Genomic DNA, 144179 nt, shown 5'->3' on the forward strand with positions numbered 1-144179 from the left:
TATGCTAAAGGCAATGAACAGGATTGGAAGGATTTTCAATAGGGGAGTAATGTTTAATTTTAACATACAGGTTTGGAATTGTTCTGATTCAAAAATAAGTCCAAATTAAGGGGCATATTATGTGTTTTGAAGAGCTTATCAGTACAATACAGAGAGATCACGTGTTTGTGAACATGGAAGAGAGGGTAAGAGGAGTGACCACTATATCTTCAGTAACACCATGTATACCAATGTAGAAAACCATATTTAGCCAGCCTATCAGGGAATACAAAACTAAAACCATTACTAGTATAACCTTCCTTCATTTTGCATAAAACTGTGTATCTGCAAAGAATGAGTGATAAAGAAGCTTGGAGAAGCAAGATAGCTTCCAGTCAGTATAGGACAATCCAAGTGAATTGTGCCTCTTTTCATGAAATGGATTATATTACCTATTAAAATTATATGCATTTAAAAAATTTTGCATAGAGTAATACATAAACATGGTATAAAATTCAAACACTATAAGCCAGTGAAAGTAAGCTTCCTCCCATGCTACATAGGAGATTTCCCCTGTCTCCTTGTCCCTCCCTAGAAGCAACTACTGTTTAAGTCTATTAAAAAATCTTTCAGAGATGTTCTGTGATATACAAGTGGTATATCATAGAATATGCTCTTTTGCATGTTCATGCACATTAATACACAGAGGTACGTAGTACAAAGCACATCATTCTTCTTCACGACAGCATAGAAATTCATTGTATGTCTGTACTATTTTTGTACTTAGCCATTATACTATTTATAGGCATTTAGGTTATATCATATCCATGTACATATGTTCACTTTTGCTCACGTGTATGTACAAGAATAGGATAAACTTTTAGATGTAGAATTTCTGGGTCAAAGTATAGAGAAGTCATTTTTTAAAAACTAGTTTTTATATAATAAAAGTAACACATATATAGTAAAATAATATTTGAATCAGTACAAAAAAATATAATAAAAGTCTCCATTCCACCTCAGACATCCAGCTCCTCTCTCTTCAATTAACTACCATTAATAGATTCTTCCAGAAACTTTTCTGTGCATAAGTAAGTGTGTGTGTGTGTGTGTGTGTGTTGTTTACATTATACTTGTATTTTAGAAAGAGAAATTCTGTGGTAGGGAGAAATTCTGTTTGGAAGGGAGTCTAAAGAGAGGGCTAGATGGACAGGCAGCAAAAGCAGAGAGGAGGCTGGGGCAGCAATCTGGAAAGTGAGCAACAAGTGATAAAGGCCTAAACTAAGCAGAAGAAATGGGAATGGAAAAGAAAAAGGAATATTCAAGAGATATTTAGGAGGTAAAGTCAATAGGATTTCCTAAGTATTTGGATATGGAAGGTGAGAAAAGAGAGAAGTACTCATTGATTCCCAGATTTCCTTTTTTTTTTTTTTTTTTGAATATTTATTTATCTGGCTGCACTGGATCTTAGTTGTGGCACGTGGGATCTTCGTTGCCGCATGCGGGATCTTTTTTTTTTTAGTTGCGGCATGTGAACACTTACTTGAGGCATGTGGGATCTTGTTCCCTGACCAGGGATTGAACCTGGCCCCCCTGCATTGGGAGCGCAGAGCCTTAGCCACTGGACCACCAGGGAAGTCCCCATTCCCAGATTTCTGACCTCAGTAACTGGGTGGGTGGTGAGTGGCACCATCCACTAAGACAAAGGCTTCAGGAGGAAGTATAGATGTTGGGGACAAGATGATGATTTCAGTTTTTGTTTGGAGTTTAAAGTGCCTCTGAAACATCCGATCAAAGATTCCTAAAGCCAGTTGGAGAGAGATCTGGGTCAGAGATACAGATCTGAGAGTCACCACATATAATTAATTCATAGTCGAAACCAAGGAAATGGATGAAATAACCCACGGAGAGAATGCAGAGTGAGAAAAGATGAGGGCTGAGGACTGAATCACAGCTAAGTGAGAGATGATAGAGAAGGGGAAACCTACAAAGGAACTAGAGAACAGGCAGCCAGAGAATTTGGAAGGAGACTGAGATAGAATTTTGTCCTTTAAACCATGGGAGGAGGAGTTTAAAGAAAGAAAATGGTGAGTGAGGCCAAATGATTGCATAATGATTTGGAGTTGGACAGACCTGGGTGTAAATCCTAGTTTTGCCACTTACCGACAATGACACCTTGGACACATCACCAGAACTTTATAAGCATTTGCAAAAAGAGATTAATAATATTACTTATCTAATAGAGTTATTGTCAGGATTAAATTGGATAATGTATATAAAGCTATTAGCACAATGTCTGGCACATAATAAACTATCAATAAATGCTGATTAATAAGAAAAATAAGCACAGAAAAGGATCCATTCAATTTAAAACTAATGACCCTACTACAGTAATTTCAGAGAAGCCACACAGATATAAATCCAAATGAAATATATGGAAGAGTGTATGAGAGGTGAAGAAAGAGCCAAGGAATTAGGCAATGAAGATAAAATGAGAAAGTAGATGTGCCAGAGGGAAACAAGGAATTGAGCATAATGTTCGCCTACACCCCCACCCCAGCCTTTTTAACAAATGGAATGGGGAGTCATGTATGTTACTAGCCTTTGGGGAACAACTTAGAGAGGGACAAGTTAAAATACAAGAGATAACTTGGATTGGGAGAATTCATGTTGTTAGAATGGCCATACTACCCAAAGCAATCTACAGATTGAATGTGATCCCTATCAAATTACCCATGACATTTTTCACAGAACTAAAACAAATAATCCTAAAATTTATATGAAACCATAAAAGACCCAGAATTGCCATAGCAATCCTGAAGAAGAAGAAAGAAGCTGGAGGCATACCCCTCCCAGACTTCAGACAAAGAAGTCATCAAAAGTCATCAAAACAGCATGAAGGCACAAAAACAGACACTGGATCAATGGAACAGAATAGAGAGCCCAGAAAGAAACCCACATACTCACATTCAATTAATCTTTAACAAAGGAGGCAAGAATATACAATAGAGAAAAGACAGTCTCTTCAGCAAGTGGTGTTGGGAGAGTTGGACAGCCGCATGCAAATCAATGAAGTAAGAACACACCCTCATACCATACACAAAAATAAACCCAAATGGCTTAAATATTTAAATATAAGACATGCTACCATAAAACTCCTAGAAGAGAACATAGGCAAAACATTCTCTGACATAAATCATACCAAAGTTTTCATAGGCCAATCTCCCAAGGCAACACAAATAAAAGCAAAAATAAACAAATGGTACCTAATCAAACTTACAAGCTTTTGCACAGCAAGGGAAACCATAAACAAAATGAAAAGACAACCTATGGACTGGGAGAAAATACTTGCAAATGGTGCAACCAACAAGGGCTTTATTTCCCAAATATACAAACAGCTCATACAACTCAATAACAAAAAAACAAACAACTCAATCGAAAAATGGGCAGAAGACCTAAACAGACATTTCTCCAAAGAAGACATACAGATGAACAACAGGCATATTGGAAGATGCTCAACATCTCTAATTATTGGAGAAATGCAAATCAAAACTGCAGTGAGTACCACCTCACACTGGTCAGAATGGCCATCATTAAAAAGTCCACAAAAACAAATGCTGGAGAGGGTGTGGAGAAAAGGGAATTCTTCTACACTGTTGGTGGGAATTACGTTGCAGCCACTATGGAAAATAGTATGGAGGTTCCTTAAAAAACTAAATATAGAGTTGCCATATCATCCAGCAATCCCACTCCTGGGCATATATCTGGGGAAAACTATAATTTGAAAAGATACATGGACCCCAATGGTCATAGCAGCACCATTTACAATAGCCAAAACATGGAAGCAACCTAAATGTTCATTGATGGATGGATAAAAAAGATGTAGTATACATATACACAATGGAATACTACCCAACCATAAAAAAGAATGAAATAATGCCATTTGCAACAACATGGATGGAACTAGAGATTATCATACTGAGTGAAGTAAGTCAGAAAGAGAAAAACAAATACCGTATGATATCACTTATATGTGGTGATATATGTCATATCTAAAATATGACACAAATGAACTTACTTATGAAACCGAAACAGACTCACAGACATAGAAAACAAACTTATGGCTACCAAAGGGGAAAGGCAGGGGGAGGGATAAATTAGGAGTTTGGGATTAGAAGACACACACTACTATGTATAAAAATAAACAAGGTCCTAGTGTATAGCACAGGGAACTATATTCAGTATGCTATAATAAACCGTAATGGAAAAGAATATGAAAAAGAATATGTATATATATGTATAACTGAATCACTTTGCTGTACACCAGAAAGTAACACAACATTGTAAATCAACTATACTTCAATAAAAAAAATTTTTTTTTTAAATACAAGAACCCTCTTAAGTGCTCATAGTGTCCCCCTCATACCCTAAAAGCAAAGACTCAAATGGGTCAAGATCACTCTTAGTGGAGCTGTCAGTAGAGAAGCTGCTGCATGTCTCTGGATGTACCCTACTCTGCAAGTGGGAGATTCAAAACTCTTCATGCAGAGCTCTTTGCAGCTGAACCAAGGTTGAGGTGACACACACGTGCCAGCTTAGAAAGAACTCCAGATAGTTTTAAGTGAGAACAAGTCTCAGAATGGTATGTACAGTGTAGTGCCATTTTTTAGAAAACAATGACAATGGGGACTTCCCTGATGGTCCAGTGGGTAGGACTCCACGCTCCCAATGCAGGGGGCCCGAGTTTGATCCCCGGTGGGGGAACTAGATCCCGCACACGTGCTGCAACTAAGATTCTGCATGCTGCAGCTAAGGAGTCCACTAAGACCCGGCACAGCCTAAATAAATAAATAAATAAATAAATATTTGAAAATAAAACAATGACAATAAAAGCTATGTCTTGGGGCTTCCCTGGTGGTGCAGTGGTTGGGAGTCTGCCTGCCAATGCAGGGGACACGGGTTCGAGCCCTGGTCTGGGAGGATCCCACATGCCGCGGAGCAACTGGGCCCGTGAGCCACAATTACTGAGCCTGCGCGTCTGGAGCCTGTGCTCCGCAACAAGAGAGGCCGCGATGGTGAGAGGCCCGCGCACTGCGATGAAGAGTGGTCCCCACTTGCCGCAACTAGAGAAAGCCCTCGCACAGAAACGAAGACCCAACACAGCCATAAATAAATAAATAAATAAATAAATAAATAAATAAGTAAAAAAAAAAAAAAAAAAAAAGCTATGTCTTACCTTAAAAAAAAAATAATACAAGAGACAAGAGGGGATCATGGGTAGGATCAATAAGGGACCACTCCTCGATTCTCCCATTGACTCTTTACTGTCATCACTCCTGCTGAACATCACCACTAGTTTAGCCTTTATGAAACACAAGTTTGCAAATATCACATCCTCTACCTTTCTGTCCCTGTTCCAAAGTCTTCAAAGGAATTCCTAATGTCCAAGGAATATTTTTCAAATGCCTTTCCAACATTCAAGGGCCTCCATCATCTTTCTCCAACCTACTTTTACAATGTTCTCTCTTCCTATAATCTGTAGATTCTTACCCAGCTGAACTTCTCTCCTAGCTCCTCAGGGATCTCCCTAACATAGTCTTCACTTACCTCTCACTCTGTACTGCTTTAAGGTCAGCTTAGGTCTCACTCCCTCCAGGAAGTATTTCCTGGAACACTGCACTTTTCAATGACCACCTCTTCCTTTCTAGAACTAAAGTAGGGTTGCAGGCCAGGCCATGAAGTGATTTTTTTGTTTGTTTCATTTGAATCAGCTTAATCATAAATTTTCACATAAAAATCTGAATTTCTGGCTTCCATTGAAAAATCAGGCATTCCCTCCTGGCAAGTCTGGGCTGGAGTTGAATGTAACAGTGGGACCTTTAGCTAGGGCATGCATTCTCAAGTTTTATTCTTTTTTTAAAAAATAATTTTAAAAATATTTATTTATTTATTTACTTACTTGGCTGCGTCAGGTCTTATTTGTGGCATGCAGGATCTTCATTGCTGCATGCGGGATCTTTTCATTACAGTGCACGGGCTCTTCGTTGCAGCACACGTGCTTCTCTAGTTGTGGCGCATAGGCTTCTCTCTAGTTGTGGCGCACAGGCTCCAGAGTTCACGAGCTCAGTAGTTGTAGCACGTGGGCTTAGTTGCCCCACGGCGTGTGGGATCTTAGGTCCCTGACCAGGGATCGAACCCACGTGCCTTGCATTGGAAGGTGGATTCTTAACCACTGGACCACCAGGGAAGTCCCTCGAGTTTTATTCTTACACCTGGCTCATCATTCTCATATACACACGTGCCTGGCTCTCATAAGCATTTGAGTTTGTAATCCCAGGTCTAAACTGTAGCTGGACACTTGATGTACAATACATGGCAGTTATTTATCTTTACGTTTATCATGTCTTCTGGAAAAGTTCCACATGGGCAATTCCACATATTATGCCTATTTGGGATTCCTCACAATGCCTAGCACAGCAACCTAAACATAGAAGAATACTTAGTATAAGATAAATGGGAATGAGAACCTAATCTGCTTTTTCTTAACTAACCCATCACCCAACAGAACTACAGTTACCCCACTCCAAAATTAAATACCAAGGAAAAAATTCTATATAAGGAAATAAGAAAAGCACTGGGAGTGAAGAGGGGAAGGCAGTCCTAGGAAGGTTGATTTCAGTGACACCAGCTCTGGTCTTGCAGCTAGAGCAAGAAGTTTTAAATTTATCCATTGCAGTTAAAAGGTATTTGTGACTCCTGTGCAAGGCTCCTTGCTAGGAGACTCTGTTGGTTCCTATTTCCTTACTCATGTCAGACATTTGAGACCCAAAGGCAGGAAGAAAAAGAGGAAGGTTGATGGATAGTGGTGATGGACACTGGGTCAGAGAAGGGACTAGCTACTCATGTGGTAGTTCCCCTCCCATTCTGTTCTCTAATGTGGGAAGTACAAAAAGAGGGCTACTGCCAACTTGGAGCCCACAGAGTTGGCTAGAGCTTCAGAGGAGGGACAGGCCAGGATTTGAATCCAGATCATATGGCTCCACAGTCCACATACTATACCAAGAGAGGAGGATTTAGCATAAAGCTTAAGAAGTTTAACCTTCAGGCCCCTTACTTGCACAAGCCCCCTTCAAGGCTCTGGGCAAGGCCTTAGCAATATGCTCATGTGGTTATTATAACATTCCATAAGTAAGATATTTTCATAGCAATGACTAAGATCCTTGTTTCTTTTCACTCAGACTCTCTCTCCAATACCTTCCCCTTGTTGGACATTTTTGGGATCCTGCTAAGAGGAAGTTGAGTTGGGATACAAATATTTTGGGTTTTATTTATGTGTACAGTTACTTTCACTTAGAGTTAAGTTATTGCCAGACATCTAGGTGTAGAAATGTCAACAATACCCCTATTACCTGCTATGTAGACTCATCTGGCATTATGACCCAAAGTTGTAGGGCCAGAGGTCATATCTTGATATAAGTGGCATGTACATTGTGGAGGAGAGACAAGGTTTGAAATTTATGTAACCAGAAACTAATGTTTGGAAAAATCCTGAGCAGCCCCGTGGAGAGGTCCACATGGTAAGAAACTGAGGTCTATATGAGAAAGCTTGGAAATGGATCCTCTAGCCCCAGTCAAGCCTTCAGATGACTTGTAGAGATGGCCAACAAGTTGATTGCCATCTCATGAGAGAACCTGAGCGAGAACCACCCAGCTAAACTGCTCCTGAATTTCTGACCCACAGAAACTGTGAGGTGATAAATGTTCATTGTTTTAAGCTAGTAAATTTAGGGATAATTTATTATGTAGCAATAGATAACTAATATATCTAGCAAAAATGATTGCTCTCTCCTGGTCAAGAATATATTAAATAATTCAATATTAATTCTACGAAGTCTTAGTGCTTACATATGTAAGAAACTTGATGGAAGTTTCCCTAAATTTGACAACAAATCTATAATTTTCACCAATTTTGCCAATAAGCTGTGAAATAAGAGACTTTTCTAAATTATCATTGATAAAACTATTTTTTATTAAAAATTCCAGAGGGAAGACTGATGTATTTTTTATTCTCTTTATAGAAATATTACAAGATTGTCATATGAAGAGGCAATCAAAAACTATGCAGCTAAATATATAGAAAAGTCTTATAGAGGATTATAGAGTTTATTGGTAAAAAAAGTATGACTTTTTTGAGTTTGTAATATATATAGTACAAGATTTTTTTTTATGTGTAATTTATTGTGATTTCCTTTCCTAGTCTAAATAAATATTCACTTTTGAATCAATTTTTTCTCAATAATTTTGCATTATATTTCTAGAGGGCTCTACAAAACCTTTGCTCTCACATTGCACATCGTAAAATGTTTTGTCAATTATTTACTGAAGAGGTCTAAAGATTGTTTGAAATTCATTTAGAATCAAGGTGGGGTGTGAGTAGGGAAAACCTGGCATTGTGCCCTTGGTCTAGATAATTTATCCCCTTTTAACAAACAAGGGGCAACCCCACATCCACCCCTGAGAATTCTGTTTGTATATATGGGGTGAGGTGGGGGAATCCCCATGTGGGTTCTCACCTGGACTTCAGAGGATTTCCTAACTAGTTCTCCCTCTTTTTAATAGTCAGAGGCTTTTAACTTCTGCACTCTTCAGTGTCCCTATTATTCCATTATTTTTCTTTTCCCCCTTGGGAGAGACTAATGGAGACGGAAACTGGATTATTTCCATCAAAAAGGAACTGGTGAAATTTACTGCAAAACAGCCTTACCATGGTATGAGAGCTGTTAAAAAGAATATGGTAGGCCTCTAAGCACTGATGACCATTAAAAGATATTCAAGATAAACGGTAAAGTGGAAGAAAAAAAGCAAGTTGCAAAACAATATGCATAGTTTTAGCCTGTTCTTATCCTGAAATTACTGTATTTCATTCATTCTGAGATAAACATCCTATCAAATTTTAATATCTCTGATCAATGGCCTGTCAGAGTTTAACTGGCAGTTTTTTCTCTTAGAGGCCTATAAAATAAGATGCACGTTATAATCAATGATACCTTAGATTTGATGAAATATAACTATTGCTAAAGAACAAATCTTGAACCGAGTAAATTTAAAGATGAAATTGGCTTTATTCAACGTTTCATGAACCAGGCAGCATCCATCCCATCTAACAAATAGAAGGAGGGAGTTGTATAAAATGCAAGGTTTTTACAGGCAGAAAGTGGGTGGGACAAGGAAGTTAAAAGTGGATTATTTGGGGGAAATTTACCTTTTCTTAGAGGAAGGTAGGGGGGAATCTTAATCAGACAGATTGCCTCACTAGTGCTGACCAGGCTGATTGGTTTAAAATTTCACTCCTGGGAGAGGCCGAAACTAGTTTGGTTACGTCTTAGGTCTTGGATGGGGCTTGAAAGTCCTAGGCTCGAAAACATTTCAGCTGTTTGGAAAGCCTTCTGTTAAACTGAAAAACCCTAGGTGTTGTGGCACAGACAGAAACTGGTTACCAAGAACCTGCTTGTAGGGCTGGTTGACATGGCAATCAGAGTATTGTCATGTAATGCAGGGATTGGTGCTAGGATTCTAATGCTGTGGCTTCTCACTTTGAAAGGAGATAACAGCTCAAGTGTGAAGAGACTCACCCGTCTGACCTGATTCATATCCAGTCCTGGATTGGCTGGGACTCTCTCACTAAGCTGGTAGCTGGAGAAACAAGCCCAAGAGGAAATAAAAGGTGCCTGGAATCCCATCAGCTTTACCATCAAGTGTATCCTTTCTTAGTAGCAGAAATGTATCCTTTATCCAAGTTCAGTAAAATGTTGCCACCTAAGCAAGTTCTGTTGAGCCTATAACCCAGGGGGGATCTTGGGCTCCTGCTGTATCAGTGCAATATATTTAAGTATATTTGCATACAAAAAAGTTATAAAGAATACATGCTAAATTAATGAGAGATTATTTCTCAGGAATGAGGTTAACGCAGATTTAAACTTTCTACCTTTACATTTCTCTATTATTACCTTTAAAAAACTCATATGCATTACTTTATAATCGGGGGGGAAAAGGAAAGACATTCAAATGGGAAGATACAGGCCAATATCAATAATGAAGTGGGTAGGCAAGTGATCTTTTTCCTTTTCACGTCTCAATCCTCGTCAACTTTTTAATGAGCATGAATTGTTTTTCCAAAACGAAAATTTGTTTTAAGAAATAAAAGAAACTCCCCTCAAACCCATTTCACGTCTTCAAATAAAAATAAATGCACAAATCCTTCAACATTGCAAGAAAAAAGTAGTTTATTTCTAAATCAAATTAACACAGGATTTGGACGATTTATTCATTAAGCAAACACTCTGGTAAGAATAAACTGAGCGCCTACTGCCTGGTAGAGACAATTCTCGCGATTTCCTCGCTTATTACGTCAATTTGATTAAAAAAATTTTTTTAAATCAAAGACGGTTTCAAAACACTCGTTACTTTCTAAAACGCGTGCCTTAAAACGGAAGGGACGCCACCGGTTTATCGCCTCCCCTCTCACGTGACCCTCTCTCACCCGGGGAAGCCATCTTAAGCAGCGCGTCATAAAGGAAACTACGTCTCCCAGAATCCTTGCGCTTTGCGTCGTGCTGGCACTTTTAGTGGCCGGGTCTTAGAGCTGAGCCTGTAGCCGGGCGCCATCTTTGACTCTGGCAGTTTTGGATTTCTGCTGGTGTTGCTGCTGAGAGGACGGCGGGCGGTAGCGGCTAAGAAAGAAGAAAGACGTGGCAGCAAGCGGGAGTCGGGGATAGTGTCGACGGTTCGGTAAAGTTTCTGTTTTCTGGTAACTAGACCCGTTTTTTGCTTCCCGGGTGGCTTGGGGCCGGGGAGGTGGGGGAGAGGGCGAGGGGAGTGGCCACGGCCTCCCCTCGCCCCTGGGTCGCGGCCTAGCCCGGGAAGTCAGAGCGGGTCCTTCGGCACCGCTGTAACGACCCCCTCCCCCACCTCCCGGCCGCTGCCGTCGCCGGGGCGGGCTGGAAGCCCCAGGCTCCCGCTCTTATCCACCCCACCCCGACCCCACTTCACCCCCACGGCGCCTGCTCCTTTTCCCAACGAACCTTCTTCCCCTCCCCCACATCCGGTGTTGGTGAAACTGTAGGAGCCCGGAGCAGCCCCAGGAAGCCGACTTGTTTCCCTACTCCCAGAGGAGAACTGACACTAGATTGCTTTCTTCGGGGGCAACAGTTTCCGTAGTTTAGCGGACCCCCGCTGCCTAAGTCAAATTGAGTGCCAGGAGCTGATTTTACCTACTCTCATTCCTCTCCAGGGTCCCACTACTTGGGAGATTTTCTCAAACTCCACACACAGAAAGCCACCGACCTTATTCCGGTATCCTACACCCCTTCCTTACCTTAATTACACTTCCCACTCCCAGCCCTCAGCATCGGAGTCAAGAGCAACAGGGACACTTCCGTTCTCCTTGTAGGACTGATGAAACCGTAATGAAGAACACCCCCTAAACTCCCATAATCGGTGCGGATTCCTATGGGGAAGGCCCATATTGTTGACATCTTCCAGGCCTTGGTTCTGGACCTTGAGGAGGCTGAACTAGTGATAGCGATGCTTTTTAGGGTCAATGTATGTAGGTATTGGGAGAAGGGGAGGGATCAACCGAGAAGGCATGGAAGTGGTTTAAAGCTAATATTTCAGTTTTTGCTGCTCATATAGAGTCCAACCTAGGAGTTACTCATTTACAGGCTGTAAAGCTTCTCCAGACTAAAAATGTCTGAAAACCAAGCATGGATTAACTCTCCATACGAACAGTAAATTGAAAATTCAGCTTGTGAGTAAAATTTTAAAATTTTACTCCCAAAGCATTTTTTTAGGTACCCACATTTTTTAAAAATTGTGTTACTTTTACTTAGAGTTGAAAGGCCTCAACTAGCATTTGCTGTTAATGACCAGTATGTGGAGTCTGATTTAGCTTTCCAGAATTGACATTTTGGGTTGTATTGCCAAATCACAGTTCTAAACGATGAATGTTGAATGATGCACTATGTTTTTGTTTAAGTGAAATTTACTGAGAATAATTAACCTCAGAATTAAGGGAAATTGATGTTGCTATCATGAGGCAGCATAAAAAATACATATTTTAAAAACTGAAGACATTTCAAGCAGGTATAGTTCTTGAAGCAGAAAGAACATGAACCTGGGATTTGGAAGACCTGGTTTCTAGCTGCTACTGATCAACTCTATTACTCTGGGAAAGTAGACCTCAGTTCTTTTTTCTATAACATGAGTAAATTGGACTGTTTGAATTCAGAACTCAGAAAGTTGGAAGGGATCTTAAAGCCCTCTGTGAAAGAGTTTGGGAATGTTCTCCATTGCTGTCATTTTTCCTCCAAAAATAACCTGGTTTGGAAGTCATTGGTCCAATGGGAATTTGACTCCCCATAGAAACTGGAGAAAAAGTAATGCAAGTAGAGAGGAACACCTGTATATCTGTTTGAGGAGTAAACCCACTAACAGATTCTGGTACGAATTTCAGAGACATAAAAAGAATGAGTGTATGTACCTTAAGTGTACCAGTTTCCTCACTCTCTCCTGGCAGAAGATGTAGCACTTTTAGTGGTGCTGGGATTCTGGGATGTGTTCCTATTACGTCTAATACAGATGAAGAAGATGTGGTAGAGGGAAAGATGGTGGCAGAAGGACTGGATAAAGAGGCAAAATTGCCCGCGAAAAAGAAAAGAAAGAAGGGTTTGCGAATTAAGGGGAAAAGGCGACGAAAGAAACTGATCCTTGCGAAAAAGTTTAGTAAGGATTTGGTATCTGGGAGGCCAGTTGCAGATGCCCCTGCTTTGTTAGCTTCCAATGCCCCTGAGCAGGATGAAGAAAGTCTTTTTGAGAGCAATATAGAAAAACAGATCTATTTACCTAGTACTAGAGCCAAGACCTCCATTGTGTGGCACTTCTTTCATGTTGACCCCCAGTACACCTGGCGGGCTATTTGTAACCTCTGTGAAAAAAGTGTTAGCAGGGGTAAACCAGGTAGCCATCTCGGGACATCTACTCTTCAGCGACATCTGCAGGCAAGGCATTCACCTCACTGGACCAGGGCCAACAAATTTGGAGTTACTAGTGGGGAGGAGGATTTTACTTTGGATGTACCTTTATCTCCCTCTTCCGCTGGAAGCAGTGGAAGCTTTGAATATATCCCTACTGATCCATTGGATAATAATGGAATGGGAAAGAAACGTGATAAATCAGTATCTGATGCCCTAAGGGCAGAAAGAGGGAGATTTCTCATCAAAAGTAACATTGTCAAGCATGCCTTAATTCCTGGAACAAGAGCCAAGACATCTGCAGTTTGGAATTTTTTCTATACTGATCCTCAGCACATCTCAAGAGCTGTCTGTAATATATGTAAAAGAAGTGTGAGCCGGGGTAGGCCGGGTTCTCACTTAGGAACTTCGACACTTCAACGACACCTGCAGGCCACACATCCCATCCATTGGGCAGTTGCCAACAAAGACAGTGGTGCAGTTGGAAATGGATTAGATGAAGCTGAGACTGAGAGAAATGATCTCTTGAGTGATACTTTGCCTGGAGAGAAGTCTACAGGCAGCCAGGATGTAACAGCTGAGGACCTTAGTGACTCTGATTCAGATGAACCTCCTGTATTAGAGGTTGAAAATAGAAGATCTGAGAGTCCTATTCCTGTTGCAGAGCAAGACACTCTAATGCATGCACAGGAACAAGAAACAACATATTGTGAAAATTCAACCTCAAGTCAAATAAGTCAGGCAATTATTCAAATGATTGTGGAAGATATGCATCCTTACAACTATTTCTCAACTCCAGCCTTTCAGAGGTTCATGCAGATTGTGGCCCCTGACTACAGGTTACCATCTGAAACTTACTTTTTCACTAAGGCTGTGCCTCAATTATATGATTGGGTCAGAGAAAAAATTTTCTTAACTTTGGAGAATGTTCAAAGCCAAAAGATCCACCTGACTGTGGACATATGGACCCATGACCCATCCACTGACTATTTCATTGTGACTGTACACTGGGTCTCTTTGCAGACTACAACTTCTTCCAGTAATGGCAGGATCCCCAATTTTAGAAAGTGGGCAGTTCTCTGTGTAACAGGTTTGGCCAAAGACTGTTTGATAACCAACATTTTACAAGAATTAAATGACCAGATTGGTCTGTGGCTTTCTCCTAATTTCCTCATCCCTAGCTTCATCGTTTCTGACAATTCTTCTAATGTAGTACATGCAATCAAAGATGGTGGTTTTACCCACGTGCCATGCTTCCTGCATTGTTTAAATACAGTCATTCAAGACTTTTTCTGTGAGCACAAAAGCATTGAGAACATGTTAGTGGCTGCTAGGAAAACTTGTCATCATTTTAGTCATTCAGTCAAGGCCCGTCAGATACTACAAGAGTTCCAAAATGATCACCAACTTCCATGGAAAAATTTGAAGCAGGATGAAGCTGGCCATTGGATTTCTACCTTTTATATGTTAAAATGGCTCTTGGAGCATTGTTACTCAGTTCACCATAGTCTTGGTAGAGCCAGTGGAGTTGTGCTCACCTCCCTTCAGTGGACTCTAATGACGTATGTTTGTGATATTCTTAAACCATTTGAGGAGGCCACCCAGAAAGTGAGTGTGAAGACTACAGGATTGAATCAGGTGCTACCCCTAATCCATCATCTACTCCTTTCCCTGCAGAAGCTCAGAGAAGATTTTCAAGTTAGAGGTATTACTCAGGCCCTCAATCTGGTAGACAGTTTATCTCTGAAACTTGAAACTGATACCCTATTAAGTGCCATGCTCAAATCCAAGCCCTGTATCTTGGCTGCTTTGTTAGACCCTTGCTTTAAAAAGAGTTTGGAAGACTTTTTCCCTCAAGGTGCTGATTTGGAAACTTACAAGCAGATCCTTGCAGAAGAAGTTTGTAACTATATGGAATCTTCATCAGAGGTCTGCCGTATTGCAACTTCAGAAGCTTCTGGTTCCTCAACCATAGTAGGAGCTGATTCATTTACCTCATCTATAAGAGAAGGCACCTCCAGTTCAGGGTCTGTTGATAGTTCAGTTGCAGATAATGTTGCCATTGGAGGCAAAAGCTTCATGTTTCCTTCTGCTATGGCAGTAGTGGATGAATACTTCAATGAGAAGTATTCAGAGACCTCAGGAGTTGATGACCCTTTGATTTACTGGCAGAAGAAGGTGAGCATATGGCCAGCTTTGACCCAAGTTGCCATTCAGTATCTGAGCTGCCCCATGTGTAGTTGGCAATCTGAATGTATCTTTACTGCAAATAGCCACTTTCATCCAAAGCAGATCATGAGCCTGGACTTTGACAATATAGAACAGCTGATGTTTCTGAAAATGAACTTGAAAAATGTTAACTATGATTATTCTTCATTGGTTCTGAGCTGGGATCCTGAGAATGTAGTTATTCAAAGCAGTGAAAAAGAAATATTATCTTAATTTCTTTTTCTTTTCTCCATTTAAAATGGGCAACTTATTGCTATGTTACTGTGTCCTAATTGCTATAATTGTTACATACAGTTATACTAATTATTCTTTATGTACAATCTGGGGAAACCTGAAAACACAGAAAGGGCTGAAAATTCCTCAGAGGTAATATAATGTTGACAAAGTGAAGATTAACTTTAAAGATTTCATAGTAGTAACTCAGTGTAGCTGTCACTTGAAATTTTGTTTATACCAATTGAGAGAAAAAAAGACTTTTTTAGTTAAAAAAATATAGTGCAGCATTGAAAGGCCTTAGGCTATTTCTGGCTGGCAGATTGAGCTAGTAATTGGTTTTAAGTAAAAATTTCTCTCAACTTGGGAAGTTTGATTGCTCTGAAACCAATGAAATAGAGAAAAAGCATACTAAACTGGCATCTCTCCTCATCACCACCATTTTTCTATTTCTTTAAAAACCGTGATTCATACTTACAGCTTGGCAAAAACAAAGTTCACAAAATTGTTTTATATTTGGGAATTTCTAATTGCCTCCTCATACTGGTCAAAGTTATAATTTCAACTTACTAAGTGTGATAGAGTTGCCCTTTATAGGTAAGATTGGGTCTTTATAGAAAGGAAACATTAGAAAACAATTAGGAAGAAATTACTTTGTCTTTGAATTGCCCTTTTTAACTTTTATTGTAAAAACAAAGATTAGCTACTTTTATATAATTTATGGGTAAATGACAATAAAAAGTTTACAGAATTGAAAAAGATTGAATGGAAATTGGAATGAAAGCCCCATGAGTATACTGTGACAAACCAGTATCCCTTTCCCACAGAATGTTTCTCTGAATTTAAGTGATCTTAAATGTCTTTTAAAAATTATACTGAATGATCCATAATAGTGTATTCTTAACTTTGAGATTATTTTGGCCTTAATTCTTATTTAAAAATAAGCAGTCAATATTTTCATGTGTTAGGAATCATTGCCTCACTGGTAAAATGAGAGAATTGATCTCAGTTGATCTTGTCCCTTTCCACTCTGGAAGTATGTTTTTGTGATTGAGTGGGAGGCCATAAATGATGACTTTTAGTAAAAGTCTATTAAAAGTTTCAGACTGAATAACTAATGTAAGATCCCAATTTTTCCTTTTTTTCATTTTAGATTTGGGGATATTCCCTGCCCAAAAATTTCCTGGAAAATTGACTAGTATTAAGTGTGAGTAAAAGGTGTCCACTTTTTTTTAAGTTTTGATTTTAGTTTTGTCTTGGGTAGTATTTGGCAAGATTTAGCCTAGAAATTATGTAGTATTTATTACGTGAGAATCAAAATTGCTTTGTTACTGGGCTGGTTCAAAATTTAGAACTCATTTCTATGTATCAAAATTGTTTTTTGTTTTTGTTTTTTTGAAATTCTTAAATGGTAAATGTACCATTGTGAAATGAAATTTCAACTCCAAAAGTTTACCCTTTTACTAACTGGAGTAAATGGATAATTATAAAGTCTTTAGTTGAAGTCATCTAGTAAAGAATTTGGAACTAGGCTGCATAAGCAAGCCTTTGCAGGGCCACCATTGAATGTCATGCCAGTGACACTGGTGTTGCCATAACAGAAGGAAAACATCTTCCCTTATTAGATAGAAACTTTCTGTAATTTTGACAGTGCCAGTTCAGGATGACTATAATGCTGCTCTGCCTTCTACAGCTTGCTGCACCACTCTGTAGTTACTCTATAACTATACATTTCTATCTTTTTTGGTTAAACACTCCCTGAAGGTGATAAAAGATGATGTGATGATATACATACATCCACATTGTACACATCGATATATGTGTAAGGATTTCCCTTCATCTTTATTTTGTGGGCTGGGCAAAATTTAGTGTAACATATTAATATACGTCATGATACTTTGGTAGAAGAGGAAGTTCACTATTTTTATAATGAACCCAAATTTAAAGCCTTTTGTAGTGTATTTTAAAAGGGAAAACTTACCCAAATGTTTTATTTCTACACATTTGTGTATGTGTGTGTGTGTGTGTGTGTGTGTGTGTGTGTATAAGCCAGTTAGTATATATGTATATGTATATTATACATAAAACACTTTATATTTTTACATACAAGTATGTTTTTATTATACAGATAATAAAGATGGGGGAAGGTTTCTGTTTTTTTCTTAATAGGTGAAGAAATCTTGAAGACCAGAAATTGGATCTTATTGAATTTTGGTGTTCTTTTTCTTTTTTTTTTTTCTTTTTTCTTTTTAAATTAATTGTTCGGCTATGGAAGATGGATTTTTTTTTTTTTTTTAATCTTTGAATCTCAAGTTCATCTTTATATGAACTCTTTTTTGTTGTTTTTTTGTTGAGGAGATAACTAACCTTAGCTGTCTCCAGTTTGACAAAGGTTATTTGAATGGACTTAAATCTCTCAGTAGTTGGGAGATGTTTTAAAAACACACCCTGTGTTTGAATTGTGGCTGAGAGGTTTCCTTGGCAATGTGAGGAGGAAAATTCTTTCTGCCTCATTATTATTAATTCATGGATTGAGTGTTGGTTCGACCTACAGGCGTAATAGATTGGAACTCAGTGAAGACACAGACATTCCTGCTGAGAGCAACCAGCTAATGTAAGTGTGGAAATGTGTTCTTTTTTTTCCCTGATTAAAGGAGTGAACATTTTTGTAATTTAAGGCATAATTTTCCTGGATCAGTAAGAAAATCAAAGATATTGTCGGGGCTTCCCTGGTGGCGCAGTGGTTGAGAATCTGCCTGCCAATGCAGGGGACACGGGTTCGAGCCCTGGTCTGGGAAGATCCCACATGCCGCGGAGCAACTGGGCCCGTGAGCCACAACTACTGAGCCTGAGCGTCTGGAGCCTGCTCCGCAACAAGAGAGGCCGCCATAGTGAGACGCCCACGCACCGCAATGAAGAGTGGCCCCCGCTCGCCACAACTAGAGAAGGCGCTCGCACAGAAACGAAGACCCAACACAGCGAAAAATAAATTTATAAAAAAAAAAAAAAAAGATATTGTCAACATGTTTTTTTCTTGTAATTGTTTACAAGTTTTTAGTTTTTTTGATGGAAATATCCCTACCCCCTCTTTTTTTGATAATATATGCACATTATAAAAAAGGTAAAAACAATATAAACAAGGTGGACTCTTCCTGTAATTCCACCTCAGAGAAAAGCACTGTTAATAGTTTATTGTGGCATAGTTCAGTGTCCATACACATAGCTTTGCCTCACCTTTTTTTAATGACTACATAGTGTTCCTTTATATGGATGGATGTGCCGTAATATAATGTATCCCTGATTGATAGACATTTGGGTTTTTGCCATTAAAAGCAGAAAAGCCCTGCATCCAAAAACAGCTCTGTACACACATACATGTGAGCTATTTCTTTGAACCACTTCTTAGATGCGAATTTGTAGAATTGTTAAAATTCCCTAAAGAGATTATACCAATTTACTGAATTAATGAAGTCTTTTTGATTTTTAAAAGTTCTTAACACATCCCTTTGAGTGAAGATATTAATCTTTGGTCGTGTTGCTGATAGACCTTTTGCTATATGAATGTTTTTCATTTTATGTAGTGAAACCCATCAGTTTTATTATGGTTTGTAACTGGTATCATGTTAAGGGCAGGTGTTTTTCATCCTGAGCTTATAAAATAAAATAGAATGCATTTTTTTTTCCAGTACTTGGGTGGTTATATATTTTATATTAAAAATGTAATCTAAGGATTGTAATTATATGACATTGTCTCTCTTCCTCCCATTAAGCATTGTCAAATATTGCTTGCTTTTTTGTTCAGCTTAGTTACGAATTTAGAATCTTTCTTATGTAGTGCTTTTAGTGAGCTAAAGCCTCTTTGCCATGCTTGCATTTATTCCCTTGGAACCTTTTCGTATGAAGTAGTAATTGTTTTTTTCAAATGGGTAGCTAATTTTTTTGGTTAATTTCAAATGCCACCTTTTCCAGAAACTGCTTAGATTCTGTTAATCTTGTACTCATTCATTTGCCAATACTACATTCAAATGTTATTTTTCACATCTATGATAGTATCAGGAAGCACAAGACCTCTCATTCTTTTTAAGATTTTCTTTATTTTTCTCAGTTACTCTAGGGTATTATGATTGTTGCTGGCACATAGGAAATCTATTGATCTTTTAAATATCTTATTTTAAATTTCTTTAGTTGATTGTTAGATTTTATAGTTTGCAAGCATATAATGTGCAGATACTAAATTTTTTGCCTCATCCTTTCTAATCCTTATACCTTTTTTTCCTTGTTGCATGTACTGGACTCTGGAACAGTGTTGAATGATGGTGCAGACAGCGAGACTTTTTTTTTTTTGCCTTTTTTTTTTTTGCCTTGAGTGATTTACCTCTAGTGTTTTACCATGTCTGGTGTGTTGATAGTTTCTGATGAATTAGTACATTCATGCTAAGGAGGTTCCTTGTAATTTACAAAGAGTTTTTATTGGGAGTAGATGTTGTGTTGTAGCTTTCTTTTTTTTAAGCCATTTTAACTTTAAAAAATTTATAATTTTCAATCTTTTTTTTCACTGTTTTTCTGTTTTTGAAATCTTAAGATACCATAGAGTTTCTGTTTTTAGCCCCCCTTTATCCTATTAATGTAATGAATTTCCCAGTATTAAACCATTCTTTGTCCTGGAATAAACCTTCTTTGATCATGTTCTTTTTTTTTTTTAATTTATTTTATTTATTTTTGGCTGCATTGGGTCTTTGTTGCCATGTGCGGGCTTCTCATTGCGGTGGCTTCTCTTGCTGTGGAGCATAGGCTCTAGGCGAGCGGGCTTCAGTAGTTGTGGCTCATGGGCTGTAGAGCGCAGGCTCAGTAGTTGTAGCGCATGGGCTTAGTTGCTCCGCGGCATGTGGGATCTTCCCGGACCAGGGCTTGAACCTGTGTCCCCTGCATTGGCAGGTGGATTCTTAACCACTGCGCCACCAGGGAAGCCCCTTTGATCATGTTTTGTTACTCTTTCTATATACTGTGGTTCACTTTGCTTTATTTAGGATTTATCAGCTATGTCATAAATCAGATACCCCAAGTAGTTGTTTTAAAAAGCAATGAACTAGTGCCTTTTCATTGTTTTGTTCTTTTTCTACTATTATTTAGTTATTTTTTCTAAGTTTTTTTTTTTCTGAAGTTAGACTACTTCCTTCAGTAATTTTTAAAAGAATTACAGTGGCCGTAACTACTGCTAACATTTTGGTCTATGTTCTTCTAGACTTCTTCCTGCTACTCATCTTCACCAGCATTTGGTGGTATGTTTTTGGATTTTAGCTGAAGGAATTTGCAATTCCCTGTGATGTTGAGTATCTTTTCATATGCTTGTTTGTCATCTGTATGTTTTCTTTGGTGAGGTATCTGTTTCGATCTTTTGTCCACTTCTTCCAGGAGTGTTTATTGAAAAGACTATCCTTTCTCCACTGAAATTGCCTTGCTCCTTTGTCAAAGTTTAGTTGGCTATATTTGTAATCTGTGTTAGTTTCCTAGGACTTCCATAACAAAGTACCACAAACTGGGTGTCTTAAAGCAACAGAAATTTATTATCTCACAGTTATGGAGTCCAGAAGTCTGAAAAGGTGTTGGCAGGGTCATGCTGTCTCTGAAACCTGTAGGGAAATGATCCTTCCTTGCTTCTAGCTTCTGGTGTTTGCTGGCAGTCCGTGTCATTCCTTGGCTTATAGATGCATCGGTTTTTGAACATTTAGGTTTCTAGGTGGTTTTTCATTGTTAGAAGAAGATGGTGATGAACTTTCTTATGCACTATTATTTTGCATATTTGTTGAATATTAATCTCAGGATAAATTCTAGAAGTGGAATCGGAAGTCATAGGGTATGTACATTTTGAAGGTATGTTTAGTAACATAACTCTTCTAACCTTGGTTGCTGACTTAAACGCTGGTTTTTGTCATGGCCTGCTGTTCTTGGATTAGGAATTGTTAGTGGGAAATATGAAGGAATTTGATTCAGCTGATTTCAAATTGTAGATCAATGTTTCTGTTGTTGTTGTTGTTGTTTCTGGCCGCATCTCTCAGCATGTGGAACTTCCCTGACCAGGGATCGACTGCACGCCCCGTGCAGTGGAAGCACAGAGTCTTAACCGCTGGACCACCAGGGAAGTCCCTAGATCAGTGTTTCTGAAACCCGATCTTCTGATGTAGGAGTTTGTAGAAACCCCTTCCAAATTCTGGCCTGTGCTCTTGTCATGTATTTTTACTTCTCTAGAAGCTTTCTTTCTTGAACCCTTTAGTGCGGGGGGCCAGGGTATGGCAGGGACTGAGGCGGGAGGGAATATTGGTCATTTTGCATAAGCACTATTTTATGGGTCAAGCCCTGAGAACTTCTTTTGCTCCTTGTTTGCAATTGGTGTGCAGCTCTTTGTCCATCTTAATTATTAGCTAGCTCTACAGATTTTTCAGGGGTAATTGTTTCCCCAATTTTTCTAGTGAGTTTTTCCACATACTTATAATTATATACTTTTGAAATAACAAAAATGCTTGTGAAAATATTGGAACTTCTGTTAGATGAAAAAAAATCTGGTTTGTCAGAAATGTAGATTTAGCAAATTATCTTGTGTAAAATAATCCAAGTCCTATTAATAATCTAAACTACAGGTCATTTATTGAGTGTGCAGTGCTTACCTAATTTATGCTGAAGCACCATAGAGTGTGCAAAAGAAAGAAGCATGGCTATTCTTAACAAAACTTTTACATTGTAGATGAGAATGTACAGCATTCACATCAGAATAAAATGTGAATCAGTTTTCATAAAGCTTTGTTATAGGCAATACAGACATATTAATACAATTAAAAGTTGGTTTTAACAATGTGTGATCTCATTGGTCAAGGTGATTTGGAGGAGAAAGTTGGAAAAATTTACCTGAAATACTTTTGTTCATTGTCTTCTCATTTTAGGATTACATTTAAAAGACAATTTCTGTGATTGAGTTGTCTTTTGGAAGATTAAACCCATTTCAAGAGGACTTGGAGCTGGTCCTCGCCTTGAGGAAGCAGTGGCTTGTTTTCAAGAAGCCACTTCTCATCTGAGGATCTACTCAGCATGCCTAATCAAGGAGAAGACTGCTATTTTTTTTTCTATTCTACATGTACTAAAGTAAGAATTGGCATCTCTAAATCATTTCTTTCTATGATTTCCCTAATAAAATTGGATAAGATTTTCCCAATATACCAAGTCGTCTTTATGTTTTGCTCAGCTATTTATTATCTGCTGTCAGTTTTTTAGTAAAGGGTAGCATGCCTAAGGGAATTCATTCTTCATCATTTTTTTCTCTTCATTTTATGTTCTCCATATTCTCCAAAAATAAAAAGGTTCATAGCATTTAAACATCATCCAGTGTTCTTCTAGCTGTATGTAATTAATCTGTTCAGGGTGCTTTTGGAATTAGGAGCACTTTTACTGTGGCTGGCCAACTTTGCTTTTATTTACTTTGTGTTAAATGAATGGGTAGGTTGTATTGTACTTGTAGAAATTGTCATGGGTTGAATTTGACTTCTTGATTCAGATTTCCTGCTGAATACTAAAGCCACTCTTCTAAATAAGCTTTTGCAGCTTTATTGCTTTTTCTTTGTCAGAGCTTCCTGTTTTTCAGCTTGATTCTTCTATAGCTCCATTTAGATCTGTCTGCTATTTTCTGTTGTTCCTTTATGACTAATTCTATACTTGTATATTTTTTTCAAATATTTTTCTTCAATCATATTGGTGCTATGTTTAAAATTGTCAGTTTTGAGCAAAGCTTTGATTTTATATAGCAAGTTGCACAACAGTAGCATTTTGTTTCAGATATTAACATTGTATGAAATACATAGTGAAGTATGGAATTATACTTAAATTCTAATCTATTAACTTACTTTATAATTTTCCATTAAAAGCTAGTTACACAAGTCAGGATGTATGAAATGGTTTTGAAGATTAACAGTAAAATATATTTTTAAAGAGTACCTAATACTCCCACTTGTCTTTTTCAGCCCCATCTCTCAGCTTGTGTCATTCATGTTGTCAGATCAGATATAGGATGCTGTCAAGAAATAGGTTTTAGGAAATTAAAAATTTGTTGACCTCAGATTGTTCGTCATCTCATCTCAGTTGTTTTCTACTTTACCTGTCTCTCCTTACTCATTTGTGTTTGTCTAGATACCAAGAAATGTACAGTGAACATTTTGCCTGGCGTCTAGTTTGGTACCACAGTTCTTTTCTGTATTATTCTCTTTGTTTACAGGGTGACAGCTGTCCTTTCCGTCACTGTGAAGCTGCATTAGGCAATGAAACTGTTTGCACATTATGGCAGGAAGGGCGCTGTTTTCGACAGGTGTGCAGGTTTCGGCACATGGAGATTGATGTAAGTTTTCAGTTTGTATTATAGTAAGTAGTCTTGTGTCCTGATGGGCCAATAAAAAAATATGGGGGTAAAAAACAGCATTTCATATAACATGTGGGTTAAATTTTTTTAATGACCTAGTGAAATTGCTCTCATTAAAATGTTCACTTAATATCTAGATGTTATATGGTATGAATTGGTATCGTATTTCTTAAAGGTAGTTTGGTAATCTGTCCAAAGTGTAAAAGTTATATATGTATATTTGGGGAATATTTGTATGTTTATTTTAAAGCAATCTGAACTTAGAGAAAAGTTGCAAGTACAGTATTATAAAACTTTCTTCTAAGCCATTTAGGGGTAAATTACTGACATTTCCTATCACTTCCGAATACTTTCATGACTGTTTCCTACAAACAAGAAAGATACTCTCTTACATAACTGTGATACAACCATCAAAATTAGAAAATTAACATATATGTATTATTTTCATTGAATCCTCAGATCCCATTCAAGTTTTGCCATTGTACTAGTGATGTCCTTTATTGCAGTAGGAGTGAGTCCAGAATCAAGTGTTGCATATAGTTGCCATAACTCTTCAGTCTCCTTCTGTCTAGAACAGTTAGTCTTTTCTTGCCTTTCATTGGCCTTGACATTTTTGGTAGTTTTAGGACAGTTATTCTGTAGAGTGTTCCTCAATTTGGGTTTATCTGATATTTTCTCATTACTAAATTCAGATCATGTATATTTGGCAGGAATATCACAGAGGTGTTATTCTTCTCATTGCTTACCATTGGGTGGCATACAATTTTAATTATCCCATTACTGGTGTTGTTAACTTTGATCACTTCATTAAGGTGGTATCCACCAGATTGCTTCACTATAAAGTTTTCCTTTTTGTATTTAGTAAGTATTTTGTGGAGAGGAACTTGGAGACCTTGTAATTATCCCATTCCTCATCAAATTCTCAAGGTTTTTTTTCTAGCTTTTTATGTGTGAACTCATGGTTTCCTGTTTTATTCAGTGTGTTATATGTCACTACTATCATTTTTTATCCTCAGGTTGACTCAGTTTGGGCCAGTAAGAGACCTTAAAGCTGGTTTTTGTGTCTTTTTGATGTTTCCATCATTCCTTGAACACGTCTTCACTTTGTGGCCTAACAAGATTATCCAGGTTCATCTGGTACTTTTCCTCCTCCAGTTGTGGAATCAGCCATTTCTGCAAGGAGCCTTGGTTCCTTCTAGTGTAACTGCTCCTGGAGTGTCACTGCTTCCAGGCATGCAGTGGACAGAACAGAGGAATATATAAATGTATATACATACATTTATATCGTTGTTTATTACTTTATGTATTGAAAATCATGAGTTCACATAGATGCTTCCAATTTACCAACACTACAGGGCTTTGTCTAGTCTTCTTATTCATACTTGTAACTCTCTTCTCCAAAACTTGATTTCCATTGTTCTTAATCTTATTGATCAGTCCCCTAGTTATGTAAACTAGACAGTGTATCACAGCCTATTTCTTCCTCTCAGGCTCTGATGTCACATGAGGCTGCTCCTGCACAGGACGTCTTTCTCACCTTGTTTCGATTCTGACATCCTGTACCAGGGCAGGCCTCCCACCTTGCTCCACTGTGAGGACTCCTTCCTCACCCTGCTCCGGACCTCTCTTCCCCACCATGGATGCCTTTTTCACATCCTTGGGCTTTGATACTCTGTGTTGGGCAGCCCTCCCATGTGAGATGCTTGTTTTCCTCACCCTGCTCATTCTCTGACTGTACCAGGACCCACTCAGAAGAGCCTGCCTTCCTCACCCCACTTGATCTTTGATGCCCATTCTAGGCTGACACTCCATGAGTATACCCTCCTCACCCTACATTAGGATCCCTTCTGCATAAAAGCCTTGCTCACCCTTCTCAGGCGCCAACCTTGTGCCAGGCCATCCTCCTACACAAGTGCCTTACTAACCCTGACACCCTATGCCGGTTCCACCTTGTCACGTGGATACCTTCCTCATCTCAGTCAACCTCCAACACCTTGCTCTGGGCCACTTGCCCTTCCCTCTCCCAACATGAATGCCTTCCTCTCTCAGCTTCACCTAATGACTTTGGACTGAATTGTTTGAGAGGGGGTGGGGAAAGAAGAAAGAGACTAAATATGCAATTTGTATGCCTGTGGTTATATAAATAACTACTCCATTCTGGTTTCAGATTTATGGTCTCTCAACTACATGCTATGCTGTCTTCCAAATAGGGAATTCACTAAATACATTCAGAAAAAGAAATACTCTGGAACTTTCGAAAAATCATGTTGTATCATTGTGAGCAGAGTGTAAACTGACACAACTCCTAGGAAAGGTGTGTCAGTCTCTAAGAACATCTGCATTTGGAGATTTTCTAAAAAACTCATGGGACTTGGCATATGGTTTATTCATGGCTAAGATTTATTACAGTGATATAGTAAGGATACACTGATCATAAAAGAAAAAAACACAGAGTCTGGAGGAATCCATGTGTGGGTTTCTTTTATTATCTTTCCCTCCCATAAGGGGTCACAAAGAACATACACTTCCCCCAGTGGTGAAAATGCAGCAACATGTGTGGGGTGTTTTTGCCCAGGGAAGCCCATTAGATCAGCATCCAAATTTTTTTATTGGGGCTGGTCACATAGGCACCCTCTACCTAACACATACCAAAACTCTATTCTCCTAGAAGGATGTCAGGTGTTCAGCATAAGCCATATTGTTTGCATGAACAGTCTAGGCACAGTGATCAGTTAACTGACCAGGAGCATTCTAAGAGCCAATTTCCCACATGCCAGAAAAGGGCCAGCCTTACAAGCAGGCTATCTGAGGACTTCAGGCTTAGGGCTACTCTGTTAACTCTTTTTTGCACAGAGGCTTGTTTGGCTGCATCTTTCAAAACTACTAACTGCCTGTACCTTTGTCTCATCTGTACTTATGTGCAAAATGAGATCTATGCCGAATTACTCATTGTAACATAATTTGTAATATGTAAAGTGTATGAAGCAACCGAACCTTCATTTAAAATAAATTTTATTACATTCATACAGTGGAGTGCTGGGCAGCTGTTACCAGAAAATTTTAAAGGGATACTACTTATTTATTTATATGAAAAGATCAGGCTATAGTGTCACTGAAAAAGCAAAGGACAGAATAAAGTGTGTAATATACTACCATTTGTGTTAAAAAAAGATAAGGAAGAGAATTTATATTTATTTTTCACTCGTATATGCATTTTAAATATCTCTGGAAGTATAAAGGAGAAACCTAACAACAATGACTATAGGAGAGGGGAGACAGGATTGGTAAGGAGTCGTTTTACTGTATACCCCCCTTTCTAGATGCATCGACTTTCATTATTCATGGGTTCCATATTTGCAAATTTGTATATATGCTAAAATTTATTTATAACCCCAAAATCAGTACAGATGTCCTCTTCATGATCTATTTAGTGCCATGTTTGTTTGCATTTTTGTGCTTTTTGTTTGTGATTTTGCTGTTTTAAATGGCCCCCAAGTGTAGTGCTGAAGTGCTGTATGTAATGTCCCTAAGTGCAAGAAAGCTCTTACGTGCCTTGTGTAGAAAACACGAGTGTTCGATAAGCTTCATTCAGGTGTGAGTTACAGCGCTATTGACCTTGAGTTCAGTGTTAATGAATCAATGATATTTATTTATTTATTAAAATTTTATTTATTTTTGGCTGCATTGGGTCTTCGTTGCTGTGCACAGGCTTTCTCTAGTTGCAGCGAGTGGGGGCTACTCTTCATTGCGGAGTGTGGGCTTCTCATTGTGGTGGCTTCTCATTGTGGAGCACTGGCTCTAGGCACACAGGCTTCAGTAGTTGCGGCACACAGGCCCTGGAGTGTGCGGGCTTCAGTAGTTGTGGTGTGCGGGCTCTAGGGCATGCGGGCTTCAGTAGTTGTGGCACATGGGCTTAGTTGCTCCGCAGCATGTGGGATCTTCCCAGACCAGGGATTGAACCTGTGTCCCCTACATTGGCAGGTGGATTCTTAACCACTGCGCCACCAGGGAAGTCCCCAATGATATTTATTAAATAAGGTGTCTTTAAACACAGACACACATAAAACAAGATTATGTATTGATCACTTGATGAAAATGTGACCAGGAGCTTTCAGGAACCCAACTCTGTTTCCTTGAGCAGACTGGTTCAGTATTTGCTAATTAAATAATGTGAGCATTAACTGTATATCTTTGGACCATGTGCTATGTTACTATTAAAAAGTTAAAGGAGTAATCATATAGGAGAATGTTACTATGGAGGATGTGTTGCTAAGTGAAAATGTACAGAATTATATGGAACAACTTTCTTTTAAGTGTGAATCAATACATTCTACAGGTTTTTGTTTTTGTTTTTTAAGAAAAAGAATTCTGTACCAAAATAAGTGACTCTCACTGGGTAATGGCCTAACAGGCATTCATTTTATTTTCCAAGTCATCTTCATTGCTTATGTATTACTTTTTATTTTGAAACAAAATTCAGTAAAAGTATTAAACAGATCAAATACATGTCATGTGACTCCTGTATAAAGAGGATGCTCTCACAGTAGTCATCCAGTAATTTGAAGATTGCTTTCAGGAAAGAAGTAAAAACTTAAGCAAACACAAATCCAGGAGCAAGGAAGATTGGCATTAGATTCTGCCTCAAGGAGTAATAGAATAATTGTTGTTAATTCTAAAAAACAATGGTATCTATTATACCTACCTTTTAAGTGTAACGGGAGACTAATAAATACTATCCAGTGTTTTCAGAGGCAAAGTTATTTGCTATACTTTTTTAAAATATGCGGCAGTAAGTGCAGGACATAAATTTTTTACATAGTTTTTACCCAGTCACCTTTCAGAGATGTTGAGCTAATTTATATTTTCATTATCAGTATGTGGGACTCCATGATTCTTCCATATCCCTACCAACACAGTGTATTATCAAATTATCAATCTCCCAATATAGTAGATATTGGGATCTTCACCCTTTTTGATACATTTAAGGATCTTTTTGTAATGGTCATTGTTCCTCTGTTTCTTTCCTCCATATTTAAACATTTCTGAAGTAGTGCTTCTGTTCTTTCCCGGAAATTTAATCCTTAGGCTGCTTATTATGAGAGATCCAACATAATCAGGTTATTAATCAGAATTTAGTTGCTTTTCAGAAGCGCTTATCACATCTTTTTTTTTCTTTTTCTTTATTGAACTATTTGTTAAAGTATATATAGAAATGTGTACATATCATAATCTTACAAGTTGAAGAATTTTCACAAAGTGAATATACTTACTAGACCAGCACCCTGATCAAGAAATAGAACATTTCTAACACTCTGTCTTCCCACTTTATCTCTTCATTGTCACTCACCACACCCCCAAAACTAATCACCGTCTTGACTACTCTGCAGTAGAGGAGTTTGCCTGTTTTGGTCTTTACATAAATGGAATCATACAGTATGTGCTCTTTTGTGTCTGGCTTCTTTCGTTCTACACCCATGGTGTTAAGTTTATTCCCTCTCATTACTGGATAGCATTGTATTTTATGAATATACTACAATGTATTTATCCATTCTAGTGTTGATGTACATTTGGTTTGTTTCCATTTTGGAGCTGTTACAAATAGTGTTCTTTGAATATTCTTTATATACATCTAATGTGTATATTAGAACTTATGTATGTATTTCTCTTGGACATATATCCTGTTATCCAGCAAATCATTCTAGATTTACCGGTATTCTTGTTTTTCTTGTTCCCCTTTATAAGAGCGAGGTAGCTTGGGAAGGAAAAATACCATCCTAGTGTGCTACATGAACCTTTAGAAGTCACGAATGGGAAGAATTTTTCCAAGTCTTGAACTCTCAGCTTCAAATAATAACTGCAGTTTATTGAGTCTTTTCTGTGTGCTAAGTGCTTCATGTGCATTATTTCATTTAATTCTCATGAGAAACTAATTAATAGCTACTGTTACTCCCATTTTATAGCTGAGGAAAGTGAGACTAAGAGGTATTAAATTATTTGACATCACACGGTCAATAAGTAACATAATAGAGATTCTGACTCTTTGATTCCATAATCTTACCTACTGTATTACCGTGCTTTTCTAAATTAAATGTAGACATTTAGGAGTTCAAGGATGAGGGCAAGGAGGAAAGAATAGCAGACTACTTCCCTGCTCCTTTCATCTCTCTGTCATGCTAGAATATGTTACTTTCAGCAACCCTTCTTCCTCATACTCAAAATCATTTCACATGCCTCAGATTTTTTAACCTTGTATGAACTTTGTCCAGAAAACATGACCAAATTAATACAGGTCACACTGTTTTTTATTTGAAAACAATGTGTTTTTCCTCTTACAGAAAAAACGCAGTGAGATTCCTTGTTATTGGGAAAATCAGCCAGTGGGATGTCAGAAACTAAACTGTGCTTTTCATCACAACAGAGGACGTTTTGTTGATGGCCTTTTCCTACCTCCAAGCAAAAGTGAGATTCGTTTCAATTTTAAAAGAATAGTTACTATATAATGAATACCTACATGCACAATGTACAGAGTACTTTATAAACATTGCCTTCTTTTAGTCTTGTGAGAGAGCAGTATTATTTTCACTTCACAGGTGAGGGAACTGAACTTTATTAAGGTTAAATGACTTGTACACAGTCATAAGCCAATAAAATAGCAGTCACAATTAAAACTTTGTTGCCAAAATCCATGCTGCTTCACAAGTGTTTCTTGCCAAGATAGTTTAGATTACTATAGCTTATTACCTCATTTCCCATTTTCTTACCATATCTATAGAGATTTTCAAAAGAAACTTGATTCTCCAGGCCAGAGGTGTTGGCAAGTCTGGTCTTCCACCTGTTTTATAAAATAAAGATTTATTGAAATGAAGCCCTGCCCATTTGTTTATATATTTTCTGTGGCCAGATTTTGTGCTACTGCTTCAGAGTTGAGTAGTTGAGACAAGATCTGCAAGGCCTAAAATATTTACTATATACCTCTTTACAGAAAAACATTTGCTAACCCTGCCCCTGCTCTAGGGTGTAATCTAAAATGAAACTTACACTCTGCCAAAAGCTAGTATTTATTTCTAAAGTCCTTTTAAAGTGATTTCCTAGTGGAGTGATCAGCCATTTAAAAGCCACATCTGCTATGTGATTAAAATTTAATGGATATATATTTTTATCTCTATTTAAGGGGAAAAAAGGCTCACTCCTTTCTGGTTTAATTCAGAAGTATTGCCCGCTATCTCTTTAAAAAGCTGCTTGATCAAAAAGCCTAGGATTTCAGTATTAAAATTTAATGTCTAGAATTTGTAAATAGTTACTGTGCATCTAGCTTCCTCTTTATTCTCTGTTTTGAGCACCCACTTTGAGTGTGTTTACGTGCAGTGAATAGTTATTAACTGAAAGCCACATTTTCCCTCCCTGGGAGTTTAAAACCTAATTGGGAAAATGGGGAAATTAAAAATTAGATTAAAATTTTAATTAAAAGACATAAATTAAAAGGACATAATGCTCAAAGAAAATCACCAAACTTAGGTGGTTGGAGATTTTTTTTTTTTTTTAAACATCTTTATTGGAGTATAATTGCTTTACAACAGTGTGTTAGTTTCTGCTTTATAACAAAGTGAATCAGCTATACATATGCATATATACCCATATCTCCTCCCTCTTTCGTCTCCCTCCCACCCTCCATATCCCACCCCTCTAGGTGGTCACAAAGCACCAAGCTGATCTCCCTGTGCTATGCAGCTGCTTCCCACTAGCTATCTGTTTTACATTTGGTAGTGTATATATGTCAGTGTTACTCTCTCACTTCGTCCCAGCTTACCCTTCCCCCTCCCCATGTCCTCAAGTCCATTCTTTACGTCTATGTGTTTATTCCTGTCCTGCCCCTAGGTTCATCAGAACCATTTTTTTTTTTAGATTCCATATATATGTGTTAGCATACGGTATTTGTTTTTCTCTTTCTGACTTACTTCACTCTGTATGACAGACTCTAGGTCCATCCACCTCACTACCAATAACTCAATTTCGTTCCTTTTTATGGTTGAGTAATATTCCATTGTATATATGTACCACATCTTCTTTATCCATTCATCTGTCGATGGACACTTAGATTGCTTCCATGTCCTGGCTATTGTAAATAGAGCTGCAATGACCATTATGGTACATGACTCTGTTTGAATTATGGTTTTCTCAGGGTATTTGCCCAGTAGTGGGATTGCTGGGATATATGGTAGCTACATTTTTAGTTTTTTAAAGAACCTCAATACTGTTCTGTTGGAGATTTTTGATGAATTGGGACTGTATCTTCTATTTTTAATTTATGACTAACTTTGTATGTCTAGCTGTGTTGCCCACTGTGCCTGAGTCACCAGAAGAGGAAGTGAAGGCTGGCCAGCTCACAGTTCAGCAGAACAAATTATCTGTCCAGTCTAATCCCTCTCCTCAACTGCGAAGTGTTATGAAAGTGGAAAGTTCAGAAAATGTTCCTAGCCCTACACATCCACCAGTGGTAATCAATGCTGCAGATGATGATGAAGATGATGATGGTAAGCTTTAGCTCTTTCTTTAAGGCAAGTAAATGATCAGGGTAACTTAGTGAATTAGAATCAGACTTGAAGCTCTAGACCTGTTTTTAATTGGAAATTTGCCTTAAATTTTGATAATATAGATCAGTTTTCTGAGGAAGGTGATGAAACCAAAACACCTACCCTGCAACCGACTCCTGAAGTTCATAATGGATTACGAGTGGCTTCTGCCCGGAAACCTGGGGTCAATTTAAAACAAGGTAAGAAGAGGCTATATTGATGCTGGTTCCTGCTCATAAATCTTACAGCACTGTTGAGTGAGCCCAGACTATTTTAAATACCTTTGAAATTTAGTTCATGATTACCACCACCTCCACCTTCCTTGCGCCCATTATACACACACACACACAATTTCTCTTATTCATTGAACAAACATTTGAATGCCAGCTGTGTACAAATAAAATGCAAAGGTGAAATGGTGCTGGTTCCTCATGTGGTTGCTATTTGCATTCCTAGGTGAATGTTTGAATTTTGGGATAAAAACTCTTGAAGAAATTAAATCAAAGAAAATGAAGGAAAAATCAAAGAAGCAAGGTGGTGAGTTATCAGGAGTTTTGACATGGAGGATTTTTTTTTTTTTTTTAATAAATAAATTAGGGGCTTCCCTGGTGGCGCAATGGTTAAGAGTCCGCCTGCCAATGCAGGGGACACGGGTTCGTGCCCCGGTCCAGGAAGATCCCACATGCCATGGAGCGGCTAGGCCCGTGAGCCACAACTGCTGAGCCTGCGCGTCTGGAGCCTGTGCTCCGCAACAGGAGAGGCCCGCACACCGCGATGAAGAGTGGCCCCCGCTCGCCGCAACTGGAGAAAGCCCTCGCACAGAAACGAAGACCCACCACAGCCTAAATAAATAAATAAATTTAAATTAATTAATTAATTTATTTATTTATTTATTGATTGATTGATTGATTTGGTTCCCCCGGGTGTCAGTTGCAGCAGGCGGGTTCCTTAGTTGCGGCATGCATGTGGGATCTAGTTCCCTGACCAGGGATGGAACCCAGGCCCCCTGCGTTGGGAGCATGGAGTCTTAACCACTGGACCACCAGGGAAATCCTGACACGGAGTATTGAATGTTGCTAGAGACGAATAGAAAGGACACTTCTGCAGCAATGAAGACCCAACACAGCCAAAAAAAAAAGATACTTCTGATAATAAGGACACTTGACACCAACCAAAATGAGCAAATAGATTTTGATTTTTGTGGCTTCTTTGAAGTAAAACACAGTCTTATTTAAATCACAGTTGCTTTTTTAACCCATTGCAGCTGTTTCAGTCTCTAACTGTTCAGAGTTAGGCATGTACAATGAAGAACCTGAAAGAACTTGTTTATTTTGAGAAATATAACTCTAAAGAATAGCATATAAGCTTTTTTTTTTTTGAACGCATTGCATGGCTTGCGGGATCTTAATTCCCCAACCAGGTATTGAACCCGTGCCCCCTGGAGTGGAAGCATGGAGTCCTGACCACTGGACCGCCAGGGAATTCCCTAAACTATTATTTAAAAGAGGAAAAAGTTTATTTTGTAGTAGGTGAATTCTTCCTCAAGAGCTGCTAGGATTTTCTTCTGGTGCTTGCCTTAGCCTGGTCGATCTGTATTTCCAACCCTAAAAATTATATAGTGTGAAATGTATTTAGAGAGAATCAAATGGTTGGTTCTAAGTGCCTTCTTGCTAAAGATTGTTCCGTAGCAACTTTGGAGTTGCGTTTTGCAGATGATTGAATATAGATGGAAAATATTGAATTGACACACTTAATAGCTGATGTGCTTCTGAGGTTAAGTTTAGAATAATGTTAGCCTTCCTAGTAAATAAAAGTACATTGAGTGCCTGAGTCACTCAAAACAGTTTTATATTTTACTTTCACATTGTGCCAAAGGCAGATAAAAAATAAGATTATCTCCCCTTTCCCTACTCCATTTCACTGTAGGCAAACAGGAACAGAAAAACTGATTGACTTGCAGTCCAGTGGTCTGTGTTGGATTTACCTGGTCTCAAAAACATAATTTCTTGACTTCTGATAGCTTTATTTTCCATAAATTATTTACTGTTCTTTGACTCTCTATATTTAGAAGGTTCTTCGGGAGTTTCCAGTCTTTTACTTCAACCACAGCCCATTCCAGGTCCTGAAAAAGAGAATGTCCGGACTGTGGTGAGGACAGTAACTCTGTCCAACAAACAAGGTGAGGTATAGGTAGGTCTTAAGAGGTGTCAGCCTACTACTTTTAAATGACTGGGAGAGCAAAATGCTTGGGTTGGGTATACTGGTGGATTTGCAGGGAGACTTCAGTATGTTGATTGGATAGAACGATGAAAAATTAGTGCATTTGACCCTACTGTTTAAAAAGATGAAATTCTTAATCATGCAGCTCTCACATTATGTATTGTATTTGATTTTTACATATACTGTTTATTTTATCCAACAAATTTATTGACTGTCCATTGTAAGTAAAGAACTGTAATAAACCTTTTAAGTTAAAGAAAAATGTAAAAGTCTTTTCCCTTAATAGTTTTAAATCTGGTAAGGAATATGACACAAGTAATTGTAGTATGCAGATACATTAAAATGTGCCATTCAGACAACAAAGAATCAGAGGAAAGAGATCTCACTTCTTGCTGGGGTGATCAAGGAACGTTATATAGGAGTAAAGTATGATTTCATTTAACATATGGAAGTGCACAAGCAAAGGTATAGTTGGGTTTTATAATCCATTGGTTAGACACAGCTTGTCTTTGTGTACTTGGCTACTATTAATTAGGACTGTGCTATTGCTTCTCTTTGGGCTGTGCATTTGGTTATTTAAATTATTATTTAATAGGTTGATTTTTTTTTTCTTTTAATGTGGGTAGTTTTCCTTAAGACTGAGATCTGATTTCCAAGAGACTGTAATATCAGAGCATACTTTGTACCCATTAGTATTACTGAATATGGAAAAATTGGCTAATGGTAGAGAAATTCTGTTTTTGCCATTTTAGGAGAAGAACCTTTGGTAAGATTGAGTCTAACCGAGAGACTGGGGAGACGAAAATTTTCAGGAGGTGAGATAAGTTTTGAGCATATCCTTTGTTTTCTGCTTGTTTGTGCATTACATATCTCCTCCAAAATTCTCTTTATACAAATGCTCTGTCAATATTGATATTAACTCCCTTGTATTTCTGGCTGAAAGCATGTATAAAATCTCTTCATGTTTTTGACATGTGCGAAGTTATACAAATTTATAGTGTTTTAATTAGATTATGGCCAACTTTTTAGAAGGTACTTGGTTTAAAAAAGAGTAAAGAATATCTCTGTTTCTATGGATAAATTGAAATTTGAGTTTTTAGAGGGAAAACAAAGTGTCCAGTGAATATAAATTCAGTCCTTGAATTTATTAGTGCTATTTTATACTTAGGGAAGTATTTTACCATGTAACTGAATTACTGTATACTGACCCTAGTGTATCTGTCTCAAAATAATTATTTTGAAAATCTTATCTGACTTCAGAGGTTCCTTCATACTCCTTTAAAATGTGCTTATGAATATGAAATCTTATCTGTTTTGTGTTTTGTTTTATACCATTCTCGCTGCCTGAGAAATTTAGGTAAAAAATTACGGAAATAATCTATTTTAATATCAGCATATGTGTAATAAACTTTGTGATTTGGGGTTGTATATTTAAATTACAAATAAGAGGAGAGAGAAAAGTACATTCTGTGTAGGGTCTTTAAAGTTCTTATGGGACCCTGCTAAAGTTCTACCTTCAGTCAAGTGATCCAAAGAATAGTTTTTAAAAACTTGTGACATTTAAACAGCTTGTATTGACCAATGTAATGCAATAAACCAGGAGTCAGGAAACGTGGTTCAGGTCCTGGCTCTGTCACTAATTGGTGACTTGGGTAAGATACAGCATCTTTCATAACCTTAGATTTCTTATCTGGAATTGAAGAAAGGGGCTCTTTGGCCTTTGGAGTTTTCATGTCCCTGGAAAATTTTAAATTTTATGGTTCTTTTGCTGTCCTCCTAATCATCCCAGTTGTATTTAATCACAGATCAACCTAGAATTCAGCAGTTGACCAGTTAAAGATTTTTTTTGTGCATGAAGATTTTTTTTTCACATATTCCTAATCCTGAATTTCAGCTTTAATCAGGGTTTATAATCCTCCATTTATAGTTTTAGTTATTTGGTAAATGTTAATTTGTGCATTCTAATTTTTTTGTCTCCTTCCTTACCTCTTTTTTCTGGGACATTTTTATTCCTTCTCTAACATTGAGTTATAAGGAAACTAGTGAATGAACACATCATATAAATGCAGAAAACTTACAGAATTATTCCACATTGTCTGTTTTTGCTTGTATTTCTTGACCTTGCTAAAGATTGACTTGAAATCGTAAACTGAGTTCCCTGTCTCTGTTTGTAGTTGGTGACAGTGATCCTCCATTAAAGCGTAGCCTTGCACAAAGGCTAGGGAAGAAAGTTGAAGCTCCAGAGACTAACACTGACAGAACACCAAAGAAAGGTACTTTTGTTCTAATATACTCTGTGTGTGTAATCCTGACGCTTGTCTCTTGTAATGTTAACAGGTATGGTTTGTCATTCTTTTTGTTTAGGTTAATAAGATTATTATCTTCTTGTGTGTTTTATTATTCGTTCAACAAACATTTGAATGTTTACTCTGCTGGATTCTAGGTAGACACCATTGGATAAAAATAAACACCATCACAGACCTCAGGAGCTTGTAGTATAATGGCAGATAGGAGTCCTTCCACATATTATGATAAATTCTGTGACAGAAAGTACACAGTGTTATGGGAGCACATAGGAAGGGCACCTAATCTCACCATCTGTCAGGGAAAGGTTCCCAGAGGAAATGATATTGAAGCTTAGACCTGAAACATGATTTAGCCAGGTAAAGTTGAAGGCCCAGAGGCAGAGAGTATAATACACAGAAGGCACAGAGCTCAAGGGACTCACTGTGTCTGAATCAGAATTGGAATGAAGAGCATGGTAACTGGAGAGGAAGAAGGGATTGGTCATATAGAGCAGGAGTCCCCAACCCCCGGGCCACGGACAGGTAGCGGTCCGTGGCCTGTTAGGAACCGGGCCGCACAGCAGGAGGTGAGCAGCAGGTGAGCAAGCGAAGCTTCATCTGTATTTACAGCCACTCCCCATAGCTTGCATTACCCCCTGAGCTCTGCCTCCTGTCAGCATTATGGTGAGTTGTATAATTATTTAATTATATGTTACAATGTAATAATAATAGAAATAAATGCACAATAAATGTAATGTGCTTGAATCATCCCAAAACCACCCCCTCCCCACCCTGGGTCCGTGGAAAAATTGTCTTCCGTGAAACCGGTCCCTGGTGCCAAAAAGTTTGGGGACCGCTGATAATAGAACCTTTTAAGCCATATTAGAGAGTTTGGGCTTATCCTAAGATAGTAGCAAACAATGGGAAGATTATAAACAAGGATCAGAGATCCTCATATTGGCATTTTGGAACCATCATCTAAAATATGGAGAAAGGGTATAAGAGTGCTGTCCAGGAATGAGTTAGCAGGCTGTTAAAATAATCCAGGCAAGAGGAGTTAATGGCATAGATTTAGTGTTCTAGAAGTTGGTATGAAGAGATGCAGACTAATTTGAGAGCTATTTGGAAGTTAGAATGATTTTATAGTTGAAGTTTTATTTATAGAAGGAAGTAAAGGGTTGGATTTTTTTCCCCTTGTCTCACTTGCAGTGAAACAGTGGTATTAATTACTTTTTAAAAAAAAAAAAAAAGGTGTTTTTTCCTTGTGTTTAGTTTTAACTTCTGCCGAAGATAAGATACTTCTTTCCACTTCTCCCCTAGCCCAAGAGGCTTTGATGAGTAGACGTTCTTGTTTGGGGGCTTTCTTATATTCTGAAAGCTGTGAACAGAAATTACTTTTTTTCTTTGCAGTCAAATTTCCTTCCCTTTTGCCTATCAATCGTATTGAAGACTCTCATAACTGAAGAGCATATTTCAGATGGATCTAGGGGGGAAAAAAACCTTTTGATGCCAATAAGATTTTAGAATGATAAGATTTTAGAATGTTGCACAGTAACAAAATTATTTCCTTCAATTCAGTAATTTTTGCTTTTCAGATGTAAAAGAGAGGACTTTTTCTTTGTGCTTTCCAAAGTGCTCTAGAGAATCCATTATTGGTATAGATCTATCTGTACTGTGAAGAAGAAAAGTTTTAAGACCTGAATAGATTTTTGAAAAGCATTTTCATTAGAAAACAAGTATAAGCCTAATTTGTGACCTTTGAAAAAGATTTTTGACCTATAAAAAGTCTCTGTTCAACTTTTTTTTTTAAAGACAGTGTTCGTTTATTGATTGATTGATTGCTGTGGGCTCTAGGCGCGTGGGCTTCAGTAGTTGTAGCTCATGGGCTCTAGAGCGCAGGCTCAGTAGTTGTGGTGCACAGGCTTAGTTGCTCTGCAGCATGTGGGATCTTCCCGGAGCAGGGCTTGAACCCGTGTCTCCTGCATTGGCAGGCGGATTCTTTTTTTTTTTTATTAAACATCTTTATTGAAGTATAATTGCTTTACAATGGTGTGTTAGTTTCTGCTTTATAACAAAGTGAATCAGTTATACATATGTTCCCATATCTCTTCCCTCTTGCATCTCCCTCCCTCCCACCCTCCCTATCCCACCCCTCTAGGTGGTCACAAAGCACCGAGCTGATCTCCCTGTGCTATGCGGCTGCTTCCCACTAGCTATCTGTTTTACATTTGGTAGTGTATATATGTCCATGACACTCTCTCACCCTGTCACATCTCACCCCACCCCCTCCCCATATCCTCAAGTCCATTCTCTAGTAGGTCTGTGTCTTTATTCCCGTCTTGCCACTAGGTTCTTCATGACCTTTTTTTTTTTTTTCCTTAGATTCCATATATATGTGTTAGCATACTGTATTTGTTTTTCTCTTTCTGACTTGCTTCACTCTGTATGACAGACTCTAACTCCATCCACCTCATTACAAATGCCTCCATTTCATTTCTTTTCTATGGCTGAGTAATACTCCATTGTATATATGTGCCACGTCTTCTTTATCCATTCATCCGATGATGGACACTTAGGTTGCTTCCATGTCCTGGCTATTGTAAATAGAGCTGCAATGAACTTAACCACTGCACCACCAGGGAAGTCCCCAACTTTTTTTTTTTTTTTTTTTCCAAACAGTTCAAGTTTCCAAGTCTCTGAAGGAGCGATTAGGCATGTCAGCTGGTCTAAACAATGAGGAGGCAGCAGGTAGGTAAACTCTAATGCCAGCTCCTGATATTTTTTTCCTTGCTGTTAGAATCTTTGCTTTTTCTCCAGTTTACCTTTTGAGTTATGTTGGGGCTTATGTTTTCTGTTTTTGGTGGGTTTGCTTTTTAAGTAATAGTTTTCTCACTGGAATGAGTTCTCTTTTTGTAGTTAAAGGTGGCAAAATGATTGTTTATGATAGCATTAATAACCAGAAATTAGAAATAATCTAAAAATCTAACAAAAAGGAATTAAGATAGTTATGTACTAAAATAATTGCTGTCATGAAAAGTCATGTTCTGAACAATAATGATATGGGAAACTTATCCCCTTGTATTGAACGAAGAAAGGTTATGAAAGTATACACAGTGCTTTTGTCTTAGGGCAACATACGAATCTTTTTTTGGGGGGGGGTGGGGAATGAAGTTTATTTTCTTATTATAGAAACATATTCCTTAGGCAAAATGTCCACATATGAGATGATTTCCAGTTTTATAAAAATATATGCCTAGAAAAAAAGATACACCGAAATATTAACATTGGTTTTATCTGGGTGTTGAACTTTTAAGTAATTTTAATTTTCTTCATCATATTCCTCCTGTACTCTAATTTTTAGACTTTTAAAATTGTGAGATATAACTACCTAAGTGTATATACCTATGTACAATTTTAAAGAATAATAAAATGAACATTTTGTGTATTCAACCATCCAGCTTTTTTATTAAAATATTGCTGGATTCAGTAATGCATTTAAATTTTTATATCTATATGTATGAACGGTGTTAGCCTGTGCTTTTCCTTTTTCATCCTATCCTTATCTTTAGATAAGGATAAGTATCATAAAAAGGGAATCTGATGTCAAACATTCTTTTGTAAACAACCTGAATTTACTCTTCAGAAACTTTGAGGATTTCCTCTTATTTCTTCCTGCTAGGCTGGGACTTCACTATGATAGATCTAAACATGGATCTTTTTGTTCATTATGCTCAGTGTTTAGTGGGCCGTTTGAATCTAAGGACTTAACTTTTTTAGTTGTAGAAAATATTCCTCTAATTTCTTTGAGTATGTCCTCCCCACCCTTCTTTTTGTTTTCTCTTTATGGAATTGTTATTAGATGTTGGAACTTTTGGACATATGCTCCATGTGTCTTAACCTTGCCTTCATACTTTCCATTCCTTTGTTTTTTTGCCTCACTTTCTATGACTTTTGCTTGGTTATATTTTCTAGATTAGGAATTGACAAACTTTTTCTATGAAGGATCTCGGATGGTAAATATTTTAGGCTTTGAGGTTCACAACCTCTTGTTGCAACTACTCAACTCTGCCACTGTAGTGTGAAAGCAGCCATTTGCAATATGTAAATGAATGAGTGTGGCTGTGTTCCAGTAAAGCTTTATTTATAAAATTTAGACCATGGCCAGATTTGGCCCATGGACTATAGTTTGCTGACCCTGTTCTAGATGGCTGATATTCTACTAGCCTTGTCTTTTTTTTTTTTTTTTTTTTAATTAGGTTGGATTTATTTTGTCACTTGGCTTTTTGTTTTCCAAGAACTTTTTTTAGTTCTCTGATTTCTCCTTTTGTACAGCCTGATTTCAGGCAGTTCTGGGGCTTCTTTCTTTTTTTAAAAGTAATTTATTTTTTATTTTTAAAAATGTATTTTGTTGAAGTATATAGTTGGTTTACAGTGTTGCATTAGTTTCTACTGTATAGCAGAGTGATTCATTTATACATATATACACATTCTTTTTCGTATTTTTTCCATTATGGTTTATCACAGGATAGTGAATATAGTTCCCTGTGCTATAAGTAGGACTTTGTTGTTTATCCATCCTATATGTAATAGTTTGCATCTCCTAATCCCAAACTCCTAATCCATCCCTCCTCCACCCCACCCGCCCTTGGCAACCACAAGTCTACTCTCTATGTCTGTGAGTCTATTTCAGTTTCATAGATAAGTTCATTTGTGTCATATTTTAGATTCCACATGTAAGTGATAGTATATGGTATTTGTCTTTCTCTTTCTGCTTACTTCACTTAGTATGATAATCTCTAGTTCTATCCATGTTGCTGGAAATGGCATTATTTCATTTTTTATGGCTGAGTAGTATTCCATTGTATATATGTACCACATCTTCTTTATCCATTCATCTGTCAGTGGACATTTAGGTTGCTTCCATGTCTTGGCTATTGTAAGTAGTGCTGCAGTGAATATCAGGGTGCATGTATCTTTTTGAATTATATTTTTCTCTGGATATACACCCAGGAGTGGGATTGCACGATCATATGGAAATTCTATTTTTAGTTTTTTGAGGAACCTCCATACTGTTTTCCATAGTGCTACACCAGTTTACATTCCCACCAGCAGTGTAGGAGAGTCCCTTTTTCTCCACACCCTCTCCAGCATTTGTTGTTTGTAGGCTTTTTGATGATGGCCATTCTGACCAGTGTGCCTCATTGTAGTTTTGATTTGCATTTCTCTAATAACTAGTGATGTTGAGCATCTTTTCATGTGCCTGTTGGCCATCTGTATGTCTTTGGGAAAATGTCTATGTAGGTTTTCTGCCCATTTTTTGATTGCGTTTTTTTTTTTTAATTGTTGAGTTGTATGAGCTGTCTCTGTATTTTGGAAATTAAGCCCTTGTTGGGCTCATCATTGGCAGATATTTTTCTCCCTGTCTCTGTAGGTTGTCTTTTCTTTTTGTTTATGGTTTCCTTTGCTGTATGAAAGCTTGTAAGTTTGATTAGGTCCCATTTGGTTGTTTTGTTTTTGTTTTTGTTTGCTTTAATTTCTGTTGCCTTGGGAGACTGACTTAAGAAAACATTGGTACGATTTATGTCAGAGAATGTTTTGCCTATGTTCTCTTCTACGTTTTATGGTGTCATGTCTTATATTTAAGTCTTTAAGCCATTTTGAATTTATTTTTGTACATGGTGGTGTGACGGTGTGTTCTAACTTCATTGATTTTACATGCTGCTGTCCAGCTTTTCCAACACCACTTGCTGAAGAGACTGTGTTTTCTCCATTGTATATTCTTGCTTCCTTTGTCTGAGATTAATTGACCGTAGGCATGTGGGTTTATTTCTGGGCTCTCTATTCTGTTTCATTGATTGGGGTTTCTAATTTGAATCTTTTTTTTTTAATGGGTTTGTATGTTATTTTGTCTTCCTCATTGCTTCTCTTCATTTTGGTTCATTTTTAATGTTGCTTTTTCATAGTTGTAAGTACTGGGCCTAGGTTTCTTACAACCTAGAATCACTGGGCCTGTGATCCTAAAGGTCTTTTTCCCAAGTGGTCCTCTCTCCTGGCTGGGAGATCTGTTTGCCTAAGTAGAGAGGGTGCACTAAATGGTAGCTTGTGTCAGTTGTAGGCTGCAAGGCTGAGGGCTCATATGATTACTACAGTAAGAAAGCCTTTCTTTACTTTCAGAGTGCAACTAGTTTCATTTTCTAGCTTTGCTTTTTACTTTTCTCCCTCACCTCTCCTTTTTCTTCTTGGCATTTGTGAAAGCCTGAAATTTTCATGCTCTACTTCTTTTCAGCCCCGACATCTTCGTAATGTGCTCCCTTCCCTGGCAGATTCTCCTCTTTTTAGGGAGCAGTTCTCAGGAGAAGGTCTTGATTGACCCAGCTGTTCTGTTGTAAACCATCCTTAATTTCTACCACTGTTAATTTTCATACTAGTTTGGCAGTTTTCTTTGCCTGTTTTTTGAAGAACAGATCTCACTCCTATGGTTTTATCTATTCTTTTTCTGTTTCTCTAATTTCAGACATCTTTCTGTCTCAAATTCCTCAAATTTATGTTCTGCCAGTAGCATCCTTGTTTTCCATTGCTATTGTGGATTTATTCTTTTAATGTCTTCTCTATTGTTTTGATGAAATTTTGTAGTGTAGGGAAACAGGGTCTCTGTGTCACCATTCACATTCTTTTTTTTTTTTTTTAATACATGTATTATTTATTTATTTTTGGCTGCGTTGGGTCTCTGTTGCTGCACGCAGGCTTTCTCTACTTTGCGACGAGTGGGAGCTACTCTTCGTTATGTGGGCTTCTCGTTGTGGTGGCTTCTCTTGTTGTGGAGCGTGGGCTCTAGGCACGCAGGCTTCAGTAGTTGTGGCACGAGGGCTCAGTAGTTGTGGTGCACCAGCTTAGTTGCTCCGTGGCATGTGGGATCTTCCTGGACTAGGGATTGATCTCGTGTCTCCTGCATTGGCAGGCGGATTCTTAACCACTGACCATTCACATACTTTCTTAAAGTGGTGGTTTTGAGATCAGACTACCATCTTGAAATGGAAGAATTTTTATTTAAAAAACCTAAGAAAATCAGTGAGTGCTTCCTCTGTAACAGGTACTGTACTAAAATAATTAAACATAGTCACTGTTCTCATGAAGTATCTAGTATGGTTGGAATTACAAGGAGTTACCATACTGTGTGATCAGTGCTGTGATCAGAGAAACAAACTAGACTGGAGGGCGTCAGGTTCCAACCTGAACTCACTTTAAACTAACTAAGCAGCAGGAGAAATGAGACCAGTAGGGAATATTCCATATAGACGGGACAGCATAGTCAAAGATTCAGAAGGTGAGACAGAAGTGATACGTTTAAGGTTGTAAAAGGGTATTTTTTGTTTTGATCTTTCTTTAAAAGGTGTTGGTGATTAAATATGTGTGTGTATATAATCTCCAAATTGTTCTTATTTTTCTCACATCGCTTCATTGTTTCTTTCTTTAGGCCCTTCAGTAATGAGGACAGGCATATGTGCCAAGTGTGAAGTTTTCTCTTTAGTTTAAACAAATATAGAATGATTAATGTATCATTAAATGTAGCTCTTCAGTGGCATGCCAGTGTCTGGGCCTTTCTCATTTTTCTTCTGTCTTGTCATGTGTTTTACTTCCTTTTCCTCCTTTCAGTGTCACTTAAATATTACTCTGAAAAGCTTCCCTTAACCAATCTGTATAAAAAGGTTGGTGTTCTTGCTGTATGCTCCTACATAGCATTATACAATTGACCCTTGAACAACATGGGTTTGAGCTGCGTGGGTCCATTTATACGTGGATTTGTTTTCAATAAGTATGTACTACAGTACTACACGTTCCATGGTTGGTTGGTTGAATCTGCAGATGCAGAACCATGGATACTGTAAAGTTACATATGCGGGTTTTCAACTGCATAGGGGTTGGTGCCCCAATACCCCATCCCAAACCCTGTATTGTTTAAGGGTCAACTTTACCTCCTTTATGAAAGCTGTTATCATTACCATACTTTGTCGTTGTTTAATTATTGGTCCGTTAGACTGCGAACTATCAATACATGTGGGCAGAGTTTGCATTTTGCTTGCCATTATATTTCTAGCATAGTGTCTAGCATGTGTTTATATCTGTGCATGAATGGAAGAATTTATTTTTATTGGTAAGATTTATAATGACAAGCTTCTCTAACTAGTAAATGGCTTTCAGGATCCTCAAGAATAAGCTTCTGAATAGCAATCCAAATCACTAATTTTTGCCTCCTAAGAGTTTTCCTTGAGGGCCACTATCTAAAATTGAGGTTGAAACTAATGTGCTTTTGACCATTTTAATTGCTTGCGTAAGTGATACCACTCTATTGGACTCTATCCTGATCCAAGAATAGAGAGATCATAAGTCATTAAGAGATGAAACCCAAGTACAGTGATTTGTTTTTCCCCCATGAAAGCAGAGAGAGTTACTAAAGTTGGTGAGATCCACGTGAAGACATTAGAAGAAATTCTTCTCGAGAGAGCCAGTCAAAAACGTGGAGAATTGCAAACTAAACTCAAGACAGAAGGACCTTCAAAAGTTGATGATTCTACAACAGGAACAAGAACCTCCTCCACTATCCGAATCAAAACGTTCTCTGAGGTCTTGGCCGAAAAGAAACACCGGCAGCAGGAAGCAGAGAGACAAAAAAGCAGAAAGGATGTAACCTGCATCAAGCTAAAGACTGATAATGAAATTAAAAAAACAGTGGTTTTGCCACCTGTAGTAGTCAGCAGAGGACAATCAGAGGAACCTGCAGGTAGAGCGAAGTCTATGCAGGAAGTGCATATCAAGACGCTGGAGGAAATTAAACTGGAGAAGGCTCTGAGGATGCAGCAGAGTTCTGAGAGCAGCACCAGCTCCCAGCCTCAGCCTGAGGCCACCCCAGGGGCAAGATGGCTTCTCCAGATCACTAAAAAAACAGGTAACAAAAGAACTTGGTCTGTAGTACCACTTCCCCAGATAATATTTCAAAGGGCAGTATTCCACAGGATATTCATAGGAATTCTGTGAGAACTTTTCTTTACTCAGATAACTTTGAAAACCACTGGATTAAAAGAAGTTAAGCTGGGCACTGAAAGAAGTTAAGCTGGCAATCCAGTGGTTAGGACTCTGTGCTTCCACTGCAGGGGGTATGGGTTCGATCCCTGGTTGGGGAACTAAGATCCCACAGGCTGTGAGGCGTGCCAACACCCACCTCCACCCCACCCCCCAAAAAAGTGGTTAAGCTCTTTCTTTACAGCAACTGTATATAGACCTTGATATTTTAATGTGCATTTTGAATCTGTTTGAGGACTAAATAGATTTTGTCCACAATTTTTATTTGTCCTATCTTATCATTACTTTTATTAAGAAAAGTTTTGTTTAACTTCATCTGTTATGAGGTTGCAGCATGAATAAAATTACTAACGATGTGTTTAATGTGAATCTAGGTATAAAAGAAGAGAGGAAACTTAAAGAAGAAAGTGTTGTTGCTTCTCAGAGCAGTGTTACTAGAACAGAGGCTAAAGAGGTGAGTTTATTTATCATTTTATAATTTTGTCCATGGCAAGCAAAGGCTAGATGAATGGTATATGTGCTTTTTAGTTTTAGTTTATAAGTTTTCTATTTAACACTTCACTGATACATCCAGGTAAACAGTCTTTCACTATGCTTATAATTTTCTATAAGAGTTTTCTGTACTTCTGTGTATATCGGTGTTTTCTGCCCTTTTAAAGGTGTTTTTAATTGGCCATTCATATTTTTTAAACTAAGTTCTTCCCTTGCCTTTGAGAGTAATGCTACTCATTTATAAAACTCAGGAATTTTTATTTTTTAAAAAGAATGAGGAACCCTATAATTCCACAGTCCAGATGTAACCAGCCTTAGTTTTTTTCATGCATTTCTTTCAGGCCTTTTCTTTGTATATGTATGTACGTGAACTTGTTTAATGTTTAACTCATATTTAGAACATAGGTGAGAACTCTACAGTGTATCATTTTGCAGCCTGCTTTAACTTTACCATATTAATAATTCTTTAAGACGATTGCTTTTACCGGCCACGTAGTGTTCTATTACACAAATATAGTCTGTTTCTGGACTGGATTTTGTTTTACCCAGTTAAGATAATGAACGTCTTTGTACATACATCTTTGTGCAAGTGTCTGATTAGGAACCATTTGTGTTAGACTTACGGTCATGATAGTCTAGCTTATAGAATTTGGGTTTTTATTGTTCCACACATCTTTAATCTTTTTATCTTGATCCTTCTATTTAATATCATACAAAAGGGAAAAGCTCTTGTGTTCTAGATCATGTGAAACTTTGCTTGACTTAGATGTTAGCTTGGTAACTTATAAACAATAATTATCAGACAGGTTGTTGGAGGTACTAGATTTTAATTCTGTCGTTTAAATTTATCCATAGACTTCAGATGAGACCACAGCAGTTGACATCACTAAAATTCAAGTCAAGAGATGTGAGGCAGTGAGAGAAAAGCATGTGCAGAAACTGTCGGATAAGGGAACCTCACAGAAGGAAAAATCAGTTTTGACACTCCTTCGGGGAGATTTAGACACTTGCAATACCCAGTTAGCAGAGAAACCAGTGCTCACTACCGTGCCAGACATCACACGGCTCCTGACTAAACGGCCTCCTTCAAAATTACCCCAGAAGACAGAGGTAGAAACCTCAGGGATTGGGGACTTGAAACTGAATGTGAAAGGTGCAACACAGACCTTGGAAAAAAGGGGTAAAGGTGAATGTTTTTTCTAGTGTATTTTGCTTTAGAATTTCAAAATTACCAAGTTTCAGTGATTGCCTGGCAATAATTGGGTTGAATTTCATTTGCCTTTGTATACTGGTCACACAGGTGGGTAGTAATATTTCTGAAAATTCTATTTAAGAAGACAGAAAGACTAGATGAGTTCCTTTTTCGCAACTTAAAATTGCTGTTTATAAAGCTTCGTCTAAAACTTTCCATGGTGCCTTTTCCCTCTGGTTTTGAAGGAGAAAAACACCAGGGAAGCAAAGAGCAGTAGCAAGTTCAAGAGGCACTGAAAGGAATTGTTTGAGAGAGAGAGAGAGAGAGTGTGTGTGTGTATACATATATATATACACACACACGTAGATACATGTGTGTATATATACACGTGTGTGTGTGTATACATATATATATACACACACGTAGATACATGTGTGTATATATACACGTGTGTGTGTATATATTACGGCCAAGTGTAGTGCAGATTGCTGGTGGATCATTTTCAGTCTGGTTTTCTTTTTTGGTTGGTTGGTTCGTTTTTTACTTATTTGTGCTGTTTCTATTGCTGAGAAGGAATTTTGATATTCTGAATTATTCTCCATGTAAAAAGGGGATTATTCTAGCTTTTAATCAGATATTTTCTGTCTTGTAGCTAAACCTAAACCTAAAGTGAATGTGAAACCATCTGTGGTTAAAGCTGTCTCATCACCCAGACGGGCCCCAAAACGCAAGGCAGTGGAGGTCCACTCTGCTGTCATTGCAGCTGTGAAACCACTCACCTCCAGCAGTGTCCTGCAGAAAAGCCCAGCGAAAAAAGCAGCTGTGGTAAGAAGTAAATCCAACTCAGTGGTGCTTTAGTCTGTGTGGTAGGAAAGTGGGCAAGATTAAATTCTCTGTTAGCTCTCTCTGTATTATGTGTAATTGTTTCTGTCAGTTCCTAAGCATTTTAGTTGTTTAGGTTGTTACTGCATATTATGTTTACAGCTTAAACATTTGCAGTGGCAGGGTGAGGGTTTTTTTTTAACCTAATTAAGATATTTTGCTTAGTTATACCCTCAATCTTTGGATTTATTCTTGGATTCCCAGGCTTAAAGAATGGTTCTAAGAAGGCAGCAAAGAAAATGAATCTGCTCAAATTTAAAAGCCTGACTCTCCTACTGAATTACCTTACTCTCACTTTTGTAGGCTGTTGTCCCACTTCTCTCTGAAGACAAATCAGTCACTGTGCCTGAGACAGAAAAACCTAGAGACAGGTAATACCTTGCAATTCTTTTTAACCAAAATTTAGGCCGCTATTATTGTTTATGCTCTCTAGAGAATAACACTGCTAAATAATTTGAAAAAGTTACAGTTTAGCCACATCTAAATAAATCTGCTAAACTTCAAATTAATTGCAGGAAAACATGATATTCAGGGTTGCTGTTCTTTTTTGGTGCTGTTGTTTATATTTTGCCTGTATTATTGAAAACAGTTTTTAAACACCTGTCTGGATTCTCCTTTAAAGGATGAAAATGCTTTATCCCAAATCAGTAAAACAATTCTTTGTTTATGTGTGTCTTCAGAAACCACTCTTTGCTAAATAAAATTCTTTGTGTACCTGAGACTGGGTGGTCCAGCCAACCATTGATGAAGGGCAATTATCTAATAATCCTTTGGGGTTTTTTTTCTTACAGTTTTGTGCTGCCTCCAACCCAGTCCTCTTCAGATCCTTCCCCACCAGAAGTATCTGGCCCTTCCTCATCCCAGGTGGCCGCAAAAACTCGCCGACTCAGCTCTGCCTCAACAGGAAAGCCCCTACTCTCTATGGAGGATGATTTTGAGAAATTAATATGGGAGATTTCAGGAGGCAAATTAGAAGCTGAGATTGACCTAGATCCTGGGAAGGATGAAGATGACCTTCTGCTTGAGCTATCAGAAATGATTGATAGCTGAAGGTGGTAGTAGAACATTTAAAACAAAAAGACTCACCAAAAACTGGACTTAGTTTAATCTATTATAACATTTATCCAAAATGATCATTTCTTTAGTCTAGAATTTTCCCCAAATAAGAAGTATACCTCTGAATTATCCATGTGTGTTCTGGATTCCTTGGAGTCAGATTTTTAAAGTCCCTTGATAGTCATTTTGTCCATTTGATGCCATTGTTTAGCATCTTTGAGAAAAAAGTTCTGTCTTACCCCTCTCTCCACAAAAAGACTGAGTGGAAGACCTAAGTGAAAGGGTACAAGAAACCTTAGTGACTCCTTGAGGTGTTTGTCAGTTTTGGCTTTTTTCCCCTTTGTTGTATTATTTCTTTTATGTATTGTCCTAATGTACCTATTGTTACCTGCATTTGAAAAGGATGAAGACAGCTGCTACCATTAAGGACCAAATTTCATGCCACCACTAAACAAAAAAATCCACTCAGTCTGTGTTAAATTGTACATCTTTTTAAAGGTATTTGGAGAATTCAACTAAGCTTTTAGAGACAGCTGAGCAGCTCAGGAAACCTGTAATCTGGACATAACTTTTTGGATGTGATTTTCATGCTTCTACTGCTCTGTAAGCCTCTGAAGAGCAATAGCTGATTTATTATTACTGTAATTTTTAAGGCTTTAAAGTGCCTCAGGGGTCCTCTGAAACTAATTTTCTATTTCTGGGATTCCTTGGACTCTTAATAAGAGATGGTGACATAATGATTACAGGAATTTATTTTTTAGTAAGAAAGTTGTCCCTTCTCTTCTTCAGTACTTGCCACCTTACTAGCATTGAATTATCACAGGGATAAAAATTGGTTAACTTTTAATTTCTAATTCTCCTAGCAAACTCCTCTTGCCCAGTATTTATTTGGTGCCCTTTAAACACCTGAGGGGGGCGGAAATGAACTCATTCAAGCTGCCATTATTTATCTATGGACTGTAGCAGTATGCTGAACTGTACTGTAGCAGGGATTATCGAGATGCTCTGGGGGTGTATTGTATACCTTCCAGTTTTCTTCATTTCCGAATTGAATTTTCTTTTCTTGATGTTGGTCTCCTTCATATCACCTCAAGGTTTAGACTGTGAAGGAACAAGTATGATGGGGATAATAGTCCTGAAAGGAGACATACTGTACATAATCAGAAGGAAGAGGAAAGGACCTGCCCATTTTGATATTTTGCTATAGGTGGCCAGTTTTGTTTCTCATAGGGAAATCTGACCCACCTGTCATGTTGGCTCCTAAGGAACTGCTGTTGTAAGCGGCTCATCAAGAGTTGAAGTTCATGTAGCGTTTTTGGGAATATGGAAAAGGAAGAAAGCCACAGGACTGCCCATTCAGTCTTGGGAATATCTGGATGATTCTACACAAGCAAAACTGACTTGAAATTTATATATAGACACTTCTCTACCAATCCATCTTCAGCTGACTGAATGTTATCTAATAGCCCTTCTCCAAAGCAAGGGTGGAATGTTCTGGTTTCACCACAGATTTTCTACTCATTTCATTTTTGGAATCGGCTTGTAGATTCCAGGTCCCTTTTGTATATAACCTTTATTCTTTTGCTTTTATAAAAATAATTTTGTTTCATATTTAAAGCCCTGTATTAGTCAATGATTCATGTTCAGCATTATTTGAACCATTTGCCATTACAGAAAGAGAAATACTTTATTTGTGTTTTAAATAAAACTGGTGTAGGAAAGTCTTGATGTTATGAGTTAAGTAGTCGTACATCACTTCAGCCTGGGATCTGCCTCAATAGAGGGCCAGTTTTACAGATACTATTTGTCTTTAGAAACCTTTTACAAAGACATACTGCCAGACTTCTCACAAGTATGCTCAGTTTTAGTTGCATTTGCTTTAGGTAAGAATAAATACTATTATATGTGAGGATTTTTTTCTGACACTGATACTTAGCCATTAGCGTTGTAACTCAAGTAATGTCAGTAAGTTTTTTAAAGGAGAGAGGGTTTAGAAGTGATCTGAAATGGTTCCAACAATTTAGAATTTTCAAGCATGAAGGCATATAAAATTTTTACTTCAGGAAAGTCCAGTTTTTTGTTATGGGAATACATATAAATTTTTAACTTACCAGAGAATATAGATTTTCCCAAATAGTCTAAAAGTAGTCCCCAAAAAGTTGAGTCAACTTTTCACAGAAAGCAGAACAGATTGTGTATTCAATTTTGAGTGATGATGGTTTTCAATTTTAACAGGAAAAGGGCCCAAATGTTGTAGAATTTGGTCATAGCATAGCCAGAACTTTCAAGATAATTTGCAGCTCATGTATTTGTCTCAATAAATGATCCTTAAAGTTCTGGCCTTAACCTCAAGTTCCAGTGGATCCTCTCACATACGACCAGAACATAGTTTGTTTTCATCTCAACCAATCTTTGGTCGATGTTTAATTATTACAGTTTCAGAAATAAAGCTTGTTCTCTATATTGATCAAAGTTCTATGATCCTTTTCTAAAATTGTGGCTTCATTTTGCCAGAATATTTCTGCAGTTTTTTAAAATAATTTGCTTTGAATTTGTCAGGAACCAACAGGAACTGTGTAGTCTCCAGTTGCTATGTAGCACCACTTTAAAGTAGCTAACATATATTGAGTACTTATTATGTGCCTCTTAATTCACATACCCGTTTTGACACTAAATCCTACACTGCCTTGGAAGATTACTGCTTTTTATCTCCACTGTAGTGTCACAATCAGTGTGTTCAGATGTAACAGTAAGAAAGTATATTTTTATGTGCAGTTGGGTTTGATTCGTTGAACCTTTCAAGAACTCTTTTTTTCTTAAATCTGGTCTTTGAAAGCTGCTCAGTAAGTCTGTGGAAGTTTCCACAACCTACACATCTAACTGCATTAATAATTCATCCTCCAAACTCTAATTTATATGAATTGCAAAATGTTAGAGGCATCAACACAAAATACTTGACCATTTTGTTAACATTGTACAGTAAAATTGACAGTATAAACAATGGCCGTAAATAATAATAGCAATTAAAATTTTATATTTTAAAAAATAGGAGTCATAAAATTTACTGAGTGGGCCTATTAGTAAAGTGTGGTTGGATTTAATTGGGTAAGTGTTGCAGAGTCTGAGTCAATCGTGACGAGCAACAGTGGATTATAACTTGGTAATGCCTGTTCCTGGGTTTTTTGGTCTTTAGGATTCTGTGACTGATTTGTGTTCAGATAGGAGTAAAGCAATAGCCTACTGAGTTAAGGGTGTAAACACCCAATATTCAGACTGAAGAATGCAGAGGAGGAAAAATGATTAAGTAAAAGACTACTGTGGGACTTCCCTGGCGATTCAGTGGTTAAGATTCCGCGCTTCCACTGTATGGGGCGTGGGTTCGATCCCTGGCTGGGGAACTAAGATCCTGCATGGCGTGGCCAAAAGAAAAAAAAAAAGACTACTGTTTGTTGAATAGACAAATGACTGAAATAGGACATTGGATGGATCAAGAACACTCAAAGGAGGAGGGGAAATTTCAAGGGGAAGGAGAAGCTAAATAAGAAGGAACCCTTCCCTGGTTAGGTGTACTTGATTAGTGAGATCACTTATTTAGGTTGAGAGGTCAAGGAAGGTAGTCAAGTTTAGAAAAGCTGTGAGGAAATGTGAAATACGTTGGCATAACTGCCGCAAAGTGTTTTGGACTGCCTTCCCTTGAAGAGGCTCAAATTAGAACATTGTGAATTCTAACCATCATTAAACACTGCTGGCCACTAGGGATAGATTAAGTATAAGGTAAACCCCTGCCTTTGAAATACTTTTAAGGAAAAAGTAACAGGAGTGAAATGGGTACAAGTAATAAATGGATGATGCTGTCTATAGAGGGGATGAGTGAGAAATCAATGAGTTCAAGACTGTTCAGGGAAGTTTTCCTTGAGGTGTTAGATCTGGAGTTTTGTGTAGCTTAGCAAAGGAGGTGATTTGAGCTGCAAACAAAGCCAAATTGAGCAGGTAAGGTTTGTTTTTAGTGACCTCTGACAATCCCGTTGGCATTCTCAGAGTCTGTCTTGTCTCATTCTTGCTCAGTTTGCTGTCAGCTGTTCTTGGTTAAGGAATAAACTGGTCTTTTACAAAGAAAGAAGGATCTATTTTAAATGTGAATCTGAGTCACTCTGTTTCATGAAATCCTCCTGTGCCTTCCCCTTCCCTCCAAAATTAAATTCAAGTCCCTTAGCGTAGCATGTAAGGCCCTGTTGTACCAGCCTCTTCCATCACTCACCCTTCATGCTCTACACTAGCAAAATTACTGACAGTCGACTTCCCTTATACACCAATCTGTCTCTAGCTGTTTGCCTTTGTTAATGCTGTCCTCTATTTAAAGGTCTCTTTTCTCCTCTTTTCATTGGCTAATTCCTACACACTCCATGACTTCCAGGTTACCTCTCCCACTACCCTGTTCTCCCTCTCCCCAAACTGGGCTCTGGTGCCTGTCTACTAGACATATACTCTTTGTTTACCCTCATTGTTTTGAAATTGTTTACCTCTCCATCAGCAGAGTATAAACTCCTTGAGATAGAGATTCTTACTAACCTATGTATTCTCAGCACCTAGTACAAGTCTGGCACGTAGAAGGTATATTTGTTAGGGCAGAAACAACATACCACAGCCTGGGTGGCTTAAACAACATAAACGTATTTTCTCACAGTTGTGGGTGCTAGAATTCCAAGATCATGGTGTTGGCTAGTTTGGGTTCTTCTGAGGCCTTTCTCTTTGGTTTGCAGATGTTCCCCTTCTCACTGTGTCCTCACATGACGCATGGCCTTCCCTCTGCATGTACATGTCTGCATTTTAATCTCTCGGTAGAAGGACACTAGTCACCTTGGATTAGGGCCCACCCATATGACCTCATTCAACCTTAATTTCCTCTTTAAGGGCCTATTTCCAAATAGTCACATTCTAGAGGTACTGGGGGTTTAGAGCTTCAACACATGAATTTTGGGGGGCACACTTCGGAAAATAACAAAGCATTCAATAAATACTTGCTGCCCATTTCAAGAGCTGTTGATCTTTGTTAGGCTGCCCCTGTCTCTTCCCAACCCCATTCTTTGTCATGCTTCATTCAGCAAGTTTTGAGGCTCCTGGTTGATACGCAAGAAACTTTAAGCTGAGAGGAAGGATGTTCTTCAATATTCAGAAGGTCTGGAGGTGACTCTTCTCAGGATATGTCCCTTTGGACCAGTGATTCTCAGGGTATGTCTCTGTGTACCAGTGATTTGCAGATACCTTGGGAATGTCATGAAAATCTCAAATTTTACAAGAACATTATGACTAGTTAGAACAAAAAAAGGGAAACAAATGTCATAGTACTTTCCACTATCTAATAAATTCATTGAATTGGTGATATTCATTCACAAGTTTCAAAATTCAAAATGTGTATAAGGGCATACAGTAAAAATCCTCCCTCCTACTCCTGCCCCAGCTACCCACTTCTCCTCCAAAACCAATGTTCTCAGTTTCTCAGGTTTTCTACAGATATTTTAGGCACATATAAGCAAATATACTTCTATATAATATTATATATAAAACATGATATCCTGCACCTTGCTTTTATTATATTTATTATGAACAGTTTTAAATTATGAATTATAAATTCATGACAAATCCTGTTTCACCTATACCCATACCAGCTATCCATCCCCTGTTCTGGCCCCCAGGACTGGGGCTAGGGTGAGGCAAGCAAGGTACCTGGGCATAATTTAAGGAAGTGCTCGCTCTCAGGGTTGTACTTGTACATGCAAGTGTGACTCCTTAAATTTTACTCCTTAGGCTTGCTCCATCTGAGATCCAGCTCTGCCGGCTCCACTAAATTATTGTGAAGTTAATCTCAAATGTATTCATAGCTTACTTTTTCTATTACTGTATATTGGATATCTTTTCATAACAGGACACAAAGAACTGCAATTTTTATTATAGTTGCATAGTGTTACACTATATGAACATGCAATAATTGAGCTAGTTCCTATTGATTGACATTTAGGTTGTTTCCCATCTTGGTATTTTAAACAATGCTGCAATGATTATATTATTTCACACATGTAAGTTTGTAGGATTAAGTGTCTAGAATTGGAACTTAATAAGGTATATTACCACCAGTTTTTGATCTTTGCCAACCTAGTGAGGGAAAATGATTTCTCAGTGTAGTTTAGTTTGCATTTCTTTTATAATGAGTGAAGTTTGACCTCTTTTCATACCTTTGAAGACCATTTGTATTTCCTTTGCTATAAAACTGATTGTTCATATCCATTGCCAATTTCTATTTTGGGTCTTTGTGTCAGATTAGAAATGGCTGCAAATTCTTTAATACACCTCCAATAAAGAGGTGGGCTCTATTTTTCCAGCCCTTGAATCTGGCCTGGGGTGTGAACATTATGCTAGTTCCAGGCCTGGCCTTAAAGGGTACTAGGTACCCCTTCAAAGCTTCAGCTTTGGCTTCTTAGAGCCTTGGGCCCCCATATAATAAAGCATATTCCTCTGCCAGAGAGACCATGTGGTGAGGCCCTGAGGCTATATAGACATGGAGACTGACTCAGGTGGGGCTAGCCTTCTAAATACACATGCCAAGGCCTTGGACACATCTGAAGCAGAAAAATCACCCAGCTGATCCCTGCCCAAACTCTCAACCCACAAAGGTCACAAATTAAAAAAAAAAAAGAAAAAAGTTTGCTGTTTTAAGCCATTAAGTTTTGGAATATTTCTTACACAGCATTTTTTTTTTTCGAGTTCTTTATATATTAGTAAAATTACCCACTTTTCCAATGTGGTGCAAACATACTTTTCCCAGATCTTCTCATTTTGCTTATTATGGTGGCTTTTTAGTGATGCAAAACTTTATAATTTTTATATAATTGAATGTATTACTTTTCTTTTAAAAACCAGCTAGAGCATACAATTGAATAAAAGACAATTTTTCAGACCAAGAGAGATGAAATATCTATGATTAAACTGGATGAACTAGAAAGAAGAAAGTAAAAACTACAGAAAATTTAAAACTTCTCAAAGACTCAAAGGAAAGTATGAACAAATAGAAAGCCATCATGTACTTAGATTTTTAAAAATTAATTCTAAGTTGTTCTAGATTTAATGTAATCACAGTAAAAATACCAAAAGGATTTTTTAAAATTAGATAAGCTTATTCTAAAGCTTTAAAGGAAAACCAGAATAACTAGGAAAATTCTATGTACTTCTAGTCCTACCAAATAAGAAAATATTATAAAGCTACAATACTTATAACAGTGATACTAGTCTATAAATAGACACTAAAATCAACTGAACAAAATATAAACGCTATACATAAAAACACATACCTAGGGGACTTCCCTGGTGACGCAGTGGTTAAGCATCCGCCTGCCAATGCAGGGGACATGGGTTCGAGCCCTGGTCCGGGAAGATCCCACATGCGGCTGAGCAACTAAGCCTGTGCGCCACAACTACCAAGCCTGCACTCTAGAGCCCTCGAGCCACAACTACTGAGGCCCACGCACCTAGAGCCTGTGCTCTGCAACAAGAGAAGCCACTGCAGTGAGAAGCCCGTGCACCACAACAAAGAGTAGCTCCCGCTCGCCTCAACTAGAGAAAGCCCGCGTGCAGCAATGAAGACCCAACACAGCCAAAAATAAATTTAAAATAAATAAATAAATAAATACATTAAACAAACAAAAAAAACACATACCTACACACACACATACACTTGGTATATCATAAAAGTGGCATTTAAAATTGAATGAGGAACAAAGGATTATTTTTTTGTAATAGTGATGGACAACTGGGTAGCCACCTAGAAATTTTTTAAGTTATATCAGTTCTAGGATATACTGGGATAAATTCTAGATGGATCAAAGATTTAAATGGAAAAGGGCAAAATCATTAAGAAAAAACTAGTAAATCTCTTCTCATGAGTTGTATAATCAGTCAAATGATTGGTTATAGAGATCAATCCTTAAAAGTTTAGAAATCATGACTTCAGAAACAGGAAAATGCAAAAACAAGTAGCTAAGCATCTCTACATCTGAGATGGGATAGGTATACTGGTATGTTCTAGTCACACTGTCTTCAAATTCAGCAAATCTCAACTTTACTCCACGCACATCATGACCCTCTATTTGGTTTGGGGGGTGGTTAAAAAGAAATAATTATTCTGTGTGTTTCCTAGCTCTCTCTTTTTTTATTTTTATTTATTTGGTTGCACTGGGTCTTAGTTGTGGCAGGCAGGCTCCTGAGTTGTGGCTCTCCAGTTCCTTATTTGCAGCATGTGAACTCTTAGTTGCAGCATGCATGTGGGATCTAGTTCCCTGACCAGGGTTTGAACCCGGGCCCCCTGCATTGGGAGCATGGAGTCTTATCCACTGTGCCACAAGGGAAGTCCCATCTAGCTGTTTTTAAAAAATCACTTTCATATCCTTTGATCTCACATTTTTATGAGGTTGCCATTAATATTATCCTCATTAAACAGAAGGCCTTGAAACTGAGCAGGACCCTGTGAGGCCTTCCAGGGGACAGACCCCCTTGTATCTCCTGCCTCTTGTTTATAGAAAAGCTTTAACCTCCTAGGACTTCCCTGAGTTTATAAGAGTAAATTTAATCAGAGAAGTGAGAAAATGCAGAAACAAAGGAAAACAGTCAAGCAAGACAAAATAATGATAGTTTAGCCATAAAACAAAGTCAAGGACTATTGGGCTTCCCTGGTGGCGCAGTGGTTGAGAATCTGCCTGCTAATGCAGGGGACACGGGTTTGAGCCCTGGTCTGGGAAGATCCCACATGCTGCGGAGCAACTAGGCCCGTGAGCCACAACTACTGAGCCTGCGCGTCTGGAGCCTGTGCTCCGCAACAAGAGAGGCCGCGATAGTGAAAGGCCCGCGCACCGTGATGAAGAGTGGCCCCCACTCGCCGCAACGAGAGGAAGCCCTCGCACAGAAACGAAGACCCAACACAGCCAAAAAATAAATAAATAAATAAATAATAATTAAAAAGGTGCTAATAATTTAAAAAAAAAAAAAAAAAAACAAAGTCAAGGACTATAGATAATATCCTGAGCCATATCCTTCAGTTGTTTTTCAGTTACCAAAACAACTAAGAAGCTAACTGCATCTTGACCATGAACACCTAGCCTCCAGACCACCTGGAGCCTGAGGATTGATAATGCTAACCCCTGTGACCTCATGTGGTTACCTCAACACCCAGAGAATTGTGCATGAGCTGATCGTGTACCTGCAAGCCTCTCCCTTACATTGTCTTTAAAAATCCTTTCCTAAAAGCCACTGGGGAGTTCGGGTCTTTTGAGCATGAGCTGCCTGTTCCCCTCGCTTGGCCTCACAATAAACGCTGTACTTTCCTTCATCACAAGCCAGCGTCAACAGCTTGGCTTTACTGCTCCTCCACTGAGTGGACCTAAGTTTGGTTTGGTAACAACCTCAGCTAAACAAGTTAGGATTTTGCTACTTGCCCTAAGTGGTGTCCCCTTTGACGGGCCCCTTCAACTCTGAGCTTCAGTTTCCTTGTCTATAAAATGGGTATTCCAATTAAATGAAATTTCTGCCAGCCCACAACATAACCTAACAAATTCCAACTCCTCCCCTTCCAGCTGTGTTACCCAGGAAAAGATAAGGTCAAACATTGAGACCTTAATGTGTACACATGTATACTACTACTTCATTGAATCTTTAACCCCATGAGGAAGGAACTTTCTTTTTTGGTCGCGCCAGGTCTTAGCTGCGGCCGGCAGGCTCCTTAGTTGTGGCATGTGAACTCTTAGTTGTGGCATGCATGTGGGATCTAGTTCCCTGACCAGGGATCAAAGCCGCACCCCCTGCATTGGGAGCCTGGAGTCTTAAACCCCTGCGCCACCAGGGAAGTCCCCGAAGGAACATTTTTATCTCCACTTTGGTAACAACTAAGCCAAGACATGGCAAGGCTGAATAACTTTTTTTTAAATAAATTTTTGTATTTATTTTAATTTTGGCTGTGTTGGGTCTTCATTGCGGTATGCTGGCTTTCTCTGGTTGCGGCGAGAGGGGGCTGCTCTCCATTGCGGTGCACGGGCTTCTCACTGCGGTGGCTTCTCTTGTTGCAGAGCCGGGGCTCTAGGCTCGCGGGCTTCAGTAGTTGCAGCACGCAGACTCAGTAGTTGTGGCTCACAGGCTCTAGAGCGCAGGCTCAGTAGTTGTGGCGCACGGGCTTAGTTGCTCCGCGGCACGTGGGATCTTCCCGGGCCAGGGCTCGTACCCGTGTCCCCTGCATTGGCAGGAGGATTCTCAAACACTACGCCACCAGTGAAGTCCAAGGCTGAATAACTTATTCTTGGTCACACACTATAACAGTGCCAGATTTGAGGCCAGAAATCAGACTTCAGGGTTTTCACGCTACATAGATCTTCTGTTGCCACCTTACAATAACTCCTCACAAAGTTGATGAGAGTTGAATCGGTTACTGGAGCAAACCAGAGCATCTGACTTTTGAATTCGGATTGTCTGTGGCCGAAAGTGTCAGCTGTGGGAGCCCTGAGTTTGGGCTTCTTTGGGGCCCTACCCTGTCCAACACAACGCTGCTATCAAGCCTAAATTCCAGGGAAATAGGCCTTAGAAAAAGCACTAAACCAACCTATTTCACAGACAGAGGTACGCAATGGGACGATCTGGCTCTTAAAGCCGACTCAGAAAATGAAGTCGCGATGGCCAAGCGCTGTGCACCGCCTCCCGCCAGTCGCCGCACAACCGAAGCCGCTAGGCTCCTCCTCCAGCCTCCCTTTAGGTGGCGCTGTAGGACCAACCCACGTTCCAAAATGCAGTCGCCGCAGTTGCTACAAAGCACCGAGACAAGCGGAGCCCGTGGCTAGAGAGGTATTTCCCAGAAGCCTCCCAGGTCGCCCCGCGAGCACCATGCACTTCCGCTTCCGGCTCTTTATTCCGGAAGTTGCTTTTTGAGGTAGTGTGCGGGATAGCGTGGTCTTTGTGAGCTTCCACCATGGCGTACCGGGGCCAGGGCCAGAAGGTGCAGAAGGTGATGGTACAGCCAATCGTATCCTGCTCGGGATGTGAGAAGGAGGAGGTTCGGGCCAGGAAATGGGGGGGGCGAAGGAGCAGACGGAGCAGGCCAGAGGGAGCGGAGTCCGGCCCCTCATCCCATGAGCCCCTGGGGCGGCCGAGACTGGGAGAAAGCGCGGGTAGTTGAAGAAGCAGTTACGGGTGGGAGGTGGGCTTGGCGGACCCCTGCGGTGGGAAATGCAGGAATGGCGGGGGTGACCCGTTGGAAGACAACCTTAGTTAAGTACTCAGTGAAAGCGGGAGTTACCGGTCTCGTGCCCGAGGACGATGTCGGCGCCGAAGAAACTCAAGGAGAATGACAGTGGGAGGGGATTCGTTTACAGTGTTTAGGGACCCCCAAATGGGTGCCTAGTTGGGCACTTTGCGTAGGCACAGACGTCGCGTTCAGAAAAGTGAGATGGGGGTAGGATTGACCAGTTCCAGGAAGCAGAGTCTATGCTATACGTGTATTTTTTCCTTAACTACTGCTGCAGAATCTCATCTTCAGATACTTGCAAAATGTAAGTTGTTTGTTGTTAACTGTTTCATAATTACTTTTTAAGTTAAAGGTGAATTTATTTGGCTGTTTGTTTCATCCTGTCTGATCATTGTTCTAGAGTTAAAAGTAGATGAAACTGGAGATTGCGAGGGTTAATTACTTTACAAGACCAAAATTACTAATTTCAAAAAGTAATTATTGGATGACATGACAGTGGTAATTGGGTACTTCTGTTGCAGTGGGTATGGCCAGAACATTGGAACCTTTCCCCCTTCCCTTTAGGATGAGACACTGGAAGAAAAATTCAGTCGGCTTTAAACTAGGTCATAAAGTGGTGTGTTTAGCACTTTGCGGGGTGGGGGACACACTTATATATATAGGAAAGACACAAAAAAGGAAGACAGGAAGGATAGGTTCAGAGGATTTAGTGGCAGCCTTCTTTCCTTTGAGGGGATTTTTAGCAACTCAAAATTTGACTTGACAAGGCGGAGTATTTATCTCTGAAAGAAAATGTGGCTCCTGTTGTTCTGACAAACTTTAGTGTGTGACAACACAATTGAAAAACAGATTAATTTCAAGCTTTTGTAATTTTTAATCACAGGAATTGAGGGTCCCCCTCCTGATTATTAGGTGTGAGACATAGAGAACGAGTACCTAGAGAAAGCTGTCTTGGAGCTGGATTTTGCTATAGCAGATAAGAAAGAAGCCCTTTTAAATGCTATCCTGTCACAAATTTTCACTCTAAATGTATAGAGACTAGAAGCAGTGGAAATATGATTGAGTCCTAAGTTCACAGGAAAATTACTAACTTAGTTCCAATATAACATTTATTGAGAATGTTTCTTGATAAGTAATTAGTCTTGGCTTTTATTTGTTAAAGTATTTTTAGGAGCCATGTTTGTCTGTTGTTTGACCAAAGTGGTTGGATTTTATTTACTTATTTCTTAACATTTCTATTTTTGTTGATTATTTCAGAGATCTCGGATTCAGGTGTGGCTTTATGAGCAAGTGAATATGCGGATAGAGGGCTGTATCATTGTGAGTACCCAAGATATTTTATCTCAGAGCAGTTTGTTCATAGAAAAAGATTTACCAAAAGATAGCCAGCAGAGTGATATACAAAAAGTCAAAGACCCAACCCACGGAAAGTTCTTCAGGACCCACTATCCTTGTCTCATTGTTCTGCTTGATAGGGATTAGGTAATTCATAAAAGAGAGGGAAAATTACTAGAAAATTATTTAAACAACAGTATTAGTCTTTAAAGGAGGGGTCAAAAAAAATAAAATGGGGCGGGGGAGATGGGATTAATGGAGTATTAGTTCTGGGTTAGGTGATACCTGAATAGAACTGGGTGGGGTTAGTTAAATAAGATGTCCACGATGGCAGAATAGCCTAAATAGTGTTGTTAAAAAGGAAGATATGGATGGAAGTGTTATGCTACAACTCTGGTATTTCTTTTAGACAGTGTAGATTCCATCAATAATCTCCCCTTCCCTGTTTACTAGTTGGAAAACAAGCACGGTGGTTGGTGGTGATAGTGTCTTGTGGGGAACATGGGAAGAGTTAATTTATATATGTACATGCACTATATTGAGCACGTTATAAAAGATAAGGGAAATGGCTGTTTGGCATAGTTAATGAAATCTTAAGTCCCAAAGGTTCCAGAAGTAATTTGAAGTACATTCCATCTTCCTTTATTTAAAAAGAGGCTTAGGGAGTTTCCTGGTGGCCTAGTGGGTAGGGTTCCGGGCTTTCACTGCCGTGGCCCGGGTTCAATCCCTGGTCGGGGAATTGAGATCCTGCAAGCCGTGCGGCGTGGCCAAAAAAAAAAAAAGACTTAGGACGGGGAGGTGGTGTTTCAGCTAAAAGATCAGTGGAGAGGTGAGTTTCTGAAGTTAGCATCTCTACATATAGCCATTTTCATTTAGAATGGTTTGGATATGATCTTACGTGAAGATGACAGTCAATTGGCTTATTTTTCTAGGGTTTTGATGAGTATATGAACCTCGTATTAGATGATGCAGAAGAGATTCATTCTAAAACAAAGTCAAGAAAACAACTGGGTAAGACTATAGATGGCCTTAAAGAATTGTAGAAATTTTTATTCACTTGTAGAATTGAATTGCAACTCATTTCATGTTTAAATTTAGTTTGCATTTGAGAAGTTATTATTTGGGAGAGAAATATACTCTTGAAATCATCCTTTGCCACTTATTCTTTACCCCACTCCATTTTTGCTTTTGTCTCTCCACTCAGAGAGCTCTCACAAAGGTTACCAAAGACTAATGGTGTTAAATCTAATGGTCCTCATTTTATTGAGCTCTAAGCAGCATTTGGCTCTGTGATACTATAGTCAGGTTTTCGCTTTTCATTACTAGTTGTTCCTTTTTCAGACTTTTATATATTCATTCTTTAGGACCCAGCCATTAACTGTTGGAGTTGCTCAAGTCTTGGTTCTAGGTCCTCCTGTCATTCAGTATTATTTTCCTAGGCACTCAAGACTGCACCTTAAATTGCATTTATATGTTGACTTCCAAATTTGCATTTGTAGTTCTAGACTTCTCTGAGCCTACTCAACATTTCTACCTGGATGTCTCAAAGGCTCCTCAAAGTTAGCATATCAGAAATCAAACTCAGTTCCAACCCCTCACACACTATTTAGAGCTATTTTAGTGTTCTCTGCCATACTGAATGGCACCAGTTCTATTCAGTTTGCTAATAAATTTCTCTGCAACTACCTCAGCCCCCTCCAGTTTGCTCTGCAGGCTCCTGTCATCTTTTATTTAAAACACTAATCTGAACTTGTCATCTCTTTGCTAGAAATCCTTCAATGGCTTCTTATTGCTCGTAGGATAAGGACATCTTTAATGTATCCTTCAAGGTCCTTCATGATCTGGCCTTATCTCCCTCTGCTCATTTTGTATCACTTTGCACTTCATTTTCTGAGCTTCACCCACACTTCTTTCAATTCTTGGAATCTGCACATTTGTCCCATCATATAAATCTTTGTATATGCTGTCACCTGTTTCTTGGGACTCAGATCAAATGTCACTTCCTGCCAGGGTTTGGTTTTGTTTTGCTTGGGATGGGGATTGATGAAGGGTGTGCTGTGCTGAGTTTGTAGTAAAATATTCACTACTGGGATTATTAATGTCTCTGCCACTGGACCACATGCTGCATTAGTGCTTGAGTCCTGTCTTTTTTGTTCCCTAATATGCTCAGTGCCTAACTCAGTGCATGCCACATAGTAGAAATTTTAAAATATTTGAACAGTGAAGGCAATTTCTTAACCCACGTTCTTTAGGATTCATGGCTTCATCAAGACCTACTGAATCATTTCTGTTAAAACTCTATTAACTTGAGGTTTATTTAGGCATTTTGTCTTTAATTGTTTAATGCCCCACTTCAGAGCTCACTGGTATTTTTATCAGTGGTGGGTTTCAGGTGCCTCTTTCTTCCAGTCCTTGAGGATTCTCTTGAGCCTATACTAGCTATGTGGAAAGTAGATTCTAAGGAGTGGTATAATGTTTTGCTTTGCTTTTTCCTGCTTAGGCTATTTTTGTGAAAGCCTGGATTTTTCAAATTTAAACATGTCTTGCCAGGAAGGCCAAGCTAACCTTACTGATGTTATTTATAAATTATTTGCAAAGTGTTGATTTCCCATGGTAATATCCACCCTGTAGAACAGATTAATATTACCTGTTGTAGAAGCCTGGGAAAGTGAAACAATTTAATTGCTATTGGTGTTGATTAGCATTTCTCAAACCATTTTACTGAACACCAGTGTTCCTGAAGATATTTATAGATATTTCTCAGGAAAAAAGTATTCTCTGCTCAAATAAGTTTAGAAAATGTTAGGTAAAACTTAAACAAGTTTGTGTATCTCAGGATGAAATCTATTGTATTAAGAACTGTAAGAAAGGGGTTATAGTAAATATGCTGCGTTTCCTAAAAAAACTAATTTCTCAACTTCTACAAACTCAGAGCATTAGGAAATGTTGGGGTAGTTGACTTAGTCTATAGAAACTACTTTTCGTAAAATAACATTTCTCAACCTTCATTAGGTTATTGTTGGAAAAGTGCATATGTTCTAATATGCACAACCTTTCAATATATGAATATTGGAAAATGTCACATACCTTCACAAGAGAGAAAGCATTTTCAAAATCACTCAAGAATGATCTGAAATTCTGAGGCTAAAAGCTGGTTACAAAGTTGTCTGAGTGGCTATTAATAGCTTTTTTTTTTTTTTTTTAATTTTGTGTTGCAGGTCGGATCATGCTAAAAGGAGATAACATTACTCTGCTCCAAAGTGTCTCCAACTAGAAATGATCAATGAAGTGAGAAATTGTTGAGAAGGCAATACAGTTTTTTTAGGTGTGCTTTGTTAGAAGTGTAGTTCTAAAGCATTTATTCATATTGTTTTGCTCACCTTTATGTTATTACCAGATGACAATAAATGCTGTGGGATTGTTTTTATTAAAATTTTTACATTGTTTTCTTTTATCCAGGTGTAGAGAGTTTTTACACAATGGCACCATTAGCTGTTAGTATTTATTTTAAGGTTTTCTGAAGATGGCACTTGTCCTGGGCATTTGCTTTTCACAGAACTGGGATCTGTAGATTCTTAAGGCAAAGAGTAGGAATTCTACCTGACATGTAATCTTCTGATACTGGGTGGTGGAGAAGGGGAGTGTTCACAAAAGTAAAGATCATGGTGCCAATATATGTCTTCATCATCAGTTCTAATTCTGAATGCTGGGACACAAGGGTTTCTAACCACAATAGGTTGGGGACATTATAGTAGCTCAGTATTTACTTAGCACTCTCTTAGAGTTATTGTGTAAGGCCTTTGTGAATTCTTTTATCACTAAGGTCAGAATGTGAGAAGTATTTGGATATAGGCAAAGAATGAAAGTTTGTTAAAAAGGAGCTCTGTTAAGAGTTAACTGGAGGGAGACTTTGTGAGATTGGTAACCTGAAAAAGACCCACAGGCAACACTGGTAAGTTGTTCTTAGGCAGAACAATAGTATGTTAGTTGGGGAAACTCCTCTTCTATTCTTATCTCCAAGAATTTTGGTTCTTCCTCCAGTAATTGCTTATTTCCTAATTGAATTATGTGGTCAGTTCTCTCTTGCCCCAATATCTCAGGGTTGTTCTAGTTAGAATTCTGTTAAATGGTTATAGAGCATCTGCTATTAGTTGAATATATACAGTGAAACAGACTGACAAACATAGCTTCAATACCACATGCTAAGTGTTATTTAAGTTGAATCTTGAAAGATGAATAAGGCCTACCTTAAATTCTGGTAATGGGCAGTATTATTAAGGGTAAGTAAGGAAGAAGCAAAATGTCCAGTTCCTGCTTTTCCAAGTGCCTACGAGGGAGATACAGAACTTTTCTTTAAACTGAGTAAAACAATCACTTCATGAGACAGAGGAGATTTGTTGGTGAGTGTAGAAATCAGTCCAGCTTAGAACTTGGCATTCTAGCTGTTCCACTCCATTTGAACTTGTGCCTTTTTGGTCATATTTTGAAATAAAGGGCTGCTTTAGCTCTTTTAACATATTTGAGTTTGAAATTCAATTGAACCTGCTACAGCATGCAAAGAAAACATTGGGCAGCAGAGGGAGTTGCAGTTCTGAGACTGCTTCAGTCTTTCTGGTGAAGAGCTTTTTGAGAGCAGAGCAAAGACCTCCCTGCAGCTTTCATGGCACCAAAATAGCTGGGAAGCAGGATTAAAAACTGGAGCAGTATAATCCCTAAGAAAACCTGCTGGCTGCTTTTTCCATTTCCCTGTATGGCCTTTCTGACCTGGCTGCCCTATGTAAGCAAAGCTGTGCCTGCTGTGGCTTATCCTGAATGGATCAAGACATGGAAAGGTCTATTTTTGACAGAACAAGTGGTGATAGTGAGAAATAAGGTACAGTGAACTCTTAAAATTGAGCTCTGTATTTAGAAATCTCTGCTTGCTTTCCTGCTGTACTGGAAGCCTGTGGTGTTTACTTTTTGAGTTGTACTTTTCCACAATCTGGAGATCTTTTCTTCCAACCAGAATTTGTATTACAGAAGGAGTTGCTGTCTGCTTCATTAAGGTTATTAAAACATGCTGCTGGGAAGCTGCTCTTGTTGGCAGCCCTTGGTATGTGAGGGGTTATTTTTCTGGAATGGCTGTTGGTTTCTGAAGGGGTCTTGCTAACCACCCATGAACTCTCTTGTAACATTCTTGAAGTGAGGGATGGGAGGAGAATCAGGCTCCGAAAAGTAAGTGCTGATTCGGGCCTGGTGTTCTGTTAGTAGTAGGGAGAAAGAAGGATAAGAATAGTTTGAAAATGCTAGAATTTTGTATATGCAGGCACCAAATATTATTGTATCACATTTGTCAATTTCAAGATTAGAGAGTGGATCTCTGTCTAATTTGGATTAAGGCATTATTAGCCAGGAAGTGTCACGGGCATTTCCTGGGGAAAACCTAATAGCACCATCTCATGTTAACTGGATGACACAGGATCTTTTCCCTAATTAATTATTCCCATTAGAACTGATCATAACCACATACTTGCGGCATGCTTTTTTGAGGGGATGCTTGGTAAAACTTAAGGTGGCATGAGAACTTAAGTCTGTTACTACTTAGAATTTAATTTTAATTTAAAAATTATATCCAGTGGAATTTTTAAATATTAAAAAGCATTAGCTTAATACACGTTTATGATCAAATGTAAACTATACAGAAATATACAGAGCAGAAAACAAAAGTCCCTCCTTTTCCCATCAGTGTTCTCCATAAATAACCACTGTTAACAGGTGCTTTCTGAGGTTTGATTCTCATTTTGGTATTTAAAATTTCTTTTAGGTAAAATTTTTAATTTTGGTAAAATACACATAATATTTACTATCTTAACCATCTTATTTATTTATTTTATTTTTTTGGCCGTGCTTCGCGGCTTGCGGGATCTCAGTTCCCCAACCAGGGAACCTCTGCCCCCTGAAATGGAAGCGTGGAGTCCTAAACACTGGACCGCCAGGGAAGTCCCTATCTTCACCATTTTAAAGTGTACAGCTCAGTAGTGTTAAGTATATTCACATGGTTATGCAACCAATCTTTAGAACTTTTTTATCTTGCAAAAAACAAACTGTACCTATTAAGCAACAACTTAACCATCCCTCCCCTCAGCCCCTGGATTTGATTTTTTGTTTCTGAGTTTGATTAGGTACCTCATATAAGTGGAATCATACAATATTTGTCTTTTTGTGACTGACTTATTTCACTTAGCATAATGTCCTCAAGTTTCATCCATGTAGTAGAATGTGTCAGGATTTCCTTCCTTTCTAAGGCTGAATAATATTGCATGTATATATACCACATTTTGTTTATACATTTAACTGTCGATAGACATTTGGGTTGCTTCCACTTTTTGACTTCTGTAAATAATGCTGCTGTGAATCTTCGAGACCCTGCTTTCAGTTCTTTTGAGTATATTCTCTGTAGATTTTTGAGTAACCATCATACTGTTTTCCACAGCGGTTTTACCATTTTACTTTCTCATCAACAGTGCACAAAGGTTGCAGTTTCTTCACATCCTTGGCAAAACAACTTTTTTTTTTTTTTAAGAGAAGTCTGTGACTTTATTGGCCGAGCAGGCTACTTGAAGGGGGTGAAGCCAGAGGAGTGACCCCGATGCCAGCCTGGCTGTGTAGGTGATTGAGAACTCAGGCTTGATTCCACCTGGTTGAAGGTCTTGACCTTGTAGACGCCCACCATGCTGTCCACCATCTCAGGCAGGATGATGATGTCCTGCAGGTGCGTCTTTACCACCTCAGGCGTCTCCTTGGGCAGTGCCTCCTTCTTGGCCTTGCACTGGCGCTTTAGCAGGGTGTGCTGCTTCCTTGGCAGTCCTGGTTCAGCAGTAGCTGGGTGCTGTACAGCTGTACCAGCTGCTCGTAGGACATGTCCTACAAGGTCCACGCTGCTGTAGGTGAAATTGCAAAAGGTCTGCTGCTTCTGCTCCATTTCTGCCATCTTGTCGATTCTTCAGAGAGGTAAAACTTCTGTTTTTGATAGCAGTCATCCTAATGGTTGTGAGGTTGTAGTTTTGATTTGTATTTCCATAATGATTAGTGATGTTGAGCATCTTTTCATATGTTTATTGGTCATTAGCTTGTCTTCTTTGGAGAAATGTCTATTCAAGTCCTCTGCCTATTTTTAAACAGTTTATTTTTTTGTTAATTTGAAGGAGTTCTTTACATATTCTGGCTTAAATAAATGATTTGCAAATATTTTCTCCCATTCTGTGGGTTGCCTTTTCATTCTGTTCATTGTCTTTTGATACACAGAATTTTTAAATTTTGATGTAATCCAGTTTATCTGTGTTTGCTTTTGTTGCCTTTTTTTTTTTTTGGCCTTGCCGCAATTTGTGGGATCTTAGTTCCCCAACCAGGGATGGAACCCAGGCCCTTGGCAGTGAAAGTGCAGAGTCCTAACCACTGGACCGCCAGGAATCCCCAGCTGCTTTTTTAGTGTCATAGGTATTTTTATTTATTTATGCACACATACTCTTTGCAGTTCCGCTGTTATCAACAAAACTTGCACGTAGTTCCATGTTAAACAGCTATGATGTATTCCATTATATGAGTCTCTCAATTTAAGTAATCACACCCTATTGATGGGTATTTTAGGCTGTTTCTCATTTTTTACCATTAATGAACGTCTTCATGCCTGTTTTTGTCCACTTAACATTTTCTGAGATGAATTCTTAGAAGTGGAATTGCTAGATCAAAGGATATACACATTAAAAAAAAAATTCTATAGGTACTTCTAAATTGCCTTCCAAAGTACATGTGAGAAAATTGTCTTCCTCATACTAGGCAACCGTTAGGCAGCAGCTGTAATGAAAATCACAGGCTTATTGTGAGGATACTATGAAATAATAATTGCCAACATCCTAAGGATGCCAGAATACAAAAATGGAAAAAATTTGGCCTTTGATGACTTTTGAACCACTGAATTAACTCTGGAACTTCCCTACCACCTAACTTTTTATGTGAGAGAAGAAGATTCCTGATTGGATTTTCTGTTACTTACAACTAAAGCATTGTAACTGAGAACAGTGTCAGAATGGGGCCACTTGTCTTCAGTACCTCTTAAGCTTGGGATGGGATTAGTTGTTTAGGGAAGATTTGTTAAATGCCATAGTTAAGAAAGTTGGCAATTGAAGTGATAATCTTGGACTGTATGAGGGAATACAAATGAAGTGATGTGACTGATTTTATTCAATAAAACAGTAAACTTCCTTAGTTAAGAAAATAATTCCTGAGAAAGATGATCTTGGATCATCATTCTATGTCCATAGAAATTGCTGTCTCTGGAGTATTAACAGATTAGCCTCATCCCCAGGGCCATCTGAGTTTGCGATGTTTTGCAGGGCTGGGAAATTGCAGAGAGGAACTAGGGAGAATAAACAAATGAGTGCCTCCTTTTGATGGGCTGTTACTAAACCAGAGATGGTAGGAGTAGAGTGGGAAAGGGAGGATTTTCCCCAGAAAAGCATCTTTCTTTAGATCCTACACTTGATAAGGTACTCAGTTTGGGAAGTTGTTTCTTGTTTTTCACCAGTGTCAGTTTTTATTTGGATGTAAGATGTTAGACATAGTGAAGAATATAAAATTTAGTCCCTGGGCTTTCCTGGTGGCACAGTGGTTAGGAATCCGCCTGCCAATGCAGGTGACATGGGTTCCAGCCCTGGTCCAGGAAGATCCCACATGCCACAGAGCAGCTAAGCCTGTGCGCCACAACTACTGAGCCTGTGCTCTAGAGCCCATGAGCCACAACTACTGAAGCCCGCGCGCCTAGAGCCCGTGCTCCATAACGAGAGAAGCCACCACAGTGAGAAGCCTGCGCACTGCAACGAAGAGTAGCCCCTGCTTGCAACAACGAAGACCCAACTCGGCCATAACTAAATAAATAAATAAATTTACTAAAAAAAAAAAAAAAAAGTTTAGTCCTTGTCTTTGGGGAATTGGGAAAGCAGCGAGGTACAGAGGGAAAGATGACCTTGGTAATCCGCATACTCGGGTTTAAACGGCAACTTTAGAATTATCCAAACCTCTTAACCTCAGTTTCATAGGGCTGGTGGAATAATTTCATGAGATAATACATATAAAGTACCTATCAGGCCTCGGGAATGCTCAAAAAGTATTATTTGTCTCATTACAAATGAGGATAGATCTGTCGTTTAAAAGATTTATTTAGGAATGTGTGGGGAAAAGGTAAACTTGTTCCACATAGAATGAGATAGATCACAACTTCGGGAATCTGTTTTGTTCTTCATGGTTCAGTTTACTGAGGCATAATTTACAGATACTGAAAGTCATACTTCACACATGTGCACTTTGATGTCATTTGACAAATGTATAGTCATGTAACCTGTGCCACAGTCAAAACATAATACTGATATTTCCATGAACCACAGTGGTTGCCTCAGGCTCTTCACAGTCAATCCACTTCACTCACCCTAGCTCCTTGGCAACTACTGATCTGATTTCTGACTTTACAGTTTTGCCTTTTCCAGAATGTCATATAAATGGAATCATACAATGTATAGCCTTTTGTGTCTGGCTTCCTTCATATAATGCTTTTGAGATTCATACATGTTTCATTATCAGTGGTTTTTCCCTTTTTATTGCTAAGTATTCCATTGTGTGGATATACCACAATTTGTTCATCCATTACCTAGTTAATGGACATTTGGGTTGTTTCCAGTTTTTGGCAAGGGAGTGGTGTGACAGTCAAATGATAAGTGTATGTTTAACAAGAGACTGTCAGACTTTTGAAAGTGGCTATACCATTTTGCATTCCCATTAACAATGTATGTGAGTTCCAGTTGCTCTGCATCCTCACCGGCAATTGGTATTGTCAGATTTTATTTTCTCCATTCTAATAGGTGTATAATGGTATCTCATTGTTTTAATTTGCATTTTCCTAATATTGAATAATTTTGAGTACTACAGTCATTCTTTGGTATCCTTGGGGGATTGGTTTCTGGGTGGCTGCCCCCCATCTCCTCCCACAGGATACCAAAATCTGCAGATGCTTAAGTCCCTCATATAAAGTGGCGTAGTATTTGCATATAATCTATGCACATCCTCCCCATATACTTTGTCATCTCTAGATTACTTATAATACCTAATACAATGTAAATAGTTGTAAATACAATGTCAATGCTATGCAAATAGTTTCTGGTGTGGGAGCAAATTCAAGTTTTGCATTTTGGAACTTAACGTAATTTTATTTTTCTGAAAATTTGTTCTGCAGATGTGGAACCCTCAGATGCAGAGGAGGGCCTACTGTCTTTTCATGTGCTTATTTGCCATCTGTATCTGTGATGAAGTGTCTCTTCAAAGCTTTTGCTGTTTTAAAAATTGGGCTGTTTTCCTCTTTTAGTGTTGGAGAGTTCTTTACATATTCTGCACAAAAAATTCCTTATCAGAGAGGGGTTTTACAAATATTTCTTCCCAGTCTGTGGCTATCTTTTCATTTCTCTGCAATGTCTTAAAGAGCACAAATTTTTTATTTTTTCAATTCTCAAGGTTTTCATTTATCAAAAAATTTTTTTATGGTTTATGCTTTTTGTGTCATAAGGATTCTCTGCCAAACCAATGGTGACAAAGATTTTTCTGATTTTTCTTAGGTGATTTTTAGATTTTTTCTTAGGTGCACCTTTAGATCTATGATGCATTTTGTGTTAATTTTATAATACAGTGTGAGGTATAGATTGAGTTCATTTTTTGGCAGATGGATGACCAATATTCCAGGACCATTTGTTCAAAAGACTGTCATTTTCCATTGATTTACTTTAGCGCCTTTGTTGAAAATCAGTTGACCGTATGTGTGGGTCACTTTTTCGGGGCTCTTGTTCCATTGCTCTGTAGGTCTGTATTTTAACCAATACCACATTGACTTCACTATTATACCTTTATAATAAGCTTTGAAATCAGGTGGTGGGAATCAGCCAGCTTTGTTCTTTTAAAGTAGTTTGTTCCAGGGCCTTAGCTTTTCCATATAGATTTCAGAATCAGCTTGTCAGTTTCTACAAAAAATCTGCTGGGATTTTGGTTGAGATTACTTGATGATGTAAATAGTTTTGGGGAGAATTGATGTCTTAATACCATCTTCCATTGATGAACATGATATCTCTCCATTTATTTAGGTTTTCTTTTATTTCTCTCATCAGTGTTGTGCAGTTTTCAGCATAAAATTCTTGCACACATTTTGTTAGATTTATCCTTTCCTAAATATTTCATGGGTTTTTTTGTTTTTTGTTTTTTTAAATAAATTTATTTATTTATTTATTTATTTTTCGCTGTGTTGGGTCTTCGCTTCTGTGCAAGGGCTTTCTCCAGTTGCGGCGAGCGGGGGCCACTCTTCATCGTGGTGCGCGGGCCTCTCACTATCGTGGCCTCTCCCATTGTGGAGCACAGGCTCCAGATGCGCAGGCTCAGTAGTTGTGGCTCACGGGCCTAGCCGCTCCGCGGCATGTGGGATCTTCCCGGACCAGGGCACGAACCCGTGTCCCCTGCATTGGCAGGCGGATTCCTAACCACTGCACCACCAGGGAAGCCCTATTTCATGTTTTCTGATGCTATTATAAAGTACAACTGAGTTTTATAAATTGACCTTGTATCCTGTGACCCTGCTAAACTCAATTATTAATACTAGTCTCTTTTTTGTGGATTGCTTGAGATTTTCTATATACATGATCATTTTGCCTGCAAATAAAAATGCAAAAAATAGAAATTCAAAGAAAAAGTTTTATTCCTTCCTTTCCAGACTAAGTGTTTTATTTCTTTTTCTTGCCTTTTTTCAATGGCTAGGGCCATTCTAGTATGAGTGGTAGGAGAAGACATCTTTGTCTTGTTCCTGATCTTAGCGAGAAAGTATACCATTAGTGAAAAAACATGCTATCAGGTATGATACAGTTGTAGGTTTTTGGTACATGTTCCTTTAGTTGGTTAAGTTCCCTCCAAATCTAATTTGCTTAGCGTTTTTTATCATGAATATGTGTTGAATTTCGTCACCACTTTTCTCTGCACCTATTGGGATGATCACATGGTTTTTCTGTTATTGTCTGATAAGGCAAATTGCATTAACTGGTTTTCTCTTTTATTAAAAAATTTATTTATTTATTTTCGGCTGTGTCAGGTCTTAATTGTGGCACGCGGGATCTTTCGTTGCCGTGCTCAGGCTCTTTGTTGCGGTGCACAGGCTTCTCTCTAGTTGTGATGCCCAGGCTCAGTAGTTGCAGCGTGTGGGCTTAGTTGCCCCGCTGCATGTGGGATCTTAGTTCCCCGGCCAGGGATTGAACCTGAGTCCCCTGCACTGGAAGGCAGATTCTTAACCACTGGACCACCAGGGAAGTTCCTGCATTAACTGGTTTTCAATGTTGAACTAACCTTGCATTTCCGAGATAAACACCACTTAGTCATGGTGTATTATCTATTTAATATATTGTTAAATTCAATGTGCTTATGTGTTTAAGGTTTTTTGTATCTATGCTTACAAGGGATGTTGACCTGTAGTTTTTTGTGGTGTTTTTATCTGGTTTTAGCATGAGGGTAATAGTTTCAAAAAGTTGGGAAGTGTTTCCTCATCTTTTATTTTCTGGAAGAGTTGTATGGGATTCATATCATTACGTCCTTAAATGTTTGGTATATTTTTACCTATGAAGCCACCTGACCTGGAAGGTTTCTGTAGCTTTGCCCCCAATTTGGAAATCTTTATCATGTGACCTATCCTAAGGAATTTACAAACTTGCTTAGGGCACTGTTACACATATAATCAACAGAGAAAATAGTACAAGGCACTATATAAATACTAAAGATTAACTGGCATAATAAAAAAGAACAAAATAATGCCATTTGCAGTGACATGGATGGACCTAGAGATTGTCATATTGAGTGAAGTAAGTCAGACAAAGACAATATGACAATGACAGCATGACAGTGATATCCTATATCATATGATACTGCTTATATGTGGCATCTAAAAAAATTCTACAAATGAACCTATTTGCAAAACAAACTGAGTCACAGATGTAGAAAACAAACTTATGGTTACCAAGGGGGAAAGGGGAGGGAGGGATAAATTTGGAGATTGGGATTGACATATACACACTACTATGTATAAAATAGATAACTAATAAGAACCTACTGTATAGCGTAGGGAACTCTATTCAATACTCTGTAACGACCTGTATGGAAATAGAATCTAAAAAAGAGTGGATATATGTACTGATATATGTATAACTGACATACTTTGCTGTACAGCAGAAACTAACACAGCATTGTAAATCAACTATACTCCAAGAAAAAAAAGAAAAAAAAAAAGATTAACTGGCATAAATGCAGAGGGTGGTCTGGGGCACACCATGAAAAAGAAAGACATCATCTGTATAATGAAAGTTGAAGTCCTTAGCCTGACTTTCAATGCTTTCTACAGTCTATCTATCTCTCAGGACTTCAGCCTTATCCCCCAGGACTCCTAGGACTCCTCTGTATTCAAAACCAATAACTTATTGTCCCCTAAGTTCACCTATCTCTACAGCTTGTTTTTATGATAGAAGGTTTTTACTACTAATTCAATTACTTTAATAGATCTAGGACTATTCAGGTTATCTACATTTATTGAGTGAGTTTTGAGAGGAAACTTTTTATAAAGGAATTTGTCCATTTTATGTAAACTATCAAACTGGCATAAAGTTGTTCATAATATTTCTTATTTTAATGCCTGTATGATCAGTAGAGATACCTTTTCTTTAATTCCTAATATTGGTATGATCAGTAGAGATACCTTTTCTTTAATTCCTAATATTGGTAATTTGTGTCGAAGTTTTTTCCTTGGTCAGAAATTTATCATTTTCATTGAACTTCTTAAAGAAACAGGTTTTCATTTCATTAATTTTTCTGTAATGTTTTACTATTTTCAATTTCATCAATTTCTGCTTTTTATTATTTTCTTTTGTCTGCTTGCTTTTGGGTTTAATTTGATATTTTCTAGTTTTTTAAGGTGGAAGTTTAGGTTATTGATATAAAAATATTGGTTACATTTTTAATATAAGCATTTCATCATGTCTCAGAAATTTTGATATATTGCATTTTTATTTTTATTAAGCTCAAAATCTTTTCAGTTTCCTTTTTAAATTCCTCTTTGATACATGAGTTATTTAGAAGTGTGTTGTTCACTTTCCAAATATTTGGGGATTTTCCAGTTATTTTTCTGTTATTGATTTCTAGTGTAATTCTGTGTGTACAGATAATATACTTTATATGATTTTAGTTATTTTAAGTTTGTTAAGTTTGTTTGATAGCCCACATGATCTGTCTTGGTGACTATTCCACATGCACTTATAAAATATGTGTGTTCTAGGGACTTCCCTGGTGGTCCAGTGGTTAAGACTCCACACTCCCAATGCAGAGGGCATGGGTTCAATCCCTGGTCGGGGAACTAAGATCCTGCATGCCTCATGGCACGGCCAAAAAAAATAAAATAAAAAATTTAAAAATCAAAAAACCCCCAAAAAACTTAAAAATAAATCTGCCATCTAGTGGGAGACAGAGCTTCATAAGTCTTTTGCATTTCTGTGTGTCTTGCAAGCAAGGTACTGACTGCCCTTTGTTTCTGACTGTCTTTTTCAAGGATGTTTATTTAGCAAACAGCCTTGGAAGATAGTATCTTTCTAGAGCAAGGAGCAGGCATGCTTACTGCCCACATAAAAAATTTAGTTCTCCAAGTTCAGGGTTTTTCTGCTACAACAAAGCACTATATGTCAGTGTCATGTGGCCCTAGTTGCATTGCTCTGTGCTAATTGAGATTTGGGGAACTGGTAGAAAAAACAAAAACTGATACTCTGGGTATTTCCATTGTTAGGAATAATAAGCTGCCCTTCTGTAACTCAAATGTCTCATGTCTTCTGCCAGCATCCGTGAAACTGTGACAGGCCAACCTGTTAGCTTGCAAGTAGGGTAAAATTTCAGATACTTCACAGTTCTTGAATCCATCTTTCTTGTTTTTTATTAGTCCCATTTCTTCTTTTTATCTATTTTTCTGTCTTTTGGATTGTTTTTATTATGATTTCATTTTATTTGTCTATTGGCTTGTTAGCTATACCTCATTTAAAAAGTTTTTTACATGATTCCCCTAAGGATTACAATATACATATTTGACTTATTATAGTTTACCTTCAATAGTATTTTACTGCTTCATGTATGGTGTTAGAACCTTATTCCTCACATTGTTCGTACTCTTTTGTTATACTTTTAGACGTGTTATAAATTCCTCAGTACGTTGTTGCTATCTTTGCTTTTGATAGTTAGTAACAAGATTCACAAATAGCTACCTGAATATCTGGTTGGGAAGTCCCATCTTTTCTGTCTTATCAGTTTTTAACTTTTGGATTGGAAATAATTTTTCAGGTCATTTTTTTTTTAAGAGACGTGAGGGTTTGTTTTTTTTTTTTTTTACCAGGTGGATCTTTTCCTGGCTTCAGCTTGAGATCTTTTCATACGTAACCTTCCCACCTCCTCTTAGAGGAAACCTGAGTGCTGAATCCATTTCTGTATAGGCTCCCTTTTAAAGTGTTGGCTAGTGTTGAGTGTCAAGGAGTTAGCAGCAGGAAAGGCTGGAGGGAAGGTCAATAAGGGCATTTCCTTTTCTCCTTTTCTTAATTTCCTTCAGACAGTTAAAGAAAAGAAAAGGTACTTTCTGCTACAGTCTTTATACCTTGTTTCAACTCTAGAGGGTTCCTTTTTCTATAGATTACATTGTTAAAAACAGTTTGATACGGCATTCAAGGATTTTTAAATTATTACCCATAATCATGGTTCCTTGTAATAACTGTTTCCTGCTGTCCTTCAGGCTTTGTGCATAACATTCCACTGAGTTGACAAATCATAATCTATGAAACATTTTTTTATGTAGTTTCAGCTTTTTCATTACTATAAATTATGCCACAGTGAACATCCTTTTGCATCTCTTTTGCACTTCATGAGGTATATTTCCATGAGTGGGTTTGTGTATTTGAAAACTACCAGCATTTATATAGGTAAATATATATATTTACCTATATAAATATATTTATATATATATTTATTATATATTACAAAAGTAGGTCAGAAAGAGGAAGAAACCTGGAAAATACATACCCTGGGGTTTGGGGATCTTATAACTTTCCCTAGAGAAAAGAAGGTGAAGAAATTGTATAGACTTGTTGAAGACAGGCTATTGCAAGGAAATTTTCAAAAATTTGGCTGTGGATCTCTACTGTTCTTTTTCCAGAGGTTAGTATTTGAGGTTTCAATACCTCTTGATTGGTTTTTAAAAAATTTTTTTATTGTGTAAAATACATATAAATTTTCTATATTAACCATTTTTTAAGTGTACAGGTCAGTATTTAATATCACCATCCATCTTCATAGCTCTTCTTTTCATCTTGTTAAACTAAAACCCTATGCTCATAATTCCCACAATCCTCTCATCTCCCCCACCCTGCCACCAACCCCTGGCAATCACAATTCTACTTTTTGTCTCTATGATTTAAGTACCTCATTTAAGTGGAATCATACAGTATTTGTCTTTTTATAACTGGCTATTTCACTTAGCATAATGTCCTCAAGGTTTATCCATGTTGTAGTATATGTTAAAATTTCTTTCCTTAAAGGCTAAAGAACATTCCATTGTGTATATATATATCTCACATTTTGCTTATCCATTCAGCCATCAACAGACACTTGGGTTGCTTCCGTGTTTTAGCTATTGTAAATAAAGTTCTGAACATGGGTGTACATATATCTCTTGGAGACCCTGATTTCAATTCTTTTGAGTATATATCCTCAGAAGTGGAATTGCTGGGGCATATGGTAAATCTGTCTTTGATTTTTTGAGGAACCACCATATTGTTTTTCACAGCAACCCTACCATTTTACATTCTCACCAACAGCATGCAACAATTGCAGATTCTCCACATCCTCGCCAACATCTGTTGTTTTGTTTTTTTGATAGTAGCCATCCTAATGGGTGTGAGGTGGTATCTTATTGTGGTTTTATTTTTTTTCTTTTTAAAATGTTTATTGTGGAAAATACATTTAACATGATATCTACCCTTTAACAAAATTGTAAGTGTACAATACTTTTTCCTTCTTTTTATCCTGGATGTATGTTAAATTTTATAGAGTGCTTTCTTTCATTAATGATTATATGAATTTTCTATCTTACAATACTGCAATAATTTACATTAATTGACATTGTGCTTTTGATTTACATTTCCCTAATGATTATTGATGCTTAGCATCTTTTCATTTGCTTATTTGTCATTTGTGTATCTTTGGAGAAATATCTATTCAAGTGTTTGCCCATTTTTTAATCAAATTGCTTTTTGAGTTTTAGGGATTCTCTATATATTCTAGATATTAATCCCTTATCACATATATGATTGGCAAATATTTTCTCCCATTCTGTGGGTTGCCTTTTTACTCTGGATGGTGTCTTTCAGTGCAGAGAATGTTTAAATTTTCACGAAGTCCAGTTTGCCTATTTTTTTCTTTTGTTGCCTGTGTCTTTCATGTCATATCCAGGAAATTATTGCCAAATTCAGTGTTGTGTAGCTTTAATTCTGTGTTTTTTCCTGAGTTTTATGGTTTTAGGTCCTACATTTAAGTCTTTGATTCATTGTATATGGTATTGGATAGGGTTTAGCTTCATTTTCTTTTGCATGTGAATATCCAGTTTTCCCAGCACTACTTTTTGAAGACTGTCCTTTCTCTATTGCATGGTTGTGGCACCCTCATCAAAAATAATTTCACCATGTGAAGATTTACTTCTGGGCTCTCTCTATTCTATTGGTCTATATATCTGTCTTTATTCCAGTACCACACTATTTGGAGCTTTGCAGTAAGTTTTGAAATCAGGAAGTGAGTCTTTCATCTTTGTTGTTCCTTTTCAAGATTGTTTTGGTTATTATTCAGAGTCCCTGGTTTTAGGATGGGTTTTGGGTTTTTTTTCTATTCCTGAAAAAAATATCAGGATTTTGATAAGAAATACATTACATTTGTTAGGAATCTATAGATCACTTTGGGTAGTCTTGACATCTGTGGGGTAGTACTGACAATACTAAGTCTTCCAATAAATGAGCATGGGATATTTCCATTTTTTAATGTCTTCTTTAATTTCTCTCAGCAATGATTTGTAGTTTTCATTGTACAAGTGTTTCAACTCCTTAGATAAGTTCATTCCTAAGTGTTTTATACTTTTTGATGTTATTGTAAATGGAATTGTTTTTGTAATTTCCTTTTCAGATTGTTTATTTTTGGTGATTATTAGTGATAGAAATATAACTGATTTTTGTATGTTGACTTTATATTCTGTTACTTTGCTGAATTAACATTTTAGTGTCACAATTTTTTGTAGACTAGGGTTTTCTCTATCAAAGATCGTATCTGTAAACGATGATAATTTTACTTCTTCTTTTCCATATTAGATGCCTTTTATTTCTCTTTCTTGTCTAATTGCTCTAGTTAGAACTACCAGTACTAAGTTGAATAAAAGTGAGGAAGGTTGACATCCTTGCCTTATACCTGATCTTAGAGGAAAGGCTTTCACATTTTTTTAAATTGAGGTATATTGGCTTACAATATTATATAAGTTTCAGGTGCACAGCACAGTGATTCACAATTTTTAAAGGTTATACTCCATTTATAGTTATTAAAAAATATTGGCCGTATTCCTTGTGCTGTACAATATATATTGTAACTTATTTATTTGATACATAATAGCTTGTACCTCTTAATCCCCTACCTCTATCCTGTCCCTCCCCTCTTCCCTCTCACCACTGGTAACTAGTTTGTTCTCTGTATCTGTGAGTCTGTTTCTTTTTTGTTATATTCACTAGTCGGCTTTACATTTTAGATTCTACATGTAAGTAACATACAGTATTTATCTTTCTGTGTCTGACTTATTTCACTTAGCATAATTCTCTCCAAGTCCATCCATGTTGCATATGGCAAAATTTTATTATTTTTTATGGCTGAACTGTATTCCTTTGTCTGTGTGTGTGTGTGTGTGTGTGTGTGTGTGTATTGCATCTTCTTTATCTATTCATCTGTTAATAGACACTTATTTTGCTTCTATATCTTGGCTATTGCAAATAATACTGCTATGAACATTGGGGTGCATATATCTTCGAATTAGTGTTTTCGTTTTCTTCAGATGTATACCCTGGAGTGGAATTGCTGGATCATATGGTAGTTCTATTTTTAGTTTCCTTTTTAATTAATTAGTTTAAAAATTTTTATTGAAGTATAGTTGATTTACAATGTTGTGTTAACTTCTGGTGTACAACCAAGTGATTCAGTTATTCATATATATTATTTTCCATTATGGTTTATTACAGGATATTGAATGTAGTTCCCTGTGCTATACTGTAGAACCTTGTTGTTTATCTATTTTATATATAGTAGTTTGTAACTGCTAATCCCAGACTCCTAATTTATCCCTCCCCCACCCTCTTTCCCCTTTGGTAACCATAAATTTGTTTTATATGTCTGTGAGTTATTTCTAGTTTTTTTGAGGAACCTCCATAACTGTTTTCCACAGTGGCTGCACCAATTTATATTCCCACCAACATTGTACAAGGATTCCCTTTTCTCCACATCCTTGCCAACCCTTATTATTTATGGTCTTTTTGATGATAGCCATTCTAACAGGTGTGAGGTGATATTGGTAGTACCTCATTGTGGTTTTTTTTGTTTGTTTTAAGTTATTTATTTATGGCTGTGTTGGGTCTTCGTTTCTGTGCGAGGGCTTTCCCTAGTTGTGGCAAGTGGGGGCCACTCTTCATCGCGGTGCGTGGGCCTCTCACTATTTCGGCCTCTCTTGTTGCGGAGCACAGGCTCCAGACGTGCAGGCTCAGTAATTGTGGGTCACGGGCCCAACTGCTCCGTGGCATGTGGGATCCTCCCAGACCAGGGCTCGAACCCGTGTCCCCTGCATTGGCAGGCAGATTCTCAACCACTGTGCCACCAGGGAAACCCCTAATAATTTTTAAAAAAATATATTAGTCTCTTAAATCATGTAGAATAAAAGTGGAGATAGAGACTGTTTTTAAAATAATTCTAGCTTTCATAATTACTTGTGTACATTTACCTTTGTTGAGATCTTTATTTCTTCATTTTTTTTTTTTATTGGAGTATAGTTGCTTTACAGTGTTGTGTTAGTTTCTGCTGTACAGCAAAGTGAATCAGCCACACATATATGTATATATATGTATATCCCCTCTTCCTTGGATTTCCTTCCCATTTAGGTCACAGAGCATTCCCCATGCTATACAGTGTGTTCTCATTAGTCCTTCATATTGTTTTGAGTTACTGTCTAGTGTCCTTTCATTTCACCCTTGAGCATTTCTTGCAGGGCAGGCTTAGTGGTAATAAACTTTTTCAGCTTGTTTATCTGAGAATGTCTTAATTTCTCCCTCAGTCTTGAAGGATACTTTTGTGAGATACAGGATTATCAGTTGAAAGTTTTTTTCTTTTAGCACTTTGAATGTATCAGCTGCACTGCTTTCTGGCTTCCAGAGTTTCTGATAAGAAATCCGATTGTCTTATTGAGGATCTCTTGTATGTGACAAGTCACTTTTCTCTTGCTGCTTTCAAGATTCTTTATCTTTGGTTTTCGAACATTTTATTATAAGTGGGTCTCTTTGAGTTCATCTTACTTGGAGTTTGTTGAGCTTCTTGGATGTTTATTTTCATGTCTTTCATCAAATTTGGTAAGTTTTCAGCCATCTTTTCTTCAAATATTCTCTCTGCCCCTTTCTCTCTTCTCCTTCTGGGATTCCCACAGTGTATATGTTGGTCCACTTGATGGTGTGCCACAGGTCCCTTAGCTCTGTTTACTTTTCTTCCATCTTTTTTCTTTATGTTCTTCAGACTCAGTAATTCCTATTGTCCTATCTTCTTCAGGTTTCCCTATTCTTTCTTCTGGCAGCTCAATTCTGCCTTTGAATCCCTCTACTGAATTTTTCTTTTCAGTTATACATTTTTTTGCCTGTGTTGGGTCTTCGTTGCTGCGCATGGGCTTTCTCTAGTTGTGGCGAGCAAGGGCTACTCTTTGTTGCAGTGTGTGCAGGCTTCATTGAGGTGGCTTTCCTTGTTGCAGAGCATGGGCTCCAGGCATGTGGGCTTCAGTAGTTGCGGCACGGGCTCTAGAGTGCAGGCTCAGTAGTTGTGGCACATGGGCTTAGTTGCTCCATGGCACGTGGGATCTTCCCAGACCAGGGGTCGAACCCGTGTCCCCTACATTGGCAGGAGGATTCTTAACCACTGCGCCACCAGGGAAGTCCCTCAGTTATACTTTTTAGCTCCAGAATTTTTTTAGTTTCTTTTTAGATTTCCTATATCATTTTCTTGACTTTCTCCACATCTTCCTTAGTTTTTGAGCATTGTTAAGATGATATGTTAGACTTTGTCTAGCAGATCTGCAATCAGGTCTTTCTCAGGGACAGTTTCTATTGGTTTAGTTTTTTCCTTTGAATGGGCAATATTTTCCTGTTTCTTTGTGTGTCTTGTGATTTTTTTGCTGAAAACTGGACATTTGAATCTAATAATGTTATCTCTGGAAATCAGATTCTCCCCCTTACCTGAGGTTTTTTGTTATTATTATTATTATTTTATTGTTATGGGTTGTCTCTGTACCAAGGATCAGCTGGAGGTTTAAACTTAGGTCTTCTCAGTTCTTTTTTGAGCCTGAGCACTTTCTAATTTTCCCCATATATGTAGTTGGTTTTGAATGTCATAGTCTTTTAATGTCTGGCTGCCAACATGGGAAAAAAGAGAAAAATGAAAGGGAGGGAGGAAAGGGCACTGGCACTTTAAATCCTCTGTAAGTTCACTTCAGTTGTAGGGGAAGTGGCTTGCAACAATGGGTGGAGGTGCAACAACAATGGCACCTCCTCTTTGCACCTCTGTGATCAGAAGCAGCCATCACCAATTAGAATCCAACTTTCCAGTATTTGGAGAACAAGGTCCTTTTTACCCATCCTGGATGTGTGCAAGCTGCTCCAGGAACATATGCACAGCTGCCTGCCATGTGGATGGGGATGGGGAATAGTACTGTGCTAAGAGCTGAAACTGACCACAATCAACCATAGTTTACATTCCATATAGAAAACACACATGAAACTAATATAATTTTTTTAACATCTTTATTGGAGTATAGTTGCTTTACAATGTTGTGTTAGTTTCTGCTGTTTAACAAAGTGAATCAGCTATATGCATACGTATATCCCCATATCCCCTCCCTCTTGCGTCTCCCTCCCACCCTCCTTATCCCACCCCTCTAGATGGTCACAAAGCACCAAGCTGATTTCCCTGTGCTATGCAGCTGCTTCCCACTAGCTATCTATTTTACATTTGGTAGTGTATATATGTCAGTGTTACTCTCTCATTTCGTCCCAGCTTACCCTTCCCCCTCCCCGTGTCCTCAAGTCCATTCTCTACGTCTATGTGTTTATTCCTGTCCTGCCCCTAGGTTCATCAGAACCAATTTTTTTTTTTAGATTCCATATATATGTGTTAGCATATGGTATTTGTTTTTCTCTTTCTGACTTACTTCACTCTGTATGACAGACTCTAGGTCCATCCACCTCACTACCAATAACTCAATTTTGTTTCTTTTTATGGCTGAGTAATATTCCATTGTATATATGTGCCACATCTTCTTTATCCATTCTTCTGTCAATGGACACTTAGGTTGCATCCATGTCCTGGCTATTGTAAATAGTGCTGCAGTGAACACTGTGGTACATGACTCTTTTTGGCTTTCTCAGGGTATATGCCCAGTAGTGGGATAGCTGGATCATATGGTAATTCTATTTTTAGTTTTTTAAGGAACCTCCATACTCTTCTCCTTAGTGGCTGTATCAATTTACATTCCCACCAACAGTGCAAGAGCGTTCCCTTTTCTCCACACCCTCTCCAGCAATTATTGTTTGTCGATTTTTTGATGAGGGCCATTCTGACCAGTGTGAGGTGATACCTCATTGTGGTTTTGATTTGCATTTCTGTAATGATTAGTGATGTTGAGCATCTATTCATGTGTTTGTTGGCAATCTGTATATCCTCTTTGGAGAAATATGTATTTAGGTCTTCTGCCCATTTTTGGTTTGGGTTGTTTGTTTTTTTGATATTGAGCTGCATGAGCTGCTTGTATATTTTGGAGATTAATCCTTTGTCAGTTGCTTCATTTGCAAATATTTTCTCCCATTCTGAGGGTTGTCTTTTCATCTTTTTTTATGGTTTTGTTTGCTGTGCAAAAGCTTTTAAGTTTCCTTAGGTCCCATTTGTTTATTTTTGTTTTTATTTCCATTTCTCAAGGAGGTGGGTCAAAAAGGATCTTGCTGTGATTTATGTCATAGGGTGTTCTGCCTGTGTTTTCCTCTAACAGTTTTATATTGTCTGACCTTACATTTAGGTCTTTAATCCATTTTGAGTTTATTTGTGTGTATGGTGTTAGGAAGTGTTCTAATTTCATTCTCTTACATGTAGCTGTCCAGTTTTCCCAGCATCACTGATTGAACAGGCTGTCTTTTCTCCATTTTATACTCTTGCCTCGTTTATCAAAGATAAGGTGACCATATGTGCATGGGTTTATCTCTGGGCTTTCTATCCTGTTCCATTAATCAATATTTCTGTTTTTGTGCCAGTACCATACTGTCTTGATTACTGTAGCTTTGTAGTATAGTCTGAAGTCCAGGAGCCTGATTCCTCCAGCTCTGTCTTTCTTTCTCAAGATAGCTTTGGCTATTTGGGGTCTTTTGTGTTTCCATACAAATTGTGAAATTTTTGTTCTACTTCTGTGAAAAATGCCATTGGTAGTTTGATAGGGATTGCATTGAATCTGTAGATTGCTTTGGGTAGTATAGTCATTTTCACAATATTGATTCTTCCAATCCAAGAACATGGTATATCTCTCCATCTGTTTGTAACATTTTAAATTTCTTTCATCAGTGCCTTATAGTTTTCTGCATACAGGTCTTTTGTCTCCTTAGGTAGGTTTATTCCTAGGTATTTTATTCTTTTTGTTACAATGGTAAATGGGAGTGTTTCCTTAATTTCTCTTTCAGATTTCTCTTACAGGAATGCAAGAGATTTCTGTGCACTAATTTTGTATCCTGCTACTCTACCAAATTCATTCATTAGCTCTAGTAGTTATCTGGTAACATCTTTAGGATTCTCTATGTATAGTATCATGTCATCTGCAAACAGTGACAGTTTTACTTCTTTTCTGATTTGGATTCCTTTTATTTCTTTTTCTTCTCTGATTGCTGTGGCTAAAACTTCCAAAACTATGTTGAATAATAGTGGTGAGAGTGGACAACCTTCTCTTGTTCCTGATCTTAGTGGAAATGGTTTCAGTTTTTCAACATTGAGAACAATGTTGGCTGTGGGTTTGTCATATATGGCCTTTATTATGTTGAGGTAAGTTCCCTCTATGCCTGCTTTCTAGAGGGTTTTTATCATAAATGGGTGTTGAATTTTGTCAAAAGCTTTTTCTGCATCTATTGAGATGATCATATGGTTTTTCTCCTTCAATTTGTTAATATGGTGTATCACATTGATTGATTTGCATATATTGAAGAAACCTTGCATTCCTGGGATAAACCCCACTTGATCATGGTGTATGATCCTTTTAATGTGCTGTTGGATTCTGTTTGCTAATATTTTGTTGAGGATTTTTGCATCTATGTTCATCAATGATATTGGCCTGTAGTTTTCTTTTTTTGTGACCTCCTTGTCTGGTTTTGGTATCAGGGTGATGGTGGCCTTGTAGAATGAGTTTGGGAGTTTTCCTCCCTCTGCTATATTTTGGAAGCATTTGTGAAGGATAGGTGTTAGCTCTTCTCTAAATGTTTGATAGAATTCACCTGTGAAGCCATCTGGTCCTAGGCTTTTGTTTGTTGGAAGATTTTTAATCACAGTCTCAATTTCAGTGCTTGTGATTTGTCTGTTTATATTTTCTATTTCTTCCTGGTTCAGTCTCAGAAGGTTGTGCTTTTCTAAGAATATGTCCATTTCTTCCAGGTTGTCCATTTTATTGGCATAGAGTTGCTTGTAGTAATCTCTCATGATCCTTTGTATTTCTGCAGTGTCAGTTGTTACTTATCTTTTTTCATTTCTAATTCTGTTGATTCGAGTCTTCTCCCTTTTTTTCTTGATGAGTCTGGCTAATGGTTTATCAATTTTGTTTATCTTCTCAGAGAGCTAGCTTTTAGTTTTATTGATCTTTGCTTTCAAAGCAAAATGAAAGTTTTCATTTCATTTCTTTTTCATTTATTTCTGATCTGATCTGATCTTCATGATTTCTTTCCTTCTGCTAACTTTGGGGGTTTTTTTTGTTATTGTTCTTCTTCTTTCTCTACTTGCTTTAGGTGTAAGGTTAGGTTGTTTATTTGAGGTTTTTCTTGTTTCTTGAGGTAGGCTTGTGTTGCTATAAACTTCCCTCTTAGAACTGCTTTTGCTGCATCCCATAGGTTTTGGGTCATCGTGTTTTCATTGTCATTTGTTTCTAGGTATTTTTTGATTTCCTCTTTGATTTCTTTAGTGATCTCTTGGTTACTTAGTAGCATATTGTTTAGCCTCCATGTTTTCGTATTTTTTTACAGTTTTTTCCTGTAATTGATATCTAGTCTCATAGCATTGTGGTCAGAAAAGATGCTTGATACGATTTCAATTTTCTTAAATTAACCAAGGCTTGATTTGTGACCCAAGATATGGTCTATCCTGGAGAATGTTCCATGAGCACTTGAGAAGAAAGTGTATTCTGTTGTTTTTGGATGGAATGTCCTATAAATATCAGTTAAGTCCATCTTGTTTAATATGTCATTTAAAGCTTGTGTTTCCTTATTTATTTTCATTTTGGATGATCTGTCCATTGGTGAAAGTGGGGTATTAAAGTCCCCTACTATTACTGTGTTACTGTCGATTTCTCTTTTTATGGCTGTTAGCATTTGCCTTATGTATTGAAGTGCTCCTATATTGGGTGCATAAATGTTTACAATTGTTATATCTTCTTCTTGGATTGATCCCTTGATCATTACATAGTGTCCTTCTTTGTCTCTTGGAATAGTCTTTATTTTAAAGTCTATTTTTTCTGATATGAGAATTGTTACTCCAGCTTTCTTTTGATTTCCATTTTCATGGAATATCTTTTTCCATCCCCTCACTTTCAGTCTGTATGTGTCCCTAAGTCTGAAGTGGGTCTCTTGTAGACAGCATAAATACGGGTCTTGTTTTTGTATCCATTCAGCCAGTCTATGTCTTTTGGTGGGAGCATTCAATCCATTTACATTTAAGGTAATTTCGATATGTATGTTCCTATTACCATTTTATTAATTGTTTTTGGTTTGTTTTTGTAGGTCTTTACCTTCTCTTGTGTTTCCTGCCTAGAGAAGTACCTTTAGCATTTGTTGTAAAGTGGGTTTGGTGGTGCTGAATTCTCTTTACTTTTGCTTATCTGTAAAGGTTTTAATTTCTCCATTGAATCTGAATGAGATCCTTGCTGGTTAGAGTAATCTTGGTTGTAGGTTCTTCCCTTTCATCACTTTAAATATGTCCTGCCACTCCCTTCTGGCTTGCAGAGTTTCTGCTGAAAGATCTGCTCTTAGCCTTATGGGGATTCCCTTGTATTTTATTTGTTGCTTTTCCCTTGATGCTTTTAATATTTTTTCTTTGTATTTAATTTTTGATAGTTTGATTAATATGTGTCTCGGTGTGTTTCTCTTTGGGTTTATCCTGTATGGTACTCTCTGCACTTCCTGGACTTGACTATTTCCTTTCCCATGTTAGGGAAGTTTTTGACTATAATCTCTTCAAATATTTTCTCAGACCTTTTCTTTTTCTCCTCTTCTTCTGGGAGCACTATAATTCAAATGTTGGTGCATTTAATGTTGTCCCAGAGGTCTCTGAGACTGTCCTCAATTCTTTGCATTCTTTTTTCTTTATTTTGCTCCCTGGCAGTTATTTCCACCAGTTTATCTTCCAGCTCACTTATCCATTCTTCTGCCTCAGTTATTCTGCTATTGATTCCTTCTAGAGTATTTTTTACATCAGTAATTGTGTTGTTCATCACTGTTTGTTTGCTCTTTAGTTCTTCTAGATCCTTGTTAAATGTTTCTTACATTTTCTCCATTCTGTTTCCAAGATTTTTGATCATCTTTCCTATCTTTACTCTGAATTCTTTTTCAGGTAGGTTGCTTATTTCATCTTCATTTATTTGGTGTTGTAGATTTTTCCCTTGCTCCTTCATCTGTAACATATTTTTTTTGTCATTTCCTTTCTTTTTTTTTTTTGTTTTGATAGGTTGTGCTGTATTCCTGTCTTACTGGTTGTTTGGCCTGAGAAGTCCAGCACTAGAGTTTGCAGGCAGTTGGACAGAGCCAGGTCTTGGTGCTGAGATGAGGACCTCTGGGAGGCCTCACTCCAATTAATATTCCCTGAGGTCTGAGGTTCTCTGTTAGTCCAGTGGTCTGGACTCAGAGCTCCCACCACAGGAGCTCAGGCCCAACCTCTGGCCTGGGAACCAAGATCTTGCAAGCTTCATGGCAAGGTAAAAAAAAAAAAAAAAGAAAGGAAAAAGAAAAAAAAAGGAGCAGTACAATATCAAAGAATAAAAAACAAAATAAAATTTGAAAGACAAAAAATATATTAGGAAAAATAAAACTATAATTGAAACAACTGCAACAAGGTAAAATAAAACCACAACAGAAAAAGGAAAAAGGGGTGGTGGTGGAACAAGCGAAAAGGAGAGAACAATAACAAAGTATAAAGAATAAAATAAAATTAGAAAAATAACACATTTTTAAGGAAAATTTAAAATATAAAAGAATGAACAACAATGAATCAACAGGGTAAAACAGAACCCCAATCTAAAAGAGGAAAAAAGAAAAAAAAATAAAATAAAAGCCTTGGCTATGGGGGTGGAGTTTAGGCAAGGGTGGAACTTTGGCAGGGGCAGTGGGGGTGGGGCAGGACCTAGGTGGGTGGGGGCGTGACGTTTGAGCGTGGGGTGGGGCCTAGTCTCAGGACCCATGTAGCTGGAAAAGGCCCTGGGGGCGGGGCCTAGGTGGGGCGACATTAAAGCGTGGGGCAGGGCCTCTGCTTAGGACCTGCACAGAAGGAGAGAGGCAGCACGTGGAAAGGAGGGCGTCTGGAGTGTGGAGTTCTGGAGTTTGGAGGTAGGGCCCTGAGTGAAGGTGTGTGTGTAGGGTTTAGGTCCAGTGTGTTGGAGGGGATCTCAGAGGGGGTCTCCGAGTGTAGAGGTAGGGCCCTGGGTGTGGGTGTAGTGGTGGGGCTTGGGTTCTGCACAGCAGGAGGGAGGCTCTGAGGGCAGGGGAATAGGCCCAGGAGCCCAACAGGCTCCCCGATGCCTAAGTGGACAGGGAAAACACTGACTGCTCCCCTTCCGTTCCTTCATGCCCCTCCCCCACCATCTCCCCCAGGGTCTCCCCCCGTTGCTGCTGGACCCCTAACCTTGTGTGGGTCCAGCTGGGTGTAGGAACACTTCCCCACCCCCATCCACCCCACAGGGGTGCCAGTCCCAGAGGTCCCACCTTTACTTTTGCTCCCCCTTCCCTCCCTCCCACTTCCTCAGGACCTGCATGGCTCTAGGGGCCCTCGGTGGGCAGAGGATCAGGCCCGGGATCTCAGCAGGTTCCTGGGGACCCAAGTGGGCAGGGGAAATCTGGCCATGCTCCCTTTTGATCCTCTGCTCTCCCAGTGGTTTCTCAATTTTCCCCTTTGGGCGTGGGATCCCTTCCCCTCCCCCAGCTACCCCTCAGGGGCACCAGTCCCTTCCCGCCTCCACTTCTCTTCCCCCTTCACTCCCCCCATGCCCCACATCCTACCCGGTCGCTGGGGGTTCTTCCTGTCCCCTTAGGTGTCTGTGGTCCCCCACCGGTGCCTGGTAGGTGCCCTAGTTGTGCGGAGACATGAATTCTAAGACCTCCTAGTATGCTATATTGACTCCTCCCCCTAATATAATTTTATATGTCCATTATATCAAAAACAATAAGGATATACAAAATTTGAACCACACTATCAACCAATTTAATGTAATTGACATTTATATAGTACTCAGTAGCAGCAGAAAACAGTTTTTCCAAGTAAGGGACTTTTTTCAAGATTGGTCATATTCTGGGTAACAAGTATCAGTACATTTAAAAGGATTAAAATCATACAAAATCTTTTTTTGGCAATAAAATTAAATTAGAAATTGATAATAGAACAATCTCTGAGAAATCTCCAAGTATTTGGGAACTAAACACACTTTACATCCCCCATGAAACAAAGAAACAAAAAGGGAAACTAGGATTTTGAACTGAATGAAAACTGAAAACATGACATATGAGAATTTGAAAGATACAATTAAGGCAGAACTTAGATGAAAATTTATAGTGTAAATGCTTGTACTTGAAAAGAAGACCTCAAATCAATGACCTGAACTTCCACCTTAAACTAGAAAATAAGGGTAAATAAAACTCAAAGTAAGGAGAAGAAAGGAAGTAATAAAGATGAGAATGGAAATCAATGAAATCGCTAAACCTCTAGCTAGACTGATCAGGAAGAAAAAGAGATGACAAAATTTACCAATATCAGGAATGAGAGAGGTGACATAACTACAGATATTACATATATTCAATATTAAAAAGACAGTAAGAGAATATTATGAACAATAAATTTGACAATTAGATAAAATGGATAAATACCTTAAAAGAGAAATCTACTAAAGCTTACCCAAGAAGAAATAGGACTGATGTTAACTTGAATTATTGTTGTGATCATTTTGCAGTATATACAAGTATCAAATCATTATGCTGTATACCTGAAACTAATAATGTTAGAGGTCAATTATATATCAGGTAACAAGTAAAAAAGTTTAACTTCATTAACTATATAACTATTAAGGAATTTGGATTTGTAGGGTTCTTGGTTTTCTTGTATTGTTTTTTTTTTTTTTTGGCCACCCCACGTGTCTTGCAGGATCTTAGTTCTCCAACCAGGGATTGAACCTGGGCCCCGGCAGTGAAAGCACTGAGTCCTAACCACTGGACCACCAGGGAATTCCCTGGATTTGTAATTTAAACCCCATAAAGCAGAAGGCTTAGAAGGATGGCTTTATTAGTGAATTCCACCATACATTTAAGGAAGGGAAAACAACCCAATTCCTCACAAAGTCTTCCAGAAAATTGAAAAGAACAAAACACTCCCTTACTCTAGGAAGCCAATTAATGTAATTCTCCACACTAACAGACTTTGAAAGAAAAAATGCCATTTTCTCAACAGTTGCACAGAAAAACATTGTTAAAATACAACATCCATTCCTGATAAAGTCTTAGCAAATTAGGAATAGTCATTTATGAAAACCTTCATCAAACATCATGTTTAATGTTGAAAGATTAAATGCTTTCCTTGTATAATCAGAAAGAAAGCAATGATGTCTGCTCTCACCTCTCCTGTACAGCATTATACTGAATGTTCTAACCAGTGCAATGAGGCAAGAAAAAAAAAATAGCAAGCTGAGATAGAGTAATAAGAAATGGGTTTACCCTCCTGCCTGTAACAACTGAAAAACTGTACCAAATATATGAAACAATGGTTTTCAAGACATTGGATGTCAGACAGCTAAGTTCAGGGATGACTGATTAATGAGAAACAAACAAATATACCCTGTAATTGGCCCATCTTACTGTCTGAAAATAGTTGCCAGGATGCAGAGAGGGAGAACCCAAATATAGCCCAGTCATCTTCCTGCATTAAATAGAGGGAATTGGGTTACTGGTAGGCCAAGGAAGCTAGAGCTCTTAGGGCAAAAATGTCAAACAGGAGAGAATTGTATAGGGAATACTCTGGCGTTGCACCTTTCCAGTTTTCAGCTGAGCACATGCATCTAAAGAATAAGAAAAAAATTAAAAACTTGGAAATAAGTGAAAGATAGCACAGCCTGTCTTTAATGTCGTAATGCAACATTGTTTAACAGGCCAATGCAAGGATTATTGACTTTTTAGAGACTATACCTGTGTTTGACTTTACTATTTACCATCTGTAGAGCCCAAATTCTGTGAAGTTACATGTTAACTTGTAGATTTCTGTCCAGTAGAAAAGATAACCCCAAAGTGGGAGTTTGTCCTGAAACTCTTACCAGTTTTGCATCTAACCTAACAATCTTAATCTAGGATTCATCTTTTAAAATAATGCATCTATAAATACACAGTCCCGCCAATATTCTTGGAACCAGCTTTACCATTTTTGTGGTTCCAACATTAATGAGTTAGTAAAATGTTGACATGTTTTCATAGTATTTCTATGAAAGCCACATTTTAAACTTTTTCAGTATTTTACTTTGATATGATTCTACCGAGATGCCCAAGTGGATACTTCTACCAGAGCCAATTAAAGAGATCTAGAAGCACATCTCATGGGATATTTAAGCCCATGCATGCCTTCCTCCCCTGCCCCACCTCCCCAAGTGAATCCTAATGAGACAAGCTGGGACCTGGCACCATTTGTTGCAGTGCTTGCACCTGGACAAATGTTTCCTCCAGCAACAGAATACAAAGAAATATAAGGGACTAAATAACTGCATACATGCACAGTTGGGACAAATTAGGAACAACAAGATACAAAAAGACCAAAAACCCAACCACCACTTCTGTGGTGTTGGGAGCAAAAGCAGTGTACTGCACATGATCCTTGCACACACCACCACCAAAGGGGTGGGCAGACCACCCAAGCCACCCTCTGGCCTAACACTGGATCTGCCCCTACCCTCATCCCATTTAAGGGATCAGCTCTCACCTCCCCCTGCCCCAGGGAGCAAGCAAGGGAACCTGTTACTTGTTTTTTCTCCCTCCTGCTGCAGCACAAGTCCCAGTAAAGCCTTGCCTGAATTTCACTTCTGGCCTCTTATCAATTTCTATTGATTAAAGAGTCTAAGAACTCAGGTTCGTAACACACTTTGTTGTGACTCCACCAGGATGCTGCCCCCTCCCCAGGAGAGAATCTGGGGACCTCCAGGACCACCAAATGCAGCTTCCCCATGGGTGACAAGCGGCCACCTGCACCTCTTGTTTCAATCTCACTACATTGAGTAAGTCTGCCTTCCTGGCTCCTGAGGGCCTCAGTATCCTCATTCAGGCAACGCTTTCCCCTTCCCCTTTACCGCTTTCCCTTTACCCCTTTCCTCTCCAGATATCTCTCTACGTCTCCTTTCCTGTTCTCTCCTCTCTCTGTCCTCTCCTTTTTTCCTGTCCTATCCTTCTGAGACAGTGGACGTTGGGCAGCTACAGCATCACTCCTCTCAGCTTGTGAGACCATGCTCCCTCTGGTCGGCAATGGCTCACCTTGACAAGTGACAAACAGATATGGGAGGCTCGCCTTGTACCGTGTAGATCTTGGTCCAGTGGGCTCTCCCTGACAGGAGATTTCTGAGAGTGTTAGAGGTTCAACCCTCACATCGTGTAGTGGCTGGAAGTCCGATCGTCCCAATATTTTCACCTTTATTTTCCTGCTGCAAGTAGAGTCCTGTTGGAAACAGGCTTAAGTGGCAGATTTCTGTGTAAACCCGTGGCTTCCAGTCCCATCCCACAGACTGGTGGACGCATGGGTGGAAATCCCACCTGTGGCTTAGAGTCCCACAGACAATGTACAACTGGCTGGTTTCCAGGCTTGATCACCCTGGTGGCAGGGGACAGAGTGTTCCCTCCTTCACTGGTCCTTTCTGGAAGTGGGCAGACTGATGCCTGAATAGACACCCGCAGGGCAGGTTGAAATAGCAATCTCTCTCTTTCTCTTTCCCTTCTTCAGTCTTTTCTGTCCCTCCTCCCATTACCTCTCCCTTGGTCCTCATACCCACACTCCCGTCCCCTTTCATCCTGGAGACTCCCTGTTGGGTCACCTTTTTCATGACCCCCCAGTACTTCTCTGTTTTGTGTTCCTAATTCCAGCTGGCAGAAGGGAAGAGCTGGTCTGGACAACGTCCTCCAGAGGCCACCTTGTAGTAAGACCATCTCTTTGTTTCTTTCTTTTTTTTTTTTTTTCTTTAAGTTTTTGTCGGTATATGTTGAGTCTCAGTGAATTTAAAAGTATCTTTGTTTTATGAAGTTTTGTCTGTCCAACCACTCCTGCAAGTCTCTGCCACAATTCTGGGCATGGGTCAAACACTTAACCCTTGAAATGCAAACACAGGCCACATTGCCTGAGACTCCAGCCTTGGGTTATACTTAGCAGGACTTTAAAGAAAAGAAGAAAAAAAAAAAGAGAAACTTGCATTTCTCTCTCCTGCCTTTGAAATGTAACTGTTCTGCCTGGGCTCTCAGGAACTATCTGATCCATCTGTAGTCCCCAGACTTAGGATAAAAAAGAAAGCTTTTTAAACTCAATCAGGAAAACTATGAGACAGACTGGTTCTGTCTGTCTTTATGTAAAAATTAACTTGTAGATGAGCTGTATTTAATTGGCTTAAAGGAAATTAAGTGCTTATATAAATTCTCAGAAGTATGAAAGAAACTTCCCAGAATACATTTCAGGTTCATGTGACCTGGGAAATATTCAATATTGAATTAATATCTGGTGTTAAATCTAACTTAAGCTTGTGGGTTTAATTAATAGTGACCTGTCTTTAGAGTCATTAACATTAAGTATAATACTTTTATTGTACCTAAGTTTACTGAAAGTCAGTAAGTGCATATTGTTTTTGTTATAAAGTTTGTCAACAAGGAAAATAACCTGATATGATAAAACTTTTAAATAAATGTAATGGAGATAAGAGTTTCTTGGTAAACTCTATAGAAATAATTGTTTTGGAAATGTCCATCTAAAATAGTCTCTGCAAATTTTGGTAACTTGAAACTAAATTAAGTTAAATGATAGGAATTCGTTGAATATCCAGGCCATTTCAAATAAGATAAAATATTGGAACATTAATTGCTAAACAGGTCTACATTTACCTACTTTTGCCTTCTTCCAAGAGGGAAACTAAAGATGTCTGGGTTTATTAGACACCTGTCTTATACCACATTGAGGAAAAAAATTATGCTTTGAGAAGATGCATGTTTCTAGAAGTTATGGGATATTCCAGTCAAGAAATGCTGGTATGACAAACAGTTTACAGTTACTTGCTTCTTGGTTTTTGCTAGAGATTAAGGTTTTAAGGTTAAGAATTGTCAAATTAGTACTAAATCTTCTTAGGTTGTATTGTATGGGTAAATGTTATTAATATTCTAGAATTTCTAATTCTAGAAATTATATGGAATTTTTTTTTTTTCTGTGCTGTGTGTCATGCAGGATCTTAGTTCCCCAACCAGGGATTGAACCCATGCCCCCCTGCAGTGGAACTCTAACCAGTGGACCGCCAGGGAATTCCCATGGAATTCTTAAAAATCTGGTATGTCCTGATAAAACGTTATCAGTCATAATTCTTTTTTTTTTTTTTTTAATATTTATTTATTTATTTATTTATTTATTTATTTATTTATTTATTTATTTTTGGCTGTGTTGGGTCTTCGTTTCTGTGCGAGGGCTTCCTCTAGCTGTGGCAAGCGGGGTCCACTCTTCATCGCGGTGCGCGGGCCTCTCACTATCACGGCCTCTCTTGTTGCGGAGCACAGGCTCCAGACGCGCAAGCTCAGTAGTTGTGGCTCACGGGCCTAGTTGCTCCGTGGCATGTGGGATCTTCCCAGACCAGGGCTCAAACCCGTGTCCCCTGCATTAGCAGGCAGATTCTCAACCACTGCGCCACCAGGGAAGCCCCATAATTCTTATTATTATAACCAAGTTTTTGTCAATTGCATTGTGATCAGGTGTTTAACTGTGCCTTTTAAGTCTTTCATCATTCATAGACAGTTAAGCTGATGCTTTGCAAAATGCTTCATCTTCAAGAAGATTCACAGAAAGGGCTTTTTGACAAGTCTAAGTTTCTGGTAACTTTCATGTCACACTGCTGACTTAGATAAAACTGATGGCTTCATAAAACTGTTAATTACATGGGATTGAGTATACTGATGGATATGGTTATAATTTTTCAGTTTTGTCTGAGATATTAGTGGATTTTATTCTGTATTTTCCATATATAGGGAAACCCTTCCCCTCAAGCTAATTATGATTTACAGCAGTTTGGTAAATTACACCCCTAAGTATAATTGAAACATTTATCTCTTCTCTCTACCCAAGCCCTCCAGAAATTGGAAACTCAGAGGTTCCCAGCAACTTTATCAGATAAATAACCTCCTAACAAGTGCAAGAATCTCAAGGTATTTTTGAGAGACCTCAAAATGGGAGGAATTTATCCGAATCTATAAGGGAAAAGTTGGCATGGCTTTCCTAGCCGTAAGAGGCCTTTTAAAAGTATAGTCTGAGACTCCTTATGAAAAGTTCCAGAGCAGCCAATTTAAAAGAACCTATATAATCAAGTATACTTACATAAGTAAACACGCCAAGTTTATTGAAATCAGACTTAATTTACAGTCAAATAAATCGTAATTTGGCTATATTTGGTAAAAACACAGATAATTTTAGACAGAAAAATATTATGTTTCAATGGATATCAAATTCCGGTTCTGGTAATTGAGGTCTGTAATTACTGTCTAAGACTCACCTCCCAGATACTTCCTTGTTGTCATGCTACATAATTGTAAAGGTTAATTGAATTATTAAGAAGACACTCTAAGCTTGTTTCTGAAGCTTATTGCTGCAATCTGTCTTTAGATGAAGATCAAATGCCTCATGACCTGTGACCAGGCTCTATCAAAAACTGAGAGTTATTATGTTAACGGTACAATTGCCCCAATACATAGGAATAAATTCTTTAGTAAAATTGTCATAAAATATAACTACTCATGACATCGAGCGCTGCTTGCAACTAAAGCACATGTACAATGTTTGTATGACAGTTCAGTATCATTGATAAAACGTAGAGCCTTTGTGATGTTTCCCCCATCAATATACCTCTGAGCTTGCTCATGATATCTGATTAGTTTTCTCCCAATGTGGATAACTAGGCAAATGTATAAACAAAACGTAGGTCTACCACTGAGGGACAAATATTTTGACCTTTTAAAGAATTTACAAACAAAAAGGGGAAAATGATTTTCAAATATTGAGGTATGTGAAACCCTGGCCATGGGACCCTATCATCAATGAAATTTTCAAAAACTGGTTGGGCTAGATTAGTCCATGGTTGGTCCCTTACTCTCAATTGTGGCCTTTGTGATCTTAATCCTGGTTTTTGGTCCTTATCTGTTTAACCTTTTGGTCAGGTTTATGTGTTCTAAGCTCCAACAGTTTCAAGTAAGACTCAAGATGGCTCAAGGACTTCAACCCATTCTAGCAGAAGGTAGCCCCGGTCCCTACAAGTCCTTGGAACAATCAACAAGGGACTTCTACACCTCTAGAGTAAACTAGGGTCTGCAGGTCTGTGGCCCCTGTCCAGCAGGAAGAAGTTTCAGAAGAAGAGACCTTCAGCCCCTTAACCCTTAAGAATAAGGGGTGTAAAATCCCTCAGAGGGGAATGAGACAGGTTGGGACCTGGGACCTGGGACCCTTTGCTGCAGCAGTGCTTGCACCTGGACAAATGTCTCCTCCAGCAACAGAATACAAAGAAACTATAAGGGACTAAAAATAACTGCATACATGGGCAGTTAGGGCAACTTATGAGCAACAAAATAATTTTAAAAGAGACCAAAACCCAACCACCACTTCTGAGGTGTCAGGAGAAAAAGCAGGGTACTGTACATGATCCCTGCACCCAGTACCACCAAGGGGGTGGGCAGACCACCCAAGCCACCCATATGGTCTGACCCCTAGACCTGCCCCTACCCTCACCCCATTTAAGGGACCAGCTCATGGGACCTCCCTGGTGGTCCAGTGGTTGAGACTCCGCGCTTCCACTGCAGGGGACACGGGTTCGATCCCTGGTTGGGGAACTAAGATCCCACATGCTGCATGGTGCAGTCATGAGTCCCAATAAAGCCTTGCCTGAATTTCTCTTCTGGCCGCTTATCAATTTCTATTGATTAAGAAGTCTAAAAACCCAAGTCAGTAACACTAAGAGGAAATATAACTTTATTTACTCTTTTTAAAAAATTGAGGTATATGCTCTGCAGAGAACACTGACAATAGGGTTGCTATGCATGTATGGGGCAGGGAGTATATGGGAAATCTCTGTATATTCCCCTCAATTTTGCTGTGAACCTAAAACTACTCTACAAAAATGAAGTCTTAAAAAATTTTGAGGTATAGTTGTTGTACAATATTATGTAAATTTCAGGTGTACAACATAGTAATTCACAATGTTTAAAGGTTATACTCCATTTATAGTTTTTATAAAATATTGGCTATATTCCATGTGTTGTACAATATATTAATATTCTTGTAGCTTTAACTTTATTTACTCTTGATCGATCTCTCTCATAATTCCTGTCCTTGTGTTTTTATTTTTGTTTCTGGTTCTTAGCTAAACTTGGTTCTAGTTCTGATTTGCACATAGTTGATAAGCTATTCTCAATAGCAACAACTGGGGATCTGATTTTTTTTTTTTTTAAGTATTTGTTTATTTATTTATTTATGGCTGTGTTGGGTCTTCGTTTCTGTGCGAGGGCTTTCTCTAGCTGTGGCAAGCGGGGGCCACTCTTCATCGCGGTGCGCGGGCCTCTCACTATTGCGGCCTCTCTTGTTGCGGAGCACAGGCTCCAGACGCGCAGGCTCAGTAATTGTGGCTCACGGGTCCAGCTGCTCCGCGGCACGTGGGATCTTCCCAGACCAGGGCTCGAACCTGTGTCCCCTGCATTAGCAGGCAGATTCTCAACCACTGCGCCACCAGGGAAGCCCTGGGGGGATCTGATTTTATAGCTGGAATATTTGGTTATCCATATCAGCATGATGGAGGTTTATAGTCTGTTAGCTAATGGATGACAGAATATGGTTTGTTACACTTTTTTCTTTTTGAATGCTTTCCTATTAGTGACTTCAAATCAATTAAGAAGACATTTTGTGTACACTGGAAAGGAAAATATTCATTTGGGATCAGGACTGGTGAGATTTTGTGTTCTGTGTTTACTTTGACCCATAGCTGCCGTTGTAGAATTAAGCTGCAAGCTTTCTGTGGGTCTGTGTGTGTGTATGAGAAAATTCTTTGCCCCTCATATGAATTTTTAACATTTTCTTATCTCTGAGTATATTAATGTTACACTCTTCACTGATACAATACAAAGCCACCACACCCAGTAATTCCTTTTTATCTTGTCACCTCTTTGATGCTTTTAAAAAGGTTATGTATGTATACATGAATATGTTTGTGTGTGTATCTCCAGCATTTTGAGTTGTTTACAGTGGAAGCAGATGGAATTGCTGTATAAAATACAGTATACCAGTTTAATTTGGAATTCAGAAAAACAATGATTTTTTTTTAGTATGAATATGTCTGAAATTCAGATTTAACTGGGCATCTTGTACTTTCATTTGTTAAGTCTGGCACCCCTGGTGGGAGTGGAGGGTCAATCCAAATAACCTAGACTATCATTACTAGAAACAAATATATATATATATATATATATTTCAAATTCTCAATCTTTGGGTAGAAATTTCAGACATTTAAATTAATAATTTTAGGGACTTCTCTGGTGGCACAGTGGTTAAGACTTTGTGCTCCCAATGCAGGGGGTCTGGGTTTAATTCCTGATCAAGGAACTAGATCCTACATGCATACTGCCGCTAAAAATTTCGCATGCCACAACTAAGGAGCTGGCGAGCTGCAACTAAGGAGCCTGTGAGCCGCAACTAAGGAGCCCACCTGCCACAACTAAGACCCGGTGCAACCAAATAAATTAAATAAATAAATAAATAAATTTTTAAATTAATAATTTTTAAAAAGATCATTCTTGTTTGTTTTTCTGTTTCTGAAGAGAATATCTCTAGCTTTTATCCATTAAGTAGAATATTGTCTCTTGACTTGAAATACACTTTTTAAAATTAAGGATTGTATAGAAAAGGATTATCCTTACCCAACAGGTGTCTGGACTTTGCCCTTCAGTACTGGGAAGGTGATCTCTAGCCCCTGACTGATAGGAATGTCCTGCCTGATAGAAGTGTCTTTGTTTGCTGGGGGCTTTGACCACCAAATAACCTAACAATGTGATTTATGATATGGGCTTCGGGCCACACCATTAGTTCCAACCTTTAGAGGAACTGATGACTAAAGGTGTTAGCGTGATCTTGGGAGGGACTGATAACTACGGGTCATGTGGGCAGTAGGTGATTGAGCCCTAACAAAAACTCTAGACACCAAAGGCTCAGGTGAGCCTCCCAAGTTGGCAATACTCCATACATGTCACACATTGTGACCAGAAGGAAGGTATAACATACACGACTCCATGGGGAAAGGATGACTGGAAGCTCTGCATTTGGACCCTTCTTGGACTCTGCCCTATGCATCTCTTCCCTTGTCCGATTTTGATTTGTATTCTTTCTCTGTATTAAACTGCAACCATGAGAATAAAGCTTTCAGTGAGTTCTGTGGGTCCTTCTAGAGAATTATCAAACTAGAGGATTGCTTTTGGAACCCCCCAAATTAGTTAGTGTTAATGAGTTAGTGAGGCTAACCTTGTGGGCACTATTCCCTCAAACTTTACAGTTTGATTAACTCTGGGTTGATACATCTATACTGTTAATGAGAACGTTGTTGAATTTTATTCTGTCTTCTTTTCAAACTTCTATTGAAATGATCAGTAAGTTTACCTTATCTGATTGATGTAGTTTTTAAAATATTAATCTGTCATCAGTGGTGGGTCCAAGGCTTTGTGGAAACTGATACATATAATTTGGATGACTTTTTTTTTAAGTATATAAGATTATAAATATAAAATTATATACAGAAATGAGAATTCATTTAGACTGAGGAAAGAAATTACAAAAAGCTTTTTTTTAAGTTGACAACACAAAATTACAAAATCTATAAAAACAGCATAATATTTTTATTAATTAATGACCTAAATTACTTATGTGTTGCTTTTCTTCCTGCAACTTTTTGATTGCTTCTTCTTATAACAAGATTTTGTAATATTTTCCATTAAATGAATAGAAAGATAAATCAGTCTTTCCTCTTTCATGGTTGTTTAAAAGATTTTCATTTTGATTGTTTTGAAAAATTTCTTTCAGGTTTACAATTTCTTATTGTTAATACCATGCAATTTCAAAATTGGTAAAAATCTTTATCAAATTGCTTTCATATATAATCTCTAGATTTCAGGGTGTTTCAAATTTACTTGTGCAATAACTAATCTTAAATAATCTTTGCTTTGGTGGCACTCACTAAATAATTTGCCATAGATGTCTTCAGTTACTGAGTATTATGAGTTATGTTATTTTCATAGTCATTTCAGCAAGAAATTGAAATCTATTTCCAAATATGTTCATTGGATGAATTTTTCTTCATTGAGTAGATTAGTAAATAAACCAAGAACCTAATTACCTCTATTTGAAATTTAGCTCTTGCTCTTAAAGAATAATTTTGAGGTAACTGACTGTACTGCTGAACTGAATGAATAAGCATTTTCAGAACTCTAATGAAAAACTGATGAACTCATAAAAGTGCTAACAAAAGATCAAGATGAAAAAAAAAATTAATTACATGGGACTGAGTGAACTGATGAGGATGAGTATAATTTTTGTGACTTTCTGTCTGAATTTAAAAAAAAAAAAAAAAAATCCCACAAGGACTCAGAGGCAAAGAATATACAAATCAATTTTCACTGCACAGTAAAGGAGCTGTTACAGTGGAGGATTACTGGACTGAATGTCAATATGATGACATAGTATGACTTTCATGTTTGGTAATTGCAATCATTGTTGCTTTTGTTGTGGTCATCCATGTACAATGCTTGGTGTCAGTCTATTTATCTCTTGTAAAAATAAAATACAGTGTGTGGGTGTGGAAAAAAAAAAAGAATAATTTTGATATGACAAAAAAATTTCTCTGTTATAACTCACTTCTTCATAAAAAATATAATTTTACTGATTTCACAACTGTTTTCTATTGCTTTTGTTTCTTATTACATTAATTTTATCTGAATTTTCTTTCATTTCTTTAATAAATCAGTTTAAAGATGACAAAATTCACCTTCATATAAGTCCAAATTAGGAGTCTGACATTTCTCACTTTATTAAAACATTTCAAAATATCTCTCCAAATTACTGTGGGAATGGTATATTAAGCTTTACACCATAAGCCCTTCCCATCAAAAAAGGCTGGGGGTAAGTATGGTGCATTTAAAATTTTATATGTTGCATTATCAATATGTTTCTGACAGAAAGATCTTTGGTTTTAATTAAGTATTTATGAAATTGGAATCCTCTATTTATAATTCTACATGACCTTTGACCAGTACCTTCCTGTGCCTATCCCAGGTGCATTGGCATGGTTGGTGTTAGGAGTATTTCTGAAAGCCATTCCTTCCCTGGGAGGGCTAGCAATAATTTAAGTATTAATAGAAATACCTTAACAACATAAAATATCCCAACTAACCAAAACTAAATGTATCCCTGACTCAACTTCCTCTTAAGTCTTTTGGACCAGAGTCCAAAAACGACTGTGGCCACTGTAACACCACCTGACACAAGGGGAAGTGTGATGTGGGGGAAGTCTAAGTGGAAAGAGACAATAATCTTAACCCATTATGGTTAAAATATCTTACTTTTGCAAATTAAAAAATACATTTGATCCTGTAAAGATTGAGAGAGTCCCTCCTAGGACTTTGGAAGGTCCTATATAAGTGAGAAGTCCTCAAGCCTAAGCTCCATCTATGGTTAATTTGCCTTTGCTGCCAGTGCTTCTTAAACTTCCTACCAAAGAAACCACATGAGTGGAGAATTTAGGCATTCATACAGAAAGCTCTGATTGTATAATTCTAAACTGTATGCTTCATTTTGAGCTTATTTTTGTGTATGGTGTTAGGGAGTGTTCTAATTTCATTCTTTTACATGTAGCTGTCCAGTTTTCCCAGCACCACTTATTGAAGAGACTGTCTTTTCTCCATTGTATATTCTTGCCTCCTTTAGCAAAAATAAGGTGACCATATGTGCGTGGGTTTATCTCTGGGCTTTCTATCCTGTTCCATTGATCTATATTTCTGTTTTGATTACTGTAGCTTTGTAGTATAGTCTGAAGTCAGGGAACCTGATTCCTCCAGCTCCATGTTTCTTTCTCAAGATTGCTTTGGCTATTCAGGGTCTTTTGTGTTTCCATACAAATTGTGAAATTTTTTGTTCTAGTTCTGTGAAAAATGCCATTGGTAGTTTGATAGGGATTGCATTGAATCTGTAGACTGCTTTGGGTAGTATAGTCATTTTCACAATGTTGATTCTTCCAACCCATGTTCTTCCAACATGGTATATCTCTCCATCTGTTTGTATCATCTTTAATTTCTTTCATCAGTGTCTTATGGTTTTCTGCATACAGGTCTTTTGTCTCCTTAGGTAGGTTTATTCCTAGGTATTTTATTCTTTTTGTTGCAGTGGTAAATGGGAGTGTTTCCTTAATTTCTCTTTCAGATTTTTCATCATTAATGTATAGGAATGCAAGAGATTTCTGTGCATTAATTTTGTGTCCTGCAACTTTACCAAATTCATTGATTAGCTCTAGTAGTTTTCTGGTGGCATCTTTAGGATTCTCTATGTGTAGTATCATGTCATCTACAAACAGTGACAGCTTTACTTCCTCTTTTCTGATTTGGATTCCTTTTATTTCTTTTTCTTCTCTGATTGCTGTGGCTAAAACTTCCAAAACTATGTTGAATAATAGTGGTGAAATTGGACAACCTTGTCTTGTTCCTGATCTTAGTGGAAATGGTTTTAGTTTTTCAACATTGAGAACAATGTTGGCTGTGGGTTTGTCATATATGGCCTTTATTATGTTGAGGTAAGTTCCCTCTATGCCTACTTTCTGGAGGGTTTTTATCATAAATGGTGTTTAATTTTGTCGAAAGCTTTTTCTGCATCTATTGAGATCATCATATGGTTTTTATCCTTCAATTTGTTAATATGGTTTATCACATTGATTAATTTGCTTATTTTGAAGAAACCTTGCATTCCTGGGATAAACCCCACTTGATCATGGTTTATGATCCTTTTAATGTGCTGTTGGATTCTGTTTGCTAATATTTTGTTGAGGATTTTTGCATCTATGTTCATCAGTGATATTGGCCTGTAGTTTTCTTTCTTTGTGACATCTTTGTCTGGTTTTGGTATCAGGGTGATGGTGGCCTCGTAGAACGAGTTTGGGAGTGTTCCTCCCTCTGCTATATTTTGGAAGAATTTGAGAAGGATAGGTGTTAGCTCTTCTCTAAATGTTTGATAGAATGTGAAGCCATCTGGTCCTGGGCTTTTGTATATGCTTCAAAGAAAGAGATTTCTTTAAAGTGTTAAGTTTTATCTTAAAAAATCATGTCAATTTTGCTTATATTTTTTTCCATTTATTTTCATCATTGTTTAACATTTTAAAACATTTTACTTAACATTTTATTTAAAACAAATAATGTTTTAAAATACTTAACTCACCTTCCACGTTCTTTCTCTGAAGGAGGAGAATGCTTCAGTTTATGCTGTGGCTTCACAACTTTATAACTTCTCGTTTTTCCATCTTTTCTTCTTGGATTTATCATCTGGGAATATGATATCATATGGAAACTTGCGAATAACACAAGACTCAAATATCAGTAGCTCAAACAAATATAAATTTATTTAGCACACAGTAAGAAATCTGAGCTAGGCAGTCGAGCTATGTGCCACCCATTGGTATATAGCATATTGCTGTGCTAGTATGGGAGTCCAACAACACCATCAGACACCCAGGCTACTTCCATCTTTCCCTGCTGCTTCCTTTGTCACAGAGAGAATTATCCATATACCTGTCCCCTTGTGATCATAAGAAAGGACTGCTGCTCCACTAGGAAAATGGAGGGAGCTTGAAGAAGCATGCCATTTGAGTCTGACCTTTTTAAAAAAACTTTCTCAGAGTTTCCACCCAAAGGCTTCTTTGTATATCATTAGCCATAACCAAGACTCACTGTTCACCCCTAGCTACCAGGATGTCTGAAAAAGTAAACGTATTAGTCTGCTTGGGCTGCAGTGACAAAATACCACAGACTGGTGGCTTACATAACAGAAATCTATTTCCTCACATTTCCAGAAGCTAGAAGTCTCAGATCAAGGTGCCAGCAGATTCTGTTTATTGTAAAGGCCTTCTTCTGGCTTGCAGAAGACTGTCTTCTCCTTGTGTCCTCACGTGGCATTATCTCTGTGTGTGCAAGGAAAGAGAAAGAGATGTCTGGTGTCTCTTCCTCTTTTTATAAATTATATTGGTTTAGGGTTCCACCCTTATGACCCCACCCCAACTAACTTGTTAAAGACCCTATCTCTAAATACAGTCACAATGGGGGTTAGGGCTTCAGCTTATGAATTTGGGGGAACACAATTCAGTCCATAACAGCATTTTTAGCTCAACATATTACCACACCAAACAAAATCATTGTTTTGTTACTGTGACTGACTATCAGTGTTCAGCCCATGTTTCCTTGGTCCAAACTGAGGGCACCTGCAGACCAGTTGCTGTACACAACAATCACTTCTTACATCTCTGCCTGGGGGCATTCTCTGGCCACTGCCACAAACTCAGTCCATGTGCTGCCTGAGATTTAATGTTCTTAGAGCAACCCTTAACTAATAAGAGACTGGAAATGAGGGAAAATACCCATGTTACAATTCTGAGACATATCCTGCACATTCTCTCAGAGGGTCCCCAGCAGATTGAGCCCCATTTACCCACAGTGGTTAACCAGCTTATTAAAACAATTTTGTTAGCTTTCCTCTCATCCTTGTTTATTCCCCACTTTCATACTGTGCTTTCTGGGATCATCTCCCAAATAATACTTGTACCCAAATCTTGACCTCAGCCTTGGCTTTTGGAGGAACACAAACTAAGACACTTAAGTAGAAAATGTGGACAACTAGGAGTGTGTTACATTGAGAAAAAGTGTGTTTTCTGACACTATGCTTATATATAATGTTAAATTCCATTTTAAAACTGTCTGTAGTCTACTGATGTGTCCTAGGGTCTGTAATCTACCACATCTTACTTCAGTAATCTTATTTAAGCTTATATCTCAATTTCCTTAACTATAAAATGATAATAATAAAATTAACTCCTTCACAGGATTGTTGTAAGGATGAAATGAGTTAATTCACATAAATTACTTAGAACAGTGCCTGGAACATACTAAATATTCAATACATTTCATTGGTCATTATTATTATCCTCTGTTTGAATATGTGTGTTACCTTTATCAGGACCATATATGCCTAATAAATTGAATTTATATCTTGCCATCTTTTTTGGAATAAATTATATAATATGGAAATTTTAAATTTCTTGAAAGTTTTAAATAATTCACATGTGAATCCAATAGGCCCAGATGATTTCTTTTCAATAAAAATTTAAAATTTGGAATAATTTTAGATTTGCAGAAAAGTTGCAAAGATAGTACAGGGAGTTCCCATATACCTTCGTTTGGTCTCCCCTAATATTAACATCTTCCATAATTATGGTACATTTAGCAAAACTAAGAGATTAACATTGGTATGTCACTATTAACTAAACTCTAGACTTTATTCATATTTCACCATTTTTCTACAAGTGTCCTTTTTCTGCTCAAGGATCCAATCCAGAATGCCACATTATGTTTTATCATCACATCTCCTTTTCTTCTCTTGTCTGTGACAGTTTCTCAGTCTTTCCTTGTTTCTCATGACTTTGACAATTTTGAGGATACTGGTCAAGTAATATTTTGTGGAATATTCCTCAATTTTGATTTTCTCATGATTAGACTAAAGCTACAGATTTTTGGAAAGAAAACCACAGAAGTAAAGCAACCTTCTCATTGCATCATATTGGGGGCACATGATGTTAACATGACTTACTGCTGGTGAGTTAACCTTTCTCACTTGGTTAGGGTGGTGTCTGCCAGATCTCTCAACTGAACAGTTACTACGTTTCCCTTTTCATACTGTTTTTGGAAACAAGTCACTAAGAGGAACCTACACTCAAGGTGGGGGAATTAGGCTTCACTTTCTGGAGGGGTCAAAATATCGACATACATGATTTGGAATTCTATAAGGAAAAATTTTCTCTTCTCCATTTATTTATTTGTTCAATCATTTATTTATATCCATATGGGTTCATGAATATTTATGTTATGCCTTAGGTTATAATCTAATACTGTGTTATCTATTTTCTTGCCCAAATTATTCCAAATTTGGTCTTTGGGAGCTCTTTCAGTTGGTTCCTGTGTCCCTTTGACATTTCCCCATCATTTTGTCTTTTGAGCACTTTCGTACTTTTGGCACTAAAAGGTGCTCCAGGCCTATCTTGTATTTTCCTTGCCCCAGCCCTGAAATCCCATTTCTTCAAGGAACCTTGGTTCTTTTTATTGGAGAACGGTACTCAGAAACTAAGATCTGGGCTCAGGTGTGCTCATTGCTACTGGGGTGTCACTGCTTCTAATTATCTCAGCAAACAGAGCTACAAAATTTAATATACATATATATGTAAAGTATACACACTTAAATTTTATATAAATTTTATATTTATATAAATTATGTATAAATAGTTGTTTATTTGATTATATTTTTAATAAAATTTTTATTTTGGAATAAGTTTAGATTTAAAGAAAAGTTACAAAGATAGTACAGAGAGTTCCTATATGCCTTTTGCCCAACTTTCCCTAGTGCTAACATCTTACATACTAGGTATATTTATCAAAACTAAGAAATTAATATAGGTACATTGTTATTAACTAAACTTCTAATTTTATTTGAATTTCACCAATTTTCCCACTAATGCCCTTTTTTTTTCTTCTTTTTGTAGGATCTTATCCAGGATATCACATTACACTTAGTTGTCATGTCTCCTTATTCTCCTCTGGTATAATTATTTTTTATAACCCTCAAATAATTGCTTCATTTTAAAGATGAGGAAACAGAGGCTCAAAGCCATTGACTTTTCCTGGTTCATATGGCTAATAAGTTGCTCAGTAGGAGTTTACTCGGCTCTATCTGTTTGAAAAGACTGTGCATACTCTAACCACTCTACATGCTACCTCATGAGCTGTGTATGAAAACCCTGAAGAAGCACAAAATGAAGGAACTAAGAGAGTACCCTGAGTTTAGGTTAGTTTAGAACAATTTCTGCCTAGGAGTCAATGACTCTCAAGTCCACATCTCTAGCCCAGACTTGTCCTCTATGTTCCAGACCTAGATGGAGATTGGAGGAAAGGTTCACATTGGTCCAGTTGGCCAAATTTAAATCGGATGGCCTATGAGCACCTCAAACTCAACATGTCTGAAGCAAGATTCATGGTCTTCCTTCCCAAAACTGGTCTTCTCGTTCCTTCTCTCCAAACCTGGCTTCTTATGATATAAATGTGGAGTGAGGGCAATAAGAAGTCATGGGAGGGCTTCCCTGGTGGCGCAGTGGTTGGGAGTCTGCCTGCCGGTGCGGGGGACACGGGTTCGAGCCCTGGTCCGGGAGGGTCCCACATGCCGCGGAGCGACTGGGCCCATGGGCCACGGCTGCTGGGCCTGCGCGTCTGGAGCCTGTGCTCTGCAACCAGGGGGGCCGCAACGGTGGGAGGCCCGCATGCCACGATGGGGAGTGGCCCCCACTCGCCGTGGCTGGAGAGAGCCCTCGCATAGAGGCGAGGACCCAACCAAAAATAAATAAATAAATAAATAAATAAATTTATTAAAAATAAAAAAAGAAGTCATGGGAACACAAAGTTATGGGAAAGCATTCACCATGGGTAGGAGTAGTTCTAGGACAGAGAGAAGATATGGAGAGTGGAAGGAAAGAATCAGGGATCTCTTAGCAAGAGGAGAATGGATTAGACAGGTGATGAGTGGCTGAAGTATGCTCAAAGGGTGAGGGTGAGGTGCTGGAGGGTCAATTCCCAAATTCCTTAACTGCCCCAAATTCCTTCTTGCCTTTGGTTTCTGTTTCTGTGAGACTCCCCGACTTTACTAAGTTATTGCTATTCCTGAGCACAAGTGCTTGAGTATTCCATGGCTCACTTACTATAAATCCCCATTACTTAGAGATTAATGGAATACGCTGACTCTCTCAATTCTGACCACCCAAACACCCCATCCAGAACCCTACACAGCTGCAAAAGTGTGGCACATTATCAGCTTCTCAAGAGGCATGCACAAATGGTCTTAATCCAGGATTTCACAAAATCTATCCAGTTTCTTCTACCTCCCCTGCTCCTACTCTGGGTGGTGAAGTGGAAAGGGTCAGGTACACTTGAATCCCAGCACTACTTGTTGTTTAAATCAGAGTTTTTTAATGATGCAGGAAAAGAATAAATTATTTCTTCTTTGAGAAAATAATAGCTATTCAGAAGAAATGATATTTTCTACGTATGGCTGTGTGATTAAGAACACAGACCCCCAGGACCTGGCTCTACCCACCAGTGAGATGGCACTAGCCCTGGAACACCCTGGACCTCACCTCACTAGTGACCGACACTAGCTCTGGGTCCCCTGGGCACAGCAGCCAGAGACCTTAGGACACATCTCTGCCCACCAGTTGGCTAGCACTAGCCCCAGGATCTGGTCTCACCCAACAGTGAGCAGGCACCAGCTCCAGGATCCCCTGGACCCCAGCCCTGCTGACCAGTCAGCAGACATTAGCCCTAGGACCAACACAGCCCAGCAGCCTGCCATGTCAGTACCCAGCCAACCCACCAACAGTCCAGCACCAGCTTTGGGACACCTCAGACCCTTCAACCAGCCACCTCAGAATCCATCCCCACTAATCAACAGGCTGACACCAGCTTTGGGACAAACTGGACCCTTTAGCCAGCCATGTCAGGAACCTGCCTTGCCCACCAGCAGGCCAACACTGGATCCAGGACCCCTGGTCCCACAGCTAGCCACAATAGAACCTAGCTTCACCCACCAGTGGGCCAGCACTAGCCCTGGAACCCCCCAGGGCTCTGCATCCAGCCTCCCCATGACCTGGTCCTGCACACCAGTGGCTGGCAGCTTCTGCAGAGGCAGGGCCTGGTAATTAACTGAACGAGGGGCCAGCCACACATACCAGACTGCCCACAGTAGTTAGTCTGCTACAAGAGAAGGACTCATGCAACCCAGATAGGAGGCACCCCTATAGCTCTGATGACCAGAAGGGAGAACACTACTGGAACATATAAGATGTGTCCTACAAAAGGCCACTTCTCCAAGGTCAGGAAACATAACCAACCTACCAAATACATAGAAATAAAAGTAACAACCTGGGCAAAATGAGACAACAGAAGAGTACATTCCAGACAAAAGAGCAAGATAAAACCCAAGAAGAAGAACTAAGTGAAGTGGAGGTAGGCAATCTACCCAATATGAGTTCAAGGTGATAAAGATACTCAACTAACTCAGGAGAAGATTGGATGAACAGAGTGAGAAGTTAGAAGTTTTAAACAGAGTTAGATAATATAAAGAAGAACCAAACAGAAATGAAAAATATAATTGAAATAAAAATACACTAGAAGGAATCAACAGTAGATTAGATGCTACAGAGAAACAGTTCAGCTAGCTGGAAAATGGAGTAGTGGAAATCACTGAAGCTGAACAGAAAAAAGAATAAAAAGAAATGAGGACAGTTTAAGAGACTTCTGAGAAAACATGAGTGTAGTAACACTGACATTAAAGGGGTCTCAAAAGGAGAAGAGAGAGAGAAAGGGGCAGAGAACATATTTGAAGACATAATAACTGAAAACTTCCCTAATCTGGGAAAAGAAACAGGCATCCAGGTCCAGGAAGCAGAGAGTTCCAAACAGGATCAACCCAAAGAGGACTACATCAAAACACATTGTAATTAAAATGGCAAAAATTAAAGATAAAGAGAGAATATTAAAAGTAGCAAGGGAAAAGCAACAAGTTACATACAAGGGAACTCTGAGAAGGCTATCAGCTGACTTGGAGAAACTCTGCAGGCCAGAAGGGAGTGGCATATATTTAAAGTGATGCATTAGAAAAACCTACAACCAAAAATATTCTACCCACAAGACTTTCATTCAGATTTGATGGAGAAATCAAAAGTTTTACAGACAGGCAAAAGCTAAAAGACACAAGCACCATTAAACCAGCTTTGTGAGAAATGTTAAAGAGACTTTTCTAACCAAAAAAGAAAAGGCCACAACTAGAAATATAAAAATTAGGAATGAAAAAGTCTCATTGGTAAAGTCAAATATACAGTAAAGGTAGTAAGTCAACTATGTATAAAGGTAGTAAAGGTTAAAAGACAAAAGTAGTGAAATAATCTATATCCATAACAAGTAGTTAAGGGATACAAAAAACAAAAAGATGTAAAATATGATGTCAAAAATAGTAAACATGGTGGGGGGAGTAAAAATGTAGGATTAGAAAATGTGTTTGAACTTAAGAGATGAGCAACTTGAAATAATCATGTATGTATGTATAGATTTTTTTATACATAAACCTCATGGTAACCACAAACTAAAAATCTATAATAGATACACACAAAAAAGAGAAAGGAATCCAAACATAACTCTACAGATACAGATAGTCATCAAATCACAAGGGGAGAGAGTAAAAGGAGAAGACAGGAACAAAAAAACTACAAAAACAACCCCCAACAATTAGCATAATGGCAATAAGTACATAACTACCAATAATAATTACTTTAAATGTAAATAGACTAAATGCTCCAGTCAAAAGACATAGAGTGGGTGAATAGATACAAAAACAAGACCGTACATATGCTGCCTACAAAAGGCTCACTTCAGACCTAAAGACACACACAGACTGAAAGTGAGGGGATGGAAGAAGTTATTCCATGCAACTGGAAATGAAAAAAAAACTGGGGTTAGTAACACTTAGACAAAATAGACTTTAAAACAAAAACTATTACAAGAGACAAAGAAGGACAGTATGTAATGATTAAGGAATCAATCCAAGAAGAAGATATAACAATTGTAAATATATATGCACCTGACATAGGAGTACCTAAATACATAAAGCAAATATTAACAGACAAAAAGGGAGAAATTGACAGTAACACAATAATAGTAGAGGACTTTAACACCTCACTGAAATCAGTGGACAGATCATCCAGACAGAAATGTGATAAGGAAACATTGGCCCTAAATGATACATTAGACCAAATGGAATATATATATATATATATATATATATATATATATATATACACACACACACACACACACACACATATATGTATATATATGCACATATATATAGCATAAATATAAATATATATATAATATAAATATATATAACATTCTTTCTAAAAGCAGCAGGATATACATTATTTTCAAGTGCACATGGAACATCCTCCAAGATAGACCACATGGTAGGCCACAAAACAAGTCTCAGTAAATTTTTAAAAATTGAAATCATGTCAAGCATCTTACCAACCACAGTGCTATGAGAGTAGGAATCAGCTTCAAGAGAAAAACTGCAAAAAACACAAACACGTGGAGGCTAAACAATATGCTACTAAACGACCAATAATTCACTGAAAAAAATCAAAGAAGAAATTTTAAAAATACCTAGAGACAAATGAAAATGAAAACACAATGATCCAAAAATCTGTGGAATGAAACAAAAGCAGTTCTAAGGGGAAGTTTATAATGATACAAGCTTACCTCAGGAAACAAGAAAAATCTCAAACAACCTAAATTTACACCTAAAGGAACTAAAAAAAGGAGAACAAACAAACACCCAAACTTAGTAGAAGGAAAGAAATCTCCATGATTTGTTTATTTATTTCAGAGCAGAAATAAATGAAATAGAGACAAAAAACAAAAAACAAAAAAAGAACAGAAATGATCAGTGAAACTGAAGAGCTGGTTCTTTGAAAAAATATACAAAATTGATAAACAGTTAGTTGGGCTCATCAAGAAAAAAAGAGAGAGGGGCCCAAATCAATAAAATCAGGAATGAAAAAGGAGAATTTACAATCAACACCACCGAAATAAAAAGGATCATAAGAGATTACTACAGACAATTATATGCCAATAAAATGGACAACCTAGAAGAAATGGACAAATTCCTAGAAGTGTACAATCTCCCAAGACTGAACCAGAAAAAAATAGAAAATATGAACAGACAAATTTCATGTAATGAAATTGAATCAGAAATAAAATTTAAAAGTCTCAATAAACAAAAGTCCAGGACCAGATGACTTCACAGGTGAACTCTACCAAACATTTAGAGAAGAGTTAACACCTATCCTTCTCAAACTTTTCCAAAAAAAAAAAAAAAACTGCAGAGAAAGAAATGCTTTCAAACGTATTCTACGAGGCCAGCATCACCCTGATACCAAAACCAGACAAAGATATCACAGAAAAGAAAATTATAGGCCAATGTGACTGACGAACACATATGCAAAAATCCTCCACAAAATATTTGTAAACTGAATTCAACAATACATTAAAAGAATCATAAACAATGATCAAGTGGGATTTATCCCAGGGATGCAAGGATGGTTCAATATCCACAAATCAATCAATGTGACACACCATGTTAACAAACTGAAGAATAAAAATCATTGGATAATCTCAGTAGATGCAGAAAGAGCTTTGGACAAAATTCGACATCTGTTTATGACAAAGAGTCTCCAGAAAGTGGATATACAGGGAACATATCTCAAAAAAAAAAAAAAGGCCATATATGACCAACATCATACTCAACAGTGAAAAGCTGAGGATCTTGTTCCTCTAAGGTCAGGAACAAGACAAGGATGCCCATTCTCACCACTTTTATTCTACACAATATTGTAATTCCTAACCATAGCAATCAGACATGAAAAAGAAACAAAATGAATCCAAATAGGAAAGGAAGAAGTGAAACTGTCACTGTTTGAAGATGACATATTATACATAGAAAATCCTAAACATGCCACCAAAAAATACTAGCATTCATCAATGTTACAGGATACAAAATTAACATATAAAAATCTGTTGCATTCCTATACACCAACAACAAACTATCAGAAAGGGAAATTAATAAACCAATCCCATTTACAATTGCATCAAAAAGAACAGAAGACCTATACTCAGAAAGCTATAAGATGCTGATGAAAGAAACTAAAGATGAAACAAACAGATGGAAAGATATACTATGTTCATAAATTGGTAGAACTAATATTGTTAAAACGACCATACTACACAGGCAATCTACAGATACAATGCAATCCCTGTTAAAATACCAATGTCATTTTTCACAGAACTAGAACAAATATGGAAACACAAAAGATCCTAAATCGTCAATACAATCTTGGGAAAAGAAGAGGAAAGCTGGAGGTACCACGTTCCCTGATGTCAAACCATAGTACAAAGCTACACTCATCAAAACAGTATGGTACTGACACAAAAACAGATACATAGCTCAATAGAAGAGAATAAAGAGCCCAGAAATAAACCTACACTTATATGTGCAATTAATCTATGACAAATGAGGCAAGAATATACAATAGGGAAAAGACGGCCTCTTCAGTAAATGATGTTGGGAAAACTGGACAGCTACATGCAAAAGAATCAGATTGGACTACTCTCTCATACCATGAACAAAAATAAGTTCAAAGTAGATTAAAGATTTAAATGTAGGATCTGAAACTTAACACTTCTAGAAGAAAACATAGGAAGTAAGCTATTTGACATTGGTTTTAGTAATATTTTTTTGGATATGCCTCCTCAGGCAAAAGAAACAAAAGCAAAGATAAACAAATGGGACTACATCAAACTGAAGAGCTTTTGCACAGCAAAGGAAACTATCAACAAAAGAAAAAGACCACCTACTGAATGGGAGAGGATATTTGCAAACAATATATCCAATCAGGGGTTAATATATAAAATATACAGAGAACTCATACAACTCAACATCGGTAAAACAAACAACCAGATTAGAAAAAGTATAGAGGATCTGAATAGACATTTTTCCAATGAAGACATACAAATGGCCAACAGGCACATGAAAAGATGCTCAACATCACTAATCATCAGGGAAATGTAAATCAAACTCACAATATTACCTCACACCTGTCAGAATGGCTATTATCAACAAGTAACAAGTGTTGGGGGAGGAGGTGGAGAAAGGAAACCCTTGTGCTGTTGTTGGGAATGTAAATTTGTGCAGCCATTATAGAAAACAGTATGGAGATTCCTTTAAAAATTAAATATAGAACTACCATATGATCCAGCAATTCCACTCCTGGATATTTACCTGAAGAAAATGAAAATATTAATTAGAAAAGATATATGCACCATTATGTTCATTGCAGCATTACTTACAATAACCAAGATATGAAAGCAACATAAGTGCCCATCAATAGGTAAATAGATAAGGAATATGTGGTAAATATTCCAAATGGAATGTTACTCAGCCATTAAAAAAAAGAATGAAATCTTGCTATTTTGCAACAACATGGATGGACCCAGAAGGTATACTATGTGAAATAAGTCAGACAGAGAAAGGCAAATACTGTATGACTTCATGTAAGTGTGGAATCTAAAAAACAAATTAACAAACAAAGCAAAATGGAAACAGAGTTATAGATACAGAGAACAATGTGCGGATGCCATAGGGTAGGGGGATGAGAGAAGAAGAGAAATAGGTGAGGGAGATTAAGAGGTACAAACCTCCAGTTGCAAAACAAATATTCACAGGTATGAAATAGATAGTGTGGGGAATATAGTTAATAACTATGTAATATCTTTGTATGGTGACATAGGTAGACTTATTGTGGGGATTATTTTGAAATGCATAGAAATAGCTAATCACTATGGTGTGTAAGAGCAACTAACATAGAGTTGTATGTCAATCATACTTCAAAAACAAACAAACAAACTCACAGAAAAAGAGATCAGATTTGTGATGATCAGAATTAGGAGTTGGGGGGAGGGGAATTGAATAAAGGCAGTCAAAAGGTACCTACTTCCAGATATAGATATATAAGTACTTGGGATGTAATGAACAACATGATAAATATAACTAATACTGCTGTATGTTATATATGAAAGCTGTTAAAAGAATAAATCCTAAGTTCTCATCATAAGGAAAAATATTTTTTCTATTCTTTAATGTTATATTTATTTGAGATGATGGATGCTTACTAAACTTTTTGTGACAATCATTAAGTCAAATGATATATGTTAAGTCAAATCATTATGCTGTACACCCTAAACTTATACAGTGCTATATGTCAATTTTATCTCAATAAAATTGGAAGAAAAAAACTGAGTTCTACTAGTTATGTCTCTTGGGCATGTTACTTAAGAGCCCTGTGCCCCAGTTTCCTCATCAATATGATTAATAAAGGTAAAATACTAAGTAAGCACTGTAAGTAGTAGCTATTATTATTGAAGAACAAGTATAATTTCAATAGGCATAGTAGAAACCATGGAAAGTGGCGAACACCCTATGTGAAAAAACATGGATTGAGAAGGCTAAGGATGGAATAAGAGACAGGTAGAGAGCTAGCGAAAAAAAAAAAAAAAAAAGGAAACAAACCTGGAAGAGAGATAGACGAATGAGTAGAGGTTTTACCTATATTAAATGAGGAAAGAATACTTGTGGTGTCATAAATAGTAATGTGTTAACAACATCCATTATTTGCATTATGCTTTGCCATTTATCAAGAATTATCAGTACAGTATACTTTGTACTTTATTGTATGTTTATATTTCTTCTGTGAATTGCCTGTTCATATTCTTTGATTGATTTTCTATTGATTTTATTTTTTTCAATGATTCTTAGAAACTTTTTATAAATTAAGGAATAAATTCTTTGGTAATGGACAAACTTGTAGAAAATGTAATTTACCAAAACTGACTCAAGAAGTAGAATGCTTACATGATCTTATAATCACCAAAGAGAGTGTCAGTAGTTTAAAATCCCCTAACAAAGAAAAGTCCAGGAATTATATTTTCTAGGAGTTTGTCCATTTCATCAAACTCTTAAAACTTGTTGGCATTAAATTGTTTATGCTATATTTTAATATTTGTAGCATTTATAGTTATATACTATTTCATTCGTATTGCTGATTATTTCTGCCACCATTCCTTTTTCTTGATCAATTTCATCAGCAGTTTGTCAGTTTCATCAACAATTTTGATTTTGTTTTTTCTCTTTATTATGTGTTATATTACATTTCATGGATTTCCATTCTGATCTTTGTTATTTTCTTCCTTTCTTCCTTCTGTTCTCTGTTGGTCTTCTTTTTCCAAAGTTAGTGTCTAACTCACTGTTAGCTTTTTCATTTCTTTAATAAGCACTTAAAACTATAAATTTTAGTCTAAATACTTTGTTAGTTGTATACCACAAGTTTTGATACAGTCTTCATGCTAGTGTTCTTTTAAATATTTTTCTAATTATGATTTATTTTTACTCATGAGTTATTTTTAAAAGTGTACTTCTTAATTTCCTCTTTTTAATTGTGACCTAAACATCTTATTTTAGGTGTGTCTCAAGGAAATAGCATATAGTTATCTTTTAAAAAAATTCAGTCTGGGTAATTCCCTGGCAGTCCAGTGGTTAGGACTCCACACTTCCACTGCAGTGGGTACTGGTTTGATCCCTGGTTGGGAAACTAAGATCTTGCATGCTGCACAGCAGCGGGGAAAAAAAAAAAATACCATCTGTCAATCTTTGTTTTAGCTGTACCTTTTAGTTCACTTGCGTTTTTTTGTAGTCACTATAGTTATTACACTTATAATTAAAATTTTGTTTCTGTCATTTTGTGCTTTTTTTTGTCTTGTTTTTTATTTGTTTTTGTCCTGTACTTTTCTTGTATAATTTTTTTTCTCTCATTCTAGTTTTTACTTCTAGTCTTTGAAGTTTATATATAATTAGCTCTTGCTGTACAACGATCTTTCTCTCCTTTACAAAAAACAAACAAAAACAAACGGTAGCTTAAAACAACAATCATTTGTTTGGCTCACAATTCCTGGACCATCTGGGGAGTGCTCTGGTCTAGGTGGATCTCTGAATCTGTGGCCATTTAGCAGATTGGTTGGCAGTTGGATGATCTAGGATGACTTCACTCATATGTCTGGTGGTTGGCAGACTGTTGGCCAGACCAATAGGGGTGACTGTTGACAGTGTCACATGTCTCTTGTCAGCCATTATCTTACTCAGACTTCTTTCAGTGGCAGTTTGAAATTTGAAGAGCATGAAGCAAATAAGTTCCACTACACAAAACTTCATTTTTCCACTTATCTCTTGTTTGCTAAAGTCCAAAGCAAATAACATGGCCAACCTAGATTTAAGGAGTAGAGAAATAGGGACTTCCCTGGTGGCTCAGTGGTTAAGAGTCCGCCTGCCAATTCAGGGGACATGGGTTTGATCCCTGGTCTGGGAAGATCCCACATGCCACAGAGCAACTAAGTCTGTGCACCACAACTACTGAGCCTGCGCTCTAGAGCCTGTGAGCTACCACTACTGAGCCCGCATGCCACAACTATTGAAGCCCATGAGCCTAGAGACTGTGCTCTGCAACAAGAGAAGCCACCACAATGAGAAGCCCACTCACTGCAACAAAGAGTAGCTGAGTAGCCCCTGCTCGCTGCAACTAGAGAAAGCCCGTGCACAGCAACGAAGACACAACACAGCCAAAAATAAATAAATAAATAATTAAAAAAAAAAAAAGGAGTAGAAAAATAGACTTTACTTTCTTTTGGGATGGGAAGAATTTGTGGTCATTTTTGCAATCTACCACAAGTATATGCTATCTATTCTTATGTTTTTAGAAATTACCCTAGAAATGTTAACATGTATGCTTAATTTCTCAGTCTAAGTTAATCACGTTCTGGCCATGACAGAGTAACTAGTACTGGACTTGCCCCTTCCCTATATATATCACAAATGACTAGAAAACTGGACAAAACATAAGAAATAACTATTTTCAGACATTGATCAATAGGCAGCAAAGGATTAGGATCCCGGAAAGAATAGAAACAAACAAGGTCAGTCCTGTGACCATTCCGGCTTTCAGTTTGGTGGCATTTTCTGGAATATGACATAGGGAGCTGAAGCCAAAATATTGGCTTTCTGTGCACTGATGCTGAACAGAAATTCGGAGACAGGGTTTTGGAAGAAAGAGAAAGAGTAGCTTTATTCTTTGCCAGACAAAGAGGGAACACAGCAGGGTAGCACCTCAAGAAATGTGCCTCCCTCCCTGGGGAATAGGGAGAGGTCTAATAGTCAGGGCTTGTGGTCAGAGGTAGATGATAAGGATCAAGGCAGTGATGGGCTTACATTCTTCTGTTGGGTTTGTGGTGAGGTAAGTAGGAGTCAGCATCATCAGCTTTCAGGTTCCAACTGGTCTGGGGTCTACTTGCTTGTGGGCAGCATACCATCATTAATCATTAACGTCTCCCACCTGGAGGGGGTTTCAGTATCTGCAAAACAGCTCAAAGATATCTTTGTGTGTATCCGTTGGTGGGGAACCAGGACCTTGTCCCAAGGCTACACTATTGTTTCTCTTGACTGTTCGTTTCTCCTTTGTCTCACATCCCCTCCCTAATTAACAACTGCTTGAATCTGCCCGTTGGAAGTTGGGGAAGGTCATGGAGGTTGAATGAAGGTTATTTCCTGTAATCAAAGAAATGGGGGACACAGAAAGGCTTTGTGCCCAGGAGCCCCAGGAGGCCTTGCTTGGTATTAGCGGGAGAACCCAATCAGATTACAGTGGACTTGTTGAGTTAAGGAGACAGAGATTAGAAAGAATCTGGAGAAGCTGAGGCAGTTGGAATTATTTAGCAGAGCACTGGAGAAGAGGTAGCTACATAGAGAAACGGTTCTGGACATTTGGGCCATGGTCCCTTGATATTTTTGACTGAATACCAATCTATGAATGCATAGAGTAAAACTCCTTGAGGGGCTTCCCTGGTGGCACAGTGGTTAAGAATCCGCCTGCCAATGCAGGGGACACGGGTTCGAGCCCTGGTCCGGGAAGATCCCACATGCCGTGGAGCAATTAAGCCCGTGCGCCACAACTACTGAGCCTGCGCTCTAGAGCCCATGAGCTACAACTACTGAGCCCACATGCCACAACTACTGAAGCCCGCGCACCTAGAGCCCGTGCTCTGCAACAAGAGAAGACACCACAGTGAGAAGCCCACACACCGCAACGAAGAGTAGACCCCGCTCGCCACAACTAGAGAAAGCCTGCACGCAGCAACGAAGACCCAACGCAGCCAAAAAAAAATTAAAAAATAAAAACAAAAAAACTCCTTGATGCTGGGCAAAGGACTAATGAGGGGCAATAAGGTGAAAAATTCCAGAGAATACATGAAGTTGAGAGACATTTGAATTTTAACCAGCCAGACAGGAAAGAACTTTTTAAATACCTGGGGCATTTAGTAGAGACTCCAGAAAGATCAAGCCTTACTAGTAGGAATAAACTAGTCCTAAAGTAGTGGTTACTGTAGACCCACTCTAATGAGGCTTGAAAACAAATCTTGAAAGGATCCAGAAATTTGACTGTCAGCTAAAAGAAAATTCAGCACTCTTTAAAAGAAGGCAACAAAATCCATTACTCAACATTGAAACATTCACTATGTCCAGCATTCAATTAAAAAATAGTATGCAAAGAAGAAGGAAAATGTGACCCATACCAGGAGAAGATGATTAATAGAAACAGAATCAGAAATAACAGGGATGATGGAATTAGTAGCACAGAATTTTAAAGTTATTTTAAATATACTCAAGAATTTAAAGGAAGGTAATATGAAGAGATAAATGGAAAATTTATAGTGAATCAGAATCTTTAACCTCCTCTCCGACAGTACAAAAGAACTTAGAGGGGCTTCCCTGGTGGCGCAGTGGTTAAGAATCCGCCTGCCAATGCAGGGGACATGGGTTTGAACCCTGGTCTGGGAAGATCCCACATGCCACGGAGCAACAAAGCCCATGCGCCACAACAATTGAGCCTGCACTCTAGAGCCTGGGAGCCACAACTACTAAGCCCATGTGGCACAACTACTGGAGCCTGTGAGCCACAACTACTGAGCCTGCATGCCACAACTACTGAATCCCATGCACCTAGAGCCCGTGCTCCACAACAAGAGAAGCCACTGCAATGAGAAGCCTGCACACTGTAATGAAGAGTAGCCCCTGCTTGTTGAAACTAGAGAAAGCCCACACCAACAATGAAGACCCAATGCAGCCACACACACCCCCCAAAAAAACAAGGCCAAGTTTAAAAAAAAAAAAGAACTTAGAATATTCCCACTCCAACCATTTCCTTCTGAATTTATATGCTAATATTGTCATGTATTTTAATTTTAATCTCATTTTTTAAAATTTCATAAGGCATTGTTATTATTATAGTTTTATGTGGCCAGTGTTTGAATTTATCTATGTATTTACTATTTTGTTCTTTATTATTAATATATTCTTTCATCTTACACCATCCATCTGTGATCACTTTCTGCCTAAAGTACACATTCTAGAATTTCCTTTAATGAAGATATTTGGTGGCAAACTTTCTGTTTTTGTTTGAAAAATGTCTTTATTTAGCCTTCATTTTTAAAAGATATTTTCACTGGTCATAGAATTTCAGGTTGACAGTTATCCCTTTCAGCACATTAAACATTTAAAAAATATTATTTCACTGTCTTCTAGCTTCACTAGCTTCCATTGTTGCTGTTGATAAGTCATATGTCATTCTAATTATGATACATGTGAGAGTAATCTCTCTTTTTTAATGGCTGCCTCAAGTAACTTTTGTTTGTTTTTTTTTTTCATTCTGTAGTTTCCCTGTTGTAGGTCTGGGTATAACTTTCTTTTTATTTGCTCTACTTGGCATTCCCTGGATTTCTTGGATCTATGAATTGTTTTCTTTCTTTATTTCTAAAACATTGTTAGCCATTATTTCTTCAATTATTTCTTCTGCCCCATTTTCTCTCTTTCCTCCTTCTGGAGATTTGAATAGTCATTTGTTAGATCCTTACACTATATCCTCCATTATCTTTTTCATATTTATCATCTTTTTCTCTTTGTTCTGTATAATTTTTTCAGAACTATCTTCTAGTCTACTATTTTTGGCTGTGTCTAAAGATACATCCAGAAAATTTAAACCCATCCAGAAATTTTTAAATTTACATATTATTATTATATTTTTAGTTATTTTTGGTTTCTTTTCATATATGTTGGCTTTTAACTTTTTTCAACTTTCTCTTTTATTTCTAGAAATTTATAAATATACTTTTTAATTTTCCTATTTGGTGTCTGGTAATTCCAACATCTGATGTCTTTGCAGTTCTGATTTTTCTGTCATTTCTGCTGGCTCTTGCTCATGGTACTTTGTTTCCTGATGGTTTTGTGTTTTGTTTTTTTTTTTAAAGGAAAGAAAGTTGTGTTTTTTGGGGGTTTTTTTTGTTTTTTTGTTTTTTTAAATTTTTAAATTTACTTATGGCTGTGTTGGGTCTTCATTTCCGTGCGAGGGCTTTCTCTAGTTGTGGCAAGTGGGGGCCACTCTTCATCGCGGTGCGCGGGCCTCTCACTATCACGGCCTCTCTTCTTGCGGAGCACAGGCTCCAGATGCGCAGGCTCAGTAATTGTGGCACACGGGCCCAGTTGCTCCACGGCATGTGGGATCTTCCCAGACCAGGGCTCGAACCCGTGTCCCCTGCATTGGCAGGCAGATTCTCAACCACTGCGCCACCAGGGAAGCCCTGTGATTTGTTTTTTGTTTTGTTTTGTTATTGTTGTTTTACTATGAAGTGATTTTTTAAAAAAACATTTTCTTTGGGAAGTTTTTAAAACCTGAGAGGAGGATGAGTTCCTTCAGAGGGATTTGCTTTTGCTTCTTTTGGGCACCTGAGGGCATCATTGTACTAGGACTACTTTAAACCTATTACTTGGCTTTAGGTTTTTTAACTGTCCAGGTTGTAGGTGTTTGGGCTGCAAACTTGCACTAAAGTTGGCTTGTGGTTACAGATTCTTAGGGGATATAAGCTCCTATTCTTCCCAACTTGCACAAACTTTTGAGATGAGCAATTTTTGTTGTAGTCTCTTGGTGATGATAGTTGTGGTAGGGAAATGGATGATTCGTAATTTGCCTGACACTGAGAGTGTAACACTTTGAGGACTCAGCTTTCCTGGGTGGAGGTGGTGGTTAGGAGAAGTATCTCCTAAAAGGAGTTTCCCTATTTTAGATGCTCCTGGGCTTTGACTTCTAACTTGCATGCCATGCAACGCTATATAAATTGAATCTTAAGCTCTTCCACTTTCGCTAGATATTTCCGTATTTCACTTCATCCCACTTTATCATATTTCATTATTCAAAATACACATTCTTTAACATTTTAAAATCTCTGAAATTAGTATGCATCTTAAATTAATGGCATCCTACAATCATGGTCAGCCAGGGTCAGGCATAACATAGATAAACACATTTTTTATGCATGTATGAATATCAAAAGTGAAGCATCAAAACTTGCAGGATGAACACCCGTGACTTAGAAGAAAATTTTGAGGCTGATAGTGGAGCATATTTTAACCCCTAGGGATCAAATGTCTGTGGAGAGAAGCTGTCCTCATAGTGAACCACACATATTTAGCAACATTCCTGAAACGTAAGTCAAAAGTAAGTTAGTACTGCATAATTGCAAAGTCAGGCTTAAGAGCCCAGCATCAATGGTTTTTCATTCTTTTAAGAATTATTTTATGAAATAATATATCACCAAGGTTCTTGATGTCACAGAGCATTGATTGTGTAGAAAAGTAAGATTAAATGGAAAATTTTAGGCATAACTTAAGTGACTTCTTTCACTTATATTTTACTGTTTATGTATGCCCAAGAGTAATATGTGATAAAAATAGATGACAAAGTCTAAAGATCTCCCTCAGTAAGTATAAAATTTTAAATTACAAGAAATTTGAAATTTAAATTACATTTGAGACTTTAAAAAATGTAGTAACTTTAGTTGATATTAACAGGTGGTTTAGTCCTCTAGTGCCTAGTCTGTTAAACTACCAGAAATATAAGTCTTGTATTACTTTTGTAATCAGAAAGCATACACTATTTCAAAAAAATTGTTTGATTTTGAGAGGGTCTTTCAAAAGAAGAGAGAAAGAGAACTACAGTAAAAGAAAGAGTTTCTTCTTTAGGACAGGGAAAAATTTGGCATGTTTGTATATTACCTCCTTGTTCCTAATATTTTATGTTTATGTTCTCTCTCCTTGATTAGATTTGTCAGAGGCTTGTCTATTTCATGATGTTTACATAATGACATTGTTTTTATTTTCTAATTAATTTTATTTTGGTTTTAATTATTCCCATGCTTCTATTTACCTTTGGGGAGTTTGTTGTTGCTTTTTATACAATCTTTTTTTTCTCTCTCAAGAAACAATAAAATATTTAAAAGTCTACATTTTCCTTCAAATACTGCTTTGACTGCTTTGACTTATCACAAAGATTTAGATAGGTTGGCATTTTCCTTATTTTTAAAAAAATAGCTAACTAATAAAAATCACTAATATTTGCCATACAATTTTATAGCCTTGGATACTTGTTTGATTTACAGGTGATTGGGGGCTATTTATAAGAAAACACATATGCTGCTACTGTTCAATTGTGGACAGAAAATATAGCCCATAAAATGTTTTCCTTTATTGCCTTTAATGAAAACTTTCTCCATGACCCAGGATGCTCAATTTTTATACATGAACATGTGTAGCCATTATTGTAGAATATAAAATCTGAAATAATATTCTTCATTATGAATATTTTAGATCCTCCATGCCTTTATATATTATCTGCTTAATCTGTTATTGCTATTTAAGTATTAAAATCTCCCACTATAATTGTGTTTTTATTATTTTCTCATTACAAGTCTATCACTCTGCATTATATATTTAGATGCCATGTTGATCCGTATCAATTCCTTATAATTGTATTTTCATTATTGACTACCTTTTCTCATATGCAATAACTCCACTGGCCTTAAGTGCTTTTTTTGCCCTAAGTTCTACTCTATCTGATATGAATATTGCTATCATTGCTTTCCTTTTTTTATCTTTGCCCACTTTAGTTTAGTTTATCTTTGCCCATTCTCTGATATTTAGCCTTCCTAGACCTTTTGGCTATTAAGTATCTATAGTAATAACATATTATTTAATTAATTTCTGAACAATTTATGCTGTTTTACCTTCTAATGCAGGATTTCGACTGTTTAGAATAATTTTAATTGTTATGCTTGGCTTATCTTACTTTCTATTTTATGTCTCCTCACTTTTATTCTTGTTTCTTCAGTTCTGCCTTTTCTATAGGTTTTAGTTTGTTTCCTTTTGTCTTTTAAATCAATTTGTAAGATAAATTTAGCAGCTTGAATAACAAACATTTATTATCACACCCAATTTCTAAAAGTCAGGAATCTGGAAGTGGTCTAGCTGGGTATTTCTTACATAGGGTGTGTCAGGAGGCTGCAGTCTACTGTTGCTTCAGTCTTTTGAAGGCTTGATGCAGGGAGGGGCAGAAGCTGCAAGTTTGCTTCTAAGTTCACTCAGTGGCTGTTGTCAAAAGGCCTTGGTGGGGCTTCCCTGGTGGCGCAGTGGTTAAGAATCCACCTGCCAATGCAGGGGACACGGGTTCGAGATCTGGTCCAGGAAATCCCACATGCCATGGAGCAACTAAGCCCATAAGTCACAACTACTGAGCCTGCTCTCTACAGCCCACGAACCACAACTACTGAGCCCTCGTGCCACAATTACTGAAGCCCGTGCGCCTAGAGCCTGTGCTCTGCAGCAAGAGAAGCCACTGCAATGAGAAGCCCACACACCACAACGAAGAGTAGCCCCTGCTCGTTGCAACTGGAGAAAGCCCGTGTGCGGTAATGAAGACCCAATGCAGCCAAAAAAAAAAAAAAAGACCTTGATGGCTTGGTAGTTGGAGGCCTTGTTCCTTACCACATGGACTTTTTCACAGGACTGTTTGTGACATGGCAGCTGGCTTTCCCCAGAGCAAATGATCCAGAGAGAGGGAGGAATCAAGGTAGAAGCCACAATATCTTTTATAACCTAATTTCCCCAATGACATACTATCACTTTTGCTATATTCTATTGGTCATACAGACCAACACTAGTGCAGTGTGGGAAAGAACAACACAAGAATGTAAATACCAGGAGGCAGGGATATTGGGAGCTATCTTGGAGGCTGGCTAGCTCAAGCACCCGATTTTTAATTCTACTGGTGAATATCTTATGTCCAGAAACATCCTTAACTCTATATTTACTTACTTATAAACGTCTAATAAAAATAAGAATTTGGCTACCAAATTATAAGATGAGCAGTTTAGTACATTTAGCTTCTTTGTCTTATAATTTCCTCATAGTTTCTCATTCTTTATTAATTTACCATGAGGTTTTATAATTCCTAAAATCAACCTCTCTTTGATATTTCTTCCTAATGTTATATCAATGAAGATACTTACCAACAACCATAGTTAATATCACTGTGTCAGTCAAGCTTCCACCAGAGAAAGAGAACCAGTAGGAGATAGATATTAATAGATTCATTGCAAGGGACTGGCTTTTGCAATTGTGGGGACTGGCTTGAAAAGTCTGAAATCCATAGGGTAGGCCATCAGGAAGGCCAGGCTGAAATTCCTTGCTGAGCTAAGTGAAGGTTCAGTCCACGAGTGGAATTTCTTCTGAGTTCTGCTCTTACGAGCTTTCAACTGATTGAATCAGACCTACCCAGATTATTTAGAATAACCTCCTTTACTTAAAGTTAACTGATTATAAATGTTAGTCACATCTACAAAATACCTTCATAGCAATACCTTTTTAGTGTTTGATTGAATAACAGGGTTATATTGAATGTTTAGTGTTTGATTGAATAACAGGGTTATAGCCTAGCCAATTTGACACGTAATACATCACTTTTCCTCAAAATCACTTTTCTTCAAACAGTAGCTTTCAAAGCTTTTGGTGCTTTTAAAGACACCAAATACAAAAGGCTTCCTAGATTTTATCAGCACTTTGCCAAACTAATATTGCTTTCCTTGTCCATTTATTTACAAATGAAACTTATATTTGAAATAAATGTCTTTTTTCCCATCTGATTCCTTCAGTTTTGTTTTAATGGCAAAATATAACGCTGCTCTAATTTGCATATAGCCTGCTTTTCTTTTCAGGTTGGAAGGCTTAGAATTATTTCTTTTCTTTTTTTTTTTTTTTTTGATAAATTTTATTTATTTATTTATTTATTTTTCACTGTATTGTGTCTTCGTTGCTGTGCGCGGGCTTTCTCTAGTTGTGGGGAACAGGGGCTACTTTTCATTGTGGCACATGAGCTTCTCATTGCGATGGCTTCTCTTGTTGCGGAGCACGGGCTCTAGGCACGTGAGCTCAGTAGTTGTGGTTTATCAACTTAGTTGCTCTGCAGCATGTGGGATCTTCCCGGACCAGGGCTTGAACCCTTGTCCCCCGCATTGGCAGGTGGATTCTTTTTTTTTTAATTTAAGAGGGTCGACCTCATGTTAAGTGTTCTTACCACAATAATTAAAAAAAGAAGCTTCTAAATTAAAAAATTGGATACAAATGTGTAATTTTTAAGTCACAACGATTTTGCTCTTTAACGTCATTTCTCAATTGACCAGTGACCTAAGGACCCAGCTCCCAGTGCTGTCAGGTAAGAAAGCTTCTACTCTAGGCTTGGCCCTAAGCTCTACCTAAATTGCACTGTTAAACTTGGAACAACTCACAGGTGCCAGGAATCCAAGACCTTCTAGACTCTAGAACAGGAATCCATATCACCTTTAAGGCTACAACCACCACACACACACACACACACACACACACACACACACACACACACACACACAATCTGGTCTCACTTCAGTTCACTGCACTCTGGTTGTTGGAGGCCTTGTCTAAACAGCCCATCTGGGATCTGAGCCTATGCTTCCTCGGGCTAAGGAAGCATGACTTCAGGCCTCCAGTCCTCTCCCCACCCCTTTTTATGACCAGGCTCGACCTGCCCAGAGCCTCCAGACTAACTAAACTTGGTACCCAGTGGGGCAGGTGGATTCTTAATAGGGAAGCCCTATTTCATTTTTTAATTTCTTTTTCCAAAGCCATGGTCTTGGTCTCTGCTAGTTAATTTTGATTTCCTCTGAACTTTTTTGTGTCCAATCTCGGGTCTTTTTTTGGGTGAAAAAAATATTCTTTTATACATTTATTGATCACACCTGTGATGGTTTTTCTGTATTCTTTGAGACTTCTATTATTCAAAATTTGGTTTTACCTTCCTCTTTCATTTTATTTTAAAATCTACTTATACTTTTTATTTCCTAATATATTTCTCTAAATTATTTTTCATTTCACTGATTTGACTTTTTCCTGTTGAGTCCATTTTGCTTTTCACTGTTTTACACAATTATCTTACTTGATAATGTGAAAATCTGACCAGGTGTTGCTTGGTACATACATATGAGAATTCTCTAGACTGGATATTCCGTTGCATCTTCTTCAGGAATTAATTTTCAGCTCCTCTCTAACATATTTTTGTGTTTCTTATGGCTCAGCCATTTCAATGGTTGGGTTAACTGTGAGCTAACGTGGTATTACAATTTTTATAGGCCCGGTATTAACTTCTGTGTGTACTTCTGCCTTGAGTTTAATTTTTTGAGTCTTATTGTTGATATTGAAATTTCACTGTTTCAATGATTTGTTTTTGAAACTTAAAGAGTATGGGGGACTTCTTAAGCACTGGTGGCACAGTGCTTAAGAATCTGCCTGCAAGTGCAGGGGACATGGGTTCGAGCCCTGGTCCAGGAAGATCCCACGTTTCTTGGAGCAACTAAGCCCATGCACCACAACTACTGAGCCTGTGCTCTAGAGCCCACGAGCCACAACTACTGAGCCCGCGTGCCTACAGCCTGCGCTCTGCAACAAGAAAAGCTACCACAATGAGAAGCCCACGCACCACAACAAAGAGTAGCCCCTGTTCGCCGCAACTAAAGAAAGTTACGTGCAGCAATGACGACCCAACGCAGCCAAAAATAAATAAATAAATAGTTTAAAAAAAAAAAAGAGTATGGGAAGTTTAGGGTCTGGGCACAGTTACTCTTTGTCATCTTTTAGGAAGTCCTAAGGTTTTTGATTTTGCTTTGTTTTTTTACTTTTGTTTTTGTTTTGTTAATATTATGGCAGAATGTTTGGAACAGCAGGCCAAGAATCAGGAGATTCAGTGCCAGCTACTCTCCTAAATATCATATTTGTCTAATTCCTTCATTTTTATGGGCTTTAGTTTCCTCATCTACAGAATGTGAAAAAGAAACTGCCCTTACCTTTTAGGAGTGACAGGAAAAATTTGAAGGTTTATGAGAAAACCAAGAAAATTCATGCCTTTCAGCAAATCAGGCTGAGGATAGGGCACTAAGAGTGGGAGTAGAAGGGCAGGAAGTCAGAAATAGGTGAAGGAAATCACTCATTCACTCTGCATTTGTTTATCATATGTCTATAAGACAGGCACTCTGTGAGTTATCTTAGATAAGCTGTTTCAGGTAATCTTCACAACCACTTTGAAAACTGGGTTTACTTTTTTTCTATTTTACAGAAAGGAAACCAACTCAATACTAATTCAAATAATCCTAGCTCTGTACTTTATGAATTGTGTGGCTTGAGTTAATTCACGCAACTCAAAAGGAACCAAGTTAGGACCAGAACTCAAATCTATGAAAACCAGGACTTTTCCCTTTTCATTCTACCATGGTGATCTACTGTGAAGAAGGCACAGCAGCAAAATTGTGGCATTGAGTAGGAGATGGGGGGCCCCTATTGGAATTGCTCGTCTTCTTTTCTTCCACTTAAATTACAAACTATTTCAGGCAAACAGGAAATATAGTGACTAATTTAAAAGCAAGGTATCCATCACCCAGGTTCTCAAATCTTAACATTTGGCCATGTTTGCTTCAGATTTTTTTAAAAAGAAATTAAACATTAATGTATATAGTTGAACCCACTTTGTACTCTTTATGATATAATCCCTTTCTCTTTCTCCCCAGGGGTGTCCATTATGTTAGTATATATCGTTTTCCTGCATGCCTTTATACATTTACTATTGCCTATGTCTAAACTTCATTTAAATGGTGTCACACTATAAATATATAATTCTGCAAATTGTTTTTCTATTCCAGATTATTTTTTATATATTATTCATGTTGGTATATGTAACTCTAATACATTAATTTTAACTATTGAATATTTTTTATTGAATGAATATACCTCAATTTATATTTATTTGGTGACCTATTAATGGACATTTATATCATTAGCAATTTTCAATGTTACATCAATGTTGCAATGAATATTCTTATACATTTCTCATTGTACATACACAAAGGGTTTTCTAGAGTAGATTGTTTATACCTAGGAATAGAGATGTTAGCAGTGTGTAAGGTCCTAGTTCTTCACATCCTCACCACTAGTTGTTTTTGTACACTTTTAAATGGCTTTTTTTTTTAATCTGATGAATATGAGTGATCTGTTATTTTAATGTGCATTTCTCATAGTAGAGAGATTGAGTTTCTTTTCTTGTGTTTTTGTTACCAAGTCCAAACTCGCTCTGCTTGCCACATGACAGGCCAATGAATCAGAGAAAAGGTGTTGAGGCAAGGAATACGAGTTTATTCAGAAAACCAGCAGACTGAGAAGATGGCAGACTAGTGGCAAATATCCCCTGGAATGGTCAGCCTCGTGGAGGGGATGTGTTAATTATTCTTTCTTGCAGCCATCCACAGGTGGACAGGGTCCAGATGTTTCCCTGAACAAAGGCACTTTGGTTTAACATTCAGGCATAGGGGCAGGGTTCCTCGAGGCAGGCCATTATGTAGAGACAGTACCCTTTTAATGAACAGAAGTAACGGGAAGCAAAAGTTAAAGAAACAGATCCAACATGTAGTCAGATTTGGCTCTTGCCTGTTACATTTTCTCTTTTGCAAATTGCTTGCTCATATCTTTTGCTCATTTTTCTGTTAAGCTGTTTTTCATTTTCTTATTGTGTTGTAGGGGTTCTTTACATATTCTAAATGTTAACCCATGTCAATTACGTTTATTGCAATTATATTCCCTTAGCCTTTGGCTTGCTTTTTGCTTTATGGTGTCTTGTTGTACAGAATTTTTACATTATAATACTTTCAAAATTATTGGTTTTTTTCCGTAAGGTTTCCATCCAAAGTATAAAAAAGTTCTCCAGTGAGAATTGGAGAATTCTCCAATTCTCTTCTAAAAATGTTAAAATTTTGCTTTTTGCATTTAGGTCTTGATCTACCTGGATTTTTCTTTCTGTACATGATATAAAACAGGGATCTATTATACTTTTTTCAGTTGTGGATTATTGATTATTCTAATATTAATTTTTCAATAATTAATTTTTTGCTACACAATTTGTGGTGTCACATTGATCACATTTTATGTATATGCACCTACCTCTTTATTTTGCTTCACTGGCAGCCTTGACAATCCCTATACTATCACCATGGTGTTCAATATCATGTCCTTATTATAGGTCTTTTTTTTAACATCCCCATGACATTTATTTTATAACTGGAAGTTTACACCCTTTGACACCCTCCACCCATATTTCCCACTTCTCCCAAACCCCCACCTCTGGCAACCACCTATAGGTTTTGATACTCCTGGCTATTCTTGACCTTTTAATCTTTTATGTGAAGCATAAGTTCTACAAAACAAGTCTTTTGGGATTTTGTCTGGAATCTTTTTTTTTTTTAAATAAATTTTATTTATTTATTTATTTATTTATGGCTGCATTGGGTCTTCCTTGCTGCGCACGGTGAGCAGCGTTGTGGTGCGCGGGCTTCTCACCGCGGTGGCTTCTCTTGTTGTGGAGCACTGGCTCTAGGTGCATGGGCTCAGAAGTTGTGGCTCACGGGCTCTGTAGTTGTGGCTCACGGGCTCTAGAGCGCAGGCTCAGTAGTTGGGGTGCACAGGCTTAGTTGCTCTGCGGCATGTGGGATCTTCCCGGACCAGGGCTCGAACCCGTGCCCCCTGCACTGGCAGGCAGATTCTTAACCACAGCACCACCAGGAAAGCCCTTGTCTGGAATCTTATCAACTTTTTAGATTAATTTGGTCCTAACTTACTTCCTTTTTTTTTTTTTGGCTGAGACGTGCAGCATGTGGGATCTTAGTTCTCCCACCAGAGATAAAACCCGCGCCCCCTGCATTGGGAACGCAGAGTCTTAACCTCTGGTCCGCTAGGGAAATCTCCTAACCAGGGGTCCCCAACCCCTGGGCCGCGGACCGGTACTGGTCCGTGGCCTGTAAGGAACCGAGCCGCACAGCAGGAGGTGAGTGGCGGACGAGCAGGCGAAGCTTCATCTGCCGCTCCGCAGCGGTCCCCATCGCTCGCGTTACTGCCTGAACCATCCCCCCTCAACCCCCGTCCGTGGAAAAATTGTCTTCCACAAAACCGGCCCCTGGTGCCAAAACGGTTGGGGACCACTGCCCCTAACTTACTTTCTTATTAACTTTAATATTGAGGCTTCCCATCTATGAACATAGAGTATTTTTTTTATTTAGTTTTATTTTATGTTTTAAAATAAGTTTTAGAATTTCCTCTGTAAAAATTTTTGAAGTCTTTTTTTTCTGTAGGTTTCATTTTTTTCCCCCTAGCATGATAACAGAAACAAGTACAGCAGCAGGGAATTTGGGAATGAATGCTTCAAAAGATTCTGAACAATAAAAGAGAAAAAGTTTGTAAGAGCTGTCCAGCTGTGTTTTGATTCTTATGATGGCTTTGTACTGTGTCAACAGTAGCTAAGCTAGAACTACATTTCCCATAATTTCCTTCCTTCTCTGCAAGGTTCTTGGTTAGAATTGTCCACGAGAGAAGTTTGCATGAGATTTTGAAAGTAGAAGTGAAGTAATGGCCAATTTTGTGCTCTGAAGGTCAGTGTAGGGTTTAAGCAGTTATGCAGTTCACACATCATCAATTATCTACTGGCTTATTTTGTTGGTTTGGTGCAAGCTACATCTCCCACTGGATATCCTCCTTCATTCTCTCCAAATTCTGGGCCATGTGCATGTACAGGAAATTTTCCTGTATGCTAAGGAAAACCAGCTTTTAGAGTAGGAGTGAGAAAGACCCACACACAGTTCTATTTTGTCCTCACAGGTTGCATTTGGTCCTTTGTGTCTCCCACATCCAGTCTATCTCCCCTTTCCAACTGCTGGCCTTGCTGACTTCAGGCCCAGCACTGGATGCAGGAGCAACAGATTTACGTAGACTGCTTACCTGGCTCCCAGGATTGTAAGAGACCCAATCCCCATAATAAATCCTTTATTCTATGTCACTCCTAGTGGTCTTCATCCCTAATCAAATCCTAACTGATATAATTCCCATTTCCCTAAAGGTCCCAGAAGGAACACTGGAAAAATAGAATGAAGGAAATGATTAACTGCATAAGGCCGCTGAGGGAATGAGAGAATATCTCAGAGAATTCAAGGACAAGATACAGTTCTTTTAATGAAATGAGTAAAGATTGATGCTGTGGAAACTACAATGGCTAGTGTCAATGGAAAGGAGTCTGAGACACACTTCCATAGTTCTGCACAGATCCAAAATCAATGAGCAGGAGGCAATTTGGGAATGCAGGGTTTATTTGGTAATTAACTTTGTTTTTTACTGTTGGTGATTTCTTTTAGAAGCCCCTTAGTACAATGCCTGGCACAGTATGCACGCACTCAACAAAGTTTTTTAGAATGAATTGAAATTAGACTATCCTTGGGAATATTGTGAGACTCACTTTTGCTGAAATGCCATTAATTAGGCCAAAGATAAATATTATTGCTCCGTCTTTGAGAGAGAAAATGGATACTTAAAGAGATAGTACAATATTGTCTCTTTTCATGGGGAAATATGGACTAGATGATAAAATCCCTGAATTTTGGAACAGGTAATGAGTTTAGTGTAGCCCTCTCATTTTCCAAATGAGTCAAAAGAAGTTAGTTAACTTGACAAAGTCAGTGGCAAATTTGTGTCAGAATCATGTTCATAGAAATCTCAGTCTGTTGCTCTGTTTACTAAACAAACCTCAATCTCTTCCCTGCAAAAATAGTTGGGTGAATTTATTTATTGTTGATTGAAAAGTTAAACCCAAATACTGATAAGATCAATTTCAACTTGGTGAGAGATCTCTGAGGGCCCAGGCCTTACTTCATACAATATTTTCCTCAACAACTTGGATAAAGACCTACAAGAAATACTTATATGAAACTATCAGGTGACATAAACTGTACTATACTGACCTAGAGAGTTAGAATTCCAAATACTAAGTAATAAGCTCTAATGTTGGGCTAAAAGATAAAAATTTACAGGAGTAATTGGAAAGTCCAGTATATACATTAAAATACATAATAAGTATAGGAAGGGAAAAACTTGGTTTGGTAGCAGTTCAAGAGGAAAAGGACTGCCATTTTATAGAAGTCAATGAATGATGCAAACGAACTGTAAAAAAATGTTTGTATAGTCTTTGATTGTAAGAAGATGGAGGAAGCAAGATTGGTTGAGGGTGTAGATATGGGTACAATTTAGAGAAAGGCCTGAGACACAGCTTTAAGCTATGAGATCTAAATCTTTTCCTAGAAATCAAGAGAAGCTAGTGTATAGCTTGTGGGTATCCCTATGAAACCTTGCTTGATTCTGATTCTTCCACCCCCTCATCATATACCTGCAGTGCTCGTTTCATGTGTATAAAGTGCCTGTAGACCACCTTTCCCCTCTGATCACCTTAATTCTATCTTTCATTCAAGCCTAGCTCCAGTCCTACCCATTTCTCAACCCCATTCATGATGAACTTTCCCTTGCTCTGAACTTCCTTAGCGTTTATTTATCCCAAATCCTATACTATATTTTAGATTGTTACTTTTATTTAATGATGATTGTGATGGTGATACGGGTGGCAATAGTGACAAGTGACATTGGCAATATATAAGAATTAGCTGAGGGACTTCTCCGGAGTTCCAGTGGTTAAGATTCCACGCTCCCAGTGCAGGGGGCCCAGGTTCGATCCCTGGTCAGGGAACTAGATCCTGCATGTCGCAACTGAGAGCCCGCATGCTGCAACTAAAAGAAAGATCCCGCACGCTGCGGTGAAGATCCTGCACACTGCAACTAAGACACAACACAGCCAAATAAATAAATAAATAAATAAATAAATAAATAAAAAGAATTAGAATAAGAAAACCTTGAGGAGAAGTGACTCGTTTCTAAGAAGATATTTAGCTAATTGTAAAAGTTAAAGAATGAAGTAATTTGGGGGCTCCACTGGTGGCGCAGTGGTTGAGAATCAGCCTGCCAATGCAGGGGACACGGGTTCGAGCCCTCGTCCGGGAAGATCCCACATGCCGCGGAGCAACGAAGTCCGTGAGCCACAATTACTGAGCCTGTGCTCTAGAGTCCAAGTGCCACGACTCTGAAGCCCGCGCACCTAGAGCCTGTGCTCTGCGACAAGAGGAGTCACTGCAATGAGAGGCTTGCACACCGCAATGAAGCGTAGCCCCTGCTCACCGCAACTAGAGAAAATCCGTGCTCAGCAATGAAGACCCAATGCAGTCAAAAATAAATAAATAAAATAAATAAATTTATTAAAAAAAAAAGAAGTAATTTGGAAAAACCACTATTCTATTGTTGCTTTGAAATTTGACTTTTTAAAGAAATTGTAAAATTATGTTAAAGAGGGGCAACATATAAAGAAACTGAGTCCCTGGATGTTAAGTAAGTTTGCCCAGGGTCACTAAATGAAAGATCAATTTGATGCTCCAGAGTACTGGGCGTTACACTATGTCTATCAGATAAGGTTCTTGGGAGTTTATGTTGTAAGAAACAGAAACCAACTGTAGCTGGTAAAAGCAGAAATGGAATTTATTTGGTCAACACATCTACTTAATGTATATTTCTTGAGTGCTCACTATGTGCTAGGTACTTTTTTTTAGGCCCTTGGGGATATAGCAGAAAAGAAAGTCCCTATTTTCAAGGAATTTATATTGTAGTAGGGAAGATAAACAATAAACTAACACATAAATATATTTCACGTGCTAAAGAAGAAAAATAAAGAGGAATGATTCAGATGTGAGAAAAAAAAATAGAGGGGATCTGGCAGAGGAAAGGAGTGCTATCTTAAATAGGGTGGTCAAGGTGGCCTATCTGATAAAATAACATTTAAGTAGAGACCTGACTGAGTGAGGCAGCAAGTCACATTGGCATCTTGGGGAGGAGTGCTCCATGCAGAGGGAAGGGCAAGGCTAAGGTCTGGGATCAGGAGTGTGCGCAGTAGTTTGAAGTAAAGCTTGTGTGGCCAAAGCAGAGCAAGTGAGGAAGAGAAGGGAGATAAGATTAGAAAGGTAGCAAGCAAGGGGCCAATCGTGGAGACCTCAGTAAGTATTTTGACACTTATTTTGAGTAAGATCAGAAATGTGGGATGGTTTTGATCAGAGGAGTAACAGGGTCTGACTTAAGATTTTAAAAGATCACCGACTACTATATGGAGACAGGACGGTATGGGAACAAAGGCGAAAGCAGGAAGGCCAGTTAAGAGGCTGTTGCAGGAACCAGTGAGGGATAATGGTGGCTCAGGCCAGGGGGCACTGGTGGAGGAGAGAGGCCACTTTCAGAATTTCCTGATGGATTGGATATAGGTTACAAAGAAGACTCAAAGACATCTCCAAAGTTTGGGCCTGGGAAGCCAGAAGAAGGAGTTGGATAGCTCATAGGATTTCCTGGAGACTCAAGCTCTGAAAATGGGCATGTAAATAAAGAGGAGGGAGGGAGCCACAACCATAGCCAAACTCATACCATGGAGCCTGTCTGATGAAGTCTTTCTTGCTGCCAGCACTGGACATTGCATGCCATCCCTGGCATGGAAACTAGATATTCTAGCTTTTGCTAGAATAAACTCTCTTTCTCTGCTTCTTTCTCTGCATTACTCTTTCCTGAGTCAAAACCCCAGGTACTCATATCCAACTGACCAAGCTCAGATCCCATGCCTACTCCCCAGCTGCAACAGGTGCTGGGAAAGTAAGTATCTGGTCCTTCTAAAGTGGGACACTGGCCCTGCTTTTTACTTAAGTTCAAATGGCAGGGAATTCCTCCATTACAGGAAGGGGGCTCATATGACAGGCAGCCACAAACACAAGGGACACACAGCACATTGTGTCGGAGCAGTCGCTGAGGCAGGAAGCTACTATAACTCATTTAAGAGCTAGGTGTTTTAAAGGAATTTTAAAAAACCAATCTGAGAGAATTTCATTCGTAACTGTGAGAGCACTTCAAACTCTTCAACAGGAAGATGAACGGTTGCATTATCACCTGATGGCACGAAGTATCAGTAACAGACTTCCTTCTGCTTTGCCCACTTCTCTCACCACAGCCCCGCGAAGCTCGGGTTCCTACAGAAGCTAGGCTTGCTTTCAAGGCACCCAGGGCCCTATCTATGTATTATTTATCCTTCTTAATCATTGCAGCCTCAGGCGAAAGTGAGGCCTAGCAACCTTCTGATGATTGTGGAGGGAATCAAATGTACTTGGAAGCAAAGGGCTGTACCAAAGTCAGGCATTACTGAGTGGTACTTTAAAAAGTTTCTGACCTGCTTTAAGAGCCTCCACAAAATCTCACAGACTTCTCCATGGAGTCGTTGTGAAGGGCTTGCAAAGCAAAGGTTGGAAACTACCAGGCAATGCGAAGAGCACCAGATGGGGCCAGAGACACCACCGTGCTGCCGAGCTTAATCCACTACATCTCCACAAGCTGCGATCTATGTAAAGCTTAGTTTCCTCTTCTGTAAAATGGAAAGAAATCGCCATTTCACAGTGTTATCCTAAGGATCACATGAGAGAATATATGTAAAGCCTATCTGAAGTGTGAATAAAGTGTCCTGTGAAGTTAGAATAACTTACTTCTCACAGGCACAGGGAACCAACAGTTTTAAACCTAGAGCACTTAGGTCCTATACCTGTGTTGCCTGGAACATTTCTGTTGTCCTGGAAATGGAGGCCCACAGGTTCTTGGTACCTTGCCTCAAGAATGTTACTATGGCATTGATGACAGAACCCAGCTTGTAGCCTTTCCTGTCCCCATAATTCTATTTTTTTTTTTTTAATTATATTATTTTTGGCTGCGTTGGGTCTTCGTTGCTGTGTGTGGGCTTTCTCTAGTTGCGGTGAGCAGGGGCTACTCTTCGTTGCGGTGCACAGGTTTCTCATTGCGGTGGCTTATCTTGTTGCACAGCACAGGCTCTAGGCGTGCGGGCTTCAGTAGTTGTGGCTCACGGGCTCTAGAGCGCAGGCTCAGTAGTTGTGGTGCATGAGTTTAGTTGCTCTGCAGCATGTGGGATCTTCCCGGACCAGGACTCGAACTCATGTCCCCTGCGCTGGCAGGCAGATTCTTAACCACTGCACCACCAAGGACGTCCCCCTGATCATTTTAGACAGGGCGTTATGTCGTATGTCGTCTGCTCTCTGGCTTGCCTTACTGCCTTGATGTGTTATGTTGGTGTGAACTGATAGCTCCCAAGTGGAGGTGTTAATTTATGCATCCCATTGTTGTGGGGAGCCCCTCCCAACTCCACTCAGGGATGGCTTGCTTGTTCTTTCTGCATCTGGCTGATCCAGGTGTTGCTTTCCATTTCCCCCATTTGGTCCTAAATCTTCCTCCTCAGAGACTTTTCCCCAGAGCCCTGGGTAAAAGCTGACTGGCTAGAAAATTCCCACTTCCCACTAGTCTTGGTCTCGCCTGGTGTAAGAGCCATTCTGTGGTTTGTGACTGAGGCGCCTGGGGAGACATCCTCTGGGTGGCCGCCTTTGTTTAGGATGCACAAACTTAAGGCCCACAAATTGCTCTGTAGGTTCTTCCAAACTTCTCTTTTGTGAGTTGGGTAGGGACATTTCCCCAGGTTTCTATGGTACTTCCTGTCTTTGGGAAGTGCTCTCCCAGGTCTGACCACAACCGGAAGGATGAAACTTACAGGGCATCTGAGCCCTATTGGGAGAACTGGGGCAAAGTAAGAGTTAATGGAGGCAGGCCTTGGGCGTCGCCTGCTCACCATGAGGAAAGGAGGGGAGCATGTGCTGTGCCTGTATGAGGCAGCGGGTAAGGTTACAGTGTCTATATTCTGTCTATATTGAATGTGAAAAATATTTTACAACTAAAATGTATAATAAATATAAGTACATGTGAACTGGCTTATTTATGAATTATTTGTTTGGGCCTCTTGTAGTTCTGAACACGTGAAATGGGGAAAAGAGACGAAAGCAAACCTTTTGCCTTATTGCATTTTAAAAACATATACCCAGAAAACCTTTTGGAAGAGAACGGGTTACTTTCAGTCCCTAAACTTCATGGTGACTCACGGAATCCCCTTCTCTTGCCTTATATGCAGGAAGGCATTTGCTAGAGGGGAAGATGTGAATATTTTTCACTAGACTTTGTTTTCGCATCTACGTTATGTGTTCATTACTTTAAAAATCATGTGCTGCTAGGTTCCACTATATAAGATCAGAGCCAGTTCCTGCATTCTGTGGCGTTAAAATTTGAGATAGATATACTTATGAAGTTCCAACCTGCAATAACAGAGAACCCAAACCAAAATAATAGTGAAATAGGAGTAAGATGTTTTCATGAATAAGATTTTAGAGTTGAGAATGAAGAAAAGCTTCACAAAAAAAGTTGAGAGTTCAGTGTCCAGGGGAAGTGTTCAGCTAGGAGGTGTCCTAAAGGAGAGGGAATTACAGGATCTATTTGAATAAAATTAATTCTTTACACTGTCTAGCCTATAGCTTGTTGGGAAAGGGACTGTTTTGATGGGGAGAAGTCAAGGCCTTTTAGGGCCCTGGTGGGGTGAGTAAAGACGGTTAATTAAACAGTTTTCTTCCACTCTGGCAAATCACAGCAGCACCGGATTTGTGGCCCTAGTGGGCTCGCAAGGTGCTGACTTTCCGGAGGTGGTTGCTGCTATGTGCCTCAGACCTAAGATCAGGTCACTTTGAAGGTTAATTGTCACATCACCAATCTGCAGCTGGGAGGACCTTGCAGATCTGGGAAACAAGATACCATCAAGGGGGGGTTCTGCAGAACACTGAGACATGCAGTCAAGCAGGAGAGAGGAAGGCGAGCAGAGGGAGCTGCTGCAGGAAGGACGCCCACATGGGCAGGTGGGGGCTTGTGTTCTTATATCCATCAGAACCTACATCTTTGTGTAGAGCAGGGAGCACAAGTTTGATACTAGTTACTCAGACTGCAAAACATGCTGGACCTCAATTATCCTGAATCAAGGTATTACAAGGTGGCCAACCCTAAACTTTGCTCATAACAAGGGGAAAAGCTTTGGGGATCTGAGCCAGCTCTGGAGCTGGTACATAGGATCGTCTTCTGGACACTCCCCTTGATTTTACACTCCTTTGAACAATTCTTATTTATGAGTCTTATGTAGAAACAAGACTAAACAAAAATTATTTACCAAACACCAGCAATATGCACAGTATTATGCTAGACCATGTAGGGGGTTGCAAAAAAATTATGAAATCTGCATTTTTATAAATATTCATACATTCCCAAGTGTTTTCAGATCCTTGCAAGGTTTTATCATTATAACTTCTGCTTATCCTTTCCAGGGAGCTTTCTTGTACTAACTTTATCTTGTTATATTTATTTCAATATTTATATGTATTAATTTTTGAAGTTGCATGCATTTGTGCTTGTCTCTCTATCTTTGATATATGTTTAGGTGTGTGTATCTTAATATTAGACTGCTTAGACCAGGCACCTTCATTTACCAGTTGCACTAAAAGTTTCCTGAGGATTAGAACTCTGTTTTATCCAAAAGATTGAGAGCCACTATAGAGGCAGAACTTAAAAAAAAATTATTCACTTAAAAAATTTTACCTATAATAAAATTCACTATTTTTGTGAGTACAGTTCTGTGAGTTTTGACAAATGTATGCAGTTATGTAAACACCACCGCAATCAAGATATAGAATAATTTTTCCCCCCTCCTCACTAATCCCTTTTGTAGTCAATCTCCCCTACCTCACCCCAACCTTAGCCCCTGGCAACCACTTATCTGTTTTCTGTCCCTATAGTTTTGTTTTTTCCAGATGTAATATAAGTGGAATTACACATATGTAGCCATTTGCATGTGACTTCTTTCAGTTACCATGATACCTTTGAGATCCATCCATGTTGTTGCATGTGTCAGTAATCTGTTCCTTTTTATTGCTGAGTAGTGTTTCATTCCATGAATGTATCATAGTTTCATTATCCTTTCACCAGTTGAAGGACATTTGGGTTGTTTCCAGCTTTTTGTGACAATGAATAAAGCCACCATGAACATTTATGTACAAGTTTTTGTGTGAACATAAGTTTTCATTTCTCTGGATTAACTACATAGGAGTGGGACTGATGAGTCATATGGAAACTGTATGTTTAACTTGAAAAGTAGCTGTGAACCTAAAACTGCTCTAAAATATAAAGTCTTTAATAAGCAAAAAAAAAAAAAAAAAAAGGAAAGAAAGAAGCTGTCAAACTGTTTCCCAAAGTGGCTATTCCATTTTCTATTCCCACCAGCATGTGTGAAGGTTCCAGTTGCTATATATCTTTGTCAGCACTTGGTACTGTCAGATTTTTAATTTTAGCCATTCTAATAGATGCGTAGTAGTTTCTCATTGTGGTTTTAATTTACTCCTAATAACTAATGTTGTTGATCATCTTTTCTTGTGCTTGTTTACCATCTATATATCTTCTCTGGTGAAGTATCTCTTCAAATCTTTTGCCCTTTTTCTTAATTGGCTTGTTTGTTTTATTACTGAGTTTTGAGAGTTGTTTATATATTATGGATACAAGTGCTTTGTCAGATGTGTGTTTTTTTAGACAAATAAAACTTCAAGCTGGCTTAAAAGACAAATTGGTTCATGTAATTAATAGTAAGAGCCAGAGGTATAATGCTCAGGCTTCAGGATCAGTGAAATTCAGTTTCTCATTATCTTCCCATATCTCCACTCCTACTGTGCTAGATTTATCTTTGGCATAGCTTTTCTGGTGGTTACAAAATTGCTGCAGTAGCTCCAGGCCTCATGTCCCTAAACCACACTGTCCTGAAAGAGGGAGGGCTAGCTTCAAGTAGAGCTTAAGAATGAGAGATCTTCTTTTACAATAACCCCACAAACCTCCCCCATGTCTCCTTGGCCTGAAATGGGTCAGATGCTTATCATAAAGCAATCTCCATGGTCAGATGAATGTCATGAGCTGACTGGGTTAAGCAATGAGGAGTGGACACTTATGCTTTGAGGTCGCCCAGCATCTTATGATCATCCTTCCCTTGTGGGGGTTTTCTGCCATTATGAGTCCTACCTCCCCAAAGGAGAAGCCAGTCCCTCACTGTCTCAGTGTCCCTTGCAGCTATGGCACAGGCATGAATACAGGCACTAATCAGATGCTTCTGTGAGAGATTTTGATTGAGAGCAGGATGAGAAAGCTAGGGACATGCAGGATCAATTTTCTTACCAGGGTGGCAGCAGAGGTCCAATTGTTAATTTGTTAAGTAGGATTGGGCCCTAACTAAGTCAATCCACGTAAAACTAAGTCAGTATGGCCCTTGACTCATGTCACTACAAAACTATGACCTCTATAGTTTTTTCTGTTTTTACACCATTTGTTTCAAACTCCTAGATGTGTGAGGATTAGGATGCTCTTACTTCTGAGAGACCTAAGGAAGGCGGAGGGAGCCTGTGGTGCCAGGGACTTCCATAGCCCTTCATTTTAAGTACCTTGCATAGGAGGTAAGGTTTGGCATAGGAAAGTTC

The 144179-nt window shown here is 38.2% G+C and overlaps 4 protein-coding genes and 1 pseudogene across 9 annotated transcripts; 4 read left to right on the forward strand and 1 right to left on the reverse strand.

Moving 5' to 3' along the window:
* The first annotated feature begins 10617 nt into the window (after positions 1 to 10617).
* Positions 10618 to 16580, forward strand: ZBED6 (zinc finger BED-type containing 6). Of its 2 annotated transcripts, none has more exons than XM_059939593.1 (2): positions 10618 to 10786; positions 11270 to 16580. In XM_059939593.1, exon 2 carries the CDS (start codon positions 12504 to 12506, stop codon positions 15447 to 15449), a length of 2946 nt encoding a protein of 981 aa, XP_059795576.1. In that variant the 5' UTR covers positions 10618 to 10786; positions 11270 to 12503; the 3' UTR covers positions 15450 to 16580. The 2 variants fall into 2 exon arrangements, with proteins under 2 accessions (XP_059795576.1, XP_059795587.1); XM_059939604.1 differs by having other exon boundaries at positions 10618 to 10767.
* An 82-nt stretch (positions 16581 to 16662) lies between these two features.
* Positions 16663 to 17221, forward strand: LOC132374998 (uncharacterized). Its single transcript, XM_059939632.1, has one exon. It carries the CDS (start codon positions 17113 to 17115, stop codon positions 17209 to 17211), a length of 99 nt encoding a protein of 32 aa, XP_059795615.1. The 5' UTR covers positions 16663 to 17112; the 3' UTR covers positions 17212 to 17221.
* Positions 17222 to 22500: 5279 nt separating this feature from the next.
* ZC3H11A (zinc finger CCCH-type containing 11A) lies at positions 22501 to 50563 on the forward strand. Its single transcript, XM_059939619.1, has 16 exons — positions 22501 to 22583; positions 23707 to 23826; positions 30183 to 30306; positions 32175 to 32378; positions 32501 to 32617; positions 32874 to 32954; positions 34486 to 34596; positions 35390 to 35452; positions 36812 to 36910; positions 39602 to 39670; positions 45363 to 45866; positions 46375 to 46454; positions 47348 to 47672; positions 48337 to 48509; positions 48870 to 48937; positions 49358 to 50563. Exons 1-16 carry the CDS (start codon positions 22530 to 22532, stop codon positions 49614 to 49616), a joined length of 2451 nt encoding a protein of 816 aa, XP_059795602.1. The 5' UTR covers positions 22501 to 22529; the 3' UTR covers positions 49617 to 50563.
* Positions 50564 to 60555: 9992 nt separating this feature from the next.
* Positions 60556 to 66274, forward strand: SNRPE (small nuclear ribonucleoprotein polypeptide E). Of its 5 annotated transcripts, none has more exons than XM_059939670.1 (5): positions 60556 to 60702; positions 61172 to 61198; positions 62152 to 62214; positions 63162 to 63240; positions 65448 to 66242. In XM_059939670.1, the coding sequence occupies exons 1-5, from the start codon at positions 60619 to 60621 to the stop codon at positions 65501 to 65503; spliced, it is 309 nt and encodes a 102-aa protein (XP_059795653.1). In that variant the 5' UTR covers positions 60556 to 60618; the 3' UTR covers positions 65504 to 66242. The 5 variants fall into 5 exon arrangements, with proteins under 5 accessions (XP_059795653.1, XP_059795662.1, XP_059795679.1 ...); XM_059939679.1 differs by having other exon boundaries at positions 60556 to 60672; XM_059939696.1 differs by having other exon boundaries at positions 60556 to 60654.
* A 2547-nt stretch (positions 66275 to 68821) lies between these two features.
* Positions 68822 to 69199, reverse strand: LOC132371810 (small ribosomal subunit protein uS19-like; annotated as a pseudogene).
* Positions 69200 to 144179: the final 74980 nt, after the last annotated feature.

Source organism: Balaenoptera ricei, chromosome 1 (assembly GCF_028023285.1).
Source record: "Balaenoptera ricei isolate mBalRic1 chromosome 1, mBalRic1.hap2, whole genome shotgun sequence".
NCBI classification, from domain to species: Eukaryota; Metazoa; Chordata; class Mammalia; order Artiodactyla; family Balaenopteridae; genus Balaenoptera; species Balaenoptera ricei.

Excerpts from the sequence above, each read along its gene's own strand:
- ZC3H11A (XM_059939619.1), top strand. The coding sequence starts at position 22,530 with ATGCCTAATCAAGGAGAAGACTGCTATTTTTTTTTCTATTCTACATGT. Across the intron at positions 46,455-47,347 it reads CTAGAACAGAGGCTAAAGAG|ACTTCAGATGAGACCACAGC; the intron begins GTGAGTTTATTT and ends ATTTATCCATAG. Across the intron at positions 48,510-48,869 it reads CAGCGAAAAAAGCAGCTGTG|GCTGTTGTCCCACTTCTCTC; the intron begins GTAAGAAGTAAA and ends TCACTTTTGTAG.
- SNRPE (XM_059939670.1), top strand. The coding sequence starts at position 60,619 with ATGGCGTACCGGGGCCAGGGCCAGAAGGTGCAGAAGGTGATGGTACAG. Across the intron at positions 61,199-62,151 it reads TCTTCAGATACTTGCAAAAT|AGATCTCGGATTCAGGTGTG; the intron begins GTAAGTTGTTTG and ends TGATTATTTCAG. Across the intron at positions 62,215-63,161 it reads GGATAGAGGGCTGTATCATT|GGTTTTGATGAGTATATGAA; the intron begins GTGAGTACCCAA and ends TTATTTTTCTAG.
- ZBED6 (XM_059939593.1), top strand. The coding sequence starts at position 12,504 with ATGAGTGTATGTACCTTAAGTGTACCAGTTTCCTCACTCTCTCCTGGC.
- LOC132374998 (XM_059939632.1), top strand. The coding sequence starts at position 17,113 with ATGACTATAATGCTGCTCTGCCTTCTACAGCTTGCTGCACCACTCTGT.